Source organism: Dermacentor andersoni, chromosome 8, assembly GCF_023375885.2.
Source record: "Dermacentor andersoni chromosome 8, qqDerAnde1_hic_scaffold, whole genome shotgun sequence".
Classification (NCBI taxonomy): Eukaryota; Metazoa; Arthropoda; class Arachnida; order Ixodida; family Ixodidae; genus Dermacentor; species Dermacentor andersoni.
The window spans coordinates 129,214,003-129,340,178 of NC_092821.1; the positions used below are offsets into that span (position 1 = coordinate 129,214,003).

Consider the following 126,176-nt stretch of genomic DNA (forward strand, 5'->3'; position numbering starts at 1 on the left):
TCTTTATTCAGCTATGGTAGATGACGCAAGTTGAGCGATTCACAGGGTTTTCTGGTATCGGATTACTCACGCCAAAAATCTCCATGCAGAATAATTTTCCTATTTCCTATGCCAATACTTATTTTGTAATTCCTCTGTTTACGGCAGTGTGTTGAAGCCATGTTCACTTACTGGAAATGCTAGAGATCTTTCTTGAATATATGCCACGATGTCTTGACGTTGCAAGCAGGACACTAGAAATGCTTGTATTTCTTTGAAAGTTAAAGAAGAAAAAAGGGGGGGGGGACACTTTGCTTAAAATGTGGAATGCCGATGAATTTTTTCACCGCAGCATAGAATCAGTACAGTAGCCTAGATCCATAAATGTGAGAATAACTATGTTCTGTTTCTGCGAAAGAGCTCTAATAATGGCGTAGAAAAAGGCACCTTTATTATTGTGGACATATGCTATACGTACCTAAATGGCAAGTCGGATTTGTTGTGAGAACGTGGTGGCATGTCGTCAAAGAACAATTTAGCTCTTCTTTCTTTTGCAGTGGTTCTTATTCCGCCCTACACCATTCGTCGCTTATTCATGTTACCATAGAAAGAGCTTCTATTTTATTTCCTTTGGACTATGCGACACACGACTTTTCGCTTCGACTTTGCCGACGCGTTCTAGAATAAGTAGCAGTAATAGACGTTCGCATTATGTGGTCAGAGGCGTTCTTCAAGCTTGAGCCAAATTCCATTCTGAGGGTACGCAAAGATGAAAGACGATCCAATCTCCAAGCTTTTCTCCTGCGATTGAAACACAATAATCGTTGATTAGCAACTTTGGCACAGCTACGTTAGCAAGGTTCTTTAAGTGGATAGGAAGACAAAACAATACGGCATCTTCATAACTGTGGCGAACTGTAAGCAAACTAATACTTATGCATGTTACAAAAGAATGGCATACTCTTGCCTATGAAAAGTGTTAGCCCCCGCCCCGCTCCCCACAGAGATACCAAAGAAGTAATTCAAAATTAACAATTGGGCCGGCAGATGCTGTAGCCCACTGTGATACAGAAGTTACATAGACAGGGACAAAGTGCTTGAAAATGGCCGGCCAACGTTCCAATAAATGAACCTATCTTAGCCAAAAATAGGTCCACCTACTGTAACGTTGGCCAGCTTTTCTGAGGCCCTTTATCCGTCTTTATGTAACTTCTGTACAACAGATGTAATTAATGCTTCAATGTTGTCGTGTTTTAAGTATATTGACACTACGGTGAGCTGATATTTCTGCGCTGCAGGTTAAACAGCTCATTCACAAAAAGACTGGCCTTTAGACTGCCAAACGACACTCACATTGACATGACGATCATCCAGCACAAACTTGTATTTTGCGAGAGTCTTGGCCATGGTCAATTTCATCTCAAGCTGAGCGAAACGCATCCCAATACAGTTACGTGGTCCCTGTCCAAATGGTTGGTACACAATGGGGTCTACTTGTCCTTTGTTTTCGGTGCTAAACCTGAAATAAATTGAAGGTAAGGAATCAGGATCTTTAGCTGAAACTAAAGGTTTCTTCGGTACTGCACACTCGTATCACACGTTAGGCGTCAAAATCCATCCCCCGATTGATTCAGCATGCGGAAATATTTCGTATCCGCTGAATGTCACATGTTTGCCTGTTCGTAAAGAATGCACTTTTTGCATGCGAGCATGTGTAATGCCTCCTAACTTTGACTATTTGTTCATTCGGGCAGGGCGGCTTTTCATCCCACTTTCAATGGTAAACGCAAGGCGAATGCCGAAGAATTAATTTAATAGAAAATACCGGGAGTACTATGCGTGAAAGCAATGACAAACTATAACGTGCCATGTCCGTGCAAAATGAACACAGATTTCGTTGTTCTGATAAATAGCCATTAAAACATCTGCAGTGCGGATTATTTCAAGCACAATGAAAGAAACATTTATTACTTTAGCGCACAATCTTAAGCCGAATTATACAAGAAGTGCCCACTGCATTAAATGATCCCACACGAGCAAGACAGCTGTCGCCCGAAGTTTTCTTACGGGCTCTAGCCTGCTGTGTTCAGTTTTTACTTGTGTTTAAATATTATTTCATTCGCACCACTTGCAGAAATATTTTTTATCTTCCTAGTGCGAAACTTTATTCCTTGCCATTGTTGCAGCGCTTTGTGCCTTGTCATTGCCGCAACGCCTTATTCCTTGTCAGGACGTCACTAAGCTCTTTTCTACCTTTCGTCGAAATTACATCTCTACGTTTATCTCTTTGTAACCCTTTGCCCTTTTACCTCGTGCATAACAGCAAACCGAGTTCTTTTTCGTTAACCTCCCTGCCCTTCATTTGTTTCTCTCTCTCTTTCAAACCAAATAATACCAATAAAACAATCAACTAATCAATAATTTATTAATTGTGTCCAGGAACAACAGTGATGTCTGGGCGCTAGTGAACGAAAAAACGAATACAAGAACAGTAAATAAGTAAAACAACTACGATTAAGAGTTATGAGATATAAAAGTGACTGCGAAAACAAAAGCAACAAAACTAGATAAACAGCTGCGTCATGAATAATAATAATTCTATTTAAAAAAATCTTTACTTGTGTGCCCATGAACAACCGGATGTCTAAATACTTGCACACAGAGGAAAAAAGAGCTAGAAAGGTAAAACAACTACAATCAAAGTTACAGTATAAAACACAGAAAGTAAAGCACAACAGATCAGGATAAACTTGTACATAAGAAGCAACAATCAAGGAATGACACAAATATCCTACATAGAGCATTAAACGGTAGGATGGAGAAACTATGAAAAGAAAGGAGAGGAGTGCATCTAAAAAGAAGATTTCAGCGAAAACGCGAAGCTCGGAAAAGAAAGAAGACAGCACATTTTGAAAGATATAAAGACTGAGAAAACTACACTTATATAGAATTTGCATTCTGCGGAGACACGAGTGGCATCTGAAAGAGACAGGAACGTGGAATGGTCTATGTTCCCTGGTCGTCTTCCGCGGAACCCACAGTGAAACCGAAGCTAGCAAATTCATGTATGCTATAATTCTATGAATGAAATTGAACAAAAATAAGATGGTGGCTACTACTTTTGAAGCTGTGAGACGGAAGTTAAGAATAATTAGTCATACTTGACAAGTTGTTGGCATGCAAAGTCAGAATATAATGTTTACATATAGTCACGACCTTTTACATAAGAGCTGTATATGGCTAGGTTACCATGAAATTTTCGTGTCCACCCACAAAAACTATCATCATGAATAGTTCGTACACCCCATAAGCCCTCACAATCCCATAAGCAAGCGAAAAATACGATGTTCATAGCTCCTTAAGGCAGAGGCTACAAGCACTGAGCAAAGTGAAGCGAACAGTGCTTACATTCTTTCTAATCACGCATACAACATACAGAACAGCATGCAGAAAACAGTCATCAACAATAGCTCATACCTCCGTAAGGAGGAGGAGGAATAAACTTTTATTGTAGAACCAGCACTTTATGATGGCCGGGCCTAAGCCTCCCACGAAGGGACGTCGAGGGCTTGCCTCGCCGCCGCCTCGCGGGCGTGCTGGGTCGCCCAGGTTTGGTCGTCGAGGGCGGAGCTCCGCAGAGCCTCATGCAACCTCGACGAGAGAGTCGTGGTGTTAGTCTGGGTGTACTGTGCTGGGCACTCCCATAGCATATGCGGAAGTGTAGCCGGGTGAATTCCACAGCACCGGCAGTTGGGGGTAGTGTACACGCCCGGAAATATAAGGTTGAGGCGGGCGGGTGAAGGGTACGTGTTTGTTTGTAGTAGACGCAGGGTGGTAGCCTGCGCCCGGCTGAACTTTGGGTGAGGCGGGGGGAAGATTCGGCGACTGAGGGAAAATGCCTTAACGAGATCGTTATAAGTTGTCAGACTGTCCCTGGTGCCCAACTCATCTCCAGTGACTCCGGCGCGGTTGACTAGGCCTCGCGCAATGGAGTGGGTGACCTCGTTGAGATTGGGGAGGTGTGGGTGGACCGGGCCGGCATGGGCCGGGATCCATGTTAGGGAGATTATGCTGTCTTTAGAGTGTGGTGCCTGGCAGAGGATGCGAAGAGCTTGGGGAGAAATACGGCCTTTGCTGAAGTTAGTAACGGCTGAGCGAGAGTCACACACTATGGTGTGACAGGTGGGATCTAAAGTGGCCAGGGCGATGGCCACTTCTTCAGCCGTCTCCGCAGTGGGGGTAGTGACGCTGCAGGCGTGGTGTAGGACTCCATCGCGTGTGGCGACGGCCACAAATCGTGTGCCATGGGAGTATTGGGCTGCATCAACAAATGTGACGCCAGGCACGTGGGCAAGGGCTTTTATGATAGCTCCGGCCCGAGCTTGGCGCCGGGCCCTGTTATATACAGGGTGCATATTTCTAGGGATAGGGTCTATGTAGATCCAGCTACGGATGTCGTTCGGGATCGGTTGTTTGGGGCCCTGTTGCTGATGGTAGGTGAAGCCAAGCGTGGACAGAATAAAGCGCCCCGTTTCAGTAAGGGTGAGCCGCTCAAGCTGAGAGCGCTGTTGGGCTTCAATGAGTTCGGAAAGGTTGTTGTGAACACCCAGTTGGTTGAAGAGTTCAGTGCTGGTGCAATGCGGGAGACCAAGTGCTTGCTTGTAGACCCCTCGTATGAGGGTGTCGAGCTTGTTTTGGTCAGCCCGGTACCAGTTGAGGTACGCAGCAACGTAGGTAATGTGGCATATGACAAAGGATTGGACGAGTCGGAGAAGGCTTTCTTCTTTGAGTCCTCCGCGTAGGTTAGATATACGTTTAAGAATTCGTAGGGTGTTTTGAGATTGGGCACAGATCTTGTTGAGAGCCAAGGCGTTGGAGCCGTTGGTAGAGATGGTGAGACCGAGAACCCGGATACTAGGGACGTGTGGGATAGGACTGCCATCTTGAAGGCGCAGGGTGATGGCGTCACAGGGTCGGTGATCAGACTGGTGTTTGGGAGGGCGACCCCGCTGAATGGGCTTGTATAGCAGAAGCTCCGATTTAGCCGGCGAACAGTGCAGTCCGGTCCCTTGGAGATAGGCTTCAACCGTGTCAATCGCCGTTTGGAGGGCTGATTCCACTTGACCATCACTGCCTCGGTACGACCAGATGGTGATGTCGTTGGCGTAGATGGTATGGTTGATATTGTCGACTTGCTGTAGTTGCTTGGCAAGGCCAATCATGACTAAGTTAAAGAGCATGGGAGAGATAACTGAACCTTGCGGGGTGCCTTTGCTGCCAAGGGGAAGCTGGTCTGATCGTAAATCCCCGGCCGAGAGGGTAGCCGTGCGATTGGAGAGAAAGTCACGGATGTAATTGTAGGCTCGCTCTCCCAGGTGGAGGTTGGAGACCTGGTCAAGGATAGCTGCATGGGAAATGTTATCAAAGGCTTGAGTGAGGTCGAGTCCGAGAATGGCTTTCATGTTACGGGAACGATTGTTTAGCACTTGATGTTTGAGCTGCAACATAGCGTCTTGAGTAGAAAGGTGAGGGCGAAATCCAATGATGGTGTGGGGATAGAGAGAGTTGTCCTCGAGGTGACTGTTGATGCGTGCTAAGAAGGCGTGTTCCATCACCTTGCCTACGCATGAAGTGAGGGAGATGGGCCTTAAGTTATTGAGGCTAGATGGTTTGCCAGGCTTTGGGATTAGGATAACGTTGGCAGTCTTCCAGGCGGCTGGAAGGGCACCACTGCGCCAGCAATCGTTGATGTAGTCAGTCAGATGGGACACGGACTCGTCATCGAGATTGCGAAGGCTTTTGTTAGTGACCCCGTCTGGCCCTGGAGCAGAACGACCGTTAAGCTTGCGTAGAGCGGCATGTATTTCGGATACGCTGAAATCGGCGTCTAGTGTAGGGTTGGGGCTACCGATGTAATTGCTGTGTGGACTGACTTGTCCCCTGGAGATATATCTGGTGCAGAGGTAGTCAAGCACCTGTTGTGGACCTTGCTTAAGGGTCTCCGTATAAAGGAGCTTCTGCAGCCGATCCTGTTGGGTGGTGCGGGTGGTGGTATTATCAAGCAGATGTTTGAGGAGTTTCCACGAGGAAGGGCGATGAAGTTGTCCATCCACCGTGTTACACAGCTCAATCCATTGTTGCCGGCTGAGGGTTTGACAATGCTCCTCGATGGCTGTGTTCAGTTTGGAAATCTTACTTCTGAGGCGACGGTTTAGGCGCTGCCCCTTCCATCGAGCTAGGATGGGGGCTTTAGCCTCCAGAAGATGGGCGAGGCGGCTATCCATGCGTTCAACTGAGGCATGTGTAGTTACCACCCGAGTGGCCGTTTGAACATCAGTGCGTAGCGCTTGCATCCAGGTGTTAACGTCGGTAATGCCTTCTGCTGAGGTAGAACCTATGCGTATTTTTCGAAAAACATCCCAGTCGGTAATGGTGAATTCTTTAGTGGGGGCAGGGGCGGCAGCGAGTTGGGGTAAAGAGAGAGCAAGGATATAATGGTCGCTGCCCAGGTCTTGCTGGGTATTGGTCCAGTGTGCATTGTTGATATGTTTGATGAAGGTGAGGTCGGGGGTAGAGTCCCGGGTAGTGGAAGTACCGAGGCGTGTAGGAAAGGAGGGATCCGTGATGAGCGTAAGGCCTAAGTCGTGGTAATCTTGCCAGAGGTTGCGAGCTGCAGCTTCCGTGCGAACGTAGCCCCAGCCTGTATGGGCGAGGTTGAAATCACCGCCAATGAGTAGGGGGTGCGTTCCAGCTACGTGAAGAGCCTTCTTAAAGAGGGTGAGGAAGCGACACCTTGCTTTATCCTTGGGGCTATTGTAAATGTTCAGAAGGAAGATGCATTCTTTCCGTTTACGATGGGGAATTAATTCGAGGAATAGATGTTCGATGTGAGGACTATTGAGATCATGTTCAATAACAGGAATACGACGCCGTACTAGGGTGGAGACCCGGCGAAGAGGGTGGGTGGTATGGAAGGTTTGATAACCGGGGAGCGTGGTCGGGGCGTTATTGGTTTCTTGAAGTAGGACAGCATCCGGGCGGCGGGTATGTTGGCGTAGGTATTGATTGAGTACCGGTTGTTTATGGTGAAAGCCTCGGCAGTTCCACTGCCAAATGAGGGCGTCTTGATTAGTGTGAGCCATGATGGGAGATGGTGGATGTCGCCATCGGCGTCCCGGAAGGGTCGCAGACGGGGGCGGCATGGCTAGGAGGCGTGAGAATACGAGTTTCCAGGTTGGTCACGCGTTGGACAATACCAATGAAGGCTTGCTGAATGGAGTCCAGTGCATGTTGGAAAGTGCTAATAGTTGTTTGAAGTGAGATGAGCATGTCTTTAACTTCAGAGCGGACCTGGCCCGTGGCTCCATCTTGCAGGGCTCTCTTCTTGGGGGCGGGAGTCGAGGGGGCCTCCTGGCTAGGGGCAGGGACGTTCTGTGCGATAGGTGTAGGGGCTGGTGTTTGGGACTGCTTGAGGTCTCTAACCCCCTGCGAGAGTTTAGTTAGGAGATCGCGTAGGATGGCGTTCTCGCGCTTAAGCTGAGCTATTTCTGGGTTTTCTGGTGAAAGAGGAGGGTAGGTGACTTGTGTGTTGGCGATCTTACGACCCTCTCGCGAGGTGCCCATGAGAGCGTCTGCGAAGCTCACCTTGCTGTTGTTGGTAGATGAGATGCGTGAAGCCGATGAAGACCGGGACCTTGAGCGTTGTTGCCTGGATCGAGATGGAGTTCTGGAGCGGGAACGGCTCCCCCTTGACGGTGTGCGGGAGCGTGGCCTGGTTCTGGTGTTGAGGGTGGAGGGGCCGGCTTGTTTATAGGTGGCTTGGCTGGTTGTTCGTCGTTCTGCGATACGCTTGCGGATGACGTACGGGGTTTTATATCGAGCGGCACAGCTTTTGTCCGCGGTGAGATGGGGACCACCACAGAGCGAGCACTTAGGGTTACAGTTATGGTCGGCGGGGGGGTTGCGGACACCGCAGCCCCGGCATATCTTGTTATTCGGGTAGGGACAAACGTCCATACGGTGTCCGAGGCGGCCACACTGGTAACAAATGTCAATTTGCTTCCGATATAGCGAACATGGGAGTAACGTGGAGCCGTAGCGGACCTGGTAAGGCACATCCAGTCCGTCAAAAGCGATGATCACTGTTGTAGTAGATGCGATGCGCTTGGCTGCCAAGGCTGTCGGGTTTCGGGCAGTGACAATTTTGTTGTGGATCTGCTGGGGAGTCTCCGTGAGTGGGATCCCACGGATGACCCCCTTTGTCGTGTGCTCAGCTGCGGTTTCGTATGCATTGACCTCGTGGTTGACGCCGTTCACATGGATAGAGCAGATGCGAGCGTACCGGTCTGCATGGTCCGGGTGAGGTGTGCTGACGACAACGATGTTTTGTTGCGTATTCGGGCAGACAGTGTCTTCTGGGCTTTCTTCGTCCGTGAGGTTGGCTGCTTGGAGAATGGCGGTGGTTACCACGGGACTGCCGATCTTGGCTATATGAAGGGCGCCCTTGGGGCGGATGACAATCTTAATATCCTCCGTCGGAAGCGGCGGCATGCGGCCCGCCTTCAAAACTTGAGCTTTAACGGGCTGCCTCGCCCGAGAGCGGGGCCGGCTACTTGGGGCTTGACATGATTCATCTGTCGGGGTCAAGTTGTCCGTGCCGCGTTTTGAGTGGCGGGATCGTGCAGTGAGCCAGCCAGACTGGGCGGTCACTTCTTCTGGCGAAATATCCTGGCCGGCGACCTGGATCTCCATAGCGAAGGCAGAGGTGCGGGATCACTCTGGTGGAAGATGTAAACGCCGCGCGCCGAGGCGCGACACGCCGCCGAGACCCAGCCGGTGCAGTCGGAGGCTGAACGACCGGCCAGCTAGGCTTAGCGCGGCGGCGAGGTGGCGGGTGGAGAAAAGGTGCGTTCCCAGGAAAATGGAAAGTCCCACCTGAAAGCGAGGTGTCCACAGAGTCCGGAGAACTTCAAGAATCGTTTGGTGAAAACTTTAGGTCGCTAACCACAGAGAAATATGCGATAACATTTGAGAAAGCCGGAGCCGACATGAAAACATCCGCACTCCTCGGCCTCTTCTTCTTCCTCCCTCCGTAAGCAAGCAAAAAATTATGTGGCTCATAGCACCGTAAGGTTCATGGCTACTAACGTTGTGTGGGTTAGTTGCGATGACACTACCCCTGTGGTCGTTGTCGGTGATTTCAAACTGGATGTGTCGGGACCAAAAAGGGAGTGGTTCACGTGTTTCGTGTTGGACACATTTGGTTTGCGATGCTAAACCGATCCTGCCCAACGGACCATCTAGCACCGTACGTGCATCGATTTGACATTGTCAAAGAATGTGTTTGCAGATTCGAGTATGCCGGTCTGTGTTTATCATATAGGAACCACAAAGCCACTGGGACCACCGTTACTAGGTGACAGTGAATGATCCAATGCAGCCTTTGGCACAAGTTTTCTTAGAACAGCGTTTGCAGCTATACTGGTCATCCACCTTCGCAGGGCGGAACGACCCCGGATGTTTTCTGCAGGCGCTTGAATATTATGTTATTGGAGTTGTTTGTGCCATTACACACTACTTAGGCATATTAACGTAATGAAAGACACATGCATGTGAGCAATTCGACGAAGGGGCGTGCCGAAATCTCTTGTAAGTCTGCAGACAGAGAAGAGCACGCGCAGACATCGTATTGCCCGCGCCTGCGTTGGCGGAGAAGCCTATAGCCTACTGTCAAAAAGCACACCAATGTCGCTTATTTGAATAACTCCGGTCAACACTGCGCAATCAACAGAATCAGGAATTCCAATCTTATATTGGTTATTTGCGAATACAAGCAATCGATCAATCGATCAATAAATCAACTGTTTATTGTAGTGGCCAGGAACATCTACGGAGCCTTTGTACATGAGCACTTAAAAAGTAATACGCAAGGCACAATATGCAGAGCAGAAGAATGACGTAGACAAAACAATGTGAGGAATAGAGACTAATAGGGAAAGAGAAAACAAAGAGGTGGGCATAGAAGTGAGGTATTCCTGCATCATGATTATCTACACATGTACAAAATGCAGGGATTAACTGCGAAATATATCACTAGAGGCGGAATCTTTATTATATGCTTTTTGGAGCCGAGCCATAGGACATTCTCTAGTGCAACAAGACAGCGCAGCACAGAATGCTGCCTGGTGTATGGCATACTTTTGCCGCATGAAAAATTGTACTGCACCAAGCAGCTTTGGACAATGTATAGTGGCATGTATTACATTAAAGAGGAACAAAAGGTCTGATTTAATCCACGTTCAGTTTAGAAGTGCTAGTTAAGTTGTATTTGACCGGGCTGCACTATGATCCCGACAGCGGCATAAGCGGGGCTTAAAGGTAACCATTTATTCTGGACGCATTCGACAAGGTCAAAATCACATTCGATTGCTCTGCCCTAAACTACACAGGCATGTACAAGTAACGGACGACTTACAATAGAATACAATTGCAGAAATGCGCCATGGGCGGGGAAGTCATTTGATACATGAAAAACAACAACAAGAGAGGAGAGGGCACGTTGTTCCACATATGTATAGTCTAATGAGAAGCACGGCGTTTTATTAAAGTGCACACCAAGATCTTTCATTTCGTTGATCTTACAGCAACAGCAATCATAGTCATCACAATCATAATCATAACAATCACATTCACATTCATAATCATAATAACCATAATAATTATAATCATAATAAAAATAACCATAATTTTGAAATGGAAAGTCTACATGCAACAAGCCATGAAATAAATACAAAAGAAAAGGGAAGAGAAGTTTTTTCTTCCATATATTTTTCCTGTATTTGTGTTTGTACTTGCAATCTTTTCTTAGCCGTATGCCAACCCTTAGATTTCATGGTTGTTCCTGGGCACGGTGATTAAATTATTTATTGATTATTTAGTGTTGGTGCCTGTTATCACCAGCATTCAAGTGTCCTCAAAATACAGTCTTTATATAGATTATTTTCGTGATCTTGATAAATTTCCTAACTAGCTATCTTTGTCTTTCACTAGCTTTGCGTTGTTGTGTCATGGTATCTCATGTTGTTCAACTGCCGTTCTCTTCCTTTTTCTTTTATATTCACCTTGCGCCTTGCTGTGCGTACACTAATTTTATGAGGATTGTTCTTTTTCTTCATTTTTTTACTTATATTCTCCTGCTGTACACTTTCTTTTTTTTAATGTGTGCGTGCGCCAGCACCCAGACCTCGGGGTGGTCCTGGGCACGGTAAATAAAGATTTATTATTTTAATATTATTATTAATAGTAGTAGTATTAGTGGCGCGTACACTGCTCGAAGCCTCAGGAGGACAAAACACCAACAATTTTTCTTGAGCATATAAGCACTTCTTTCTGTACTGTAAACAAAAACTGCAACAGGAGAAAAGTACCTGTCAGGATCAAATTTTTCCGGTTCCTCCCAAAAGGTAGGGTCATGGCTCATGTGGTAGCTTGGAATGAGTACGCTGATTCCAGCCGGTATGGTGTTACCGTTGTGAGCGTAATCGCGTGCACACCTCCGTGTCGTGAACCTTTGAAGCAGGGAAATAAAAGCGCCGCAAACTTTACTAAGTTGTTCCAAACCAAGCTTATATGTTCACAATGTTTTTCAGCTCCCCGTTCAAAATAGGTGGCTCCTATGCATGGTAAACAAGAAGCTGAACTGTTGATGTGTAAATTCGATGACCTCCCGTGAGACAATCGAACAGAGACTGCGAACTCCACCAAGGCTCCCTCATATAAACACAACATTATGAGGCAGACAAAGTTACGGGTTAAACATGATTGAAGAAATAAACAGCTTCATTGTCAATGTAGGTTTGCACTATTACCCATATAATTACGCCAGAGCTTACGAAGTACAACGGACCAAGAGCGCTGTCACAACATTTGGGGATAACTCACCCCTTTGTGCATGCTCATGGTACCATACTCTTAGGCTTCCTTTAAGCATCTGTATTTAGAACCGTAGTACGTAAATACCGGGATGAAAACATGTAACTTGGTAAGAATGACAAAACATTGTGATCAACTTCGGTGCCGCAAATTTGAGTAACGACATAGCTCCTAGGCGACGTAAAATTAACGTAATGAGGTGCACTCGTGCATTTCCCACTTATCTCATGTTTATAGCGAAAACACAAAGAAGAAATGCACATTGAGCTGGTATCAAAGACTAGCTGTGTTTTGAAAACAGTAATTTATTATAGGTATTCATACACTCTAACCTTCGAAATAACTTCCTTGCGGAACATGGTAACAATACAGTGGTCCAAGCGGTAGTGGAAATTTGCGAATATGTCCTGCTCATATTCTTTCCGAACGCACTCGAGCAACTTTCTGCGCTTCGAGTTTGAAGTTCACCCAAACTTATCTATGTCCGCGCCTACTTGAACTGTGTTCTCTTGAATATGTATCCTGCCCCTTTCCTGCAACAGCCTCATATGTGAGTCTAGCAGTATGTTCAAATAAATAATAATAATAAAAATTAACGAAATCGTGCCAAAGCGGCAACTTTTAAGCGGGGTTGCTAATTTTCGGAAATAGTGATATAAGCAGAAGCCAACTCTGACGAATTACGTGAAAACCTAGTTCCTTACCACGAGAATTTTGCTTCTGCGTAGTAATGTGTCATGGGATGCATTTTCGTCGTGCAGCAACCTGCCAGCTGTTCGCGCACCTCATATTTGCTTGTTTCCTCAAAACAGCCACCCTCCGACGTCCTAAATATTGGCAGTAAAACTTAATGTTTGCTGCCTGACCATTGGAGACGAATTACTGAATGTAAAAACACCCTGAATGGTAAAAAAACGCAATGAGCAGGCGATTTTCGCGCTGCAGACATGCTCAGCGTTTTTTTTTTCTTGATCCGTAAACAATTTGGACTTTTTCACTGCAACTAGAGTTGCTTTGACTGAGGGCCCGTGTCTCTTTGACCCGTGCACCTAACCTTCGCAACCAGTGATGATCCACAATGTGGCAGCCGGGTGATTCATTCGACTTTGATCGGCCTCATTTCGTTCTTTTCATAAATATAAAAAAATCCAGTCGAAAGGTCACCAATTTAGCACGATTGTATAAATAAACTTCAGCTCGCATAACAGTGCACGACTCCTTTCCGGAAAAAAAGACATCTAGGGCGCATTCGCGAAGTGTCAGAAACGCGGGAAGTGTTTTACTGCTGCGAAAAGGGACTATCTTGAAGGTGATAGTGCTTGAATGCACCTACATAAATTACTTTCAAATAATGGCCAGCATGGAAACTTTTTGATACCACGTCGCTTTCTTAAAGAGTTCCCACATACACTTGCCAATGGAACTGTTGTTATATAAGGGAAAATTTCCAAAGTATCTTTCTAAATTATAAACATGATCTGATTCCCCCCCCCCTTTATCTTTCTGAATGTGAAGAAATTTATATTTGTATTTACACAAATTCTCTCCTATAGTCAACGAAGACTCCACTATGTATTCTGTCGCATTCGATCTGTCACATCAACTGAGGTGTTAATATTGGTAGAAATTCATTTCAGGTTCGTAAATACGTCAGGTTAGTGATTCATTACTTCTTGCTCTTGTCTTCTTTTCTATGCATTTAGTCTTTTGCTTTGTGAAAATAATAAACGACCTGCAATGAGAACTAAAGATAGTTGTGTTGCTTAACATGAATTCAACAGGGTCGCAAAAAATCATGAACAGCAAACTCAAGGCGTTCTGATTGCAAGCGCCTCGTTAAAAAGGTTCAATATACATCAATTGTTAAGAGTTGAAAACTGGACTCACCCAACAACAGGGGAATAGTAGCGAAGAGATTCTGATATCACTTGATCCAAGTATTTTATACCAAAAACGTTATCATACGTGAATGACCCCTGTAAATAAATTTTCAATCCAGCCAAGGTAACCTGTCTGATGCGACAAAGAATACGAAAATATTGCGCACGCTTTATGGTGAAGAAATTCATACATCTCTCTCAAGCACCGCCACGACTTCGTCGCGGAGCCGATCTTGGATATCCGGGTGTTTTGCGAGCAGGTAGGCCATGAAAGACATTGCTGTGCCCGTTGTCTCAAAGCTGAAATGTTCGCGAAGTACAGAATAAGAACAAGCAACCGCAGTGGTTTGATTTAGCAATAGCTGGCTCAGAAAGAGCACTCCGATACTATGAAATTAAAGGAGCTAACGCGAAACCATGAGCTACTTGAGTTCTCCTTTACCCGTGCCCCCGAGTATCTTCTTTTTAACTGCACGACTTCAAAAAGACAAACAAATGGGAGCGCTCATACAAATACTTCTACTGCCCGAGGCTTCCAACGCATAAAGCACTGCTGAAGAACACTCTCGAAATAGGCCTATCTCGTGTCTTTTGTACTCGAATCTCTAAAGTTTTCAAAGCATATCAGACACACGTTTAACATTGGGAACAGCTTGACTAGCATACAACTTTCGTTTGTTAATAATATTGTATTGTCGGTACACAAGTCACTTTATGTGCTGCGTATTATTGGGATATAGAATTGTACATCTCAAATTGTTCACAATTTTAAGTTCCTCAAGCTTAATGACGAGAGTTCAATGTTTGTCGACGAAGTGAGTTTAAGAAATCTCTAGTTAAAACGCCTGTAGAAGGCGCGACAGAAATCACTCGCCGCTGGTGCAGTGGCTTGCAAACGGTTTCCAAAAATACACGTGTACGTCTTATGTTCAAGCGTGTATGCATTCTTTTTTCAACGACGTTGCATGAAGTAGGAAGAATAAAAAATGCCGTCCGGCACCATTAAATATATACGATCACAATTTCCCGAGCAACGCACTTCAAGTCTCCTTGGCTCATTGTCAGTTTGTAACAATAAATATGGCCACGAGAGTAAAATATTACATACCCTGCTATAAAGAAAACGAGGCCATTCGACAAGATTTCCTCGTTGGTCAGGAAGCGTTTCTTTTTATTCTTGCCAATCTTCGCTGGCTCGTTTTCTGGAACATAAGTGACAAGATAATACGATGAGGGGATGCTAGTGAGCACATTTAGACTGAAGAGAAAGTGCAGTACTTTCATTGATCAAGAAAACGCGTCCTTACTTTCCGACGCGGAGTCTGCGTCGTAGTCTATTGTCAGCGAGTGCACGTTGACGGCTGCGCCTTCTTCCACTTCGGCATTAAGCATGAGCTGTAAGATGTCGTTCCTGGTCGCCTGGGGAAAAAGGCGATTATCACTTTTGCACGCTAACTTCCTACAACGTAAAAATCATTTTCAACTCTAATGGCAGAGTGTGGAATGTCTGGCTGATGGACATTGGGGGTATGCTCCACATAGAGGTAAGACGTGCTGGCTTTGTAAAAAAAATTGTTAACCTGTCTGACGGCGTGACCTGCTACTCCAGGCGCTGCGTGAAAATTATGGCGTGCACAGGGATCACGGAAACGCACCAGCAGCACATGCAACGATACACAATTCCTTGAACACTATAGGTGCTCATAGTTTAAGGCCTGTCGACCGTAGAAATATCAGAAGCGCTGTCGCAACGCACAGGCGGTGCTTCTGTAAAGGCGAAGATGTTCCGCAGCTCTATGATCAAGCTGCGCTGCAAGTGTCGTTTAGCATTTAGAAATTGTCTTTCCAACAAGTTGCGGCAGACGTAACAGAAAACACGCTGCAAGTCTTTCGTAACGTTGTACACCGAGCTCATTGGCGAGTCTGTCCACTAAATTCAGCCCTTCATGTAGCTTGTTAAACTGCAGCCTAATGTACATAGCGTAATTTACATTGTTAAGCTTGACGTGGTGGTGCTTATTAAATGTCGGTAGTTAGCTTCATAGGGCAGAGAAAATTCTTATCGTGGAGGCGCTACTTGTGTAGCTTTTAAAGAAAAGGCTGGATGTAGATGGACTTTAACAACAGGCTGCACGAATCACCGTAGTGAGCATCACCGTACCAATGGTGACTCTATGCTTCCTCGTAATGTTCGAGGTACAGCTCTCCAATATTTTTGTAATGTCACGGGAGTATTGAGCCCGATAGCTTGGTCAGTCCCATGCCACGAAGCACCACTGCGTAAGGTAACCGCATTCGCGCTTAGCGCGCTGGTGTCAGAGCATCATCAGTTAAGCTATTGTAATAAGCCCGGCATAGCTTCTGCTAACTTATTAGAACATCTAACGAGCTTCGAATGACATATTGTAAGCGTTGCAAATAAAGAAGAAGGTGCGGCGGACACGAGGAGCTGCCACGGGTGCTGTTCGCGTAGTTGCTGCCAGATGACGAACTATTCAGAAGTCTGTGTGCAATCCCCGTCGTTGTTTCCTACAGTTCAAGTGTCGGTATTACCAAGGACACCATTAAGCTCGCTCTAGGTTGCAATTCCCTATCCTTTGAAAAGATAACTGTTCTGCGTGAGGTAGAGGCGAACGTCAATAGCCGTGCCTTAACCCATTTGTCCGCAGACCCTGACGAGCTATGCCCGTAGACGGCTTCACACTTGTTTGGCAAACGTGCAACGTGCTTGCCTCAAGTGCTGGGCGCATCGCTACCCCAGTCAACAAGCATCCATCTGCGACGTCGAAGCATACATCGATAAGCTTTGACAGACCATCTCTGGAAGCGTTGGTGCAAGGACTACTTGCTGATTCTGCGCTCTGCGCGCGAGGCGACACCGAAGCTGCCACCACGACTTCAAGTTGGAGACGGCGTCCTGGTGCGCGACGACGATATGCCGTCTATCCTGTAAAAGCTGACCCGAGTGGCAGAACTGCTTCCTGGTCGCGACGGCGTCACTCGAGCGTGCTGCCTGAAGTAGGCGTCCGGCTCCGTGGTAAGGCGTCCCGTGCGAAAGGCTTACTTGCTGGAAGCCGGCAGCATTTGGCAGTTTTGTCGGCAGCGGGATTTTGTTGCAAATACAATAGAAGGTGTGCCGAGCACGAGGAGCGGCTACGGGTGCTGCTCGCGCAGTTTCTGCGAGATAACGAACGAGTCATACGTCCGGGTGCAACTACGTCGTTGTTTGCCACAGTAACCATTGTGCGCACAGGAGCACGTGTACACATATCTATTTCCGTTGGAAGTGGACAAGCAGTACGGGGTTTATGGAGCTTAATAGAGCAGCCCAGCACAGGATGCTCTGATAAGAGTACGCTGTGTGCGCATGCGCGCCTGCCGTCGATACCTGCGTAACGGAGCTCCGCGATACGCTGCTTACCGGCGAGCTGGCCGGTGCTCCCATAAAATTAACCTCTTGGATAGGTGTACTGGTACAGCGATGTGCAAAGTTAGGGTGAACACTCGAGTACGCGGCCGACGGCAATATCAGCGCCTCGCCACATTCATCGCTGAGAACATTGCATACGCGCAGTATGCGCTCTGTGAAATAATATTTCCACCCCACGCACCGCGTCACTGGGGACGCTCGTTCATCGTCTGCTAGCCGCATTTTTGTCTGCTGAGCCGGCACTTTCTGCACACATCTGGATGAAAAAGTGGCGCGTGAATGGAGAAATCAGTACCGGGCAGTTTGTATTTCAACTACCTATTGAACTAAAATGCAAGCTCGCATTTGAAGTTGAACACATGCAAGAAATGGAAATGAGATAGGAGCATGTCTAGTATCGTGTCATGTCACCGCTGACAACGACTGCAGCTGTTATGGACAGTAGCAAGTAATAAAGTGCTCGAAGATATTCGCGATGATTCGCCTTAGGGAGTTCCCACAATTTGCTGACTGCGGCCCACAAGTGGTCAAAAGTCGCGGAATTAAGGCGCTTTCTTGCCAAGGCAGCCTTGAGGCGTCCCCTCACGTTTCGTATGACATTAAGGCCTGCCTCCTTTCGGGTAGCCATTCCAGTAGGGGCATCTGCCCGGACATGCAGTGGTGATACTTGGCTGAGTTCCGCACGAGCTTCCCTGTACATCCACTTTCACCCGCCGCGGTTGCTCAGTGGCTATGGTGTTGGGCTGCTGAGCACGAGGTCGCGGGATCGAATCCCGGCCACGGCGGCCGCATTTCGATGGGGGCGAAATGCGAAAACACCCGTGTACTTAGATTTAGGTGCACGTTAAAGAACCCCAGGTGGTCGAAATTTCCGGAGTCCTCCACTACGGCGTGCCTCATAATCAGAAAGTGGTTTTGGCACGTAAAACCCCATATATTATTATATTATTATTATATTACATCCACTTTCAAGTATGCAATAAAGGCTTATTTTTCATTTCGAATTTATTCAATCTTTTGTACATTATTACTTTATAGAGATTACAGGGGCTAAGTTCAAGCGCCGGCCAGAGCTTGCGCGGACAAGGAACGCACGCACTAAACAGGCTTCCGAGAGCGAGGGTGACGTGACGTCACGGTGATGCCCTCACGGAACACCTGGTGCGCCAGCGCGGCACAGGTGTACCGTTTCCCGGTCATGGCGGCCGCATTTCGAAAATGCGAAAACACCGGTGTACTTAGATTTAGGCGCACGGTAAAGAACCCCAGGCGGTCGAAATTATTCCGGAGCCCCCTACTACGACGCGCCGCCTAATCAGATCGTGGTTTCGGCACGTAAAAGCCCATAATTCTTTTTTAGGCGTACCGTTTCGCCCACTCTGCTCCGTCGAGGCGCGCAAGTCACGTGACGTCGCAGCCACTAGGGAATTTAGGCGCCGTTTCCCTGCTACGGATGCCGGAAATTCCGCTCAATTCGTCATTGGATGATTTCGCACCGAAAGGGCTCTCGACAGCAGCTGCCATTATGCATGAATCTTCGTCACCTATGTTGTAGTCACAGGACGGGTTGGGTGCACAGTGCGCATTGCGAATGTGACCTTCATGCCTATATTCCTGCATTATTCGATTCACAGTCTAGAGCGATCTATTCACCAAAGAGCCGATATATCACTTGGAATACCCTTTCTGTGAAAAAAGGTCAACGATAGAGCGTCTTCGATCATCGGGAACTCTAGCCATAATGGCATGGGACGACAGACAGTCTGCGAAAGGTGCTCGTTTTTTTGTATGCGGCATTGCATGCGGAACAACTCTGAAAACGATAAATAGACACGCCCCTCACCCCCCCCCCCCCCCCCCCCCCCCATAGCTACGTGCGTTCTCTTTTCTGTCCTGTTGTCTTGAAGAACGCATATTTAAAGGAGGCCTGATCTTAAAATGCCGATAGCATAAAATGACGAAGCAAAAGCGCGGTTAGCAGACGACGAACGCGCCTCTCCCGTGACCTGATGCTCGCGGTGGAAAGACAACCTCGCCAGACGTATACTGCGCATGTGCAATGCTTCCAGCGGTCGCCGTTACGGAGCGCTGACAGTGCCGTTGACTACGCGCTCGTGTGTTGGTCTTATAACTGTGCACATCTTTGTACCATAGAGGCTATACGTCTGCAGGTTTCGTGGCGGCTTTCTTAGCGTGCAAACTTTTTCCATGTCATTGCACTCAAAATTACCTGTCAACACGGCTTTCAGAGAAAACAGGACGTACCTCTCTGTTTTTACGGCGGAACTGTAGAATGGGAGTAATGTCGTCGAGGATGTTGTCAGTGGCCGTCTTGCTATAGCGTGCCTTGAATGAAAGGATCACCTTCCACAGAGGAGCAAACTCGGGAAAGCAGGCTGGAAAGTAGTATGCGAGACCACCATGCGTGTTTGAAAAGCAAGGAGATAATAAACTGTGCTGTTTTAATGTAAGAACAGTCGAAAAACAGGCATCGATCCTTTATGTGACTTGTGAGAGACGTTTCATGAGCTATGGTTTCGTAAAATTGAGTGGGCCCATAGTGAATGCTCTAGATGCGTGATTTTATCAGTATTTGCTACAACAAGGCGATGATGACGTCTAACTACAAATAAGCTCTCATTTGGTAGCAAAGGCACAGTAGGCTACTGTCAGCTACCTACTGCGAGAAGTTACTAAACGAAGCTCAAGACGACATCATATCGGACATTTTTTTATGCCAGGACAAAGTTCACAAGGTGGTCTATCTTTAGATGAAGTGTTTTAAAATCAGAAGATTTTATGTTTTGTGTATTTGGTCACTAATAAAGACCTTTTCATATTATACTAAGACTGAAAATAAAGCTAGACACACCAGCGCTAACTTATATAACTGACATCCCGACAACTGAAAACCCTCGACCACGTGGAATTCAGCGCTTGCGCACGGCCACCCAAAATGATGAAACAATATCACCACCCAATAATGATAAAACAATACACACAAACCCAAAAATACATAAAACAGGAGAACATGGGAAAGCTAAACTCAAACAATAAGAACAAAAATCTGCAAGGTCTGCGTGCCTATCGCGCCGGCCCGAAGCTCCGTATATCTGTGGCTTATTGAAATGGTTCTTTTTTTTCCTTTGGTGAAACAGGCTAACACCAACCTATTTTCTTAATCAAGCATCGCCACCACTTCTACAACCTCCCGTTGTCTCTTTTCTGAGGGAACTGAAGAATGGGAGGCGTCCTTGAATTCAAGATGGCAGCTGCAATGCCACTAAAAAGCGCATTACTAGTCGTTCCGCAAGTTGTAGGTTGACTAGATGGAAGGTGCGTACACCCTTGGCCTGTCATTAGCGCAGCGCCACTTCTTGGACCAATGTACACTCGACCGCATGACAATGAATAGTAGAGAGAATGAAGAGGATAGGCAGGGAGGTTAACCAGATATGAGTCTCCGGTTTGCTACCCTACACTGGGAATGGGGGATAGGGGTCAGAAAGATGACAGAGAGGAAAACACTAAAAAAAAACGGAAAAAATGAAAAAGGAACGCGCACACATGGAGACACACACACAAAAGCCGTTCCAGCTAAAGTCGTTCACACAGGCCGGTATATCGCAAGAAGCGCAATTCTTCTGTGGCGGTAGGTCCTTTCGATGTTGTAGAATTCTTTTTTCGGATAGCGGTTGGTCGTTCAGTTGGTCAAGTTCGTGGCGAAGTCATGCCCTCTGTGGACTGTACTGCGGGCAGGCGCACAAAATATGGCCAATTGATTCTTCATGGCGGCAGTGGTCACAGGTTGGGGTGTCGGTCATCCCTATGCGGAATGCATAGGCTTTGGTAAAGGCAACGCCCAACCAAAGTCGATATAAAAGCATGGCGTCTCTACGGCGAAGCTGTGATGGCGCTCGAAGACTTAGTGGGGGATCAAGTGAGTACAGTCGCGTATTTCTTAAATGTGGCTCATTCCATTGCGACGCGGTGCCGAGCAAGTAGGCGGAGCTTCCGTGCTGCGTCAGTTCTAGAAAGAGGAATTGGGACGTGGCGCTCCTTGGTATGGGCTGATCGGGCAGCGTGGTCCGCCCGTTCATTGCCGATAATCCCGCAGTGACTTGGAAGCCACTGGAAGGTTATTTCATGGCCTGCATCACTTATATGGTGTAACGTCTCTGTAATATAGAATATTAGTTGTTCGTGCGGTCCGCGTCGTAAAGATGACATTAGAGAGTGCAGTGCCGCCTTCAAATCGCAGAATATTGTCCACTTGTGTGGCGGTTCATCACCAATGTGATGAACGGCAGTAAAGAGCGCTGTGAGCTCTGCTGCCGTCGATGTTGTCGCGTGGGTCGTCTTCAATTTGATTGTTGTAGCTTTCGCTGGTATGACGATTGCCGCCGCGGAGCTGCTTGGAAGGACAGATCCATCAGTGTAAATATGCGTAGAGTCACGGTAGTTCTCGTACAAATATAGTAGCGTGAGCTGTCTAAGGGCTGGTGATGACATATCAGCTTTTTTCGAGATACCAGGTATTGCAAGATTGATCTTTGGCTGAGCGAGGCACCATGGAGGGATCGAAGGTCTCGCAGCCGGAGTGAAACAAGCTGGCAATGATTCATCATATGCAGTTATCGTTTGGCTGAAAGATGTGTGTGGTCTGTCCGCTGGTAGAGAGGCTAAATGGTGACGAGGAGTCCTGGCTAGATGCCTTATATGGGTCCTGAGTACTTCAATTTCAATGTGGGTCTTGACAAGGTGGTCTCTAGCGATTGCTATCGTAGCCACTGTTGAAGCACTCTGAGGCAGGCCTAGGCAGATCCGGAGCACTTGACCCTGAAGACTTTGTATTGTGCGTAGATTCGTTTTGCCTGTGTTGTTTATTGCTGGCAAGCTGTATCGCAGAAATCCTAGAAAAAGCACCCTGTACAGTTGTAACATGGCACTTGGCGACATTCCTGAGGTCTTGCCAGCGAAAAACTTGAACAGGTGGCAGATGCCTGTCAACCGTTTTTTCACGTACGATATGTGTGGGCTCCATGACAAGTCCCTGTCGATTATGACACCTAGAAACTTGTACGATCGGACCCGTTGTATTATTTGGCCATTTATCATTACACTGTAGTTTGCCATGGGTTTGCGCGTAAATGGCACTAGTGCGCAATTCTCGGAGGAAATTTCCAGGCCTCGATTACGGAGGTAGATAGCAGTTTGTGTGGCGGCTCTCTGAATTCTCGCTCGCAACTGTAGGCGTGTTACTGCAGACGTCCATATGCAGATGTCATCCGCGTACATTGATAGCCTGACTGTGGTTGGCACGTGCTCAACGAGAGCAATTACTGTTAGATTAAATAACACAGGGCTAAGTACACCGCCCTGGGGGACGCCGCGGTAGCTATAATGTAGAGAAGTATGACCTTCCTCGGTGCTTACAAAGAAGGATCGCATGGATAGATAGCTCCGTATCCATTGAAACATCCGGCCGCCCACTCCTACCTCTGCGAGAGCAGAGAGGATGGCTTCATGCGTAACGTTGTCATATGCCCCTTTAACGTCGAGGAATAAAGATGCGCAGAGGCGCTTACGGCATTTCTCATTATGAATGTAGGTGACCAGGTCGACGACATTATCGATCGATGATCGACCGCGTCGGAAGCCCGCCATGGCATCTGGGTAGGTGCTGTGGTACTCCAAGTACCACTCCAGACGTCCTAGGACCATCCTCTCCATTACTTTGCCCACACAGCTCGCCAAAGCGATCGGGAGATATGATGAGAGTTCCAACGGCGATTTGCCAGGCTTCAGCAGTGGAACAAGGCGACTTGTCTTCCAGGTTGTTGGTAGCGTGCCATTTCTCCAAGATTCATTGTACACCTCAAGGAGAACTCCTCTCGCTCGCTCCCCCAGGTGACACAGAGCTCGGTAGGAAATTTCGTCAGGTCCTGGCGCTGATTTGAGGCTACACAAAGCTAATGCTGCCTTAAGTTCGTGGATTGAGAATGGTAGATCCAACCGGTGATCACGTGGTGGCGGACAGCTGCTCGAAGGTGATAGAATGTTGGTAGCTGTGAGTTGGCCGGATAATCTGGCGCAGAAATCCTCTGCCATGTCAATCTCCGATCTCTTTTGAGAGAGGGCAAGCGCCTTGAATGGGAATCGCTGTACGGGAAGTGTCCGGAGAACGCGCACCATTCTCCATAGTTGAGATAAAGGCTTGCGTGGATCTAGCGACTCACAGAAGGCAGCCCAACGTTGCGAATCGAGCTTGTATAACCGGCGCTGCATCTTCTTTTGCGTGCGCCTGGTGGTCCGTAGATCGTCCATTGTCTTCGTACGTCCGTATCTTTGTTCAGCACGTCGTCGGATTGCTCGAAGTCGTTCTAGTTCCACATCAAATTCATTCAGTTTCGAAGAGCATGTGAGAGTACGCATAGTATCTTGTACCGCGCTCTTGATTGCCTCTTCCAAGTCGAAAGATGGATTGGCGTCACAGTGTTCTTCCATAATAGACTGAAATTTAGGCCAGTCCACTCTTTGGATCGTATCCCGTATTTTGGAAGGGGACAATCCTCTGATCTTGATGTACGTGGGGATATGGTCGCTTCCGTGCGTCTCTATGTCCGCAAACCACCCTGCACGTCTGACAAGGCTTCGTGAGACGAAAGCCAAGTCAAGACAGCTGCTGTACGTGGAGCCACGTAAGAACGTGGGACTTCCATCATTCAGCAGCCAAAGTTCATTACTGGAGGCGAAAGATACCAGAGCTCTGCCTCTTGCGTTGATCATCGGACTTCCCCAGAGTGTATGATGGGCGTTGAAATCTCCAATGATGACCCAGGGATTGGAAGTTGAGGAAAGCATGTCGCGTAGTCTTTTGTAATCAAATCGACTTGACGGAGATAGGTAGGTGCCTACAAAAGTAAAGGCCAAATTCTTTTTCCTTACGTTTAGGCATATATATTGATTATTGTCATTAGGCTGTACAGGCTGATGAGTGTAGGTGAGGTCACGGCGAATAAACACCAAAACCTTACTGTTTTCATAAACAGTTGACGAAATAAATGATTCATATCCAGAAAGCCTTATTTTGTTCGATAAGTTTGGCTCGCAAATGACGATAATGGGAAACATATTGGCGTACACGAAGCGACGGAAATTCGAAAGGCGCGCTCTGAGTCCGTGGGCATTCCACTGAAAAATAGCTGCTTGTCGGACCTCTTCCCTAAAGGACCGTGGCTGTGGAGCCATGATCTACTCAAGGGTTGCAAGCACCGGACTCAGAGCGTCCAGTACTAGAAGCGCACTTCTGGCAGACGGTGTGTGCATGTTGCTTAGCAACACGCGAATGGCATTCATTAAAGGCCTAATAAGTGCTATCACTTGCTCATCTGTTTTCCGCGACTCCTCGGATACAGCACCTTGCTCTACTGGGGCGGCTTCTTCTGTGGCTCTTCTGGCGGTCGTGTACGTGGAAGTGGCGGATATTCCTTTGTGGAAAGAGATCTGGCAGTTTTCTCCCTTCCAACATTGGTGTTCGGAGTGCTGGAAACGTCCGCTGATGATGATGCTTGACGACTTGACTTTTCCTGAAAGCTTGATGTTTTCCGTCGTGAAGACCTTCGTAGGTGACGTCGTCTTCGCCGTACTTTCACAGCGGCCTCTTTGTGGGTAGAGTTGTCTCTCACCATTTGTTTAAGAATGGTGATCTCTTTCTTGATCTGGGGACAGTCTTTGGAAGAGGCGCAGTGATCACCTTGACAGTTAGGACACTTCAACGTGGTTGCGCTGCAGTTGTCTTCTGAGTGGGGTTCGGCACATCGAGGGCACACGGCCGAATTTCTGCAAACACCCTTCGCATGTCCAATCTTCTGACAATTGAAGCATTGCATTGGTCTTGGAATAAATGGTCGAACCTGGTGGCGAAAGTGGCCGACCTTCACGTAGGGTGGAAGGCAGTCGCCTTTGAACGTTATCCTCACACAACGTGTGTTGCCGAGGCGACCAACATGCACAATGACGTTGTGTTCGCTTGCTGGTTTTATGAGAATTGGGAGGTCTGCATTAGATATTCCATTGTAAATGTCATAGATGACTCCTGTTATTGTGGCACCATTCGTTGGCACGATGGATCGGACCTTGATGTTTCCCAGCTGCGTTACATGTTGTAGTATGGTCAGCGCGCTCGGGTTCATCACATCGATTGCCAGGATGTTTCGCCTAGTGTTTATCCTAACATCCTTGATCTCGTTTGGCACGGTATTTTCTAGATACACGGAGAGTGCTTGCCTGTTGAGGACGCGCAGGTTGTCGGTAGCGTTCTGCGGCACAAACAGGATGGAGTGAGGCCATCGTTGAGGAGCTGTTTTCACAGTGTTCGAGCTGCCCGCCGAAGATGAGTTGATAATTCTTCGTTTGGCCTTGCGGTACTGGACAAGTCGAAAGCTGCCTTTCGAGGACTCGTCACCTGATGCGGAGTACAGCTCTGTGTCCTCGCTACCACTCAACGTATTTCCTCGCTTCCTCGAACCGATGTCCGCGGGTGAACAGGAACCGGGAGGATCCTCGGGGTGTTGTACATCCATCACCGCGATGGAGGGGGCGGTAGACCCCACAGGTGCAGTGAGAAGTCCAGAAAAGCACAGAGACGGCGAGATGATGATGATGATGATGAAGCCTCAGGTAATGGCACAAACCCACTGAGGGGGATAGGCCACGAATCGGGTGGTAATATGACTCAATACATAAAATAAAATAAATTGGTTAATAAATAAATAACTCGAAAAAAGAAAGGAAAACAAATAATCCAAGATATACAATGAACTATGAATACATGAGATGAAGTATTGATCAGTACTATGGTAAGCCTTGCGTTGATAGGAATGTTAAAAAAAAAAGGATATACATAAACTTGAGTAAGTTAAATTATGAATAGTAATAGTAAGATTTGAACTGTGAATAAATGTGATCCGTAAGAGAAGCACTTCGTCTTCTTCCCGTGACAATGAAATTTTATAAACAAGCGGCTTTGGTGCATTGCATGAATTACCTTATATGTATGTAGTTGGGCACTATCGCTTATGTTTTGGGTCTTGCCAACTCCATTGCACAAATTTGATAGTATATGCAGGGTGTAGAAAATGTCACATACACGCCGCATTTTCTTGCCATCAACTTTGTGGCATCTTTTTATGACTGGCCTTCTGTATGCGCTGCGTTCCAAAGGGGAAACATTTTTTTTTCATCGGATAGTTAGTTGTAAGTTAGCTCATGTGTGTTTCATTCTTTCTTTAGTCCTGTGTGCATTGTGTATTTTAACTTTGAGATGGTGTTCCAACTGGCCGAAACATCTACACTTCAGGAATTACATAAGGCGGTGGAGTTAGAGAGAAATTCAAGCAGTGCACAAAAATCTTGCGATGCATCAGTTCATTTTTGGGGTGAAGATGTGATTTCTATAGCTGTAGAATAAAAATTCTGGTGCGCTTATGACCAGTCAGCGCTGCCTTTTTATTTACTCTGTAAAAACGCAGAAATATTTAGGAAAGAGGTCAAACTGCACTAAATTCTCCATATAAAGAAATATGAAAGTAAGCAAGGGATGTTGTTAGGTTAGTGAAATGCACCAAGGATCTTTTAGGAAGGTAAGGTTTGAGTACATTGAGGCCAAGTGTGCATCTAGCTCTCCTTTTATTGATGTTCCGCAAACAATTATAAAATATGAGCTGTTTTATGCAAGAAGTCAGGGCACTTAGGTAACGCGGTGCCTTGAGTGATATACTATATTAATGCTTTTTTTTTTCGAGTTCTTGTTCTTGCCTCAAGTTACCCGCCAGACGCTTCTCCGAGAAACTCAGACAGAAGGATGTGGAGCAACCGCATCGATCACTGGGGCACGCAGTAATTGTAGTTTGTATTCGCAGAGGGTCCCTAGCGAGATGACGTCGGGTTAATCAGTCTGACTATTGTCAAAGCAAGCCAAATATGCGAAGCTTCGCAAGTCGTTCCTCAACGTGTATCAACGTCAGGCGTTGCGATACAAAAAGAAAAAAAAAGCGGTCATCTGTATTCCACTTACCAGTGAAGAAACTCGTCCAGGCGCACCGAAATTGGTCGAAACTCCTCAAGCTGTCCCGAAAGAGCGACTCACTTGCACTCTTGCTTGCCTCCCTCTTCTGCTGCAAATCTGATTTCAGGCCAAACGCCGACCGAATTATCACATCGGCCGTCAGCCTCTGAAATAGCTCGCGAGCCTCGAACACCTTTTTTTGCGAATGAAGGGATTTGAGGACGCCGAGGAACTCGTTGGTGCAGTCGTCCATTAGGCTTGCCATCTGAAAGTCAACAGTGGAATACTATGGCGAAAACACAGCTTCCAAAGAAGTTTTTCGAGAGGGACATTTCAGTACAGAAAATGTTTTGCTGCGCTCAGCGATGCCCCTGAAGCCCCGTCCGAGCACTCAGCTCACACACTTCTCAAAAGCGTTGTAGGGTAAAAAATGTAGAGAGTTTAGACAACGGAAAGCAGCTTCAAAATAATACTACAGAAAACGTAAACTCTACATTTAAGAAACTCGAACTACTCACAGCTTGCTTGCGCAACCATAAAAATTAAAATACGAATATTTTATGGCTGCCATAAACAGATATTTAATCCCTACGACGTTCATCAGAGACCGTTCTTGCGCTGAAGAATAAATAGCGATTAATCAATCGATCACTTCTTAAAACAGGCATGTCATGTTTGGCGCGCTGTCCACAAGCCTCCGTTGCCGCTTCCTCGACCGGGATAATAATTAGAATATATTAGAAAGGAAGTATTATACATGTAACAACGTTAGGGCATGATTCCCCGAAACAGTGGTTTCGGGGAATCAAGAAATCGCAAGCGTATATCAATGGAGAGTCAAGCAACAAATTTCACGCATTTTTTTTTCAGAACTGCATGGGAATATCATTCGCAGTACACTGAATCAGCTTTCAAAACTTGATTGCAAAAATTATGTTTGTGTTACTGGTCTAATTTCGTAATTCCGTAATATAGCGGTTTACTACGTCGTTAAAAACTTAGATGACTGGAGATGTTTGCTTCCTGAGTTGTTCTTGAAGGTGTGAGGCTGAGTTGCACTGTTATTTGTTATCATTCGCTTAGTTCGCGGTGATGGGCCTAGCATGTTTTGAGTAGCCCACCAAGGAAAAAAATAAGTACATATCAAAATAACTATATTTAACATAAATTAAATGGCGCAATAAATAAATAATCATGCTCTTATATAAGCGGTTATGGGGTTGGCTAAGAAGAAATCACGAAGAAGGCTCTGGCCAAATTCGTGTCACCACGCCAGAGACACCAATTCAGGATAGCAACTACTTGCCCTGTATGTGCCAGTTTGTATCTAGTGGCCATCGTTGTGCGTGGAGTGGGGTTTAAACAAGCTGTGACTGCTTCTAAACAAGTGTCTGCTTAGGAACGTATATGTAATGACCACGTGAAGTACGAAGACACTTGCGGGCAATGAGTCAGAGCCTTGCTCATATATTTAGTGCAACCCAGACCTGCAAATTTTCATTGAGGTATTCATGTATGCTATACACCAAAACTCTTTCTATGTTACCTGCGTCTTCAATACAGTAGAGCGATCATAACCACGACACACACTCTTTTCGGTTTTCAAGACTAAAATAATTGTGACTGTATGTATGCTGAAGGTATTCTTGTGACTGAGAGAACGATACTGTCATATTTTTGACTGACATAATTAAGAGCATTGTCTTGATAAACTTTGTAAGCACTTTTCTAAATATACGTAGAAAGCAAGCTGCAGAAACGCATTATTTCTGAAGCCAAATGAAAATAAAGCATGAATCATTCTAACGTGATTCAGGTATATTTATTTTGCCCCGTCACGCATCAATCAACCATGATTTCGAGTGCTTATAATTAAGCGTGCTTACATACTACTATGTATACTTTGTTCTGAGAAGCGATACTGATGCTATCAATGTTTATCTACTTTATTGGAAGCACATAATAAAGAACACCCTCGGTAGATACCGCGATTCTGTTCCATAAGCTTGGAGAGGCGGGCACTATGTTAAAGACTATTAGTACAGTGGTGCAAGCTAATTAACAAAATTTTACTGCTCAACTAGGTAATAATAAATTTAGAGTGCATGTCTAAATTGCGCATTTGGAGCTAAACTGCAATAACATGATGTCCACTTAGCAGAGATCCTGTGTTGAGCGCCAGTTTTAAGGGGCATGTCCTCGAGATCTGTCGCTCACTGCTCTGAACTTGCAGTTGGCAAGTACCAGTACTGCAGTTACGATAATGGTAATACAAAATAATTACTAACAATTCTTTTATTTAGCTTTCTTTCTTCACAGTAGCGTGCTCTTCAAGTGATCTACCTGATGTTCCAGAACTGAGATTCACAGTATATCTTTAATATCAAAGTACGTTTTTCATAAAATAAGTCACCCGGTATGATGCGTGTTGAGATTGAGAAAGTGTGGAAATTCTCGTCAAATTTATGCTTTAAGCGTTATCTTTGCATGCCCACCAACACAGGAATAAGGTTTGCCTTCGTGTTTATTTCCGCTATGGACTAACTTGACAGCATGGCACCGGCTGCTGGTGAGAAGAATTACCTTCTTCATGTTGCTCGTCGTGAAGGCAGGCGTGAGGAGGCTGCGCATCTCCTTCCAGCGGTCACCCGGAGTGTTGACCAGGTTCTGCTTATTGATGGGATGTACCCGTGCGAAACCTGATGACACCTGCGGTATTACGAGAATGAGTTCGTTTTGGTTGGTGTTGTTTCGACTCCTTCCACTCACCAGGTCTGCTACCGGTTAAAGAATGGAAATTTTCTTGTTGTGTCACTGAAAAGGACAGTTTTGCCAAGGCCAAGCAACAAGCCCACAATGGCGCTTGCTGTACTTCTAACGGCGTTCTTGGGATAACATTAAGAAATCTTTCGCTCATTGCACACTGGATCTCAACTGTTTTCACCAACTGTGGTGTTCGATCCATATGTACGCCATTCCTTATTCTGACTGGTCCACCACACCCTTAATTAGGGTCCTTTGTTTTCTATGAATCAGCTGGTTCCTCACGATAATATCTATCTTTAGAGGATTCGTCAGCAGCCAAGTTGGCTTTTGTCGCTGATACGTATAGAAGAATGCCACAATTTTTGTTATGACCTTTCTTTTTCAGTTTGCAGCGAAGCTTGCCTTGGATTCAACGGAAGTGACTATATGGGCTTTTTAGTAGAACATCTAAAAAAAGTTGCAGTTTTACTCTAAAGGTGCAGGAGTGATTGGCACACCAAAGTATTAAACTACACGAAGACTCGTCGTTTTCTTGTCCATACAGATCGCAGTGAACATTGTCTCACTACTTAAACTAACATGTACAGTGTCACGCACGCATAGGCAAAGATGACCACATCTAACTCGATGACCCCGAACATTTGAGGTCCCAACCTTGGTGTGACGAAGCGCGCAAATAAGGGAGAGCAAACGCTTCGTGCTTCCTCTCGCTTCAACGCGCCTCTGAAACTTGACACCATGTTGCCTCCAGGCACCACATGCTGGGAAAAACAGCGCCCACGAAGCCATCACCAAACTTAGTTCGCCCTGAACTTTCAGCCCGCTGGAGAAATCTTCCGAAAATAAGGTGCGCGGGCAGCGCGTGCACTCTGCCACGCGGACAGCCAGCGCAGTAACGGCCGGACTAGGCGACCGGACACGCGCGCGCGCGCGCCTCCATGGCGTGCGCGCGTAGTCCCATTAAGTCCCTCCCCCCCCCTGCCCCCTCCTGCCCTCCCCCGCGCCCTATGCGCAAGCTACATCGCGTGAGCACCAAAATTGGGCACGCGCCTAGAGACAGCGCGCGCCAAGCCACCATCCTTTTCGGCTCACCCTCGCACGCTTTACCTCTCGCAGTATACGGCGCGCGGGGTGGATAAGCTCATATTGCACTTTGAATTTTATGGAACATCACGGCGACGGCTAAAATTCGCCTGGTGTGTTCGCCTGAACTGCAGTAGGGCAAGCAAAAATGATCTAACACAGAACGTTCAAGGAACCATACGCAGCACTAGGCGTAGTCCCGTGTACTGTCTTGGGGAAAACTTCCCAGGCCACAGTGTGCGTGAACGCCTTAACTTCCGTATGGAGGGTAGGTTTCCTGAAGGAATCATGATGTTCAAAATCTATGTCTGGTGAAAAAGAATGCTTTTCTTATTCAAGACACTGCAGCTGTTAGAATGAATACAGGCTCCACTACCGGACAGCAATGCGTTTGTGCATGCTGCGGTTTGATAACTTTTGTAGGAGAGTGTAATTCTTGTGTTTTTGCCAGTGTGTTTGCACTACAACTTTTGAAGGCACTTTCCACAGCGCGGCTAATTTGGACAACTTCCCCTGTGTGAGCCCTAGTTTGACTATACAGCTTTCCCTCACGGTAAGCATTTTCAATGCAAAAGACTGCTCGGAGACGGAAGCAAACTTGAATAAAATGAAGTAATGGAATTAGCTATAGAGAATTCTCAAGGGGAAGCCAAATAATGTTCACAGCCTTGAGCAAACCATGAATATAAAGTAATCTCTGTATCTTCCCTGTTGTCTTGTAGTTCCAGTAGTGTCCGTTATCTAAGACAAATGATGCTCTGATTGTCGTTCTCTCCTCCTCTCCTTCTATGTGTCCTCTAACACGCCCGCCCGCCACACACTATCTATCTATCTATCTATCTATCTATCTATCTATCTATCTATCTATCTATCTATCTATCTATCTATCTATCTATCTATCTATCTATCTATCTATCTATCTATCTATCTATCTATCTATCTATCTATCTATCTATCTATCTATCTATCTATCTATCTATCTATCTATCTATCTATCTATCTATCTATCTATCTATCTATCTATCTATCTATCTATCTATCTCCCTCTCCCTCTGTGAAGTGCTGATAAATTCCTGCAACAACACGATCGCGTTTAACTTACGCCTCGGCTATGAAAGTTGCCAAAATCCTTTATCTGTATTTTCTTGATTAGCTCGGGATCCTTGATGATAAGAACCGGAAAGGCACCATTGTAGAACCTGCAAGAAAGATGCCCCAAAACTGGATGAAGGGCATTAAGGTGGTAGGCCACATTCAAAAATCCATTTTCTTTCACAAAACTAATCTTTTGTTTAATTTTACATTTTATGTATGCCCAAACATTCCGCAGCATGTTGCAAGAAATCGTCTACCTATCGCCATTAGTTTGAGAGTTGCATTGAGTTTTCCAACCTATATCCTTATATAGCGAAACCGAAAATCCGTACTTTTGATTTTAAATAAATATTATTGAAAACACTTTTTTTCATTTTATGCGGTCGTCGAGCTGCCACGTGAGCAAAAGTAGACTCTAGTGCCTCTCATGGGAGCTCCAACTATGAAGCTGGTGCATTTTAGGACAATGTGTCGTTTTGATATCTTTCACATGGTTTAAGAACTGTTTACGTTTTTCGCAAAACAAGATTTCACTCCACCCCATGTTACGCAAACTGTAATAGATTTTTTGAATGCACATTTCGATATGAAGTTAAGCTCAATCATTCCTGACATAGAGATGTGCGCAAAAAACTAGAACAAACGAAATCGATGCCATATTTATACATCTATAGCTCATTTCGCTGATAAATTTGGTCAAAATTGACAGTGTTCTTTCATTTTCGTTAGTTTTTCGAATTTTTTTACTATATATTTCTCACACTGCATTTATCCTGGTTGATCACACAGGTCTTCCACGTGGCTGCATATATGTCAAAGCTTTACTCAATTCAGCAATTCATAAGTTGCTTATCACTGCTGGCGTGAGTGGCACTTTTATAACATTTTACGAGAAAAATAACCTGCCAGAAAATGAACCATTTCCTGCACTTTAAATAGTTGAATAAGCTAAATGAGGCATGATTATTCAGGAAAAACTTATTCGAATCCTGGCACCTAACTTTATTTTGTGTGTGTGTGTGTGTGTGTGTGTGTGTGTGTGTGTGCATGTGCGTGTGTGCGTGTGCGTGTGTGTGTGTGTGTGCGTGTGTGTGTGTGTGTGTGTGTGTGTGTGTGTGTGTGTGTGTGTGTGTGTGTGTGTGTGTGTGTGTGTGTGCGTGTGTACGTGTGTGCGTGTGTGCGTGTGTGTGTGTGTGTCTACCACCTTGAATGCGTCATTGCGCTCAAATTTAGGGCGTCAGGAAATACTTTATGCTAGGCAGAGATGACTGCCTGTGATCCAGCTGTATTTCGGAGACAGTTTATTTTTATTACCGTATTTATGAGATTGGGCTAGCACACGCGTGCATTTTATGTGATATTACGCTCTAATACTAGTCGCTCAAACGCTGCTAACATGCTTCAAAATATCTTTTTATTTTGAATACGAGCGGCAAAGTTCGTGCGCACAGCTAACAAAAAAATATTGTTTCTAGGACCGAGCTTACAAATAAAACTCGTAGCATAATATCCGCAGCAAATGCATTCTTTTTTATGCTCTCAGTCAATTCGGTATCGGGACTCTACGTAGGATTACCTATTTATTTCAAATCTCTTTGACTAAAGTGTTGCTGCATAATTAAGACTGGAAGCGTTGTGTAGAGGGAATTACGTACTACGGTATGAGTGAAAACAAAAACGAAGTAATCGCAATACAGTGGGATCTATATGGGGCGGAAACAATGACAATTTATTTCTGCGAGTCTGTGGGATTTATTGATATTTTGATGAAAGCTATTGTCACTGTTGGCGAAATGAGTCTCGGTACGGACTGGGAAGTAACGGTTTTTTTTTTAGTATCACGAATTTTTCAGTATTCACGCGTCGTGTACTACTTATACCAAAGGAAAATGACGTACCCCATGAAGTCTCCATACTTTTCTAGCCATTCTTTGAATGCAGCTGCTGATCCCTGAAAGATGCAGCGAAAGAAAAAACGCCTTTCTCACTTGAAATAAACCACAGTTTGTCATGAGTAAACCAACAGAAGACACTGGATCTTTTGCTAAAAACAAACTTATGCGTGTACATAATTCCCCAAATTATTAAAACATAGCGAAAAAGAGAACACAAGAAAATACTCAGGGAAAAGGAAATAAGCAAGGAACGAGAGGGATTTGAGACTGCCTGTAACTCTATCAGATAAGGTGAGACTTTCTTTAACAGTCTCGCTGGAACGCCCCCTTACTTGGGTTGCTATTAGCGATGAATGATAATTCGAATAATCGAATAATTGTATCCCGCAATACGATGACCCTTCATCGATGGCCACCTTTCATTTAGCCGATTTAATTGATTAGACGACCTGTTCGATTAATAGTTTTAGAGAGTCTCACAGCAGTGGTGTGAAAATTTTGAAATGGTACTTGAATGGCGGCGCACAAGTAGTGACTCTCAGGCCGTGGTAGAGCGACTGTCGACTGTTTTTCCGAGTGCTGAGGGATGCTGAGCCGAGAGCTTCTCATTACACCCCTACCGCACACGCCACCACGCTGCCCAAAGCTGGAGGCTTGAAATGGCCTCGTAATGTAAGGCACACTGCAGCAACCCAGTCTTTGTTCGTCGTGCCACTCCCAGTCCACTAAAGACGTGGCACAGCGTGCGCACCGGTTCGTAGCTTGTGTTTAACATGGCGATGGAGTTCATGTCGATTCCAGAAAATCTATAGCGTCTGAGCATCTAATTTCGCATGCTAGTTGTGTGGCCATTTAAAGAAGGTGTCAGTTTCACCCAAGCATCCCAGCCAATTGGCATTTCTTTGCTGTGCAGAAAAGAGCAGGTGGTTTAAAATCTTAAGTTAATAAATTTGCTTTCCACTGTGCATACAACGATTACTTGCATAATTCAGTGGGGCTTCACCTTCCGCTATTGCCATTTCTTTATTTCTTGTTTATTGTACTGTTGAGAGATTAACTAGAGCCATGTATATTATTTAAGTGCCATTTTATTAAATATATTGTCTATTTTTTCAAAAGGCACAAGTGCCAACTATATTTATTCTTTAGCAAGTTGAAGATGATCCTTTATGAAACGTTTATACATTTGTGTTTCAAACTTGGTTCCACTTCTCCAACATTAAAGTAGGGCTCTACAAAAGTAGATAACTGCATAAGGCATCGACGTTGGGCTAGTTGGTGTTCCACTCAGAAGCTAACCTTGGGGGTTAGTGAGTGCATGTGTAGTCGATCTTTCTCAGTCCTCGTCTTACGCGCGGTTTCCCCTTCCGAATAGATAACCGTTTCAACGTTTTTAAAAGTTCCCGGCAAATGTTTCGATTAATCAGTCAATCGATAAAAAAACTCTCCATCGAAAGTGATTAATCGATTAAAGGCTAAGATAATGAGCTAATATTCATTATTCGAATAAAAAAAATAATCGACCATCCTTAGTCCTTAGGTACTTTTGCGAACTGGGAATTAAACAATATCTGGAAGATTAGTGAAGAGCATTTATTCAAGCAATTAATGAGAGATGGGGCACAAAGAATGCATGAAATAATTTTGTATTTATGCGTGCTTTGCATTTGAAACATCCACAATGCGGCACAGGCTAACTCAAACTAGGTAAGAAATATCGCTAGAATAAGTGTAAAAAAAATATGGATCGGTGGAAATATAGATTAGCTGAAAAAGGTGTGAAATAGAGCAGACAGGAATACCAGTTCGCTTAGTATCATAGCAGCACCAATACTAGCAATGTTAACGTCAATTAAGCACTTACTAGCATTCTTCCTACATCGAATTTAGCACACAGCTCCCCAATTTTTATAACCACTAAGCGGCAACGCCGGATTGCCATACTAAATTTAATCACTCTGCCGCAAAACCTAAGCGCTCAGAAAGCGAATGCTAATGGACACATACTCAGTGTTGCGTAATGACACCAGCCTTGCTGCACTGCATGTTTAGTCAGAGGAACATTACCTTAAGAATAAGTTCTGAAAGATTTCCAGAAATAAAGCTGGGTGGTGGTCCTGGAATCCCAAGGTCCCTGAAGAAAGACAGGCGTCTCTTGCGTTGTCTAAAAATGCAGTCACAATTTGTGTTGGTGACATCATCATATCCCCATCAGCGTATATTCAACACCATCAACAGCATCAACATCAACAGCAGGACGAACGCCTCTCTCAGCAATCTCTAATCACCCATGTCTTGTGTTAGCCGATTCTAACTTCCGCCTACAAATTTCCTCATTCCATCACCCAACCTGATTTTCTGCCGTCCGCGACTGCACTTACCTTCCCGTGGCCCCCATTGTGTAACTCTAATGGTCCACCGGCTATCTATTTTACGCATGACAAGGCCTGCCCAGCTCCATGTTTTTCTTAGTGCAAACTAGAATATCAGCGATCCCCATTTGCTCTCTGATCCACACCACTCTCTTCCTCTGTCATAACGTTACGCCTAAGATTTTTTCATTCCATCGATCTTTGCGTGGTTCTTAGCTCGCCCTCGGGCTTCTTTGTTAACCTCCAAGTTTCTGCCCCGTATGTTAGCACCACAAGAATGCAATGATTGTGCGCTTTTCTTTTCAACGACAGCGTTAAGCCTCCAGTCAGGATTTAGTGATGCCAGCCGTAAGCACTCCAGCCCATTTTTATTCCTCTATGAATTTCATTCTCTCAGCCAGGGACCCCTGTGAGTAATTAGACTAGACAAACGTACTCCTGTGCAGACTCTAGAGGTTGACTGACGCTCGTGAACTCTTGTTTCCTTGCCAGGTTACTGAACATTGCCTTTGTCATTTGAACATTAATCGTCAACACGAATTTTCACTTTATCGGTTAAAGTCCGCAATACTTTGTTGCGATTCACCTCCAGCGTAGCTGACATAACCCGCGAAAAATATTTCTTGCTTGCTTAACGGCATCTGCAGACGGCGGTTTCCGAGCGCTGTATAAAGCTTTTCCAAATGGCTCATCTTGTTCGGATGGTTGAAAAGCGGCGCTCCCTGAACTTTTCTATGGTCTTTTACGGTGGCTTGCCTCAAAATGAGAGCGCCAACAGGTTCTCCGAGTATCACTGTCTAAGCAAACAAGAAATTTGGCCCATTTCCCGTCACATGACACCACCCGTGCCCGTTATCGCTCTGGCAAAGGGGGACTGTCGCTCTGTTCACGACTACGACAACTGTCATCTGCGTATAAGCCATCATCACCGTTGCTTTACATGTAAACGCATCAGGTGGTAGCTGCGGCATCGAGAGTGCTTTCAAAAGTTGCCCTCAGGTTTCACTTCTTTCCTTCTCACTGCTTCGAAAGGTAGCCAGCTGTTCGGTTGCAAAAAGATATGTCAAACTTGGACCCAGAATGCCTACGCAATCGGTCCGCTTTTATTCGGTCAGCTAGCATTCAAGAATTATCGCGCACATCTGAAGATGCCACTTGTCATAACAGTTAAAGATGGGGAAAATGGACAAAAAGTTGTCCTTTTCTGCTTGAAGGCATCGCTTCCCATGTCGGGATAAGAGGTTTTTCAAATAGCCCAGATCCTCTCGTCGCGCGTAGATTGGCTCGGACTGCATAGAAAGTAAGAATTTATTGTAAACCTAATAAAAAATATTAATAGAAACCGAAACTGAGCTGGGTAGCTTCTACAACCGTTATACGTGAGCGTATCGAAGCCATGCTCTTCGTTAGTGCGAAGAGCATTGCACAGTGTCCTTCTTATCAAGTGCGTGCCATAGGTTGATTTTGAGAGCCCGAATGGTCCCATCAAGCCAAATTATAAAAAAGTTAAAGAATTGAAAGAAGTTGTTAAGTATTATGCGCTATTCTGTTAAGAGGTATGTGTGCTTAAGATGCACCTATGAATTGACATTTTATGCACGGGTTATGTGTCGGGATTTATTGTTTGATAACGAAAAAAAGAAGTGCGACGCTGGCACTACTATGGAGGAACCCGTTTCCTGGTCCCCACCGGCGGCTAGCAATGTAGGCAGGCACAGAATTGACAGAAAAAATAATTGGCTGGCATAATTAGGGTGTATATATGAGAATTCTGAAAATTCCTTTTCAGTGAAACTAAATAAGTTATAGCAAAAGAGACCGGTTGACGGAAAGATGAAGAGAATAACAGTAGTAGAGCAAGGAATGTCCGTAAAAGAACAAGTTTCACCATGCGATCTGTTTTTGCACTGACGAAGACAAAAAAATTGTTGAGATTCGCCGACTTGGAAAGATCACAGGAGTTGTCCTTTAGGAATTCATTTCTTCATAGAGAAATACTGGCTGTAAAGTATTCAGTGCAGGCTGAAGAATAACCTAATACTTGAAAATATGCGTGCGTGGCGCACACAGTAATCCCACATCATCTCAGAAGTTCCTGCCTTAAAGGCTTCTTGCCTCCCAGCATCGTTGAATTGGTTTGAAGGCTCTTACTGGGTATTATCCACATCGGAGGCCACGAGTTCTAGAAAAGAATGTCTCCATAAAAATGACACAGTACCTATGTGACAGGTCGTTGTTCCCAGTAACGTCACCGACGCTCTCTGTGTTGTTTTCCGCCAACCGCACAATTTTTAGTGCATGCTTTTTACATCTTACTTTCCATGTCTGAGGCTCATAATCTTCATCATCATTGTCAAGAATACCCAAACTTCACTCAATTTAGCGAGCATGAAGACAAAATATTGCACACCAACACTCCACCACCTTCTCAAAAGCAACTTGTATGTGATGCATGCAACGCCATCCTTACGCGTTACTGTATAGCCTGTTTACCAGCTCCAATATACATGGACAGGCGCTACCACCCCAAGTGGTTGCGGCAAGCTCTACACCTTGCAAAAACTACTGGTCGTTATTGTTGCGCCGTGGTCGGCGGGTCTGATACCAAATTGCGCATTACTGCAATAACATGTGTCGCAATCACCGCAGCCGCAGCGGCCTAGCTAGCTGCTATTGCATTGAGCTGCTAAGCACGAAGTCGAAGCTTCGAATACAAGCCGCGGCGAAAAGCCTGGTAAAGAAAGCTTCGCTTTCATAAAAACCTCTGCAAACACAGCCGCTTTGCACACCTTCGACTGGCCTGCGCGAAACATGTCTATAGCAGCCTGGTAATTGTACAACATATATATATATATATATATAAAAATGGGGGTTTCTTCAAAGTTCAGCACGCAGGACCCGGCGTAACATACGCAGGAAAGAGCCGACGAACTTTTATGAAGACTTATTTACTGAACGTTTTCGGCTGGTGGACCAGCCTTCGGAAGCGTGCAGTCTATATATATATATATACACAAACATTTCCACATATCTATCAACGTTGGGCGACTTATGCATGCTGCATGACTTCTCACAAATAGATTTTTTTTTTGCGCATGTCCTTTTTTTTGTTTTGAATAATGTCATTCGCGTATGACAATTCTTTAGAGATACTTACATGACGAACCAGGCTGTGAACACGATGAACAAACTCGATACCAACGGTACAAGCATAGCTAAAGTGCGTGAAGGTTAACACCGCGTGTGCGCAAAGATTCGCGCCGCAAGGAGTTATGAGCCTCTCTCTTGCCGACACACTGCGGTTTGTTGTTGGGGTGGAGATTGCAACAGCAAGACGCACTCTTATATTATCTCCAGTTTTGGCACGCAGTACTCATGTCAGCACTCTTGATGTTCACAAGTGCATCGTTCAGTGGTGGTTGCGACTAATGTCATGAACCGTCGTATCAGCACTATCAGTAGAGCGAGCGACGTGGTAGTAAAGGGACAATGCAATAACCTCTTTTCTCCGGTTGCTTATTCTTGCTTAACTCGCGACAAATGCTTTGTGTGACCTGAGGTGTATGCTTACAGCTGTAAGTATATTAGGATTCCTAACATGTTGGTAGTCATGACCTACACCGCACGCGAAGTGACTCCTCGATTATAAGGCTGGATTTTTCTGTTGATTGAGCTGCTTATATCAAGCTCGTCATTTCTGAATCATAAAACAAGACATAGAATTCTACAGAAACTTGGTAGGCACATCCATCACGATCGCATTCACACAAAACTTTAGCTGACTGTCTTGTGATAATAACAAGCATTAGAACGTATGGAGAAAAATATTTTTAAAAAGTGAATGGACAAAAGCGTTTACTACAGAGATGAAGCCACACAAACCTCTTTGCTGGGGCTTTGCTTAGAAGGACATAAAAAAACTTCAAAAATATTCCACAGCCGGTGACGACGTATGGTGCATCAATCTAAATTATAGAAAAATGAAATATAGGCGACGCTGATGGCATTACTGCCGTATATGGGTAGCCTTATGCGTGAATACAAAATACCTCTGTGAATTACGTGACACGCTTTCACTCCAATTTTGGACTTAAATTCAGCACAAAGAGCGTAGTTAATTATTTTATTCATGAGAGGGCAGGGAAGGTAATTTCGTATTTTGGTTGAAATGCGCAGGAACTAAAAGTATAAGGCATGTTTGAAAAAGTAAAAACAAATAAGTAAAAATTTAAAAACGCAGTAATTCATACGCTAGAACAAAGATGAAGTCTCGTATAGACGTGCAAAAATACGTTCTTTTATACTAAAAACTGATTCAATTGCTTAAAGAAATGTGGCTTTTATGCGTTGAAGCATAACTGTGAGTCGGCCTAGTTGGAACAGATTCATCTTAAAACTTTTTGTGCGCAAACAAACAGGGTGTTTGTTTGCGCACAACAAGTTTTATGCGTTGTTGGGTACGTCCTCTGCAGAAGGTTAGACCAGTGAAATTATTTGACTGAAAAATCTGTCAGAACTACTCGCTAACGTTTCATATTTATTTTTTTGCATCTTGAAAAGTTGAAACTGTCCTGAACTTTTCCTGAAATGGATGCAGAAAGCAAATGAAAATAACCTAAGTCGTTGCCGCTACCTTAGGCTGCGCGTTAAATTTCGCTTGCCTAAATCCAAATTTAGAAGTATCACAATCGCGCAGCATAAGTGATAGTTTGGGCATTACTGGGTTAAATGCACTGTGGCCATTTGGATAGCGCATCAAATGCGCCTGGATAACTCTCACTGAATTACAGAGAACAATTTGAATTCGGTACCACTTCCACCCTATAAGTTACTGGAAGCGTATTACAGTAACGGAATGATTGTAAGTAAAAGGGAGGAAAACTGACACATAGGCAGAGGATTGGATATAAGAAGATTCCGATATTTGCAGTCTAAGGGTTCGTTCGGTATCCACCGGACATGGGGCAAAAAAATTAAATTATGGGGTTTTACGTGCCAAAACCACTTTCTGATTATGGGGCACGCCGTAGTGGAGGACTCCGGAAATTTTGACCACCTGGGGTTCTTTAACGTGCACATAAATCTAAGTACACGGGTGTTTTTAGATTTCGCCCCCATCGAAATGCGGCCGCTGTGGCCGGGATTCGATCCCGCGACCTCGTGCTCAGCAGCCCAACACCATAGCCACTGAGCAACCACGGCGGGTGGACATGGGGGAAGCGGGAATCTACGGGATGGATCTTTTACTTGCACTATAGTTACCACGTACCCACGATAAAAATGTGGATGTAATCAGTAAGTAATTCGCAGTAACATATCCTCTGCCTTTCCAGCCTTTATAGTAATATTGTCTAAAAAAGTCAAAGCAACTGTAATAGGCGCTCCTTCTTATGTTATCTACTGAACTATCCCAATTTTGGTGTCGTGAATAATGCTCTCTGTGACAAATAATATAGCCCACCGACGCTGTCTCTCTCCAGTGCTTCAACTGCCGCAGCTGTGTGCACTGGTGCAACAACGAACCCTTGCTAGAGCCATTTATTAATTTCACCGAACACTGGTATGTGTTCGAGAGCCTCACAAGTGCCTAACTGTGAGGTTGTATTTTACTAGCATACGAAGGAACCTGTACGATTAAAAATCGTATAGGCAACCTTATAAGAAATTCGGCATGTGCCGGACTATTGCTGGCGAGGTCTTTGACATTGATGAGCCTTAGGGCTGCGACATTGCACCATAAACGCAATGCATGCAAATCACCAAGTGTTATGGCGTCATAGAGATGTGCTTCAGCGTTGCTATCGTTGGTTCTGCAAATACGACAGCATTTTGTGGTTGGTTCTTATCACTAGATCGGCAAGACCTTGCTGATATCTTCAAGTTGCACTGTGTCGTGTCATCATAACAGCACGGCGTACGCTTTTTGTGGGACGTCATATCAACGAAACAACGTTATTTCTAGCATCATATTTGTGAAAATGCCTTCACTGGGGCTTGGAGCACTATACGTAAAGAAAAAAAATAATAAGATCACTCGGCGCCTTTCTATGCATGCAGTGCCTTAGATACACGACTTATACTACGATCATCAAAAAAGCATCGTTTACAGCCTACCTTGCAAAGCAACGTCCTTAATTTGCACCAAGTATTGAGGCTCTTGATTATTTATTGATATCTTGACAATTCAATCCGCTGTTCAAGTTTCTTGCATGGTTAAGCCGGTGTGCCAGTGATTACCCAAGTGCACACGATATTCAGATCTCGTTCTCGGTGAGCAGTCAAGATGGTTTCGGTCTCCATCCTAGGGACATTGGTTCCTCGGCACGCAAAGTCTCCTGACGCTTCTAAAGAATCCCTTTTTGCAAAAGCATCCCTGGATGCAGTCCGCAGTGCATGCAGGCCCCACTACAGGCCTGGCGCAGGTGGCTTCTTTGCAAGAGCTGCTCTTGCACGTGCTGTACTCTTCGTTAAGACCGCAGTTGCCTGGACCGTTGTGGACGCCGCCGCCGCCGCCGCCGCCGCCTAAAACAGAGTAAGCACGCAGTTAGATCCTTGCACGTACCGGATCTGTTTTTCAAGGCTTCCTGCAAGGTGTTTCAAGCACACGTTGGGCTTTCGTAACCGCGCGTTCCAAAGCCCAAGGATAACTCGGGCATAAGCTGTTCTCACAATGGTGGAACAATCGGAGAACACGTGTTTTCACTACGAGCTTTAAACAACAAAAAAATCATGAACCATTCCCCTTTGCGAAAGTGTTTGGCCAGCTAAGCTGTTTAGAACACGACACGGAGGTGACACATAATTATGAACAAAGGTACGAACTCATTTATTTTCATGATGGGTGGTCATCATGGCGAAAGGCATGCACAGTCATTTATTGTCTTGATCGACGGTCATTATTTCACTAGCAACTGGAATCACATTCTTTGATAACGTCAAATCGATGCACGTACAGTTGGGCCGGATCGGTGTGTCATAGCTAAGGACATGTCTGTAACACGGAACGCGTAAGCCACTCCCTTTTCGGTATCGACTCATCTACATTGAAATCGCCGACAACCACAGCAGGGGGGGGGGGGGAGGTGAGGGGTGTCATCGCAGCTAATTTACGCAAAGTCAGTAGCCATGACCCGTACGGGACTATGAGTCAGTCCATTTTTTTGCTTCCTTGCGGGGGTTTGAGCCATTGCTCATGGGCGTTTGAGCCATTGATAATGACAGTTTTCGACATGCTGCTCTGTATGTTGTATGCGTAATTAGAAAGCATTTAAGCACTGTTCGCTTCACGTTACTGAGCGCTTGTAGCCTCTGCTTTATGGAGGTAAGAGCCATTGTATATTTTCCTTGCTTATGGGAGTATGAGTCATTGATGAGGATAGTTTTTGTTCACGGAGAACAAAAATGCACGAAACCCTAGCGATATACAGCTTTGCTGTTGTATGGTGCGTAGGTGGTTTTAGATTCATTCATGAAGAGGACCTCAACTTTTCTATATTTGTAGTAACGTTAATAAAATGAAGTTACTTATATCAGTTTCTTTAAAAATATCATGTCGTACTGTTGCAACTGCCTAACATTTCATGTTAAACGCAAAAGTAACGTTGGTTTACATTTTTTACTTTATTTGTGTGTGGTATTTGGCTTAATTTATTAGGTCAGCACAAAAGTTCAAAACATCTTTGTTTTTGATGTAGTCACTCTAATAATATACAACTCGTAGAATCGATAGAACGAGAATTATAAAAGAATGAAAGTAACGGAAGCAAATATTCAACTTCGGGCTGTGTATTTTCTTGATTCAAGACAGCTTAATAGGTTTGCTGAATACTTCTACAAGTGTCCTATTGTTTATGGAGGTAGATAAACGTATGCTGTGCAGACTGCCATTACGCACGGCATTAGCGGAAGCTTCCGAAAACAGACCCATGCACAAAGTTTTCATAGACAAATCGCCTCAAGACAAAAATAAAAGCTACAAATACGTAAAACAAATTCAGTACAGAGTATGCGCCATATGTCATGATGTTCTCATTTGTATGAGAGCACTGTTGAAGGCAGCGGAAATGTGAGGACAAATAATACGCATATTACAATGATGGCCCTGAGCATGCCAATGAGCCTGTACAATTCTCTCATCGTATCAGTCACAAATACAAAATTTCAAGGAAGGGCACTCTGGTAGTGCCGTCACTGCAAAGTCCGAGGCCTTCTGTCCTGGTCATTCAGTAAGTTCAAGTTCCAAGTTGTTTCCGTGAAGCTCTTTACTTGATACTGAGACAGCAATAAAGCGTCGAAAGAGCTTTATATCCGCAAAAGATCAAATAAGCAGACGCTGATGTCAATGACACATGAAAAGATTCCGAGGAAAATTTTGTTGGTGCATATTACCCGTCGCGGCAGTTGAGTGGCAACTGCGGTACAGTAGTAAATAATGTTGAATTCCAATGGCGGAGTCGGAGCAGCCGACGGACTCCGCGAGCGAGCACTCGACTCTGGCGCAGAGCAACGCCTCCAGATCCGCGAGTGGAACGCAACCTGCGCCGCCGGAGCAAGGCGGAAGCGGAAGTTCTATCACCGAGTTACCCAGGATACCTTGCGTGTTGTCATTTTCTTCCGCTGTTTGCTCCCAGCACCGCTGCACCGGTCACTTGTCTCTTCGGCACAGTTCACCTGTTGTTTTTTTAAAAGTGCGGAATGGATATCTCGCCAAGCGTGCAGCAGCTTTTGCTTCCTCGCGAGTCGTGACCGGTGGCGCCTCCTAGCAGACAAACGTGGTAAAGGAAATACGTCACGCAGAGTTCCGGTCCACTCCGCCGATTTTGGCGGAGCATCTTTTTCTGCTCCACGGACTGACTCCCGCTCTGAATCCCCTCCGACTCTCTAATTGGAACACCTTACTCCCGCCCTCACTCTGCCATTGGAACAAACTTGCTCCGAAACGAGCAGAAAAACTTGCTCCGACTCCGCCATTGGAATTCAATATAAGTGATTATGGCGTTGGAATGCTGAGCTCGCGGTCACGTGGTAGATTGTGGTTGCATTGGCCGCATTTAGATGAAGGCACAGTGTACAAATGCTCGCGTACTTGGATTTAGACACACGTTAAACAACTATATTGACATGTGTATTTTGTTTATCTTTGAGGGCACAGGTTCGCCCAACAAAACACTAGTTTAGTCATTCACAGTTCTTCTGCTTTCTTTACCGTCACTACTACGTGACAATATGTGGTACAAATTATTTCAAACTCCCCCACTACGGAATTGCTTCTAATCAAATTTGTGTTTTTCTTTAAGTAAAACCAGAATTTTTTTAGTGATTATGCCTGATTTCAGTGACATTAAACATACGTTAGTCGTGGAATCGTAGTGCATTTTCTGCTACTTCTCTATTTCGAAATGGCTTGAGAAATGAAGGTTTATGGAGCTATTCCTTTAAAGTTTCCCGATTTAGGAAATTTTAGTTTTTGGCAAATCTTGCAATGAAGTGCGCTGGGCAGAACAGCTGACAAGAGGGCTGAACGTAACAGGCATGACGGCGTGAGACAGAGTATAAGAAACATTTCGGTCTACACAAACGTTTTCTTACCATGGTGAGGTCCTTTCCTCTGAGCTGTGACAACGGCCATGGAGAGCGCAAACGCAATCAAAGCTAAGGTCCTCATGATGGCTGTTATGCCTCCTTAACTGCAATCTTAGCGAACTGCTCTTGGACCAGGCGATGTGGCGGTTTTATACGGAGACTTCACGCACTCGCCGCATTGCCTGTTGAAGCAAATTCTCGAAACAAGGAAAAGGGAAGCGATTGCAACGTCACGTTGGAATCTCGCCGACTTACCGACTCACCGCCGGATTTCTCAGGGCTTTCACGTGCCTGCGTTGCTCCTTTCTAATCTAGCCCTCTCCCTTCTTTTTAATGGGACGGTGAGATTTGGTTTTCATGCGGCGGCTACTTCACCTTGAAACACAACGTCAATGTTTTGGTCTGAAGTCTGCTGCTCCAATCGAAAAGCACCCGCCCTTTTTTTTTCTTTTCGTTTCACCTGACCGCTCGTTTTCTTTTCGTTTCACCTGACCACGTGTGCAGTCTTGTGCAGTCAAGGTTTGTCTTCCGTGCGTGAAACTCGCTGTGTCGCGTGCCTGAGACATCAAACAAAATTAATGGCTTGAGCAAGAGGAGGTAAGGCTAAATACAGTATTCGGAAATACGGCCTAACCTGAAGCACATGCTTGACTTGATTTAGATGACACCTGGCGCGAATGTTCCTAAGAAAAGGCTAGGAGCGTCTTCGGCACGTTCCCGTCAGGTATCATCTAGATAAAGTCGAGCATTGCCTTCGAGTTAGGCCAGATTTCGCAATACGTGGGTAAGTCCTAAATAACTACGAGAATCTTGGCTAAAGGCACGAAACGCGTAACTCCTTCAGCAGCGTCTTGGTGGGGAAATATATTCTTCGGTGAACCCGGTAAGAAATACTATCATTGGCTCACTGTGCCATACTGCTCGACGCGAAAGAAAAAAAAAAGTGCTACCATGTAAGCCTGACTTTTTTTTATTTTGAACTCCATATAAAGAGCACAGTGTCAACTGAAAAAGAAGCCTGAGAAAAACATACAGAAGGCTAAGCCTGTCGAAGACAATGGAATGATTTTAAGTATGCTTTCTTTATGTGAAAACTTATACGCGTTCCAACTTTGCCAAAATGTACTTCTGGATGTTACGCGTTAAATGTAAAACATTATGGAGCACTAGAATGAGAGTTTCAATCGATTATAATCACTTCCGCGTACGCACACGGAAAAATTCCCTCCAAAGAAGGAAGGCGTGGCGGAGGGCCTATGAAACTGTTCATGCAGTTTTAGATCTTCAACTCTTGCATCGGCTAATTGCCTCTTTAAAGGAGACCAAATGGAAACAAAGAGGTAAACAAATAGGTTACATTATATATTACTCAAAAGAAATACAGTGTTCTTCAGTTATGTCATGATTGGAGGCTTGGTGAGTAAAAAAGTGTGTCCAAAGAAAGAAGAAGAACAAGAAACAGGCAGAAAAAAAGGATGGAGCAACCGTCAGATTCCCGCACGAAGACGTGGCGGCGTCATGAGTTTTCGCAGCGTGTGCTAATAACTGCTTGATTTGTTAGCAATAAAGGTCTACGCTATCTGAAAATGAGCGACGCGTAGCCTGGCGGTTTTTAGAGAATTGCATCTGCAAAAACCTATCCAAGAAAATTGCGCTAATGTGAAAGCAGGCATGTCACGTGGACCTCACCGACGCCGCAGTTTCGACACAAAATTTTTGCAGGGGCATGTATCACAGTTTTCTTTTCCTTTGCTACTAAACGGTATTCTTTCCGCCAAGAATGTGAATACACAAATACAGAGAAAATCATCTGTCAGTATACAGTAACTTGGCATTTCTTTTCAGCATCCCAAAAACATCACGTTATGGGCCCTTTGGCGACAACTGGTCATGCCTCGGCGCTCGACCAGCTCCGATTTCTTTAAAAACAGGTTATTGTTTGCGTAACACGGACAGATTTTCTTCGACATTGTTAGGGTGATTGTGTGTTTCTCGCATTGCTTTAAGATTTGTATTTTTTTAAGCAAAGAGGATTGTTCTTTTACACATACACAATTTCACACAACACATCTACATTTCTCTGCCCTTAACGGGAAGTAGTATATATCCAAAATATCGCATTTCTATAATATCCCAAATTCAAGCAAGATCGCAATAGAACATCAAGCCACTTTTACAAAGCCATCCCTAAAGCGTACTATATGCATATGGTCCGGCCATTTCGGATTTACCCAATGGAATCTGAAAAAAAGAACACTCGCCACTAAAAGAATTTTGATTCGGATTTATCGAGAAACTCCACATATTGCGACCCTCACTCGCGATCCAATTGTCATGCCGTCACTACACTTGCAAAAAAATAGTTGCGCGTGAGAAGAAACTCCACGCAAAACCTTATGTTCGTGCTTAGGATCCTGAAAAATTGAAACTAACTGATCTCACCGGCTAGGAAACTGGAAACTGAATGTTTTACGAACCGTGGTACTTCAGTAGCCATAGCGTTGCCCTGGTGAGCTCGAGCTCGGGGTTTTAACCCGGCCACGGCAACCGCATTCTGATGAGGGGCGCTGTAAATAAAGACACTCGTGCAAGCTCATAGGTCAAAATTAATCCGCAGTCCTCCGCTACTGCGTGTCATACAAGAAAATTGTTTTTGCACTTAAAGCTGCATTGTTTATTCTTTTTTTTTAACTTACCTGAGCCTCCTTTCCTGTTCATATGTTTATATAATGTCTTTTTATTCACTTGAGCGGCTTTACTCACAACAGACCAATGGTCCTGAGACTAATGCTCCTCAGACTGATACTACTTCCGTGTGCACAAGCATTACGCAAATGCAGGAGTGCGTACACGAGACAAAAAGCAACGAAAATGATAGGACGACAGAAACGCTTCTGGTGTCTGTCTAGACGCCTGTCCTCTGGTAACCGAAGTTGATGTCTACGGACCTTGACTCCTCTGTACACAGCGACGCCGCTCATTCTTATAGAAACCTTCGCGGCGCAAGCAACGCCCTTGACAGGCAGTCGGATAGGTCTGCCCTGCGAAAGGGCTGAAACAGGTTGTTTGAGCGCACGTGCTGTTGTTGAATGAGCTGTATTTCTCCTTGGGGCCGCACTTGACAGATCTCGCACCGGAGACGCGGTCCACTGCAAAAAAGTAAAAAAAGAAAAGTCGCAGTTTCGCCCGAAAGCCGAAGCATCGATTGCGGTGGAACTTAGTGGACAGGTATACGAAGTAAAGATAGTAGTTGTATCGGCCGTATAAACCTGCAAACATAGGCATAATAACTAAGTTAACAAGCATGGTGCCACGCGTGCACCAGCAAACATGAACACATCTCACTCGACGACCGCGGAAACTTGCTGTTAAAACGCTGGAGTGAGGAATCGCGGCAGCAGCAGCGAGCGAATTGACCTTCGTGCTGCTTCTCGCATCAACGCGAACTAAGCCGCGGAAGCACACCGCACGGGCGGGCTGTGTCCCCGTAGCAGATGACTTTCAAAATACAGCGGCGTATACAGGCACGCGCGGCCGCACCGGCCGCCCCACGTAGAACTTGCCCCCCCCCCCCCCCTTTCTCTCCCCTCCCCCAGGAACTTTCCGCTCGAAAGAAGACCCCGCTTCCTCGCTACTTTCCTCGCCTGCGTGTACGAACTTGAGTCGGGATAGCCGGTTAACCCTCGCACGCTTTCACTCGCACATGTAGCATACGGCGCGCGGCGACGGTTTTATCGCCCTTGGACTTTATACGGAACCTCACGGCGACTACGACGGCAGAAATGCGCCTTGTGTGTCCATATATTTGCTATTGCAATAAAGATGGCAGTTCTTGGATTGCACCGCAAAGTGGTACGCACACAGACTAGAAGAATACAGGACGAGCGCTAGCCCTGTCTTCTTCTAGTCTTTGTGTGTGTGCCACTTCGCGCTACAATACAAGAATATCTTACCGTACCAACGAGCCCAACTTTCTATCCTTTTGAAACAGAGTAGCGTTTTTGACTGCTACTACATTACTTCATGGCTGAGCGCGCTGCCAAATTTTGACGAAATACTGGTAAAAGAAGACGCAAGACGGACAGGGTGATGCGCGAAGTGAAAACAGGTTTATTTTTCTTTTGGCATGCACCCTATGTAGAGAATATGAAAGATGACCTGCCACTCTGTATTTTGTCTTCTTTTACGAGTCCTCGTCAAAACTTTGCCGCGTGCTCAGTCATGAAGTAACACCCAATAGTCCATGCTGCAACTTTACTGAATGCTACTAGTTCTGCAAAACATGAGCCGCTTGCGCTGCTGGACTTGAGCTGGTTGTTTCTATGACGGGAAGCGAAAGTATAGCAATTGAAGCTTCCTTTCGAAAAAAATCATATCTCGCTTAGTACAACCAGTAGTGATATTAACGAAGAAGCATTCAAGCTACGTGGCTGAAAATAATTGAAACTGAGGATTAACGGCAAATATATCAGCAGCCTGCGGCTTGTTCATACAATTGTGGTGTTAAGTAACGTTGGAGGTCAGTTACAGCAAATGATTGAGAAACTTGGCCGACAAAGTGTGAGGTTCCTCATAATAATAGTAATCATTATCTGCCAATTTTTTGTCCCCGGGCAGGAAGACAACTTCACCCAGTGATCTCCAATTGCCCCTATTTTGCGCTAGCTGATTCCAAGCTGGTCCTGCAATATTTCTTATTTCGTGACATTTGCGAATATGTTCCACTTACTCAGTCGAAGCTACGTAGAACGTGATTAAAATGTTTCACTTGCAACTTCGCGAACAATATTTGAGAGGGTAATATAGCAGCTGTTGCAAGAATCTCACTGAAGGAAGAGCGCAAGAACATTGCTTTCTCATAGGTTACTTGTTTAACTTGCGCCGTGCAACTTACGTTGAAAGAGATTGAGAGTGTACTTAAGCAAGTATGCTTCAGGTTAGCTAGGTCATTTGGCATTGTGTAAAGGGTAGATTCATTTTGGGGTAGTCGTGCACTGAGCAATGCCGAACTTCAAGAAAATATTCCAATAATTATATTGACGACTTATGTTATTGCAGTTAAATCTATAAAACCACGGGCATTTCAAGACATTTTGGTCTTTATTTTACTGTAGAACGATCTGACTCAACCAAGCTTTACCGAAACAAGCGGAACTTGTGCCAGGGTCACGTTGGTATTTTCAAATAGCACGATTTCTAAATATCTCGGAAGCTTTGACACTTCAATTGCAATGAAAATGCACAGCCACGCACGTTGAACGTGAACAGGAGGTCAAAAGCTAAAACAGATGAAACTGGTGTGGTGAGACTGAACGTGGGAACAAGAGCGATATAACAAGTCCTGGCGAACCACTTTTGCTGGCGTACTTGGCCGCACGTACCACTGGCTGCTTACGTTCTTTTGACGAAAAGGAAGCCGGACAAAATTATCTTGTCGCTCACAAAGCAAACTATAAAAACAGTGGTGGTTACCGGCTCTTCGCGCATGCTCTTCGCGTAATGCAAAGACGTGGGATCGTTCCCCACCTGCGGCAAGTTGTTTTTTCATCCAGTTTCATTGCCGTTAATTTATAATTTCTTTAATTCAATTGGTAAGTAGAAGTAATTTGCTCTGTGTTTTCTTTGGTGTCTGTGTTGGCTTCTCATGATATGATTAATAAAAACCGGACCCCTCGGTTAACCCCCTTTCTTGTACACCCTTTCTTGAACCCCCTTTCTTGCGACCATACACAACAGGCGCACAACGCCGCTAATAAGTACGTTCACTGTTCAGATTCATAACAGTCTCTAAATTTAGTACCGCTCTATTAGGAATATTTTGTTCATTTATTGACTATGGACATTCACGTTAAAGTAACAAGAAAAATGGGGTGTCCTTGATTACAACCGATATTTATATTTTTCATACGATTGTTTGCATGAACGATAAAATGAAAAAGCTATAGGCGCTTTGCGGCATAAGAGCGCTTTCTAAAGCCTCAATATGGCTAAGAAGTAGTATTCGAAATATTGGGTTCCCGAGCTTTATAGATAGCGATTAAAACGGCACATCTGTTTACCTCATAAAGGCAAGCATACATGGACGACCAGGTAAGACATTCTAATAAGTATTTTGAAGAAAACTTATGCGGGGGCCTCATCAATAAATAAAGATAGACTAAGATTATGACATCCTATATTTCGATCACATCCAAATAAATGAAGTACATTGAATATCGCGTTGTATACAAAGACAATTAGCAACTAGCGAATGCTTCTTATGACGTCAAGCAGAAAATATGTCCTGCACAGCCCTACAGTACGAAGAAATGCTAAAATGCGTAAGTCCTCTGCAACGAGAGAAGCATTTAGGCAATATACGTTACACAAAAGCGCCAATATTCCGCTTAGTTAAAATCAAGAAACTGATGAAGGAGGCGTGTAACTAGAAATTCTCATAAAACTTTATTAGTGGGAATGAACAACGCTGACATGTTTTGTGCCCGTAGTACGTTTCAATAGAATCTAGTAGACCCATATTCCGAACGAACCGAGAAGTCAATCCAATGTTATCGACACCGGCTTCTGATTCCACTCGGTATTTATGCTCGGCTTAGGGTAAAGAATGGGCTGAGGCTGAGGTCCAGGAAGAATGGTGATATGTGGCGGCCTGGGATAAACTTCGGGCCTTGTCTGAGGGCGAATAGGGCGCAAAAGACCGGGCCTAGAATGGGAACCGGGCTGAGGGTGCGGTAGTGGTCGGCCTGGAGGAAGGAACCAAGTTTCAGGTAGAGGGTGAGGACTCGGAGATTCTGGAACAGACTGGCTCGTACACTCGCTGATGCAGCGGCCTTTGGCATTTCTGAAGAAGCCTTCGGCGCAGTAGCAGCCGTACTCGCAGGTCGACAGACAGGGCTCAAATTTCTTCGGCGGGCAAGTCTTCTCTCCGCATCCGCGACTCACGCACTCTTTCCAAACTTCGCCGGCGGCGCACTTCTGTGGCTTCGGTGGTTGCCAGTTTGGATCTGTAAGGTCAGTGAAGAAGAGATCATGCAGCGGGAAAACGTAAATCAACGTGCGGGAAAGGTAGACATTTAAACTGGAGCTGCCATAAATGAACTGAACCCTCCTTGAAATGGTGTTTCACAATCTCTAACCTCTGTGTGACCACTGGGTCTTAGAGCATCTAGAAATTTTAAGAAATGTGTCTCGCGTCGAGAAAGCACTGCGTCACAATATGGCAAAAACTCTCTAGACTTCCTCAAAGCGCGTATATAAAGCCTTGTATACATATCATGTTACACTCAAGCGCTTTAAGAATTTCGCTCCTCTCATTTCCCTCACGCACATTTGTGGTAACAGTTGCCAAATTTTTCTAGCTGTACGTAAAACAAGTATTTGATTGTCCGAATTGCGATAGCAACGTTTTTTATTGCGCTGATCTTTGAACTGTAAATCGGAATAGCCTGCACAAAACCAAATGGATAACTGAATATAAAATCGAAAAAGCATATCGATTATACGGCTACAGTAGCTGGTTGTGGTAACTCCGTGACTAAAGCGTTTCACGGTGCACTGCAAGGTTACCGGTTCGATTCCCAGCCGCACTCGTGGCACTCATATGCGGCAAAAGCGCGAGAACGCATTTGAACCGCGTTTTTGGAAAACAATAAAATATCCAGACTACAAAAGTTATTCCAGCCTGCTGGCGGTTTTAGCCTCCATTGAAAACGCTTCCGCCGAACTTGACTTGGTATGGAAGAGACATTCGGTCGCCCCCTCTCGTCCCCTCCCCGATACTGTCACGCTTGGCTGGAAAAGTTAAATACAAAATATAGCAGTGAGGAAATGCGCTGCATGAAAAAAGCAACAAATAGCTTCTTGAAACGAGGTACGTTTTTTTTTATCAGTATCTTGCCGCGTTGGATACAACGAAAGGGTATTATAAACTTGAAGAATTTCGTTTCCGCTAACCAGCACATGGTGCCCAACACCGGAGAATCATAAGTGCCTTTCTTACAGGAGCGTCACTACCATTCCCATATTCATATTCGTAGTATGACTATTGCAGAATGTAACGAAGAACCTCATCACAAGCTTGCATCAAAATCGATTTCTCACCTCTAGTTTGTGAAGCCAGTGTGGATTCGACTAGAACGGCTGCAAGGAGCACCACTGTTGTTGCGGATTTCATTGTCCGTATGTCGATCAGCGCTACGCCTGCAATTTTGTGCTGGAGACGATGCGGCAAGGGTACTTTTATACGCCTCAGACGACGACGCAACATTTCCTTACTCTCCGTCGTCAAAACGCCAGGGCGTCGTTGCGACACGAACATTCGATTGCCTTCGAAAAGTTGCTGTTGACAGACAGCGAAGGGCCCGCACGGAAGTCGTTGCTGAGCGGCGCGTGTGGACGACGAGTTATCAGGGGAAGCGCTCATCACGTGATGCGTCAAAGGTGTGGGTGACAGGGGATGTTGTCGCGCCACTCACGTGCGCGGCGCAATCCACGGAAAAGGATGACTTCACACTGCCGTGTTCAACTAGAGATTGCCATGTCGTCTGGATGAAATCACGAATTGCATTGCATTAGCCGCGAGATGAAACGGCGAAGCAGAACCATATCTCTAAAAAAAAAAAAAAAAAGATGTGAAAGCTTGTTAGCTAGCTCTGAAGCAATTTCTATTCAAGGATGCAATAACATGGAGGTGAATGTTTTAGATTGCTTTCAAGCATAAATGGCTCCTGGATATGAACGCAACCTTCATCCATTGGTTGATTTCTCGGCTCTAGGAAATAAGATTCTCTTAAATGAAGTGTGACGCTCCATCGTTTTATACATCTTTGGTTAACTCGTATCAAAATAGAATGATGACGTTCGAAGGGAAGGCGTATAGATGCGCGTTTGTGCGGTAGAAAATATGTAACATCAAAATATGTAAGGCGATTTGTAAAAATGAAGAATTCAAGTGTCAATGGTTTCTAAACCTAATGTTTGAGAAGAGGATAGGAAACGTTCGCCTAGACGTTCTCGAGATTGGTGTTATTTACTTGGCATAGAGTTTTACTACCACGTGAAATAGCTAAAAACTAAAGCTTAGCAAGGAATAAAGCCTAGAACATTGGTGGTAATACTGTCGACGGTACGAGGATTAGAATTAAGCAACACAAGGTGGCAACAAGTTACCACGTTGCGCGTCATTTATGAGGCGTGCACTGCAACTTGACTTCTCTCTGACACTTCTCTCTGTACACGCTTCGACATCTAGCTGCGCCACCGCGAAGTCCACGCGAAGCCTTTTGCGTGTCCTCCGAGATTGTGCCAGAACCGCGGATGGGCGTGTGATTTGCGTGCTGTGGCCGGGTTCCTTCTCGCTCTTTCCAGAGAGCATACTGCACTATCTGGCGGCGCTGCCGAGAAGTCCATGCATGGTCTCGGAGATACGTGCCTTGCCGGCGCGTGCGAGCGCCAAGATAGTCCCTTGCTGTACACATGCCAAGCGATCAAAGTTGGCATCAAATAGGTTCATTGTGCATTCAAGGCGCAGCTCACACCTGTTTGCTGCGCTTGGGAAATCCGTCTGATGTGGAGGAGGAGGGAAGGAAAGAGAAAAGCAGAAGGCAGGGAGGTTAACCAGAATAACGCCTGGTTGGCAACCCTACTGTTTGACGTAGAGTCGGTTCATGCACAATACGGGAGAAACTTCAGACTTCCTGTTTTATTAGAGAGGTCGGGTCACTACACGAACTATACAAAGTGCCACTACACAGATGTTAGCAGAGGGAGGACTGCGCGATGTAGCCAAATAATGCTAATTGCATAAAAAAACAAGGGCAGCACTGTGCGTGAGGTAATGGAATCATGGCACATTAGAAATAAAGGATGCACGATTCGCAAATCACCTTCTTCGACAAGTGGTATTGTTCTATTACCACAGGCAATTATTGTCCTTTATTTGGCATGCCGAGACATAACTGGATATTTCATTGGGCACATGTCACCTCGTTTTGTGTTGTTCCTGGTGGTTGTACGATTAATAAGCAAGCTCAAAGTATCCTCGAAGTACACGTGGCTAACAGATCTTAATTTGAGGTAACCTAGAGATGCATGCCGGGAGGAAGAAGGAGCAAATAAGTGGCGTAATAAATCGAAAGAATAGGCTCATTTGAGTTATAAAGCTCTACCTTCGGTTAGGTACTAATAAAAGAAAACAGGTTGAATGGGTCAGCGAAGCATGAAATCACAGAGCGGAAATATATAAATTTAAATTCAAAACTTTACCGAGCTAACTGCTGCGAAAAGAAAAGCTGTGTAATTTACGCTACCCGGAGAGTGCAACGCAATATGACAAACGAAGTCAACACATTATCACCTAAACAGAAAAAAAAACGGAGGTGCTCTTACCTATTATTTCTAAAGCAGAAGCAGATACTGCTACAATTGCCACGAGAAGTGCCACCGCCGTGGGGAATTGCATTGAGTGTCCACTTATGAAAACTGCGACCACCATTTTAACCGGAAGAAAAGCCGGTCAAGGCCGCTTTTACAGGGCGCAGGCGTCAACGCAATACTTTCGTACTTTCGAGGGGTAATAACTTTACAACACCGCTGAGATAAATGCGAAGTTCTGAAAGTTAGGATCGACACATAGAGAGCGCTGTTTTGTGAGCGCTCGTTTGGAAACTCGCGAGGATAACGAATTCCGACGAGGAATGTTTCTCTGGCGAAGCGCTTGCACACCGGTGACAGCACACGTTTGGAGTGAAAATCACCTGCGGGACCGAAACTGATGCCGTGGCGACATTTCCTGTCGTTTTAGTCTGTAGAATGAGCGACGGCGTGAACGGTTATTTCAATCACTACTTTCTCACTGCTTGAGCTGAAGCGAAGATGGATGATTGAGCGTACGAGCAGTGGATTGTTGAGAAAGCAAAAAGCAAGTTTTCAAGGGCAAATAGAGCATTCAAGCAAGCTACATTGCTATTCATCGTCATAGCACTAGCCTATTTGTGGCCTCTGTAGGACGAAAACCTCTCCCAGCAATCTCCAATTACCCCTGCGTTGCACGATCTTGCAGCCTCTTACTTATGCTTGCAAATTCCAGAATTTTCCCGTGTCCAATAATAATAATAATAATAATACGCGTTCGCGCGGTATCATAATCATTTATGAACGTACATGCTTACATGAGCATAGAGATAAAATGTTACTGTGGCTCCCATGAATGAGCAGGCAGCCTCCGTCGAGGAAATGACCGTTAGCTACATGATAGCAGATCACAGATGTGTGATGCGTTTTCTTTCTGTCTTTCACCTGTCCTTCAAGGTTTTACACGTGTTTTCCAGATGACACGTGCAATATATACGTAGATTTCAAGGTATGCTAAAGCTGTTGGTTGTGGCGCTCGTCTTCTTTATATTTATGCGGTCTATGCGTGTTGATTCGCGCCCCTCTTCCTAGCAATGCTATGCCAACTATCCCAAAAAGAAGTACTCTTATATTTTGTATAGGAGTTAATATGCTCGTGAAAGATTATTTGCGCCGAACGTAGACGGATTTTTTTTTTTTTTTACATATAGGAATGGCATGAAAAAAAAAAGGCTAGAATGTCTATTTTGAAAATTCCTTTGAGGTCTCTGCAGGATTAGTTTATATATTCGGGGAGAAAATCAATATCTGTAAAAATCAATGCACTTACGCACTTGAAGCAGCCTTGGATGGCGGTAAGTAATGATGAACCCTGCTGGAGGTCATGTAACATTATTGTTTTAGACTGACGCTTTAAAAAGCCTCGATCTGTGTTTTTTTTTTTAATTTCGTAATCAATTTTGTGAAGTAATAAGAGCAGAGATATTTGGAGAGTACATACCGTAGTTGGAATTATAACACATATTCCTGGAAGTTCCTGGCAATTCCTGGAGCAGACTGTGTCATCAGTAAACCGTTCCTGCACCGAAACTCTTTGGTAGTGTTTCTGTCTACTGAGCTACCGTTATTAAGAAATGGACATTCTGGACTAAGTACACGCAAGCCGTCTAGAAGGGAAAAACAATAAGATTAGGATATACTTTTTTTCGCATTACAATGTGTGTAAACACAGGAACGTTTTACCGGGTCAATAAAGTAACTGTTGTGCCGCGAAGGGTTATGTAGAGATCATTGGCATGATGTTATGGTATGTTACGTTTATATTAGGTAAGTTGTAACGGCAAGACAACAAGCAAACTATAATGGAAGGCGTGTCAACCAAAGTCGACGCAAGACAAGACAAGGTTGGCGTACGTGGTGTATGTACCATCATGAGCAGTATGAGCGGGAAAACGGGAGCGCATGTCAGATAGCCTGGAACCCTGCTATGCATGGGCGATACGCGGCGGTCACCGTCGAAAAGAAAGTGGAAAGGAGGACGCTGTTCTAATAACCGTTCCCGATCCCACTGTGCGTCCCTTTGATACAAAGTGCGGAACTTCGCGTCGCTAGCACACATTGATAAAGCTATTTCATATTGCGGCTACTGATAACTTTGTGCGCCGAATCCTGGCCAATAGCAGCACTGTTTTGAAGCGTAAACATTCGAGAGCTACTTGCCTTGGAAATTTGTCCGTCTGTCTGGAACGCGTGACACGATGCTCTCTATAAGATATACATGAGGTCCTATGGGGGTATATCTGAATATAGACAGTTTTAGAATAGCGTTTGTCGCCTTACGTATATTAAATGTAAGCACCTTTGCGGGACGTTACGGTGCGCGTCCTTTCAAGTCGTTTAGTTTACCTTACGTAAACACAAACGTAGAGAAAACGTTATAAAACGCGGCGCCGTCTGGTGTCTCATGCCAAACGTATACAAGCGAAGACGGTCCATTAGCAACCACCTTGTCGGGACTATGTGGACGCGTCTCGCTAGGCGTACGGGGGCCAGAATCGCCAAACGATTTCAGAAAATTGACGTGCAATACGCTGATAACTAACCTTTCAGGTGAGTTTAGAGAAAGCGAAAGCTCATTACAATAGTTACTGGCGATCAACGCGAGTGAGAGCGTAGCCATTACGAGAATTCACGCTGAAGCGAGAGTCATGGGTGCCGCCATGTTCTACAACGCTACTCCTTAGCGTCCGCAAACATTACGAACGTTAAACTCGCCAAATAACGCACGTTATTATAGCGCGCGTAAACCGCAAAAACCCAATAATGTTGCGAGCATGCGCAGTGAGGACGATGCTATTTCTTTACGTACGTAATGCTTTTACGTTTGGTTTAAACGTTAAACTAAAGATATCCTATATTTTACGCTAAACGCAGGAACGGGCACCTATAGAGCTGCGCTCTCAAAAAAAAAAAAAAAAGCATGACCGAAAAAAAAAAGAAATTACTCTCTGTAAGTTACTGTGCACGTAACCGCCTTATCGGCTATCGGCGGCCAGTGAAATGTCGTAAGCTGCCGTTTTCGACAAACGCAGGCTCGGTGGGAGTGCCAACAGTTAGCGGAAGAGCTTTCACCTTTCCCCTCTGTTTTCGACAGCGCCATCCGCGTATCGCTCTAACTCAGTTTCCAGGATATTTGTCACGCGTTCGCGTGTTCCCGCTCATATTGCTCACTATAGTACATATAGGTACTGAATTCGGGGGCAATAAAGATAATTAGATTGTGCATAATTACATGGCATCGTATTTTTACGATAGTTGCATTATTTTCTTCGCTCCGTTGCTAGACCTTCAAATTTTTCTCCGGGCCCTTCATTTCATTTATTCATGTCGAGTTCTTCCATTCAGTTTTTTCAGGCGCATGTACGTCGACGTTTCCTATATTCACGTCTACTTAGGCGTACACGTACGTCCTTGTTTGATTCTTTGTTTGTTTTGCTTTCTTTTTTTACCCAGACGTCAGGTTGGCAGATTTCAGAGGTGGGGCAATCTACGATGCTATGGGGTTGTTTTCTACTACGTTTGTGTTAATTTCGCCCGTACCGTTGATTTTAACTACTCGGGGACTGATTCTCGCTTCTACCGTCCTCGAGACTTAGATTTTGACACCGGTTGCGACTCGCTACAACGCTATGTAGGCGCCAAGAAGGCCGCTTCCTTGTCAAAGGTGCAGATATATTCCCAATACCATGTGCGCCATAACGATGTGAAGTTGCAAAAAAAGAAGACATTTTCTTCAAAAAAAAAAAGAAAAGGAAAGAAATGAAATACTATGGCTGGCACTGAAATGTTTTCAAGGAATATGCTAAAACTAATGTGAGTGTTTGATGCCACTACGTCATGACATTTATTGTCACCGCCCGCGGAAACCAACGTCGGCGTTCAATGACTTCGCGGTGCTCTGAATGAGAAGAACAAAAATTAAGGAACTGGTCAATTTTTTTAGATATAAACGAAAGAGACAATAAATCCGCAGGAACATTACATTCTTTATTTACATTCTTCTTGACATCTACAATTAAATTCTTGAAATGTGACTGTTTTGTTGCACTAAATGTTGTACATGGTCGAAGTGAAGAAGGCATATCAATTTCACCATGTCTTGAGAAACATGAATGCCTCATTTCTTTATGCTTATGTGCGTAGACATTGAGCGAACTATTGGCGGAGGCAAATGGATACTTAATGGATACTTAATGGAAATGCGTCTACAGGTTTTGCACACGAGAACAAACAGACGACAGTATATCTTGTGGCCAACGCCTCTTGTTATTTAATTGTATCAAAGGAGGCTTTCGCTAAACATTTATTGATATTCGGCTCACATATTTGCCGCCAGGAGAGGGCTAACCTGCCGGTCCAATGGGCAAGTGATAGCTTCCAAGAATGAAATAATTCTTTGACGTGGTTTGAGGTTTCCACGGTAGCACAAGACCGGGCCGTTGAAAGTATCCCCCGTCATCCTTGCTGCAGTCGGTGACGCAGAGCCCCAGACGGTTTCGGTAGTGGTCGTGGGCGCAGTAGCAACCGGAAACGCAGTCCTCCACGCATGCCTTGAAACTTGACTCTCCGCACAAGTTCTCAGCGCAGTTGCTGCTCACGCATGCCTTGTAGAATTCATTTCTCCCGCATTTCTTGGGCGCTGGCAGGTAGACGGGAACTGCGCATACAATAATTACACCAACAGTATACGAGTTTAACCTTGGCGAAAATCCGTTGAGAAGGCAGTGTCTCGGCCTATAGGTGCTCGGGATAATAGGCACAAGATGCTGACGGAGGCCAAACAAGAGACAAGCGTGTCAAATGAAGATGTTCATTGGGCAACGGATATCGAATGCACTAATTAATGCAGTACCTAAAAGGCACATGGATGCGTGCATTGCACACTCTTCATACTACACGTTGCTACACTCTTCATATCCTGCTACTCATTCCGTCCAGCCAATCTCCCTCTCCCTTCTAAGAAAAGGAAAAATTTAACTCTGATGCTACACTAAAGGAATATTTTCATAATGTTTCTTTTTCTTCATTTGCGGTTAGTGAAGTTTCTCGAACTGCAAACCTTCAAAAAATCGGACAAGTGGTGGAGCGTCCTAAACAATCTTGTGCTTGCCATGTGATGCGAAAGCAAAATAGGGGATGATTAACAAAGGTTCTTGTTTGTAAAAATAGTTTTACATTTACCGACGGCCTTTGTTAATACAACACCATGATTGGCTGGCGTCTAATCTTAAAAAAATTCTACCTCACTGGCTCATTGTGAGAAGTGGCTGGGATTTGTAGAGCAATCTTCTTGTAGGCTATTGAGGAGGGTTGGAGGTTTGCCAGCATTCTGTACTTTTTTCTTCACATTTTTGGAGTACGAAAAGCTTCAAATGAAGCAAAGGAAAAGTGAAAACTGAAAAAAAATTATGCCGGCGTTTGTTAAGAACCTTAATTGACTGATCGGCTTTAAAGCTTTACGTCAAAATTTGAACTTCAACAAACACTATCCTGGCGATGGATTTCAACCCATTTTGTTTATCTAAGGTTCATCATGTAGCGCAATGGATGGATTTGGCATTGTGCCTCAATAGCAAGATGGTAGCCGTGCCAGAAATGTATTGCCTGATTTTGTCTTGTTAAGCGGCACAACCTCTTAGACACTCAATCGGCGTCAAGGATTTAGCTAGGCGACTTACTCTGGTACCAGGTCATTATTAACACATTGCTGAAGGAGCTATTGACTAGTAGAGTATTGAGTGAAAGAGCATGCGTTCCCTTAGAACTTGGTGCGCATTAGGTAAAACATTCCTGGTTTTCATAGTTTACCGGCTGATTTTGGCCCTATGTATAAGAAACCTCGAATTCTCGTCGGACTTTGCAACTGGCATGAATAATCACAGAACGAGCACGAAACAGTTTGTAGGATGAATTGGGAAAATACGCCTGGAGAAAGCAATGCAATGGCCTAGCTGTCTGAAAGGTTTTGGCTAGGACATTGCTTTTCTACTGTGAAGGCGTTCGGGCTGTTGTGAGACATCCATAAAGAAAGTTATGTATTACCTTGTTTTTGTTTGAATTTATCTAACGTACAATATCAGTTCAGCTTCTGCTAGAAGTAGTTATATTGTTCAGACAATGATAAACTGTTTACAGTTCACTCTTCTTTTTCTGCATCACAACAAAGTGAAGTGGCGGCAGCTGAATCTTTTGCCACTTTAGCGTAGAACTTGCAGCTTACTATCATTTACCATTTTGGGTAAAGATTCTTTTTTGCTATGAAGAGAAGCTGCGATTTCTTAAACGTATGCCTACTGTTATTGCAAACAAAGTGCCTTCCAATTAGTGGTAGCTCCACGTTCACGAGGGCAAAGCCGCCAAACCACTATCTTTAAGTTTCTTCTCTCACACTTATTTGTATCCTAAGCTGTCCCATACATACATCTTTCGCGAATTTAAGAGCTGAAGGATATCTGTTTTCGCAGTGAATTTACTACTCTCGCAAATCATAGAGAAACTTCACCACGTCGTACAAACACAAGCTAGATGCTTTGGCATCGGTGACTGCAGACTTCGAAGATGATGGCTCGTAAGTCATTAGCATGAAACATGTTAATGGCATGGACACAACAGAATTAGGCATTTTTCGTAAATGTTAGACAATTTTCACTAGAAAAGCAGAATTATTAGCTGGGAAAAGGGCCCAAAATACAGGCAGAATATTTCTTTTTCAATACTTCTTTCGATTAGCGTTTCCCGTATTGGTGTCCGACCTGCCACCCGAAGAGCTGCTACGCAACATATCAGCAGAAACTGTGTGACACTGTCACGTACAATAGTTGAAAGCCCATTTTACTTTATATACTTTAGTTCATTAAGTCATGTAGCACGAGTGATATTCCCAGAGCCACTAACTAGGGGGCAACAGAAGTGTCGATTTGCGCCCTGTCCATCTCTGGAGTGAGTACCACCGCGGCTACAGGTTCCACCGCTGGTTCAGAAGCATGCAGCGCGGTAGTCGCAGCAACAATGACGAAATGCCAGTGTATTGTCATTGTCATGCGTTTCCCAAACCAAAGGAACACGCCCCTTTCTATGAGGCCACGATTCGCCCGAACGACCAAGTCAAGAAACAGAGTCGAAAGCTCCGCCCTACCTGGATTGCTCAGGCCCGATGCCACTGCTATCGATAAGGCAAGGAGGAGGAGCAGCAGCAATGTTTTCTTCGCCATTCTCCAGCTCTCTTCCTTCGGAGTGCGCGTTCCCAGTCAAAGATGGCGGTTCAACTGGTCACGCCAGGTGTGGGATACATTATTTTTTTCTTAATTTCACTTGGAAAATGTTTGCAACCGCCAATAAAAAAAAATGGACAGCGGCCTGAAGTGCGTGACACTCATGTAGATGCGCCTTCAAGTGTTTTCCGTGGCATCGTCGTGGTCGCTTCGGGCGTTCTTCAGATGCATGCCTTTTATTTTTTTCCTGCGCCTACTGGCCGGCGACTCGTTGCATAATCGCGGAAGCCTCTGGAATGTGTTGTTGCTAATGTTATTTCCCAAGTTAAGCATATCTAAAAATAACGAAATTAGCAAAGTAAAAATAACTATTTGAGAGAAAGTCAGTATTTGGCAACCGGTTTCTCACGAGGCGCTTCATTACTAGACTTCTGAAAACTCTCCAAAATAAAAGAAATGCACACTGAATAGCTAAGCAGAGACTTCCGTTTCATTGTGAATTACTGGTAATATGGTGCCCACTTTTTTTTTATTCATTATATATTTGTGAGGCCTTGGGGTACCGTCCGCGGTGTAACACTAGTTTTGAACACCTTAAGCCAGGAATATTCCTGCTGATAGCGGTTATAAGCTAGGATTAGGCTGAACACGTCTGACCTTATGCAAAAATTTCGTACGATTTACATAAAGCACAAAAAAGGCGGTGTATACATCCTTTGCACTTAATTTGTGACTTTAATGCGATTAGCAAGCTATATTGCGGTCCGCGCAATATTGTTGATATGTTTCATATACTGACTCTTATTAAAGGCGGCCCGTAACCAGAAAACCCTGCCCAGTGACACATGTGGGCATCAAAGAAGTTCACTGAGAGAGTGAGACAGAGAAGGTATATAATAATCGAAAATCCATGTAAAAGGCGACCCCTGTGGTGTTTTCGACAAGTTGCCTAGATTAGGTTATTTATGACACATACCCGGTTACCCAAGTTGGCGTGAAAAGTGTTCATAGAGCACAGCCACATACCCAGTTAAGCAAGTTGGTCTGACACCTGGAACCCCGTTCCATCAGCACTGAAGCCCGGTGCTTCACCCATCTGACCATGAAGTACCCCGTGAAAAAAGTTGCTCGCAAAGAAGTTAAGCCCAGACAAAGATGTATACATGCATAGATATATGCAGACATACTGCAAACTGAGCGTAATTCCCCCCAAAATGCTAATTGCATTACCACTGTCTATTGTGAAGGCAATCTAAACTGCGCCTGAACGTGCTCAAGTCTATAGCACTGTACCCAATGTTGTACGCCTACTTTTTGCAGCGATAGACCATTCTGTAAGCTAGGAAATAGGCTGAACGTACGCTCCCCTCAGCTCAATAGATTCCTTGGCCTGCGACCACAAAGTGCTGTAGAAAGAAAGATTTGGACACAGCGGATGTTGAGTTAGAGATTCTGTCGGTGAGGTACAATACAGGTCGCTACAGAAAAAGCCGATGCTCGCCATCGCAGAGGAGGAGGGAGAGCTTCAGGCAGTTCCTTCACGCTCACTGAAGTACTAAAGCGCCAAACAGACAACACAGGAAGCGCTCGCGCGTGTGTCTTGTTGTGTCGTCTCTGTGGCGATTTAGTACTTCAGCAACATGCACTAACTAGCCCAACAAAAAGTTCTGCTTGAATTTCTTCGCGCTCGCAGAGCGAGGCCCTGAAAGAAGATACCCGACATGAAGTAGCTTTGGACTGCGGTTCAAAAATGACGGACAAGATAGTGCGGCTATGGGATAGAAGCGGTTCGATAAAGGAGAAGACACCAGGTAAAACTCCTCATAACAGGTGTTTGCAGCATTTAGTAAAGGAAATGAAGAAGTCATAGAAGTCTGCTGGGTTTTTTCTTTCTCGGTTCTTGACTGCTATATTCTAAAACGCGCTAAACCTAAATTATCTGAGCGCAAACTATCTCGTCATCATCATCATCATCATCATCATCATCATCAGCCTAGTTACGCCCACTGCAGGGCAAAGGCCTCTCCCATACTTCTCCAACTACCCCGGTCATGTACTAATTGTGGCCATGTTGTCCCTGCAAACGTCTTAATGTCATCCGCCCACCTAACTTTCTGCCGCGCCCTACTACGCTTCCCTTCCCTTGGAATCCAGTCCGTAACCATTAATGACCATCGGTTATCTTCCCTCCTCATTACACGTCCGGCCCATGCCCATTTCTTTTTCTTGATTTCAACTAAGATGTCATTTACCCGCGTTTGTTCTCTCACCCAATCTCCTCGTTTCTTATCCCTTAACGTTTCACCTATCATTCTTCTTTCCATGGCTCGTTGCGTCGTCCTCGATTTCAGCAGAACCCTTTTCGTAAGCCTCCTGGTTTCTGCCCCGTAGGTGAGTACTGGTAACACTTCTTTGGGGCCTAGTTGGTACATACTTTTGAACTAAACGTAACAGCGCAAACAACTCAGACGAGCCACAAAAAGAAAGACAGGACACACACTGGCGCTGGCTAACAACTTCTTTTTTCCTTTCGTCGTCGATGCATATATATACCTAGGCCACATAATCACGCAGGCGCAGAGAATACACTACTGACATCTGCCAACTTATCGTATACGTAAACGTAGGAAACGTTGTTAGTCAGCGCCAGTGTGTGTCCTGTCTTTCTTTTTGTGGCTCGTCTTAGTTGTTTGCGCTGTTACGTTTAGTTCAAGAGTACTGGTAAGACACAGCTGTTATACACTTTCCTCTTGAGGGATAGTGGCAACCTGCTATTCATGATTTGAGAATGCCTGCCAAACGCACCCCAGCCCATTCTTATTCTTCTGGTTATTTCAGTCTCATGATCCGGATCCGTGGTCACTACCTGCCCTAAGTAGATGTATTCCCTTACCACTTCCAGTGCCTCACTGCCTATCCTAAACTGCTGTTCTCTTCCGAGACTGTTAAACATTACTTTAGTTTTCTGTAGATTAATTTTCAGACCCACCCTTCTGCTTTGCCTCTCCAGGTCAGTGAGCATGCATTGCAATTGGTCTCCTGAGTTACTAAGCAAGGCAATATCACCAGCGAATCGCAAGTTGCTAAGGTATTCTCCATCAACTTTTATCCCCAATTCTTCCCACTCCAGGTCTCTGAATACCTCCTGTAAACATGCTGTGAATAGCATTGGAGATATCGTATCTCCCTGTCTGACGCCTTTCTTTATTGGGATTTTGTTGCTTTCTTTGTGAAGGATTACGGTGGCTGTGGAACCGCTATAGATGGCTTCCAGTATCTTTACATATGGCTTATCTACACCCTGATTCCGTAGTGCCTTCATGACTGCTGAGGTTTCGACTGAATCAAATGCTTTTTCGTAATCAATGAAGGCTATATATAAGGGTTGGTTATATTCCGCACATTTCTCTATCACCTGATTGATAGTGTGAATATGGTCTATTGTTGAGTAGCCTTTACGGAATCCTGCCTGGTCCTTTGGTTGACAGAAGTCTAAGGTTTTCCTGATTCTATTTGCGATTACCTTAGTAAATACTTTGTAGGCAACGGACAGTAAGCTGATCGGTCTATAATTTTTCAAGTCTTTTGCGTCCCCTTTCTTATGGATTAGGATTATGTTAGCGTTCTTCCAAGATTCCGGTACGTTCGAGGTCATGAGGCATTGTGTATATAGGGCGGCCAACCTTTCTAGGACAGTGTTCCCACCATCCTTCAACAAATCTGCTGTTACCTGATCCTCCCCAGCTGCCTTCCCCCTTTGCATAGCTCCCAAGGCGTTCTTTACCTCTTCCGGTGTTACTTGTGGGATTTCAAGTTCCTCTAGACTATTCTCTCTCACCTTATCGTCGTGGGTGTTACTGGTACTGTATAAATCTCTATAAAACTCTTCAGCCACTTGAACTATCTCATCCATATTAGTAACGATATTGCCGGCTTTGTCTCTTAACGCACACATCTGATTCTTGCCTATTCCTAGTTTCTTCTTTACTGCTTTTAGGCTTCCTCCGTTCCTGAGAGCCTGTTCAATTCTATCCATATTATAGTTCCTTATGTCCGCTGTCTTACGCTTGTTGATTAACTTAGAAAGTTCTGCCAGTTCTATTCTAGCTGTAGGGTTAGAGGCTTTCATACATTGGCGTTTCTTGATCAGATCTTTCGTCTCCTGCGATAGCTTACTGGTTTCCTGTTTAATGGCGTTACCACCGACTTCTATTGCGCACTCCTTAATGATGCCCATAAGATTGTCGTTCATTGCTTCAACACTATGGTCCTCTTCCTGGGTTAAAGCCGAATACCTGTTCTGTAGCTTGATCCGGTATTCCTCTAGTTTCCCTCTTACCGCTAACTCATTGATTGGTTTCTTATGTACCAGTTTCTTCCGTTCCCTCCTCAAGTCAAGGCTAATTCGAGTTCTTACCATCCTATGGTCACTGCAGCGCACCTTGCCGAGCACGTCTACATCTTGTATGATGCCAGGGTTCGCGCAGAGTATAAAGTCGATTTCATTTCTAGTCTCACCATTCGGGCTCCTCCACGTCCACTTTCGGCTAACCCGCTTGCGGAAAAAGGTATTCATTATCCGCATATTATTCTGCTCTGCAAACTCTACTAATAACTCTCCTCTGCTATTCCTAGAGCCTATGCCATATTCCCCCACTGACTTGTCTCCGGCCTGCTTCTTGCCTACCCTGGCATTGAAATCGCCCATCAGTATACTGTATTTTGTTTTGACTTTACCCATCGCCGATTCCACGTCTTCATAGAAGCTTTCGACTTCCTGGTCATCATGACTAGATGTAGGGGCGTAGACCTGTACAACCTTCATTTTGTACCTCTTATTAAGTTTCACAACAAGACATGCCACCCTCTCGTTAATGCTATAGAATTCCTGTATGTTACCAGCGATGTTCTCATTAATCACGAATCCGACTCCTAGTTCTCGTCTCTCTGCTAAGCCCCGGTAGCACAGGACGTGCCCGCTTTTTAGCACTGTATATGCTTCTTTTGGCCTCCTAACTTCACTGAGCCCTATTATATCCCATTTACTGCCCTCTAATTCCTCCAATAGCACTGCTAGACTCGCCTCACTAGATAACGTTCTAGCGTTAAACGTTGCCAGGTTCATATTCCAATGGCGGCCTATTCATTTTTAAATATCTCACAATGGGACGGTACAACAGAAAGGAAGATGAACACCGGCGCAAAGACAAACACGTCTTCCTTTCTGTTGCGCCGTCCCGTTGCGTGTTATTTCAAGATCGTTCTGATGTCAAAATTCCAAATAACCCAACATTCAACTCTTTTGAATCATCTAGCATTGACCAAATGACAGCAAGTATTCGGGTTTAGAGTGAAGCCGATGCATAGAGTTTTTGATTGAGCTGGGTGAAAGGAATTGCTTGCTGATCTTTTTGCAATCACTAGTCCCTTTGAATACCTTGTACCGTTACTATCATATTTAGAAATGTCAGCAGAGAATAGGGATCGTGAGAAGCTCAAGGTTTTCGTTAAAAAATGGACTTCATGAATGGGTAAAAAGAGATCAGAAGCTCAGCCTGGTATTGCTATACCATGCAGTCAATGCGCAGTTGTATGCATTGCGGCCGTTTATATGTTGAAAAACAGAAATGAATTTCGGGCGCATGTTTGCAGGCTTCCTTTTGGTACGCACCGCGAGTGCTGCCGCCTAATTGTAAAGGTTAAAAGAATGAAATCTTGGGCCAGCAAAGAGAAGCTAAATGCTAAACTTACACTTCATACCTTTGCCGTTGCCCAGGCGCTTCATTTCTATAGGCTCAAGCTGTAACGAAATGAGGAACTTTATTAATAATATTTAAAGTACTGATACTGTAACGGAGGGACTTCACAAAATGCAAAAATTGTGCGCTAGAAAACAAAGGGGCCAGGAGAAATGCTCGCCTTTAACACCTGGCACTGTGTGCCGAGTTGAGTTGAGTTGAGTGGTTGTAGGCTACTGGTGGGATTAGCCTTGCAGTAGCTGCCGGCAATTGCTCCACCGTAGCGACACTTAAAATACATAAATCATATAAATCAGACACAGACCTCACAACTACACTACACATAGTCACACCTAAGGTCACCATGTGGAGGCCAAATCCGTGTCCTGCAGGTAATTTAAAAGAAGGCGAGAAACCTCCTTCCTATCTAACCGGTTCCCGCGCGGGAAAACAATGTCCTGTATAGAACTGTGGGGAATTCCTGTCCTCTTGAGGGACCCGAATAACACGCTCCTTTCCGCGTCATACAGAGTACAGCACATAAGGTAATGTTCTATGTCACCGCACACACCACACGTTGAACATAATGGTGACAACGCCAGGCCAGTCTTACACATCCACGCAGGGGTACGAGCAGAGCCCGTGCGAATGCGGAGCAGTAAAGTGGCTTGGTTTCTTTTGAGACCCTTAGTCACACATGGCTTGTGAGGTGAGCTCCACAAAGAGTGGAAGTGGCACGACACCGTTTCTCTGAAGAGTCTCTTGTCCTCTTGAGGCACTTTTCTCAAAGGATTCCCAGACAGCGCTCTATGGGCAAGGCTGTCCGCCATCTCGTTGCCTATGATACCTATGTGCGAGGGCACCCATTGGAATCGTATGGAGAAGCCTTTGATAAGGAGAGTGTGCACCGAGCGTAGGGAGCTTAGACATAAAGCATCAGTAGGGAACCCATACTCTAACCTTTGAAGGGCGGATTTCGAATCTGTAAGAATGACTACGGGTTGAGGCGTACAAAGCCGTAGCTTTTTTAGGGCTGCCTCAATGGCAACGCTTTCGGCCGTTGTGGAGGACACGACTGTAGTGAAGCGAACCGACCAATCATATTTTAAAGCGGGAATATGAAAAGCAGCTGCACTAGATCCTCTGACCTTGTCCACAGAGCCATCAGTAAAAATTTGAAGATGACGTGCATATTCAGTTTCAAGATGTTCCAGTACGAGCGAACGTGTTGCCGCCAAAGGAGAACTCCGCTTAGCACGAACGTGAGGAATTGTCAACGAACAATCGAGGCTCGCGAAAGACCAAGGTGGATTCAACCTCTTAGTTCGACCTCTAGCGTCAAGACCCAGGTAACCAATAGTATTAAGGGCCAAGTACGCTCGGGACTCGGATCTCTTTCGAAGGCTCTGTAGAAGGGCTCGACCGGCTATCGTCTGTTTGAGGCGGCCAATTTGCATCAATAGCCTTTGTGAAGCGACTAGGCTAAGAGGTCTCGATAGAGACTCATAAAGTACTGCATTATTAGGAGCAGACTGCGGAACGCCAAGTGCCGACCTCCGATATGGTATGGTAAAGACCTCAGATAGGCCTCAAATTATTGAATTTTCCTTCAATTATTCATTGTATTTCGTTTTTCAGTGTTCTGAACACAAAATAAATATACCAAAATAAACGTTTTAGTAATGTTTAAGTTCGGGAAATGTTGGTATTTTGTGCTAGCATTGTGCACGTACTTGCCTATCCCATTCCTTCAACAAGATCTTTTATGCTTGCGCAATCATTTCTTCCAATAAGCAAGTTGAAACAGAACAATACCCACATGACCACTTTTTTAATCCTTTAAGAAAAGCAGCATCCTCCTGTTCAGAATTTTGGCGATGGAATCAGGATGCTTGAGCGGGGTTACAATCCGCGAACATTTGAAAATGACGCCACGGTCTACACTTGCTTCACATTGCTGAAGGGCGAGTGAAGCGTTGTTGCACGTTGTTCGAAGGAGTTGTGTAGATTTCAAGGGCGCCACCTTTGAAGGGTAGTGACGAAATCAGCCAGCTTACTTGCTCCTCAAGCACCAGCAATGGACGAGGAAATGAAGCGAGCATGACGTATGCAGATTCTTTCTTTCAGTGGTGTTTTTCTGCACTGAAGTGAGGTAGAGTGCATACAACGATGAAGCTGAAAAAATATTTGAACCACCGAGGCGTCTTTTCTTGGCCTTGGCGGCTTGCCATTTGTCTGAGCTGAGCAATAGATAAAGGATGAAAGGTTCTCCTGGCGTAGCGGAACACGTTTTATTTATTTTGCAGACGTGGCCACCTCAGTAGAGTTGCGTATGCAAACGATTGCGGATGTTTCACGTATCGCGGTGAATTTGAGCAGTCGAAGGCATTACCCGGATGCCGTTCTTTCGCGTCACTCACATAGAAAGTAGGCTCGGGCAAAGAAGGGACTTAATTTTAGTGGCAGCTCCTCAAACTAAGAAAGGCAGTAGGAAACTAGAAATGATGTTGTGGGCAGCAGCATACATAACGACAACTGTAGTAGCTAAGCCACTTGCTGTTGAGGACGTTCCGTAGAATGCACATCGGTCCCCGACATTCACGGGGCAGTAGCATGAGGTGTTGTTCTACGTGTCATGCTGTCGCCAACGTAATTTGCGCCAATCATCTCATTTGTGGGCCATGAGCTGCGTTGTGGAAAGGTATTCTTTGTCGTCAAAGTCAGAGGATGGCCACAATCAAAACCATGCCTAGGTTTAGCCGAATATATGCATAACATTTTAAATATGGCTTTGCATGATACGTTGAGTATTTAGCTTTCTATGATCTAAACTTTTGACGTATATGAGCTACAGCGAGAACAATAGCAATAAAATATTCTTTACGTGTTTTGGCGTTTGCCGCAGACAAAAGTAAACGCCGATTTATTTGTTTATTCATCATTTATATTTTTTTATTGCAGTCTGTAAGAAAATGCCATGCAGGAATGTGAAAAGGAAGTGCGATGTGGTAGCCCTTATGTCTATTTGAAGCAGTGCTCTCAATGTAAATCAGAAGTCAGGAGGTTACTCCACCTGTCACAGCGTTCAGCTGGTCTACTTTTCTTGCAGAATAGTCTCTACAGGTTGGCAGCATGGGTGGAGCAATGAAAATTTCACCATTATTTGTCTTCCAGAACATGAGTGCCCTTTTTACTTTCCTCTTTTGTGTTATTGTGCATATGCGAAGAAAACGATGAAAAAAAATTTACCACACGGAAACACGAGAACATGCATTTTAGTCAAACGCGTGCGTTCACGTCATATCAACGACAACAAACGTATCATAAGCAAGCATGCTCAGCTTTTGTGACGGAAAACAGAACGAAAAATAGAGAAGGCGAATGGTAATGTGAGAAAATGAAAATGATGCTTGTGTCATTCTAATTGCCTACGAGACACCAGCCAACAAAGTTTGTCTCCATCTTTGTGTGTACTCCTTTGACCCGAAGACAGCTAGGGTGGACAATTCACTCCGGTTTCTCTATTCAAATACGTGTAAAGCGCATAAGTGCTCTTTTAAGCTAACCATTGAATAAAGTTAAATGAAATATGTTGAATGCTAGACAAAATGTTAAATTCTGGTGACTGTGGCAAGCACATTTATGATTTTAAACTTTGGATGTTTTACTACAGCTCCCAATAATTGGTAAATTAAAGAAAATAATGATGCAAGACATTTCCGAGTCCATAAATATGCTTCAAATATAGATCTCGCGGTTCTGTAAACTGCATTAGCTAGCGCATGTAAAGAGGACCTATTCGACTTGTGAATTTGCAGCTTACGTGAAATTGCTACGATATTTATGGGGGTCTTGCTGAAGTACTGGTCACAAATTATCTGCATACTTCAGAGCGGAGTGTAACACGTCGATTTTGTCCACTTTAAATGTATCAGTAAGTTAAGCGTACACAATTGTGACATCCTTTTTGATTGCTCAGTTACGAAGGTGTAAATTTATGAGTTTTTTTTTGTTTCAAGTTTTGTCCCTTTAACTACCACTAATAACAATTTGATGGCATAAATAAAAGATCATCTTCTCACAGTCGCTCATTTCTTTTCCTCTTAAGTGCTACAAACAGCAATAAATTTGGTGCAGTGGCTGCCAAGAAAAATATTTCCCACTTTCCCTGTATTTAGATAGGGGTCCTCTAGCTGGAGCTTCCTGTTAATTGTCCAGGTCAGATGCCAGAGGCAGCATCTCCTCGTACGTGGACAAAGTGCCCATCTCCTCGTGTGGGCTGCGGTAAAAAACTGCAATTGTTTCCGTTAACAGAGCGGTGATTGCTACATTGTGAGGTGTGTTGGCGTGTTTACGCTTCATCCTGGATTTTCACGTCATCTCGCGGTATGCGAAACGAACTTCATGGATGATTTTCGTCGTCTCTGACGACACAGCGGCTTAATAAATTAGTCTCAGTTTTCTCAAACGCTAGTCGCACGCATATAGTTAAACCACTTTCGTACACTTCCCCGGAAATCCGATTTTGCATTCAGTAAAACAACTTAATCACCGGTTATAATTTCTTTTGAAAAGGAATTAAGCCAATGAGAGACATAATGTAACAGGGTTGAATCTTTAGTATTAAGACTTGCCGAACAAGAGAATTCCTAGCTTAGAGCCAAGTTTCTGATTATTAAACGTGTTTTTGTTCATCCGCTGTTCATCACTTCCAGTCTCCATCTTCTTGTGAACTTTCATTCTTGTGAAGACTCAAGGGCACTGGTTCCTGGCGACGCAGACGCGCTGGCTATTCCTGAAGAAGCCCTCGCGACAGAAGCACGAGGAGACGCAGTCGTACGTGCAGGCTGGTCCAGTGGTAGGCTTCTGGCAGGTGGTCTCGGCGCAGCTACTGCTCTGGCACTCCTTCCATACCTCGTTGCGCCCGCACTTCTTAGGCCGGGCAAGGTCCAAATCTGCTGGCAAGAATGATCTGATGAGGCTAGAGGTCACTGATAATGCGCTGTATTTGTGTCGTCAAGCACACGTCAGGCACCACGGCCGGACATACAGAAACCATTCAAGAAACAAGCAAGAGAAAGGAGCGTACTCAATTGCGCAGTTTGGTTCTTCTTGGTAAAATGCTAGCATAGCAGCGCCCGGACACAGGGCACAGGAAAAAAGACAAGCCCTATGTCTTTGTGATCCCTCTTGCTTTTTGTGTTGCGATCTTGGGTCTACTTTTTTTTACCAAGGTAATCTCGCGTCAAGTTTTGTTTGTTTGTTTGTATCATGTGCAAAGATTTTCTAGGTTGGTTTTGGTAATACACATCAGGGAGGTGCATCAAGCAAAGAATCGTAATTGCATGGTTTCGCGGGATGAAGAGACATTGAAGAGACTGCCAGCACTCATCAACAAAATATCTTTGACGGCAGCTGTACATGTGGAAGCCACATAATATGGCCAGGTATCCACAAAATATCCATGGAGGTCTTGCGCCATGCATCAGTAACTAATGCGGAAGGTCCAAATAAAAAAAAAAAAACTCCTCTGATTCCAATGGTCCAAGATCTTGGCTCTTGTCAGCAAACTGCTGGTAAGCGTTTCTTATTGTCACTGTCGAAGGGGTGGACCTGATGATACTGCTTGTTTTTCCTGCATCAATTATTTGTTCGAAAACCAGTAGAATTCGCAGCTGACAGTGTTTCATTCAATACAATAAATTATTATTAAAATATAAGTTTTACGTGCCATAATCTGATCATGAGCTACGCCGTAGTGGGGAACTTCGGATTAATTTTGACCACCTGGAGTTAATTAATATGCATCCAATGCCCGCTTCACGGGCGTTTTTGCATTTCTCCCCCAGCGAAATGCTGCCGCCATGGTCTGGATCCAATCCTGCAGCCTTCTGCTTAGCAGCACAATGCTAAAGCCACGAAGCAACCACGGCGGGTAAATAGAATTTGAGCAGTAATCGCATGAAGAACTCTTTTAAATGGTTCAATTATCGAGTAATGCAATATCAAGAATGACGCAGTGACACCTGGCATTGTATGCTATGACATAATCTTCGGATTAGTACGGGTATCTTTGTTTATTCAACGTGCGGCGGAATCTAAGTGCATTGTCATTATAGCCTTCTGATACTCCTTTAGTGCAGCCATTGCGATAAAAAATCAATCTCGCTTGTCCTAGGAACCCGCGTTAGAGCACGTACGCGAATCTAAAGCGAGAGGTGTTTAGAATGGAATAGTCGTTATCTGGGTGTGTTTGGTGTAGCGACTTCACACGGCAAAGCGCGCAAGAACATACCCGGATGCGCACAGCACCTTGTTCTCCCGTTGCCTTATAATCCTGCGCCTCTTTTGCGCTGTTCGCATATTATGAATAATTGAAATCTGTTAGTTTTCGTGCACCCTCCGGTACTGTTTACTTTAGGACATGCGATTGCTTGTAGGATTCAAAGCAAGGGAATATCTGAACCCTTGTCTTGGTAAACCATTATCTACTTCAGGAGGATAAGCTTGATCGTTGATTTGGTACATGAACTTGAGCAGAGGAATGCAAGCGGAACGTTTCAGAAAAAAATGTTTCTACGAATCAAGTAAATTTGAACGTGCAACGCCTCCTTTTACTTTTTGAAGTATTTTTTAACATTCTGAGCCTACTAACCCCAAGTTGCTGCTACATCACCACAACCACATGGATTTTCGAAAAACGTACCTAACGGTGGGCTTCGAGCCCATGAACCTCTGCATAACAGACCGACGCTCTGCTCATTAGATCGTGTACGCGCACCCAAAAATCCCCCATAGCGCCATTTCAAGTTTTCTTTTATAACCACGCCGCCATAAACATGCGGTCGTCATTTCTTCCTTTTGGTCTTTGTCCTTGCCTTTCCTCTTTCACTGACCCTTTTCTGCAAATTTCTAGCCTTTTATCGCGTCATCGTCAAGCTATAACTTGCATAAATGACCTCATCACTTCTTGGCATGTTACACGAAGCTACACTAAAATGAAGTCTAATAAAATATGACAGTGCTTTAGCACCACACTCCACATCAACTGCAAACTCACAGGTTTTGATGAAAAGGATAAATGTCGCGAACATGCTTTGCCCGCTGGAACACGAGGTCTAAAATGCAGTTGCTCGGTCAAGACGCGTTCGCTCCATTCAGGCTCTCGACCGGGAGGCCTCTCTAAATAAATTGAAGGTGTCGACTAAGCTAACCATACAGTTCGGTTAGAGAAAATTGTGCGTGCAGACAACCTTGCCAATTTTTTAAGGCCACGCTTACCACATTTATGGAAAAATCCGCGTAAGGGGGCTCATTTGATAACTTTCAGCTGGTCGCTCTGAATACGAATACAGATCTCGTGAAACTGCAGCCTGATGTCAGAGCAGGTGTAGAAGGACGCGCTAATAGGAAGTTTTTATCGATCCAGCATGAAGCAGGCTGCGGAAATATTTCTCAGAGAATGATATATGGAGGCTTTTCAGAATGAACTTTTTGAAAACCAACAGGTATGTAAGCGAAATCTCTCCTATCCATTGAATCCAACCATCGGCACCAAATTGCCATTCTATAGGTACCTAAATGCGGCCACATGCTGCAGGTATCGCAGTAGGTTTTCTTGTCAATTTTTTTTTTTTCAAATTACACTTTCAGAAGTATCAGCGCTGCAGTCACAGTGAGAAATTGTCAAATCTCACAAAAAATATTAAACTTGACGAGTGTAGAGGAGGCGAAGATAGCATATAAACCATACCTTTCTTGCCCTCGGCAACCATCACAGCCACCATGAGGACGAAGAACACTTGAGCTGCTAACGTCTTGAACCCCATTCTCGTTCGAATACTTGCGGCTATCGTACACTCCTCAAAAACAGATTTACTCTCGACGAAACTGCCGGCGAAGGGAACTTTATATATACATCCCGGCATACGCAAGCCAATACGACAGCGATTCTTGTCAACAAGCCAATGGGGCCAAGACTTTCTGTGCAAGAGCGCAAGCTTTCACTTTTTCTGTCGTGCGCCACAAGCGATATACAAAAGCAAACGAAAGTGTGACCGCCGCTTTGGCGCTCAGGCGACGTTCCTCCTCAAGGGCAAAAGCTAAAACTCATACGCGCATCGTAACGTTCCTCGAGCGACCGATTTCTACACGTGTGCGAGATGTGTTGTCACGATTAAAAGCGGGCGCAAGGCTGGTTCTCGCCGCGTCCGGCATGATGCTGTGAATGCGAATAAGCGTTGACTTGGCCCCTTTCTTCACACGAAGTGCAGCAAGAACTGTGTCTTGCGAAGTACGCAGTTCTCAGTGCACAGTGAAACGCTGCAATGGCACCATGTCGGCCAGGATAAGCAAAGTGATTATTTATGTCGATGATAGAGACTCCTCCAGTGTTGACCACTGGCTTCGATCACAGCAACGAATGCTTATCTTGGGCACTTACCTAGCTAATGCCAGGGAAAAATGAAAGCTGCCTTGCATTCAAAACGGCAGCGTAAGCTTATTCCTGAAAAGGCGGCATCGAGCATAGCCTGTACGAGGACTGCCCAGAATGCTTTTGAAGCGGCATATACGACTAGGCTGAAGAGCGTAACTAGCAAAACGTGTGCAAGTTCAGCGAAGACAAGAACGCGTACGCTTATACCAGACCATTCTTGCGTTCTCATTTAACGTTCCGTTTCCTGTGACAATAACCGTTTCTAAAAAAAATTCTTGGGCTTACGGGGCAGAACCACAATCTGTTTATGAGGCACGCCGTAGTAGGTGACTCCGAATTAATTTTGACCACCTGAGGTCCTTCAACCTGCCCCCAATACATGGCACACCGGCGTTTTTGCACTTCGCCCTCATCGAAATGCGCCCGCCGCGGCCAGGATGTGATCTCATGACCTTGCGCTTAGCAGCGCAACACCATAGCCGCTAAGCCACCATGGTGGAGGAATGTATCATCTTCTAACTTTTTTTTTTTTCATTCGAAGCATTCTTTGCATCATTCTTGGCATTTTGCGGCATGTAGGTACTTCACGGTCTCGCCTCGCTGTGTGAAAAAGAAACTAATGTGTGACCGAGAGTTCAACCAAACCTCTACCATCGAGTACAGCAGAGCGGTGCTCTAATAATGAGCAACTGAATACTCGTAAGCGCAGATCCAAGACGGGACAAAAGAAATACACAGAAGCACAGTACAAGAGCTAACTCGCAACTAAATGTTATTGTGAAGATTTAGCCTATACTTAAGTACACAGCAGACCAGGATAGCGCAAGCACTCTGTCCATCAAGCCAACCAATGCGCCCCATATCAAGAAGAGTACATACTACAGCATCATTTCTAAATACTGTTTTTCTTTTCTAGGCAAAAGAACCGTCGTATCACTAATACAGGCGCTCTTTTTCTTTCTAATATGATATGCTTCCGTGATTTGCCTGGCCAAAACAACTAGCCCAGCAGCAAATTTTATTAATCATTAGCACATGAACGCATTTCTTTCTTTATTGCCTTCTCGATCAAAATGAAACAGTCAATATAGAAATAATCACATAAATTGACGGGATTCCAGAAAAGCTCACGCTGTAGAGTGCTAATAGAGTTTTAAGTTTACAAGGTCATTCAGCCAAGGCAACCATTCCGGCATCTCCTCATAAAGTTTGTACACTTCTCTAATGTAACAACACTTTCTGGGAAGTATTGCCTAGTGGGTCCGGGCGTATACATCTGCACAATGCACCGCCAGCTTCGTACGCCAGACACTGCTAATTTCATGAATGTAAACATATCTTAGGATGCATCTTAAAACTTTGCACTAGACGACGAGGGCAAAGAAAACAAGGCGAAGGCGAGTCAATACAAGAGTCAAGACGAGTCAAGACGAAGGCAAGTCAAGGCGAGAGTCAAGACGAAGGCGAATGAAGGCGAGAGTCAAGACGATGAGCAAAACGAAAACAAGGCAAAAGCGGGAGCCATCGTTTCGACAAGTGGACTTATCTTTTTTCAAGGCCTAGAACAAGGCAAAAGCGAAAGCCAATGTTTTGACAAGTGGACTTATCTTTTTCAGGGCGCAAATGAAGATACACAAGAACTAGCGCTTCTAACAACTGGGTGTATTTTCCTCTCGCTTTGGCTCGTCCAGTACCTTTGTGGAAACCAACAACTGCCATGTCGTAGGCTGGCGTCGAATAGCCGGTGTCAAAATCATACCGTTGCCGTGCGGCACGATCGTCTTCGACGTGGTCGTCGATGGGCTGCTATCTTCACAGACGCGTACGCTAGGGACCTACACGCACAAGTACTCAATTTGTACAAACATGTTGGTCCACCTGAAATCGCGTTGCGGAACCGCAGGCAATGCTAGATACCTAGGTGCCTGCAAAATGTTTCGCATAACACATATTCCCACTGTGTAGGGGAGCTGCACAATCTTTTGTTAGAGCTCTTGTGCTGGCTTCAAGCGGGTTCACCCTGGTAAGCTTGACCGAATACTGCTACAACTAGGCAGCAACAGCGTGGGCACACAATCAATTCAGCGGGTTTCCAGTGGCCCTAGGTTGAGGAGAAAAGCTAAGAAAAGCCATAAGGTTATGGTTCCTATTAGTTACGCTCCTTGTGAGACAAGTGTGCCATCAGTGTCTGTGAAAGAGGGCGGTCATTGCGTTAATCCACATGCTACGCTTTTCTTCGTTCCCGCAGCACTGAATGGATGATGCTGAAGCTAATGCTCTTCGTCACCAACTGTAACCGAAATAACAGAGTGACAGAACTGTACTTACAGTATGGCGCTACATATTTCTTTGTAAGCTGGCGCACTTATTACATTGCATGATCTGCTGCATTCTCGGGGGAAACTCTTGACCGCACACTGCTAGTGAACAATTGGCCAAGGTTAAATAAAATTATCGTGATTTGGATCCTTCTGTAGCAGTTAGTTATTTAGTGTCGTGAAGATTGAAAAGCGGGACAGCGTGAAAGATTGAGGAAATTAGTGTTTCGTGGTTTCATCCGCATTTTTTCTTTTTTTCTTTTTCTTTTAGGAGAAGAGGTTAGTCGTGTAAAATATTTCATCTACATTTTTAATACGTTACTCTACTACTGAATTATTTAGAGCTCCCCAAGTTAGTAACTTGTTCCGTATTGTGCATTCGGCAAGTGCGAAAGAAAATGTGATATTATTGCTGACATTACCTAAAGGCAAGTCAATTTCGCGTCGCTTGCGATGATAAACATATATTCCTGCCTTTCTACAGGGGCGTCTTCGTAATAAAAACTTGTTCTCGGCACATCATCGATATTAACCGTGACCTAAGCCAAGAAGAAAAGCCAGTTTTCTTTTCCCAAATTACCGCGAAAACTGCCCGAAGACCATGTACAGGCAAAGAAAAAATATGACGTTATCTACGAGCGCTTGTCAAGCTGCATTCTTGCCCCCTTACCCGAAGCAAGCGCCTTCTGTCGAGACATGGCATTGCGCATGCGCGTCCTTTCATTTCTGTATGCCTGCCCGTACGACCATGTCTTGCCAGCGTGCTGTAGGAATCGCGATGTTTGTTGAAGATAACGCTAGGAGCGCGTCTGTTTCCGCTGCTGCGGCCTGTGGCAATACCATGCACACTCCGCCCGCAGAAAAGGACAGCGCCCTCTTAGCGTATCTTCTGCAATCCTCGCTATTTGCAATCCTCGCACACACTCAAGAAATGGCCGTACAGGCAGGCACACGGACATGAAAGGACGCGCATGCGCAATGCCATGTTTCGACAGAAGGCGCTTGCTTCGGGTAAGGGCGCAAGAATGCAGCTTGGCTGGCGCTCTCAGAACACGTATTACTCTGCCCTTGCCTCTATCTCTCATCTCTGCAAGTGCGCACGCCGACGGTGCATCCTCTTAGTGTCCTTACGACATCTGATTTTAATGATCTAAGCCTTGCGACGCATGGTGGGGCACTGAAACATTATAAAGGGCTAAACGTGAGGCGCTTAAGACGCCGAAAATTAGTGCACTTTATAGTTTGCTACGCTTCATATCGATCAGTATTAGGTTGATTTATCTGAAAGGTATGCATACAACCGCCAGGCTTTCGCGACTGAACAACCAAAAAATAAACAGTCGCTTCTTGTCGGGTCGTGTGGATGAATAGTAGCCTTTCAAGAAAGAGCACGTGTGAAAACCACTACTATGGTTGCAATGATAATTATTTAACCAGAATAAAATTTTATCTAGTTCCAACTGACTCGGCGCAGAAGTTTTTAACACGATCACTCCCCCCCCCCCCAAACACACAATCTCATAAACAAAGAAAAAGGAAAAAAAATACGCAAAGCACCTTAAGGTACTTAGGCGCTTCTTAGCCAGCATTCTTAACAAACATTGCTATAAATGCTGAAAATAAGCTTGAAAGTGCAATGAGATCTTAATAACAGTTACGCACTGCATTTGATGTTGCTTGTTTCCACTCCACTTTTCAAGAAAGAGGGAGAGATTAAGCTCGATCATTTACTCACACCAACTGAGCTCACCACCTCATCCCCTACCACCACCGCCTCTATTCGAAAAGGCACTGCAGTGGGCTGAAAATTTACTGTATATAATAGATACATAATCTGGTTACTTTAAAAGCCAGGTATTGTTACCTTTTTGTTGTGATCCCTTTGTCTTGCGTACGCTGCTGCGTAAGCTCGTAATGTGAGCAGTTTGCGGTAAAGAAGCACTGCTTTGGCTGTGTAACCTAACCCTACCTAACATAATCGTCATGCGGCCAACAATCTGTGACCATGCCGAGAGAGGTCAAGTGACAGCATTAATTTTCTTTCCAGTCTCTCTCTTTACCACCAGCCGCCACCGACAACGACCGCAAGTGACGTCACTCTACTAACCTGTTAAAGCTAACCTGCCGAGAATGACAAGGCCGTCTTTGACGAAGACAGGCCCTGCTATGAAGACATTGGCCAGCCTTTTTGAGGCACTTTATCCCGGTTTATAACCTTTACACCACATTGCTTTAGCGGTGTATTCACATTTCTACGCCGAGATTTGACAGGGATAAACGTGCGCCTTAAAAGGAGCAATTTGACCATGAAGTGAACAGCGTCACTTGCGATTCTGGCTCTTGTCGTTGCACGGAAAAAAAGCAGGTTTATCCTGCTTGCACGCACCGAGGAAAGTTTTTGCTGCGTAACACTGCGAAGAGGCGCCTAGAAGCGGCAGGACGAGACCGGTCGTCGGATGGCGGTAGCACGGGGGCGGGGGTGAGGAGGGGCCCTAGGAGCACGATGTCGCCTAAAAACGAGTTTGGCGCCGTAAAAGACAAGCACAGGCACACGAAGCACATAAGGAATGCCCGAAGAAACGAGCGAGTTGGTAGGGAGGAAGAAACAAAAATTGTAATACCGGAACGTCTGGATTTCTGGCTGCTGAGCGTGTCGCTTAGAACCTCAATTGGGTCACGGGGCGCAATCGGAGAGGTCATCACTGCAGCAAGCGGCTCGGTAGTAGCACAGCACGAGCCAGTTTTTGCTGAAAGCTGCTAAGCGAAGGAAGTGGAGGCGTTTTCACAGCTCCTCGTTTTGGCTTCGGCTGTGGTTATCACGAAGAAAGAAGCGATGAGGAATCTGACGACATTGTTCTTGTTCGCGATGCTCGCGATTGCCTCACTATCACTTGCGGCTCCGAAAGCAGCGAAAGGTAAGTGCGTTGTTACGCCTCCTGCTTGCAAACAGATTGCCTTTTTTCAGATCGTAATTGCTTTAGGAAAGAAATTGAGAAGGAAAATCTGAAAGGGTTTTTCATACACGGCAGCTTAGTGTCTAATTTCTTTGTGTCGTGTGGGTAGATGAGTGATATCTTCGGTATATATTGCGCTTATACTGATTGCGGCGGAATGAACGTGGAGTTAAATTGAGCTCTCGTTGCACGATGATTCGGATTCGTCTTTACGGCCGGTCAATGTTGGAATCGGCGATGGGTAGAGTGAAAACCAAATACACTATACTAATGGGCGACTTTAATGCCAAGGTAGGCAAGAAGCAGGCTGGAGACAAGGCAGTGGGGGAATATGGCATAGGCACTAGGAATAGCAGGGGGGAGTTATTAGTCGAGTTTGCGGAACAGAATAATATGAGGATAATGAATACTTTCTTCCGCAAGCGGGATAGCCGAAAGTGGACGTGGAGGAGCCCGAACGGCGAGACTAGAAATGAAATAGACTTCATACTCTGCGCTAACCCTGGCATCATACAAGATGTGGACGTGCTCGGCAAGGTGCGCTGCAGTGACCACAGGATGGTAAGAACTCGAATTAGCCTAGACCTGAGGAGGGAACGGAAGAAACTGGTACATAAGAAGCCGATCAATGAGTTAGAGGTAAGAGGGAAAATAGAGGAATTCCAGATCAAGCTACAGAACAGGTATTCGGCTTTAACTCAGGAAGAGGACCTTAGTGTTGAAGCAATGAACGACAATCTTGTGGGCATCATTAAGAAGTGTGCAATGGAAGTCGGTGGTAACTCGATTAGGCAGGATACCAGTAAACTATCGCAGGCGACGAAAGATCTGATCAAGAAACGCCAATGTATGAAAGCCTCTAACCCTACAGCTAGAATAGAACTGGCAGAACTTTCGAAGTTAATCAACAAGCGTAAGACAGCTGACATAAGGAAGTATAATATGGATAGAATTGAACATGCTCTCAGGAACGGCGGAAGCCTAAAAACAGTGAAGAAGAAACTAGGAATTGGCAAGAATCAGATGTATGCGTTAAAAGACAAAGCCGGCAATATCATTACTAATATGGATGAGATAGTTCAAGTGGCTGAGGAGTTCTATAGAGATTTATACAGTACCAGTGGCACCCACGACGATAATGGAAGAGAAAATAGTCTAGAGGAATTCGAAGTCCCAAAGGTAACGCCGGAAGAAGTAAAGAAAGCCTTGGGAGAAATGCAAAGGGGGAAGGCAGCTGGGGAGGATCAGGTAACAGCAGATTTGTTGAAGGATGGTGGGCAGATTGTTCTAGAGAAACTGGCCACCCTGTATACGCAATGCCTCATGACGTCGAGCGTACCGGAATCTTGGAAGAACGCTAACATAATCCTAATCCATAAGAAAGGGGACGCCAAAGACTTGAAAAATTATAGACCGATCAGCTTACTGTCCGTTGCCTACAAAATATTTACTAAGGTAATCGCAAATAGAATCAGGAACACCTTAGACTTCTGTCAAGCAAAGGACCAGGCAGGATTCCGTAAAGGCTACTCAACAATAGATCATATTCACACTATCAATCAGGTGATAGAGAAATGTGCGGAATATAACCAACCCTTATATATAGCTTTCATTGATTATGAGAAAGCGTTTGATTCTGTCGAAACCTCAGCAGTCATGGAGGCATTAAGGAATCAGGGTGTAGACGAGCCGTATGTAAAAATACTGAAAAATATCTATAGCGGCTCCACAGCCACCGTAGTCCTCCATAAAGAAAGCAACAAAATCCCAATAAAGAAAGGCGTCAGGCAGGGAGATACGATCTCTCCAATGCTATTCACAGCGTGTTTACAGGAGGTATTCAGAGACCTGGATTGGGAAGAATTGGGGATAAAAATTAATGGAGAATACCTTAGTAACTTGCGATTCGCTGATGATATTGCCTTGCTTAGTAACTCAGGGGACCAATTGCAATGCATGCTCACTGACCTGGAGAGGCAAAGCAGAAGAGTGGGTCTAAAAATTAATCTGCAGAAAACTAAAGTAATGTTTAACAGTCTCGGAAGAGAACAGCAATTTACAATAGGCAGCGAGGCACTGGAAGTCGTAAGGGAATACATCTACTTAGGGCAGGTAGTGACGGCGGATCCGGATCATGAGACGGAAATAATCAGAAGAATAAGAATGGGCTGGGGTGCGTTTGGCAGGCATTCTCAGATCATGAACAGCAGGTTGCCATTATCCCTCAAGAGAAAAGTGTATAATAGCTGTGTCTTACCAGTACTCACCTACGGGGCAGAAACCTGGAGGCTTACGAAAAGGGTTCTACTCAAATTGAGGACGACGCAACGAGCTATGGAAAGAAGAATGATAGGTGTAACGTTAAGGGATAAGAAAAGAGCAGATTGGGTGAGGGAACAAACGCGAGTTAATGACATCTTAGTTGAAATCAAGAAAAAGAAATGGGCATGGGCAGGACATGTAATGAGGAGGGAAGATAACCGATGGTCATTAAGGGTTACGGACTGGATCCCAAGGGAAGGGAAGCGTAGCAGGGGACGGCAGAAAGTTAGGTGGGCGGATGAGATTAAGAAGATTGCAGGGACGGCATGGCCGCAATTAGTACATGACCGGGGTTGTTGGAGAAGTATGGGAGAGGCCTTTGCCCTGCAGTGGGCGTAACCAGGCTGATGATGATGATGAATGTTCACAAGGCTTTGACAACTATTCCGCGCGGCTTGCGCGATTGAAACCTGCGGCGTTTATTAGTGAACGGGCCGGAAATGGCGCTTTGTTTGCCTTGGTCGACAGGAAGGCCATGGTGAGACAGTAGTTCATTGACATTGTAGCAATAATAGCTAGCTCAAGTCATGGAATATATCTGATCAGTTTATTTTGTGAGGTTAGTGGCATAAATCGCTTACGGCTCACTCTGCGGCACTGCGATATTTTCCTAGAAGGTAAATTCTGTTTTATAACACGCCCTAGAAGGTATATAAAGTGCGTTTAAAATCAGCAAGGCTACTGGGAATGTGTAGATTAAGACCCCATTTACCATTTTCATCTGACGAACACATGATGAGGCCTCGTGACGCTCTAATTAGCAGCGAGCTTCTATCGCGTTAACACAGCCATCTGTTGACTCTTAATAAATTTTCTCATACAATGCATATTCAGACACTCTATGATCCAGTCAGTGCTTAGGTATACGTTAACAATAACCCTTTCTTTTGTTTATTCCTGTTACTGGCAATAAAATACATCCAAAAGTCTGAGCACTTTTCTTTCGAGGGTTCATACATCTAAACAATTCTTCGTCTTCTGATGTGGCACCAGACTTATTGTTATCGCCAGTAACGAAAGTACTTCAACTCGAAAAGGTTCCGCAAATATTATCGGCTCCACTTGGTAAAGCAGCCAGTGAAAAAAAACACACAGTGGCTGCGTCCTGACGCTGCTAAGTTAGAGGCCGTGGGTTCGATTCAGGCAGCGTCGCCCGCATAGAGTCGGAATGCAATAAAAAAAAGAAATAACCTTCGTGCAGTTGGATTTAAGTGCGCATCATCGAAGCCAGGTTGTCAAAATTATTCTAGAATTCCCCCCCCCCCCCTACGGTGTGCTCATAATGAGACCGTGGTTCTTCCGCGTAAAACAGCAGTAGTTTTTACTGCGTTTCACGAATCTTTCGCATATTGTCGTACCATGTATTCTAATAACATTTACTGCCTTAGAATCAAGGCATAACAGAATTTGTTACAAGTTGACATGGCTATTCAGTACAGCCTTCTGAAGGTGGTGACTGCAACAACAAACGCACGCGCCTGTGATTTCGTAGCTTTCTCCGCAACATTTTTAGAAACGTATCCATTAGAGGCCTTTATGTTATGCATGCCCCAGCAACGCCCACTGTCTTCTAGGTTGACTGTTTTAGAGAGCATGTATGACTTGGCTTGCCAGTGTTTGTGCTTGGATGCCGTATAGCCATCAGCGGGTGGAGAAGGGCATGGTTCGTATAACGATGCGCGCCCCCTTGCCACCTGACGTGAAATTGTTTGAAGGGGTGGACGCTCTCGACGACAGGCGTGACAAGTTTCAGAGGCGCACACGTCGCGAAGAAAAACCGGTCGTTTTGAAAGCGGGAGCCAAGGAGTTACAACTGGGAGAGAGTGCAGCAGTTGGAGTCACAGGTTGATGTGCGGCATAGCGGGAGAGTGGGGAAACGCGCGAGCTTCCTGGGCTACTTGCGGTAGCCGCGGGCGCTTCGAATTCCTCGGAGAGCATTTCATGTGAGCCGCCCACTGATTTATATACGCCACATCGTGGATGATACTGAAAATCGGCGCCGTTACTCGTCGGTACTTAACTGTCGCCATGGGCCCTGCATAGTAACGTACTTTGTTTGGTCGCTATCAATCGCGCACAATGGGCTTAAGCTATGCATACTCGTCCTATAGTTGGAAAGGCGTTTTCTGGCTTCACGTGAAATCCGCGACCTAGCGCTGACGTATCGGCAGAGAGATTTGCGGAGCGAAATTCAAGAAATCGAACTTCGCTGTTCCTTTTCACTTCTAAAAATCAACCGATTATTGCGAAATAACGAAAACTGCAACATAAGTTTATCAGCCTAAATCTATTGACCGTTTCTCTGAAAAGTAACCCCTGGGAAGGTTGCCGAGAGCTGCTACCGCGCGTGTGTGCGGTAGATTTACGTACGTTTCCTTTCATTTGCTGCAAGCCCCTCGAGACGTGTTTCGCTAATCTGCTCTTGCGGACGAAGACATCGGGCATTTTCACTTGAGTTATTATTTTGCCTCTCGCATAGTTTGTTTCTTTCTATCTATTTAAGCCTCATGAATTCTTGCCAGAGCGAAGGATTTTAACGCAGGGATGGGTGTGTTTAGAGATACCGAGAAATTGCCTCATGATTTATTTTTGTGCAGGCCCATTGGAAAATTATGACTGGACAAGTTTCTAGCACACTAACAATTATTTTTCCTAATAATAATAAATGAAATATCTGAATGGCTCGGTTCACGTGCCCCCAACATTTGAATTTTCATTACAGCAGTAGTCACGCTGGTCAAAGGATTGTTGTATGAGGACTAATAACAATCATCACTCCAGGCATTCAAAACATCACAATACACTCGTGTATAACGCTCGTGTAGAACGATTCTCTAAGGCAGTAATGGATGAAATGACACCTACGAAATTCCAATCACTGACGCAGTTTCCACAGCATGACTTGCATTTCAGAATCTCAACCGTGTCCTTTATTTGCCGTGAAGACATACGCTACTTGCTACGAATAATTTACGTGTTGATGTAACATTGGAACATACATAGTGGGTACATTTCCTTCCGCTATTAAGGCGAAAGCCTTAAGTGGGTCATGCCCCGGATGGCCTGGAAAAAGAAAAGACGGGTCGTCCGGTCCAGTGGCACAAAAGCGACCATCATCACCAATGGCTCATACACCCCTAAGCAAGCAAAAATGCAATCAATGGCTGATCCCTCTCGGAATGCAGATACTACAAGCAATAAGCAAGCTGAAGCGTAAAGTGCATACATTCATTGGAGTCACGCATACAACGCCCAGAAACACGGCGTCTAGTCGAGTGGTTAAAGCAAAACCAAAAACACGTGACCCGGAAGGGTGGCCTTACAACCGAAAGGGTGGCGTTAGAAGCGCTAGCAAAGTGAACAGTGCATACAATCATCGAAATCAACCATACAACACACAGAACGGCACACAGCACACGTTTCAATACACTGCTGAGAGGATGCAACGTAAAGTCGAAGAGAAACGTCGTTGACGCGAGTCTGATCCCACTTTACGTGCGCGCGAAGCCGCAGCTAAGCTCCGAAAACGAGCCGAAGAAGCCGGACTGCGAAAGCAGCAACGCGACAATACAAGAAGGCGCATTACCAAGTGTTCAGCAGGCTTTCGCCTTCACGTGTTACATGAGTGTAAATGCTGCCGAAATTTTTTTATTCGAGCTACAGGCGTCATATGTTCAATTCTCAGATAAATGTAGTAGGCGCTGAACGTGGTAGAGAGAGAGAGAGAGAGAGGAAACTTTTTCCAATTATAAAAAAAATGTTGTTCTCAAGGGGTAGCCCTGGTCGAGAGCCCCACTGGCCTTAGCCGCCCGTCCGATCTGGCTCGATCAGCGATTGCTGGTCGGCTAGCTCAGAGCTGGACAGTCGCGCCTCTCACTGTTGCAACGTGTGTTGTGCTGCCAAATCTGTGTCTTTCACGTGGAGCAGAAGTCTATAACGCAGGCCACCCAAACAAACCAATTACCGTATGCGAAGGTCGATTTTTCCTCAGACTTTGTCAGTGACCATGATTCACTTCAATCTCTGCCGGACCAGACGAACTTTCGTCGAACCTTAGACTGTCTTACAGCATAGACATTGATTTAATTTGCATACGATAAATGACGTCGCGTGGTCGCAACATCAAAGTAATAGTAAGACAATCAGAAGCTTCAGGCGGCCACTGCAACTTTACGCCCAATCAAAGATTGTTTTCAGAGCGAAGGCCTCTTTTTTTGCCTACATTTCTAGAGCTTGGCGTCAGTCATGCGTTTCCGGTTTTCGATTTCCTGCCTGATAAGTGCGCGAGCCATGCTCCTGCAAACCGGCTTATAGAGCAATGTATGTGTACCGAAGAAGTTGTACGGACCGGCGCACGTTTACATATTAAGTGCTAGGAATTTCGGTACCAAAGTCACAACCCGATTATGAGGCATGCCCAAGTAGGGCACTCCGGAATAATTTTGACTACCTAGGAGTCTCTAAAGTGCTCCCAAAACAAGGAACACGAATGTTTCCGCATTCCGCCCCTTTCGGATCGTCTTGGCTGGGATGAACCTGCGACCTCGTGCTGAGCAGCGCTGCGCAATGAACAGTTAACTACGGGCGCACCTCTGTTCTGCCTAAATCTAGCTATACATGATGACATAAAACGTGTACATGTTATATCCGGTCATAGACATCCCTAAAGCACGAAAATCTATTTATAGAGCAGCGAGTGATATAAACGGCTTCTTTGATTTTCTTACTCTTTTATGTTCCACCTCATACTTGCCTCATTCTTGCCTCGGTTTCTGTTTCACTGCATCGCGGTTGACGTCTCACGTTGTGCATCCGCGTGATTTCGTGTTTCCATTTACGCATATTTAGCTCATAAAGCGGGAGTGTAGACAGAGAAACTAGGCGCGATATGGAAGGTGCCACTTTTTACGCGCATAAACATCACACGACAGTGCCCTTTGCGTACGATGACAATAAACGCAGTTGTAGCATCGCGTTTAGCTCTACAGCATTTGTTTAGCGGGTCGTGTAAATGTTTGCAGAAGCTGAAAAATATTAATTTGTACTCTTTTCAGACGACTACGAAACGACGGTTGATCCCAAGGCCTGTCCGGGCTGGCAGGTGTGGCAGGACTGTTCTGGAAACGACTGCCGCGAGCTTAGCTGCGAAGATCCCATTCATGGCGGGGAATGCAAGGAGTGCACCAGCGGCTGCTATTGCATAGAAGGATACTTCAGGAACCCCACCGGAAACTGCGTCAACTGGGATCACTGCCCACGGGAATGAATGCTGTGTTCGATGCCATTAAGCCCCTTCACTTTTTAGCCGTCTCGACATATCTTGTTTGCCGTTTTGTTCTTCTGAGCTGCGTTGTGCATGCATGCCTAGCGAAGTTCTATTGCAAGGGAAAGTTTCTTGGTTTCTCAAGAAGAGGAAGCTCTTTTGTGACTGATATGTGACCCCTGTATGGACATTGTTCACGTTCAGAAATACATTCTTTCATTTGTGACTCAGCTCTAATGACTACATGTATCGCCTTTTTGTTTAGACATCTATTATTGGAGACCTCGTCCCACTCCGCCACCTCCCTAGAAGAAAATAAAGGATGAAAAATAACAATAAAGAGACAGGCGAACTTCACGCATGGAGCTCTTCGTAATTGCAGTACTGTGTCCCCCCACTGAGTCGGTGTAGATAGCCACTTCAGAGTCTAAACCCAAGCCGACAACACCGGAAAATATCTTACAGCTTTGTCGTGGAAGTTGTACCAACCGCTGTCACGCTATTCATGTGAAATCTCGACTAGTGTTTGTGACGAACAATAAGCTTTTGGAGATTTTGATTCATCCCTCTTAAAAACGACGAAGGAAACCAATTGACTGCTTGAAGCTACACTTATGGAAGATGCGCTGAGCTGTACACAAGTTTTTCAGTAGTTTGGGTGGCTGAAAAAGGAGAGATGTAAAATCGCAATTTAAAATATGCGGCCCACGGCTCTGGCCGCAGATGCGGCCCCGGGGCCACACCGAGGCGCTGCTATCTCCACCGGGCGCCTGCTTTGAGGGTGCACCGACTGACGCCAATCTTCGCCCTCACTCTCGCGCGGCCAACCCACGCACTTGATAAATTTCTTACGGCGTTCGGATGTTTCGCAGCTGATGGTGAGTGCACATTAGGGCACTTCCATTTTGCTTCGTTTGCCGCGCTGCCGTAGTTCTTGGCATGGCTACTGACGGACGGCTTCCGGGCACGATTGGTAGGTTCAGACGGTTTCTGCAACGTGAGCGTAGTAACGCTTTCACCTTGAACGAGAATGGAACATCAGACAGGGCGGCCGTTGACCCCAACAAAGTGGTGGCTCTTCGCTTGCTACTCCTATGCACCAATGCCCTGCCATGGCGTCTTTCATTGAGAGCCTGCAGGCATGTCCGCCGCCCGTTAAAACGGCAGGCATGGAAGCGCGGCACACACGGGTGCGAGGCGCACGTAAACATGAAGCGTGAAGCCAAATCGGCCACTGCCATGTATACCATACAGAAAGGAATACAACAAGAGCGGACACTTCCATAGAGCTCAGCGGCCCAATTGACTGCAGCGCACTAAGCCGTCGGCCTTAATACCTCAACCACACTTCCAGTTTCGGTTTTGTGCGCGCGCGTTTTGAACACAAGCTGGCGCGCGTCACGCCGGTTACGTTGGTGCTTTTTTTTTTTCGCTTCTACAGCTCAACCGCGCGCGGTCTACGCGCGAAATCGTTTTATTCATAAGCAAAATTGATTTCTAACGATCTTCACAAGCCTACATTGAATATGCGCCACGTGCAATTTCATAAAGACGCAAGACGCCTTGCGAAATGAGGAAATGTTTATTTTATTGTATATAAATGCTCGTTGCGGCCTTTTTGTGCGTTCATCCAACGTGTTGGCACCAGGTAAGCAGCATTATAGTTCCCGTACGAAGCTCCACCGGATGACGTCAGCTGAAAAAATTAAATTAAAGCAAGGGTCATTTTGGTATTAACGTATACGAATAATGCGTGTAGAAGCGAAGCGTGCGAAATTTGTGAATGGGCGGCATTAGGAACAAAAGCAATTCGCTTTTACACACACGACGTAGAAAATACCCGACTATACACCCCTCCTCCAAACAATACCGTACATACCTCAAAAACATTCTATTTCCAAGCATATCCCCTCTTCCCGGACCTTATTTCCTGCACTGTAATAGCACGAATACACGGGCTGCTGCACTTTTCCAGAACTTTGCTACAACCGTCATGATAGTACGCTACGAATACACAGAGGTGGCCACAACACAGGCTCTCAACCAGACCATGCTGGACGCTCGCTGAATTCCTTCTACTCGCACTCTAGACAAATGCGTGGGTGCCGTTCAGAAAACCGAACTTTCGAGTTACTAGTTCCTGGCGTTTGAGCTCCTTGGCGTTATTTCTTGCGCGTTCTGCAGGCTCAAGCAACGCACTCCCGTGTTATCACTTTTGACAGTTGCTCGTCGTGTTTTCGACAAGCGTAAGTACCCGAAAGAATGCTTAAAGGGACACTAAAGTGAAATATGATTTCTGCTGCATCAGTAAATTACCGTTCTACAACACCAAAAACACCACTCTTACAACGATAAGACGTTTGGTAAGCCAGATAAAGCGCAAGAACGAAATACGGGTGGCGACGCCTACATAAGTTCCCGCACCTGGGGGCTGCGACGTCGTGGATTTCGATGGCATCTTCTAGGGCCTACTAATTATATATAGCGGTACAGATTGACTACATTGTGTTCTAAAGGAACCAAATATTAAACATGGCAAGTTTCCAGAACCTTTATTCAGCCAACGCGGCCCAAATGCGAAAACATACTTTGGAATCCCTGACGTCACGCTGACGTACCGGCGCTGGGGTTTCGGTGCGAAATTGAAATACTGATACTTGGATCTTCATTTTCTCATCTAATAATCAAACTATCTTTTTGAAATGACTGCCTGCAGGGTTCTCAAACAATGCTTCATTAAGCTAAATTGATTTAGTGTTTCGCTTTAGTGTCCCTTTAAATTGTTGCGGGGCCATAACCACTGTCACAAACTTGTCGCAGTAAGATTCAGTACGCGCCAAATTAACTTTATCACCAGGGCCGAGCTGCTTTTCGCTGCGACACGACAGGCGCGGTGAGCGTGCCTCATAAGTAACAAAAAAAGTACCGAAAATAATTTTCGACAATGTTGGGCATCAGAGAAAGCGTCATGAACTTGTCTTGTTCGTGCATGAAAGCGCGAAATTGAAATGCGCACCATGGCCGAGCTGCTTTTTGCTAACCGCATCACAGCGCCAGGCGCGCTCACTGCGCTTGAAAAGTACCCCAATATGTAACGAAATTGTTTACAATAATGTTAGCGGTCAGAGAAAGCGACAAAACTTGTCGCAGTAAGATTCAGTACACGCGAAACTGCGTCACAGCACCTTGTGCAATTAGCGCGCCCAAAAACTACCGAAATAAGCGAAAATCGTATTGGGGCTTATAGAAAGCGTTGCAAACATCTGCCAATACTATTCATTAATTCAAATTAACTGCGCCACGACGGCCGCGCTGTTTTTCGTTAACAGCGTCACCTAGGTGCCATGCCACAAGCCTAATTGCTTGGAATGCTTCGTAGACTGTCGAACAAAATTTCTCACCTTGCCGTAGTCCAATAGTGCGGCGGTGCCATGTCGAAGTTCAGAAGGAATGCAAGAATTCGCCGGGAGGCCACTAAACCAGGCTAAATCCAAAAATAGAAAAACAGGCAGCGGGTGACCGAACAGGCCAACGCTCAGATGCGCGGCCGGTCTCTCACGCTTCGGCGGTGTGTCCGACTAATGACGCATGCACCTGGCTCGTCATTCGCCGATTCGCTTGTCGCTAGGCAAGGGAAGTAGGCCGCAAAGCTTAGTTTATTTACACGCAGATATTTTTACTTTTGCCGGGGAAAGAAAAAAAAAATAAAGCAATTCCTGTTAATCTCATTTCTCATCCTTTTTTTCGATGCTCGCGGCAGTAAACGGTCGGCGTTAATTCTATAGCGTGACGTATTTCCTGTTGCCACTTTTCGCCGCGTGTCCCCTCTTGTTATATTTCTTGCTCTATGGGCATACGTTCCGTGCGCTCAGCCGAACGTCCGAACGCGAGCTGGCGCGGGGAGGAAGGCAAGCACGCGCTGACGGTTCGAACCCTCTTTCCAACTGAGCATCAGCCACGAAATAGCCGAACGCCGCATTTGAAATTTATGAAGCGCGCGACTTGGCTGTGCGAGAGTGAGGGCGAAGATTGGCGTCACTCGGTGCACCCTCAAAGCAGGCGCCCGGTGTAAAACTCCTTAAACTTCGTAAACTAGTCCCACGCTTTGAAGAATGCCGCCTCTTTCTCGCGCGCTGTGGCCGAGTCCGATGTCGCGTCGCTATTGGCCTAATAGCATCACGTGGGCCCTCGCGGCGTGCATCAGCGCCATTTTTGCTCGAGAAGCGTCTACGGAGAGCCTAGGAGCGCATGTTGGCGCCGTTGCTACGCTCGAACAGTGTAGGCAGCGCCACGGTCGAAGAGGGAGCGTGAAAGAGAGGAGAAACGAGGAGGAGTAAATGGGGACACGGTGTAAGAATATACCATACTGTATTCTTGCACCGTGAATGGGGAGGAGGAGAATATGGCTACTTTACGAAGTTTAAGGGGTTTAAGTGGCCCCGCAGCCACTCCTGGGCCCAGAGCCGTGGGCCGCGTATTTTTGATTGCGATTGTACGTTAAAGACCATTATCAATGCGACCGAACTTCAACCGGTCGTACCTACGAGATTGTCAAAAAAGATATGATGAAAAATTCACGAGAGTGATTGCTATGCAACTGATGAGACTTCAAAAGCTGCTGGCACGAGTTGAATATCTTGTGAGGGAGTTTAGGAGTTTTGGTGAGAAATCAGGCGTGAAACGCGTTATCATGGTGCTTGTTCGCTGTCTTCTCATAGAGGACAAAAATCAAAAGAAAGAAAACTTGTTTGATGTGAAAAATCAGATCAGATTCAAAGTGACTCAAAAAGAACTCACCGGTGTTCCACGTGTACCCTTTTCATGGGACGATACTCCATGCCGTTTTGCTTTGTTTTTTTAAAGAAAATTCGGTAAAGAAAAGCAATTTCTCTGTGCATGAGGTGTAGACGACTTCGCAGGAGCCACTTAACTACATGAAGGTTGACGATCTCCAGAGAAAAAGTTGAACAATTATATAGGCTCTATTGGCGAATATTCGGAAGAGAACTAAGTTATTTTGGTCCTAAATTAAAAACAACATATTTTTCTCCTTTGGAGACATGTTATCTCTGGGTCCCCCCCCCCCCCCCTCCAACCCCCCGCCCCCTCGTATGAAACTTCTGTGATTGTCTGGAACGTTCTATGCGGGCAGTTCTTAGAACTAAGTCACTTTTCGCATACTTTACAGTGAATCATTGACAGACTTGTTTTCGTTGCTTGCTGGCTTCTTATGCCTGAAGTATTTTCGCATACTGACGTTTCTAAGCTGCTGCCTATGAGATCATCAAAAGCAGTGAACCTTTTTCCGTGTACGAGTCAGACACTAAAAATGTTTAAGCCTTATGCTGATAGACACAGGTAGAAAGGAAGCTAACGACGCCGATTGACAGTTATGAAGAGGCCATCGGGACTCCCGATACATTTGATTTAAATGGAAGTCGTAATGTCAACTTACTTTAAACAGTGCAACAGGGGTCACCACATTTTAAACGTGGAAACCTTAGGACACTGTGTGGGAGATTAGAAATCACGCGCTTTGTGACATAAAGAAAGTAGATAAAATTAGGAATGCTGAAGCTTTCGTATTGGGCTTTCGTTGTAGGTGAGTACGGATAATTACAGATACTACTTAAGGGCCTAGCTCCTCCAAATTAGAATATGGGCAGATTATGATTACGACGATAGCATGCTTCAAAATACTAGCATAAAGTAATGATTGTGGGATTAAGAAAACAAAATAAGATGACGTGTGTTGGCTTATACGTGAGCCCTCCTATTGAACTGCAAGGGAGTATAACAATCTTAAAATATTGTACAAGACTTCATATTTGAGGGATGTTCTGCACGCTCTTTATGAAACAAAAATTTAATATTCGCTGGGGAATTTCAGAAGACAGTGAAAGCAAAAATCTTCACTCAGAAACAAACAGCGGGACACGGCTAAGGTGCGATTCTAAAATGGGCAGCGAGAGGCAATTAATTTAGCGGGCAATTGGCAATGTCTTCGTTGGCCACGAGAAAGGCGTCAAAACGTTTGTCATTATAAAGGAACTATCAGGTTAGCAATAAAGCCACGTTTCGCCAAAGCTGTTCCCATAACATGAGCGTTTATCGCAAAGTTCTCGTACTGCGCCTTTATGTCGACTGCTTATGTGAGGAGCCGATTCCCCACTCCTGGCAAGACATATGTCTAGGTACTATTTCAGCACATTGTTTACAAAAGTCGACTGGGCATCAATGAAGAAAGACAACAGGAGCATCAAGGACGGCAGCCATATATGGTCTAGCTTATTTGATGTATTTTTTAGGTTTGCCTTTGGGGTGGACTAGTCCTACACAAAGTACCTTAGAAGAAAACCCTGACATCGCCAGCGTATGTGCGCAGCTGCTCCTCTTCTTTAGTAGCAGAGCTGGACGCTTACCATACGGTGAAATACATTTATTAGTTACATGACTTCCACACCACAACATGACGACTTCAAAAGTGACGCAACATGTACGATGACACATCAAGCATGACCTATATAAAACCACTGCCAAAAATTTACAACAGCGGCGAAGCAGGGTGGGCTTGGTTACTGCAATACTATAGTTGTGCCTAAAAAACGAGTTTGTCGCTGTAAAAGGCAAGTACACGCAAAAGAAGCACATAATGCATGCCAGAAGAAACGAGCGAAATGGTGGGGAGGAAGAGAAAATTGTAATACCGGAACGTCTGGATTTCTGGCTGGCGAACGTCTCGCTCACTACCTCAAGTGGGTCACGGGGTGCAATCGGAGAGGTCATCGCCGCAGCAAGCGACTCGGCGGTAGGGAGCAGCGCGCGCCAGTTTTCGCTGTAAGCTGCTAAGCGAAGGAACGGGAGACATTTTTTTACGGCTCCTTATTTTGAGTTCGGCTGTGGTTATCACGAGAAAAGAAGCAATGAGGAATCTGACGACAGTGTTTTTGTTCGCGATGCTCGCGATTGCCTCACTATCACTTGCGGCTCCGAGAGAAGCGAAAGGTAAGTGCACTGTTATGCCTTTTGCTTGCAAACAGATTGTCTTTTTTCGCATCGAAATTGCTTTAGGAAATAATTTGAGAAGAAATATCTTCAAGGCTTTTTTATTCACGGCAGGTTAGTGTTTTAGTCCCCTGTGTCGCGTGGGTAGATCAGTGATATGTTTGGTATTTATTGCGCTTATAACGATTGCGATGCAGTGGAAGTCGAGTGAAGATGAGCTCTCGTTGCAGGATAATTTGTAGTCTTCTTTACCGACGTTCGACGCTCACAAGCCTTTGACACCCATTTCATGTGGCTTGCTATAGAAACCTGTTGCGTTTTTATTAGTGAACGTGTCGAAGATAGTGCGTTGTTTGTCTTGGTCAACAGGAGGGCACACAATTGTGAGACAGAACCTCATTGATATCGTAGCAATAACAGGAAGTTCAGGACATGCGATATATTTCATCAGTTTGTTTTGTGAGCTTAGTGTGTGTCAATGTGAGCTGTCTGTGTGTCAATGCCATGGTTTCGTAGTTGAATTCTAGTTTATAACACGGCCTAGAAGCTAGACAAATTCCTTTTAAAATCAGCAAGGCTGCTACTAATATGCAGCTTTGCACTCGGTTTACCGAGCTTTCCGACGTACACACGACAGGTCTTGGTGACGCTCTAAGTATCAGCGAACTTCTGTGCCCTGTGCGCAGCTGACCCTTGCCTCTTCATAAATTGTCTCATTCAGAGACATTCAGATGACCTGTGATCCCGTCAGTGCTTAGGTATACGTTAACAATAACCCCTTCTTTTGTTTCATCCTGGTACTGGTAATAAAAGACAACCAAAACTTTGAGCACTTGCCAAGGTTTATAGAACTAAAGAATTCTTCATTTTCTGCTGTGCCCCTAGATTTATTGTTATCGCCAGTGGCGAAAGACGTACGATTCGAAAAGATTCCGGCAATATTATCGGCACCGCTTGGTGACGCATCCACTGAAGAAGTCACACAGTGGCTATGGTGTGACGCTGCTAAGGTAGAGGTCGTGGGTTCGATTCAGCCAGAGGCGCAAGCAAGTGGTCGGAATGCAAAAAAGGCTCGTGTAGTTGGATTTAAGTGCGCATCAACGAAGCCAGGTAGTAAAAATTAATCTTGAATCCCCCCTCCCCCCTAGAGCATGCTCATAAAGAGATTGTGGTTTTTCCGTTTAAAACCTCAGTAGTATTTACTCCGTAGCTCGAAAGTTACGCATATTGTCGTCCTATATTTTGTCATTCCATTTACTGCCTTGGAATAAAGGCATAAAAAAATTTGTTACAAATTGGCACGGGTATTCAGTACAGCCTTCTGTAGGTGGTGACTGCAACAACAGTCGCACGCGCCTGTGATCTCGTAGGTTTCCTCGCAACATGTTTAGAAACGTATCCATTAGAGGTCTTTGTGTTTACATGCCCCAGTAACGCCCACTGTCTTCTAGGTTGGCTGTTTTAGACAGCATGTACGACTTGGCTTGCGAGTGTTTGTGCTTGGATGCCGTGTAGCCATCAGCGGGTGGAGAAGGGCATGGTTCGTATAACGGTGCGCGCCCCCTTGCCACCTGACGTGAAATTGTTTGAAGGGGCGGACGCTCTCAACGATAGGCGTGACGAGTTTCAGAGGCGCACACGTCGTGAAGAAAAACCGGTCGTTTTGAAAGCGGGAGCCAAAGAGTTACAACTGGGAGAGATTGCAGTAGTTGGAGTCGAAGGTTGGTGTTGTGTGGCATGGCGGGAGAGTGGGGAAACGCGCGAGCTTCCTGGGCTATTTGCGGTAGCCGCGGGCGCTTCGAATATCTCGGAGAGCAGGTCACAGCAGATTCGAATGTTTGCCGCATACGGGTGGCAGGGAAAGGCAAGGACAGCTTCGCCTAAACAAAGAGGTATGTTTTAGCGTTTCAGTTAAACTCACAAGGCATGGGATCATGCCTTATATTAGGAAACTTAATAACGAGGGACGGAGCCGATATATGTTTCTGATCGCAAGCGGCTACTCGCTTGAAGAAAAGTTATTTCATCAGCATTAATAAATTACCCTTATACTTTGCCATTCTACAGTGCCGGAAACATCGCTCTTAATATAAGATGACGCTACATAAGCCAGCAAAAATAGAAATGCGAAAGCTGGCTGGTGACATCACTTTGAAATTCCCGCGCCAGCTCACCGTGACGACAGAGTTCGTGATGGGGCCTGCAGCGCACTAGTTAATGCATACAAGTAAACATGGAGTAGACTGTATTCTTAAAGACACAATGATTGAACTTGGCTAGCTTCGCCAATTGTTATTGAGCCACCGAGGCCCAGATACAAAAATTTACTTCGAAATCGGTGACCTCGCATAGACGTACCAGCTGAGCGATTTGCGACGCGAAATTGAAGAAATCGAAGTTTGCCGTTAATTTTCTCCTCTAATAATCAACGCATCATTGTGAAATAATGAAAACTGAAACATAAACTTTTAAGCCTAAATCGATTTAGCCTTTCTCTGTAAAATGTGCCTTCGGAAGGTTGCCGGCACCTTCTACCGCACGTGTGCGCAGTGGATTCACGTAAGTTTCTTTTCATTTTCTGCCTCTCGCATAGTTTGTTTCATTCTATTTATTTAAGCCTTGTGAATGCCGGCGCATTCTTACCCTAGTGAAGGATGCTAACGTAAGGATGGGTGTGCTTGCTTACAGATACCGAGAAATTGCCTGGTGAATAATTTTTGTGCAAGTACATTGGAAAATATGAATGGAATACTTTCAAGTAGGCTAACGTAAATATTTTTATTTACTAATAATAAAGAACATACCTGAATGAATATCCGTATGTGCGACAGCACTTACTTTCCTCAGAGCGTTGCCCGAGCTCATGAAATTATTGTTGTATCATCACTAAAAGTGTCCCTAAAGCCAGATCATCAGTTTGCCTTTTCAAAACACCGCACTGCGCTACTACAAAGCGATCACCAGGATTCTCTGAAAGAGTAAAGCACGCACTTAAATCTCCGCAATTAGAATTTCTGACGAAGTTCTCGTGGCATGATTTGCAATACTGAATCGCATCCGTGTTCTTTATTTGCAATGGTGGCCTTGCACCGATTATTTTATGTGTTGATATAATGATCGAGGATGCACAAAGGGTATATTTATTTCGGTGATTTTTTTCCAGATAGATGCGTCATATGTTCAATTCGCAAGCAAATTGAGAATGCATTAAACGTGGTAGAAGCCTATAATGCTAGCCACCAGACAAGGCACTTACCGTATCGACATTTCTTCGGGCTGCATGTGCGCAAGGAAGTCGTGTGGCCGCAACTATGAAGTCATAGAAAGGTGATCAGAAGTTTCATTCAGCAGGTGCAACATCACCCCGCATTGAAGAAAGATTGTTTTCAGAGCGAAGTCTTCTTTTTTTTTTTTCATCTTTCCCGAATTTGGCGTGGGTCGTCGATTTCCAATACCATTTTGCTGTTTTTTCATAAACACGCGACCAAAGCTCTAGCAAACTGCCTTCCAGAGCATGTAGAAGTAGTAATCATTCGCGCACCTCTACATATTAAATGATAATCATTTAGGTACCAAAACCGCCATTTAAATATTAGGAACGCCGTTTGGGGGCCCCTTCACTACTCCTACAAGAGTTATAGGGCACCACGTTTGTACCACACGCAATGTACTCATCTTCATGTGATTAATAAAAGAACTTGAACTTGGCATAGTGGGAGACTGCAATAATTTTTAATACCTGGGTGTCTCTAACACGCAACCATTGTAAGGTCATCATCGTCATCATCAGCCTGGTTACGCCCACTGCAGGGCAAAGGCCTCTCCCATACTGCTCCAACTACCCGGTCATGTGCTAATTGTCGCCATGTCGTCCCTGCAAACTTCTTAATCTCATCCGCCCACCTAACTTTCTGCCGCCCCCTGCTACGTTTCCCTTCACTTGAAATCCAGTCCGCAACCCTTAATGACCATCGGTTATCTTCCCTCCCCATTACATGTCCTGCCCATGCGCTTTTCTTTTTCTTGATTTCAGCTAAGATATCATTAACTCGCGTTTGTTTCCTCACCCAATCGGCTCTTTTCTGATCCCTTAACGTTACACCTATCATTCTTCTTTCCATAGCTAGTTGCGTCGTACTCAGTTTAAGTAGAACCCTTTTCGTAAGCCTCCAGGTTTCTGCCCCGTACGTGAGTACTGTAAAGACACAGCTGTTATACACATTTCTCTTGAGGGATAATGGCGACCTGCTGTTCATGATCTGAGAATGCCTGCCAAACACACCCCAGCCCATTCTTATTCTTCTGATTATTTCAGTCTCATGATCCGGATCCGTGGTCACTACTTGTCCTAAGTAGATGTATTCCCTTACCACTTCCAGTGCCTCGCTACCTATCGTAAACTGCTGTTCTCTTCCAAGACTGTTAAACATTAGTTTCGTGCAGATTAATTTTTAGACCTACCCGTATGCTTTGCCTCTCCAGGTCAGTGAGCATGCATTGCAATTGGTCCCCTGAGTTACTAAGCAAGGCAGTATCATCAGCGAATCGCAAGTTACTAAGGTATTCTCTATTAACTCTTATCCCCAATTCTTCCCAATCCAGGTCTCTGAATACCTCCTGCAAACACGCTGTGAATAGCATCGGAGAGATCGTATCTCCCTGTCTGACGCCTTTCTTTATTGGGATCTTGTTGCTTTCTTTATGGAGGACAATGGTGGCTGTGGAGCCGCTACAGATATCTTTCAGTATTTTTACATGTGGCTCGTCTACACCCTGATTCCATAATGCCTCCATGACTGTTGAGGTTTCGACTGAATCAAACGCTTTCTCATAATTATAGAAAGCTATATATAAGGGTTGGTCATATTCCGCGATTTCTCTATCACCTGATTGATAGTGTGAATATGGTCTATTGTTGAGTAGCCTTTACGGAATCCTGCCTGGTCCTTTGATTGACGGAAGTTTAAGGTGTTCCTGATTCTATTTGCAATTACTTTAGTAAATACTTTGTAGGCAACGGACAGTAAGCTGATCGGTCTATAATTTTTCAAGTGTTTGGCGTCCCCTTTCTTATGGATTAGGATTATGTTAGCGTTCTTCCAAGATTCCGGTACGCTCGAAGTCATGAGGCATTACCTATACAGGGTGGCCGGTTTGTCTTGAACAACCTGCCCACCATCCTTCAACAAATCTGCTGTTACGTCATCCTCCCCAGCTGCCTTCCCCATTTGCACAGTTCCCCAAGGCTTTCTTTACTTCTTCCGGCGTTACCTGTGGCATTTCAAATTCCTCAAGACTATTCTCTCTTCCATTATCGTCGTGGGTGCCACTGGTACTGTATAAGTCTCTGTAGAACTCCTCAGCAACTTCAACGATCTCATCCATATTAGTAATTATATTGCCGGCTTTGTCTCTTAACGCATACATCTGATTCTTCCCTATTCCTGGTTTCTTCTTCACTGCTTTTAGGCTTCCTCCGTTCCTGAGAGCATGTTCAATTCTATCCATGTTATACTTCCTTATGTGAGCTGTCTTACGCTTGTTGACTAACTTCTTAAGCTCTGCCAGTTCTATTCTAGCTGTAGGGTCCGATGCTTTCATACATTGGCGTTCCTAGATCAGATCTTTCGTCTCCTGCGATAGCTTACTCGCATCCTGTCTAACGGAGTTACCACCGACTTCTATTGCACCTTTCTTAATGATGCCCATAAGATTGCCGTTCATATCTTCAACGCTAAGGTCCTCTTCCTGGCTTAAGGCCGAATACCTGTTCTCTAGCTTGATCTGGAATTCCTCTATTTTCCCTCTTAACGCTAACTCATTTATCGGTTTCTTATGTACCAGTTTCTTCCGTTCCCTCCTCAAGTCTAGGCTAATTCGAATTCTTACCATCCAATGGTTACTGCAGCGCACCTTGCCGAGCACGTCCACATCTTGTATGATGCCAGGGTTAGCGCAAGGTACATGAGTGTTTTTACGTTCCCACCCCATCGGAATGCGGCCGTGTTAGCCTGAATCGAACCTCCAACGTAATGCTCAGGGGCGCAGCAAAATGGATAGTTAGCAACCGCGGCGGGCGAGCGTACCTCTGTTCTTCCCTAATCGAGGTATAAATGACGACCAGAAACCTGTGCATATAATGTCCAGTCATAATGACCAGTCAAAAGAACTGCGCATGCTAATAAACTACTTAATTGATTCCTTTTTTTAGTTCTTGTGCGGCAACGCCTCATTCTTGAGCCATTCTAGGCTTTACTACATGGACATTGACGTCTCACATTGTGCATCCGCCTGTTTTCGTGTTTGCAATAAGACAGATACAGCTTGTGAAAATGAAGTGCAGATAGATGAACATGGCATGAGATTGGGGAAGGCGTTACCTCTTTGCCTGCTCTCCGAAAACAGGCGAAGAGATTTTTCTTGAATCGTGTATAAGCCAGTCAGGATTTCTTCCTTGGTCTTTTTGTCAAGTGAAGAGGTCTGTCAAGGGAAAAATTTTTTATTGTTGCTTAGGAGATCCAGTTAGGATTTCTTGCTTTGTTTTTTTGTCAAGTGAACATGTTCGTGGTTAAATATAAATGTTTAATTAGATTGATTTGAATGTACGATTTACTTTTCATATGTATATTGCTGTATGTGAATTGTTGTAGTCTTCCTGCAAGAAATGGTTTTTACTTCCTCATTAATTATGTGTAAACGGTCTAGGACCGAGTCAAGTGAACCCGTGTGTCACCTTTAGCCCTCTTTCCCTGGACAATTGTATGTTGTCTAAATTTCAATAAAGTTAAAGTCAAAGTCAAAATGCATATACATAAACATCACATGACAATACACCTTGCATTGGATGAAGATAAACACAATTGCAAGCATCGCGTTTAGTTATATATCATTTGTTTAACGGGTTGTGTAAAGCGTCTCTGAAGCTAAATAATGTTCATTTATTCTCTTCTCAGATAACGAGCAAACCACGGTTGATCCCAAGGCCTGTCCAGGCTGGGAGGTGTGGCAGGAGTGTTCGGGAAACGACTGCCGTGAGCTTAACTGTGAAGATCCTGTTCACGGCGGGGAATGCGAGGATTGCAAAAGCGGCTGCTATTGCGGAGACGGATACTTGAGGAACAATCTCGGAAACTGCGTCAGCTGGCATCACTGTCCGCGGGAATGAATGCTCTTTTCTATCCCATTAAGAACGCTCACTTTTAGCCGTCTCGGCATATCTTGCTTGCCATTTCGTTCGCTTGAGCTGTGTTTTGCATGTGTGCTCAGCGAAGTTCTACTAACAGCAGAACGGTAATAGTTTCTCAAGAACAGCAAGCTGTTTTGTTTAGTTGTGACTGATATGTGACAGCTGTATCGACATTGTTCATTTCGAGAAATAAAGATTTTCATTTCTGACTCCGCTGAAGTGACTACTTCAGTCGTTGTTTCCTCCATTCGTTTAGGCATCTACAAGGTGAACGCCGCTCCCCCCCCCCCCCCCCCATGCCCCACTAATAAAGAAAGTCACGGACGAGCTTCATGGAGCTCTTAATGGCGTTGTTGTGTTCGCCCACTAGATTGGTGTACGTAGCTACTTCACAATTCAGCACCCAACCTGGAACTTCGAAAAAAAAAGGGGTTGCATGTTTGTCGTGAACGTTGTGCCAAATGATGTGGAGCTACTCCTGCCGAATGGTGACTTTTTTCGTAAGAGCCAACACCCTTTCTGGAGGTTTTATTTTCTCCTCCAAAAGAATGACCTAAGAAAGAAATCAAATGCTTCAAACTGCCTTTATAGTAGATGCATTCAGCCATACACGAGTTCTTGGATGGTTTGGGTGGTTGTAAAAGACCACTCTTAATTCGGTTGGCTTTCACGCAGTTGTACGTACGAGACTGTCAAAGAAGTTTTGATGAAAACTCCCCGAGAGTCATTGCTACACAACTGACAAGATTGGAAAATATGCTATAACGATTTGAAGCTATTGCGAGTGAATGTCGGACTTTGAGTGCGCAATCAGGCATTAAACGCGTTGCCAATGTGTTTGTTCCCCGTCTTTTCAGAAAGGACAAAAAAGCTAAACCCCGAAAACGTGGTTGATGTGAAAAATCCGATCAAAAGTAACTCGAAAGGGATTCAGCGGCACGCACCCTGTTTATCGGACGATGCTCCGTGCCATGTTGGTGTAAAGCAAATTCCGTAAATTGAGGTGATTTCCCACTCTAAACTAGATAAAGACGACTTTGCAGGAGTCACTCAACAGCATGAAGCTCGAGGAGTTCCAGAGAAAAGGTTGGACGATTAGATTGGCTTCATTCGAGTATACACTGAATAAATATGCATTGGAGGGATCAAGTGGCTGTCACGCGCAGCGTTAATGTGCTGTTCATACGGAATTTTTGTATTCTTGTATTATTTCCCTTATTCTTTTGTTTTATACCCACTTCTGCCAAAGGACTGATACTAAGGCCGGCATATGTACCAAAATAAAAAAAAAATATACTGAACAGGACTAACTGCTTTTTGTCCGAAATTAAAACAGATATGTTTTGTTTGTTTGGAGAGAACCATGTTTTTTCTGCCCCCCACCCCTATTATGAAGCTTGTGTAACTGAAACATTGTGTGTAGAGAAAAGTTCTCAGAAGTAAGTCAGTTTTCATCCACGTTACGATGAATAATTAGCAGACTTACTTTTGTTGCTTGCTGGCTTCATATGCCTCAAGTATTTCCGCATACTGACGGTTATGAGCTGCTGCTTATGACATCATCTAAAGCAGTGAACCTTTTCCAGTGCACGAGTCAGACACTAAAAATGTTTAATCATCATGTCGATACTTATCACAGGCAAAAGGAAGCTAACGACGTCGTTTGAAAGATGCGAAGAGGCTATCGGGACTTCCACAAATATCTCATCCAAGTGGCAACCGCAATGTCAACTTACTTTAAACACAGCAACAGTGGTCATTTCATTTGCTACGGAGACAACTTAGGCCACCGCGTGTTACTGAAGAAACCGAGCGCTACGCTATGTGAGGAAACGGGATGAAATTCGGAATGCTTAAGCCTTATATTGTGTTTCTTGCTATCGCAGGACGCGGATAATTGCAAATATTTCTGAGGAGCATGGTCCACCAAAGGATAATTTAGACTCATTACGAATATGACGACAGCATGCTTCAAAATGTTAGCATACGGTTATTTTCGTGATATTTGAAAAACAAAACAAGATGACGCGTTTTGGCTGGTATGCGAGCCTTTTTAATGAACTGCGAGTGAGCACAACGGTCATAAACTGTTGCACAAGAAGGCGTAGACTGTTGGGCCAGTTGGTGCAACATGTGGTGTCGTTGAGCGGAAATACGGGCGGGAAGAAACGGAATGGAAAGGATAGACGCTCACTAGACTAGCCTAGTTGTAAGTGAGCGTCTCTCCTGTCCACTCCATTTCTTCCCGCCCGTATTTCCGCTTAACGGCACTACATGTTGCACAAGACTTCGTATCATGAAGCAGCTTTTGCATCCTCTTCATGGAACAAAAGTTTAATATTCGCTGGTGAGTTTTAGAAGGTCTAACCAGCCGGTTGGGTTCGTGTTTTTGCTATTCCCAAATCTTAATATGTGCAGGTTCTTTTCAGTTTCACGATGCACAACCATAACTTTTTCTAGAGTTCCTACGGGCCTAAACTACAATCTAATCATGAGGCACGCCACAGTGGAGGACAGCCGATTAGTTCTATGCAGGGTTTCTTTAACGTGGACCTATATAGCACACGAGAATTGTTGCGAGTCATCGAACAGAAAATGAGGCCGCTGAGGCCCGGATCGAACCTGCGATGTTGTGCTGAACAGCACGACGCCCTAGTTACTGAACTACTGCGGCGGTCTGCACATTTACACTAGCTCCCTCAAGCAGCCCATGCATTAACGAAAGGTAGATAAGCAAACTGTGTGATCAGCAACACTATCAAACCTCTGTGAAAAGGCTGAGCGCTGCACTGTTTTGTTGTTTCTAACTCATTCTTGGGCGACTTCAATGCCACGGTAGGCAAGAAGCAGGCTGGAGACAAATCAAAGGGGGAATATGGCAGAGGCTCTAGGAATAGCAGGGGAGAGTTATTAGTAGAGCTTGCAGAACAAAATAATCTGCGGATAATGAATACCTTCTTCCGCGAGCGGGATAGCCGAAAGTGGACGTGGAGGAATCCGAATGGCGAGACTAGAAATGAAATAGACCTTACACTCTGCGTTAACCTTGGCATCATACAAGATGTGGACGTGCCCGGCCAGGTGCGTTGCAGTGACCATAGGATGGTAGCAACTCTAATTAGCCTAGACTTGAGGAGGGTATAAATCGTCACTTACAGCGCAAACATAGACGGAGGACAAAAAGGACGACGTAGACAGCGCTTGTCTACGTCGTCCTTTTTGTCCTCCGTCTATGTTTGCGCTGTAAGTGACGATTTATACCATGGCATTCCAACTAGCCCGTAGTCAAACCTTGCTTGAGGAGGGAACGGCGGAAATTGGTACATAAGAAGCCGATCAATGAGTTAACGGTAAGAGGGAAAATAGAGGAATTCCGAATCAAACTACAGAAGAGGTATTCGGCTTTAACTCAGGAAGAGGACCTTTGTGTTGAAGCAATGAACGACAATCTTATGGGCATCATTAAAGAATGTGCAATAGAAGTCGGTGGCAACTCTGTTAGACAGGATGCAAGTAAGCTGTAAGCTGAGATGAAAGATCTGATCTAGGAACGCCAATGTATAAAAGCGTCTGACCCTACAGCTAGAATAGAACTGGCAGAGCTTCCGAAGTTATTCAACAAGCGTAAGACAGCTGACATAAGGAAGTATAATATGGATAGAATCGAACATGCTCTCAGGAACGGAGGAAGCCTAAAAGCAGTGAAGAAGAAACTAGGAATAGACAAAAATCAGATGTATGCGTTAAGAGACAAAGCCGGCAATATCATTACTAATATGGATGAGATCGTTCAATTGGCTGAGGAGTTGTACAGCGATTTATACATTACCAGTGGCACCCATGACGATAATGGAAGAGATAATAGCCTTGAGGAATTTTAAATGCCTCAAGTAACGCCGGAAGAAGTAAAGAAGGCCTTGGGGAGCTATGCAAAGGGGGAAGGCAGCTGGGCAGGATAAGGTAACAGCAGATTTGTTGAAGGATGGTGGGCAGGTTGTTCTAGAAAAATTGGCGACCCTGTATAGGCAATGCCTCATGACTTCGAGCGTACCAGAATCTTGGAAGAACGCTAACATAATCCTAATCCATGAGAAAGGGGACGCCAAAGACTTGAAAAATTATAGACCGATCAGCTTACTGTCCATCGCCTACAAAGTATTTACTAAGGTAATCGCAAATGGAATCAGGAACACCTTAGACTTCTGTCAACCAAAGGATCAGGTAGGATTTCGTAAAGGCTACTCAACAATAGACCATATTCACCCACACATATATATATATAGCTATATAGCTTTCATTAATTACGAAAAAGCGTTTGATTCAGTCGAAACCTCAACTGTCATGGAGGCATTACGGAATCAGGGTGCAGACGAGTCATATGTAAAAATACTAAAATATATCTATAGTGACTCCACAGCCACCGTAGTCCTCCATAAAGAAAGCAACAAAATCCCAATAAAGAAAGGCGTCAGGCAGGGAGATACGATCTCTCCGATGCTATTCACAGCATGTTCACCGGAGGTATTGAGAGACCTGGATTGGGAAGAATTGGGGATAAGAGTTAATGGAGAATACCATAGTAACTTGCGATTCGCTGATGATATTGCCTTGCTTAGTAACTCAGGAGACCAATTGCAATGCATGCTCACTGACCTGGAAAGGCAAAGCAGACGGGTGGGTCTAAAAATTAATCTGCAGAAAACTAAAGTAATGTTTAACAGTCTGGGAAGAGAACAGCAGTTTACGATAGGTAGCGAGGCACTGGAAATGGTATGGGAATAGATCTGCTTAGGACAGGTAGTGACAGCGGATCCTGATCACGAGACTGAAAAATCAGAACAATAAGCATGAGCTGGGGTGCATTTGGCAGGCATTCTTAGATCAGGAACAGCAGGTTGCCATTATCTCTCAAGAGAAAAATGTGTAACAGCTGTGGCTTACCAGTACTCAGGCACGCGGCAGAAACCCTCCATTATCCCTCAAGAGAAAAGTGTATAAAAGCTGTGCTTTACTAGTACTCATGTACGCGGCAGCAACCTGGAGGCTTACGAAAAGGGTTCTACTCAAATTTAGAACTCACTCACTTAGGCTCTCCCAATAACCTGCAAGACATAAGGAATTTGGTAGGATAAGTGAAGCAGCACAGAGAGAGAGAGAGAGAGAGAGAGGGAGAGGGAGATAAAGGGTGTGGGAAAAGCAAGGAGGTTAACCCGAAAAGATTCTGACTTGGTACCCTGCACTGGGCGGAAGGTAAGGAGAAATGAAAGACGGAAATAATAGCGGAGAGAAAAAGCAAAATCACAAGAAAGAAAAAAGAAGACGCAAAAAGAGTAAAAGAGAAACAAAAAAGGAAATGTAGAGAGGTAAACCAATGACGTGCCCAGTTGGGGAGGAGAAAATGGGAAAAATATATAATAATAATAAGAAGAAAAATCATAATAATTCACAGTCAGTCTCAGAGGAATCTCCACTGTCACTAGTATTGATACAATCCAGTGTCCTTCAAGTATCCCAGAAAAAAAAAGAGGATGTTGGGAACGTCCATAAGAACGTGAATATTTATAATTGGCCACTCGAACACAAAAATTTCAAGAGTGCCTTGACAGACTTGTGGTGTGAAGACCGTATAGGACGGTATTCCACGACTGTCTTCTCTGAAAGCGGCCGGCCGTCTAGACGCGGTAGAGCGGTCGCGAGTGACTGCCTCTTTGCGCTGTATCGAGGACAACGGCAAAGGGAAGCGGCAGTGATTCTCTTATATTATAAGCTGTCAGCTCAGTTGAAGATAGCGGCACAAGAGCTGTTTACAGATGCGAAAACAGACGCGTAAGTAGCGGTACTGACGACCAAGCTGACCTTGATGAGCGCGCGAAAAAGCCCATGGTTTGACAATGACCGCTACAGAATCTAAGACAGGATCTGCCGAAGCTTCGCCTTCCAGTACAGACACGTGAAACAACGAAGCTGCAACTCCTGCTCGTTAGCATGTGTTGGACATTCACGCTCTGTAGCTCGGCAGCCAAGCGCTCGGCTCTTACTTCTAGAGGGGAGAAATTTTCTTTTTTTTCTCTCTCTCTTTCGCCGTCTCGAGGAGGAAAGGGGGAACTATGATAATATACGCGCACGCTCGAACAGTTTCAGCGCGAAAGGCTGGCAGACGCACGCTTGCGGCATTTAACGAGTTTTCCTTGCATATACCAGGCGTTTCAAATGTGTGACAACGTGGACGAAAAAAAAGAAAAAAAGAAGTTTCCGCTTTTCTCCACGTAGCATCGGCCCGCACGACCTCGTGTGTTTCCTTGTTAAGCTTGACACGTGATCCCGCCCCGAAATCACGCCGCACTTTCAGCGAATTCTGTCAAGTCGGTCACGGCACAGCCGTGAATCACTATACGTCACGCCGTTCACTACGCGGCCATGCACCAGACGGCGCTATGCTGGTTTCCTGAGTGAAAAGAGGACGGAGATCTCCTTGGCCAAAAGCAAGCAAAAATGTTGCCTAACTGTGGCTCGTGCTTTTCAGTACCTCTATTAAAGAACTCAAAAGCGTATTGTACATTGAATAGAGATGCCTAGCCGAACAAATTTGTGCAGAGTATTTTGGCAATCAGGAAAACATATGGACACAAGTGCCTGTTGTACACTGTAGCCGAGAAGCGACCATGGCCATATCACAGAATTTTCTTTTGGCACTTTATGTGGATCTTCTAATTTATTTTAGCGCATAATTTGTTTCAAAAAAGCACTGTTTTGTATAAAGTGAATACTCCTTCAAAAATGTTGCCGCAGTCACTTGACTACCAGCTTGCCCACTGACTGCAACCTCCTGAAAGTCCTTCGGCTCCACAAGTGCGGAATGAGAATTCGCCTCAGGATTATCGCCCCATTTCATTAACTAGCCTTCCTTGCAAAGTATCTAAGCATGTCCTGTTTTCACCACTGACTTCGCTTCTTGAATCTATCTTATTATCTTGCTCTTGACAACATGGCTATCGTGAATCGTTTTCTTGTGAAAGCAAGCTTCTCTCCTTTAGTCACAAACTACACCCAACTTTGGACCGCAGTTCTTCAGCTGATTGCATCTTTCTTGATTACTCCAACACACTGAATGAAGCATGTCCAAAACTGGTCTTCTTTAAAGTAAGCACTTAAAATGTAGATGTTTATCGTCTTAAGTGGGCAGAGAATTACCAGTCTATGGCCTTCAGTTTTTGAGTGCAATTTAACAAGCCTGTCCTCTCTGGAGTACAATAAGGATCCGTTTTCAGCCCCCTGTAATGTATAATAATGACCTTCCGCTTTGCATTTCGTTTAAGATACTCTTAATTTCTGACGATTGCGTTACTTTCTGTGAAGTTACTAATGACTACGATTCTAAAGGTCTACATAGTGATGTTGCCACTATGTCTAACTGGTGCAACGTGTGGTTTATGTAATTGAATGCTTAGTGCAGTGCTATGCGTGTGACATAGACCACAGCACCTTTTCCATGCTTTCTTGTTAACATCACGGTTCTAGAATGTGTTCGTTCCTATCAATATCACAACATTAACATTACTTCAAATGTTATCTAGTCACTGCATTATAATGCCATAGTTAACGATGCTAAAGGCATGCGAGGTTATCTCGGGCGTAATTATTCTTCTGGTCCTTCCTCTCTCCAATTTCTACTCTACAAAACTCTCGTCTAGACAGAACCAAAGTACGCGACTGCTATGTCGGGTGCTTTTTATAATACAGGGGTCCAGAATAACGCCGTTAGGTTTAACTATCACAGCACAGTTGGCGTGACTAACACAAAAACGCGCTTGAACTTCCTTCACTTGGAACCTGTCGTAAACGTTCTCGTCTTTCTGTTTCATTAAATTTATTATTAGATTCCAAACCTACGCCCCGTTTCATGTTATGCCCAAATCGCTCCTAAATTTCTTCACGCTTCGATCATGCCAGCAAGGTTGCTATTGCCCCGTGCCGTACAATGATCTGCCTGAAAATCCTTGACATCATGGCATGCTACTACGGGGACTTCTGTGGAGCTAGCGCAAGGAAACGTTTTCTCTGGCTCTTTCACCCGTTATCCTGGTGGTCGGTGCTCATACTTTATTTTCCGGTGCAAAGACAAATGCGCTCATGCTGTAACCGAGCAGTAGGGCGCGTTACATAACTCTTTGACGCACACATGATATCACTTGAACTCTGTGTAACGTCTGAAGAATTATGTTGCTTTGGTGGGTTGTGGCACTGTGTCGGGTTTCTCAGCCGTCTGGACCAACGGTTGCAAAGCTTTTTGCTTACCGAAGTCGGCAGCGCGTATTTTGTTGAGACCCATGGTTTCGTCCTGCCGGCTCACCACAGCTTCATTTAGGCAGCATTCCCGCCATTCACGGGATATGCACGGGGCCAAAGCAAATGGTCAGAAAGGTATCTGACCTCCATGGAGTAAACGAGTAAACAAGAAAGCGCGCAGCCGTTCTCATCCTGTCGTCGTCCCGCTGTCGTCGTTCTGTAACAACAGCGCTAACAAAGCACACAATGACGAAGAAGGTCACAAGGTAAGTGCTGGCTCACAGAAGAAGAAGAAACTTTATTAAAGAATAGTCCGGTAGTTCTTGCTGAGGTGGCCTCAGGTGACGGATCGAAGTCCTTGGACTCGAGCGGCATCTTCGGCTTGCCGGACGGCCCAGAGCTGGTCTGCCAGCTCTGAACTTCTGATAGCCGCCTCCCAGCGGCGGCGACGCCTACGGAGAAGGTCCCCGGCGGCTCCCGCATCCGGGGCGGCGTCGGCAAGAAGCGAGCTCGAGCCTTCTCCTACTCTGGCAACGGCCGCGATAATGGACGCGTCGCGAACGGAGCTGGTTTGATTACCGTTGTTGCCGGCACATTCCCAGAGCATGTGTCGCAGCGTTGCTCTCTGTCCGCATGTTTTACACGCGTCTGTTGGATATAAACGCGGATAGCAGTGGTGTAAGATAGCGGGGCTAGGGTAGGTGTGTGTCTGGAGCAAGCGTAAAGTTACGGCCTCGTTCCTGTTCAATTTATCGTGCGGTGGCGGGAATGTGCGTCTTTCGAGTCAGTGGAGTTGGGTCACAACTAAATTTTATTTATACGCAACAAGGTAATATATGGGCGCGCAATATCATACCAAGATCCTTTGAACAAGCACAAGCGAAAGCATATGTCACCAACTTTGCCCTCCTTAGAATGCGCTATCGAGGTTCCTTCTGCGACAATGGTTTTGAAGGCTGGTTAATGCAGACAGCACCTTAATATTACAGATTACAGACATAACAACAAAACAGAGAATGCTCGAGCTTTACCTTCAAGCTTCGAATTGAATTTACACATTACGGCGGTAATATATGACATGCATTTCTTTTCCTCGTTGCGTTCTTCGTCGCTCTACAGCAGTTACTAGGCTGATGGATCAGAGTAGATCGCAATAAAAACGACCAATAGAGAATACGGGACTACTAGTAAAGTGCGTTTAAATGGGCCCTCACCAAATTTTGCCTTTCAAACAAACAAGCACGGTGAGTGGATCACACAGCTACGATTGCACCTGGAATGTATACAGTCAGATAGCACGCCACGAAAGAAAAATCTAACCAAAGGCTCGGGGAATAGCCCCAGGGGATATCTTCCCTAGCAGAGATAATTTTGTGCGTCAGTTGTCAGCTCTGCTGGCGTGTCATTACCATATTGTGAGAAAAGATAACGAAATTAATCTGCTGGTGACTTAAAAATATTAGTCGTTGTTTTTCTTCTTTCTTTTCAGTCGCCTGATTTCCCCTGGAGAGTTATGGAAAAACCTGGAAAAGTGAGGGAATTTCGAAAATGAAATGTAACCCGAACTGCCACTACTAGAAAATTGCACTTGATTTCTGGAGTCGGTACAAAAAAGAAAATGCATGAAGCAGCGGCCCAAGCCACTGCTTTGGAATACATGCACAAAGAATACGCAATCACTACACGTGTTTTAACTGTTGGCTCTACAACTCCACGTCGCTCAATGTGCGGACTATTTAGCGATTCTTGTTTCCTCTTAAGAGAGCAACATCATCTTCGTCAGCTTAGCTATATGCAACTAAGAAGGCTTTTATGCATGCGCTTCAAGCGCAGCCGCCAAGGAGTTGGGTGGCATTCACGGATACGAACCCCGCCATACAATGTATGTGGAACAGGCACAAGCAATCGTTGTGCAACCAACCTCAAGCCTGCGTCCTTCTCTATATTCAGCACAAAGCAAACATTACTGTACATTGCATCACCTTCCAGCTGATATCTGGCCATGTCGGTATTTCAAGAAACGAAAAAAAAGAAGCAGAGGAAGGTGCCTGAAAAAGACCTGAATGCTGAAATTAGAAAAAAGAACATATTTTACAAAGCCAACGTTTCGAACGTGGCGAAAACGAAATTGCCTACGAAGAAAAAGATGGCCTCTGCAACCTTCCTATTCCCCAAAATAAATTTCTGCGCTCTAATGACTCTGGAAAAAGATAATTTTACGATCACTTCCACGCCACTTCGAGACATTATAACGTAGGCTTAGACTGAACGTAGCATAGTATTAACAATCAAGTATCTTCATCGCATAGGGCGCATCATTGATAACTGCCGCGATGACTGTGACAGCTTACAGACAGTAGAGCACAGAATACTTGAATGCCCCACGTTCCTTGACGAGAAGCCTTCTTTTGAGCACCAAATTGGCAGGGTTTGTGATGATCTGCTAATGTTACCTAGCCTCTTAGGTCTCAAAATAGCGTTGGGTGTTGTATTTATTTTTCAATACCTATGAGAAATTGACCTTCATGGAAAGCTTTGAAAATTTACTACATGAGATAGGCAAGCCCGATTATAACCAACAGACTCGCCTGTAAATAGCATTTTTCAGGTTCCCTTGCACATTTCATGTTTATTGTGATTCTCGTTCTTTTTTTCCCTCTCCACTGGAATTTCTTAATCGCCTTTTACCTTCCTATACAAAGTAGTACGTCGCTGGCTGTATATATGCGTGCAAAAATCTGCCGCGTTGAAACAGACCCCGAATCTGTAGAACAAATTCGGCGTTGGTGTCGGCGACATTTTCGGTTAGAGAAAAAATCAACCCGAACCACACTCGGACCTGCGCGCGGCGCCTACCCGTTACTAAACTACGTGAATTTCTGAAGGTAGAATGCGTCAGAAAATTCATAAAGTACGAATTACATACAACCTAAAGACATGATAGCCTCAGTCTGTAATTTGGATATACGAGAAAACATATTTCTGTTGCGCGGAAACTCAGACACAAACCCCTTTTCCAGATGCCGTTTGAGGTGTGTCTTAATGGCCGCGGACGCTCGGTGCGGATACAGGGCCAGGCAGTGAAAGAGTTGTTGTCTTGAAATTAATGAAGTGTGTTAGAGACATGTAGTGATGCGTACGTGAGTAATTCTGGGCATCCTAATTTTGAACCAGGTAACTACACAAAATTAATGGCGAACGCCACCAGATAATGCTATTCCGTTCCACTCTTAAAGCCGAAGCTTAAGCGTGCTCCAATTATTTTTAATAATGATCTTCTTTCTTCCTCACTGTAGCTCTCGGTCAAAGTTTTCTTTTCTTGCGTTTCATGTTCACGTTTATTTTAGAGAGCACTTCCTAGGCGCGCGCTCCTGGTTTGAGCGTCGGCGTCGATCCTTCAGCGTAACCGCGCGAACACTCTTGTGCCACTGCTCGCGCGTTCGTCGTCGTCTTCTACCACAGCTGGTTCCGAAGCCGCTCATCATGCCAGCGTTCCCATACTGTCCGTCGCGCTCTTGCCACTGATTATTATTATTATTATTATTATTATTATAATTAATATGGCGGCCTCATGGCTCATACCCACACTGGGGAATTGGCCAAGAATTGCGTGCTGAAGCGATTACCTATTCTTTTGAAGTGTTACATATTCGAAGGAAAAAAAAAGGAGAATAGGAAACATGCAAAAAACAAACAAATTACAGAAGAACAATAAAAAATTATTCGTTTTGTTGGTTGTATGTTACTGCAAACGGCATCAAACACGTCCTGTGGCTGACCCCTACAACTGACGCACCGTAAGATAGTATGATTTCTGATGATAACATTAACCCTGATTTAGCAAGCGGAAGTTCTAGATGTCCTTCGCTTAGCAATTTGTATCGCCGACATACCATAATATAGTTATCTAGTGATTCTGTTTCTTGGCAGTATGGACACAGAGGAGATAGCGTCATACCAGTCCTGTGTAAATATAGGTTTAATGAGGGACATGGCAGCGTAATCTCGTGATCACTACTTCTTATTGTCTTGATGGGCACCACTGCTCGCGCGTTCGTCGTCCTATTCTATACTACAGTTGGCTCTGATACCGCTCATCATGCCAGCGTTCCCGTACTGCCCCACCCTCCGCGAAGGCGCTGACGGCACTGGCCAACTGCCAGTCGGTGCGGTGAACGCGGTCTCATATTATTCGCCTCAATATATTGCGAAATCAAAACGCGTATCGAGCTCTGCTCAGACATTGTATTAGGCAGTATCGTAATCGTCAGGCACTTTTTTACAATGTCCTATCTGGACATTGATCTAATGAAAACTATTTGATCTGTTCATTTTTACTGAAGCGCTCTTTCTTGAAGTAAACAAGTTTGGCAGTGCGGCATGTGCCTGGTATACAAACTGGCACGGAAATATGCGCTTTCGATGTGATGTGTTGAATTCTAAGTGGCGCGGTATGCGCGCGTTACTCTTGACATTTCTCAAAGAAATCAAAATAATTTGTCGTTACAGAACAAGCTCCATGCTGACGCAAGCCATTATGATAATATTGTGCGTCGTTGCTTGAAACTACGTAGACGGCCAGGGAGGGCGGGAGGGGGGGGGAGGAATGGTGTGCGGCGAGCAACTACCCTGGTTGCCGCTGACTCTAGTGGCACCGCTGCGTGCGCTTCAGCGCATGGGACTTTACAGATTGTGAAAACGCACAGAGACATATGAAAAGTCCATTGCCTTTTCTCCACACAAAATTGATAAGTAACGTTAAATAATGCCGCCTTATTGTGGAGTTGCAAGCAGTTCGCTGCTCCCCATAGAGAAAATAAAGCTTCCTTGTTACTTGGTCAACATCAGCCATTGAAAATTATTTTTAGTGCCGCGAGAAACGATGTCGGTTTATGCCACTTAATATTCGTTTTTGCCTTTGTATAACATATCGTGTTAATAAATACAACATTAAAATAAACATTTTGAAACGAGGTGTAATGAAAGGTTTTTGACTTTCCAGTTAAACTATAAGGCTTCGAGGATGTGTTGCTGTCCAAGGACGTCGGCACAAATGCTGTACACACCGGCACTGCTGCCCTTGTTGGAGCGAACAGCATGATAGACATAATCGACTATCGGCACAGCAGAATGTGCATCTAGTGATTTTTTTACGTCGATGTAACGGACTGGGTCGGACACCGGGCTGCTTGGCCCTTTTGCTCGCTTGGAAATTGTTCCTGCTTTTTATAATCGCCATGTCTTCGCCATAGAAAAAGAATTCAGTCCTATATTCTCTTTGAGCCACTGCCCTTGTCCGCACCCGTGCCCATAATTAGCGTGTCCTTTTTTATTCGCATATCCCTTATTTCCCATCATCATGCTTAAAATATGGCCATGCTAATACCTTTAGTTCGCACTATCGTCTCTCTCACCACATGTCACCGAAGCAAGACCACGCGTAGAGTGCTCTTCGCTGTTGTCAGCAGCATCGTATGGACATGCAGCATAAATAACATGCTGTGGCGACATCGGTTAGTGTCACAAAGAGAGCCCTTCTGGTCTTGCTGTGTGTAGAATGGACTGATTGCAGAATATTCATGCAATTTTTCCGTGAATTCAATTAGGGGTAATTGAAGCCCTTCTAACGCGCTCTGAAAGCAAGCCAGGGAAACGACGCGGAGAAAGGCGCTGTCTGCGGGTTTACGCCCTCGACCGCGGGCCTCAACCTCGCGTTTACAGGGGCGCTGACACGCCGGGTTCTCCCAAAGCGAAGCGACACTCCGGTTACATCCCCAACCCGCGCACCTCCTCGGCAGACACTTAGCGAGAAACCAGTGCTGTTTATTTTCTGGGACTCGCAATTGGTTTTCCCGCTACGTGTCCTTTCCGTCGCGTGCTCCGAAATTGCGCTGGGCGGTGCTTGCGGGCTGGCTCAGCCGGATAAGGAGCCGAAAAAGCGAGCTAAGAACTTTGCGCTCCTGCTTTTTAACGTTGTAGGGTAGCTTGAAAGCAGCTGCGTACGCTTCATGTCTCGGTATAAGTACTGTGACGTCGCCGGGTTACGAGCTGAGTGGTTTCTAACTGAGCTTACGCAGGGAGCTTAAGGGACTCTCCACCGTGCAAGATGAGGTCGACTGTTCTCTCCGGATTCATAGTGCTCATCGTCTGCAGTAAGTGTGTTCAGGGAGTCCCAAATTACAAATATTTTACTCGGGAAAGAAATACTCGACACGACTTTATTTACACCGGGCCGTGAACATCCTGAAAAGAAAGGAAAGTTCTAGCAGGAGTATTTTGTGTACGCTGTCAATGTTCAACTCGCCGTTGTAGCCAAATCTGTGTTGGACTCCGCTTAACACTGAATGCTATTTGCTGCTGTTCATGACAGGTCACCATTATTGCTTATATTCCGCTTCGAATATCCATGTTGTCCCCGCCAAAACACTCAGTCTCCTAATTAAGAAGTTGGGGCACTTGCAGAATTTCCCTTGTGTTTAATTATCATGTCACATTTCTTGAATAAGTAGCTATATCGAGGACACTTGAAGAAGGTCTGAGTTTAGGAATAGGCTTTTTTTAATGGTCAATATTCCATGAAATTGCCTTATTGGAAATCCTGTCTTAGCAATCTATACTCTTACACTCATATCTTAACACTATATTCTCGCGCTGCTATCTTAACACAATAAACTTGGGCTCAGCAAGCTCCGAAAAAGAGAAATCGATTAGACAAGACATCACTAAACTCATTTTTCATGCGAACAATGAAACAATTGTATACCATTAAATAAGTTACATAAATGAAAATTTCAATAACTAGAGTTTATTGAAAGAAGGCAAGATATAGTACGCGCTGTGTCGTTTCAGCAAGATGTTATTACGAGTTTTTCAAGAAATATGGTATCACTAAAGAGGCATGGTCGCAGATAATAAAAAAAAGCAGCAAGAAAATGCTCTTTAAGTCACAGATGAGTGCAATAGCTGTAAACTTATATCCCTGATGCTGTTTCCTTCTCCCAGGTGCTGTCCATAGCGAAGGAAGCTGGTAAATATGAATTCGAACTTATTGTGGGAAAAGTTAATGTATGCCACGGGACCCCGTCTTATCACGCACCCTACGTTAAGCTTTAGTATATAGAAAGTGCCAGCGTTTTTTTTTTTTAAACGTGCTGAGATGTGTATAAACTCGCATACCGCGGAAAATGAAGCAGGATATTTTCTGTACAAGAAAATAATAATAAAAACCAGTAGTACAAGACAGTTTAAATGAGAATGGACTCGCTGTGTAGCACGCATGAAAAATATTTCATGGCAAGGAAAACACTTCAAAGTTTGATTCCCGGGCTTCGTGTCGAAGAGTTCCCATGACTATGATATCCGACATTCAACTTTTGTTTCCTATATGTCGCATATTTTTTCTCTGTTCTCATCTTGATAAAAATAATCATGTCAGGGGTGTTGCGACGTTTTCTTTATGAGGTCCTCCTTTCCTCCGGCATTACTTACCTGCATTCTTTGTTAAGTGAGATCTACTGATGTTCTGTTTAATGACATCTGTCTCGTTGGTCGCGTAAGACACTGCAGTTTCTTTAGCGTACTTTGTCAGTGGCACCATAGGACAGACAGCAATTGTGCCCTCGTTGAGAGGGTCAACCACCGTTCAATGAACATGCGAATGTTTCGTATTCAGCAATTATCAGCTCGTTATTTTGTGCTTAAGCCCCTGTTAGGATTATCCTGTCCAAGCTGTAATAACCATCGTGTAAGTTTGACGTAATCACTGGCAAGAATTATTCCACTACGTTCGAAAACACACTCCATCATTTGCAATTCACCTGAACAATTAGCGACGCCTTTACGGAGACAAGTCATGTTCTCGCGCCGTCAGCACTGACAGCGCCGAAATTCCAAAGTTGCCATCTCTCACTTATGTATGATGAAAAATTCCTTTCTTTCATCGTAACCGTCGTCGAGAAACTCATTACTGTCATGATGAAATCATGCATATCCTAACAACTCGAAATTTATTTGAAGCGAAGATTTCGTGCAACGGGTGTTAAAACGCTAACATGAAGTTTATGGCGCACGACAATACAAGGACACCGAAAGGCGTGGTACACATAGGTGCTATGTCCTTGTCTTCTCGTGCGCTATGAACATCACCATGTCATGTAACAACACGCCCAAAAGGCTACATACGCTAACAGTTTGCGCGTTTCAGTGTGGAGTCTTTGGCGTAAAGGAAACTTGCAGGCGCGTGCGTGCTCTTCCGCCCCAGTGGTACGTGGTGTGAGACACGTGACGATCACTTCAAGGAGCTGACTGTCAAATTGTCAAGTTATAGTTATGCGTGCGATCGGGGTTTAATGGTTCTTGCGGGGAATATATTACTGTGCAATTTTCGCTTGCTTTGATTCCTTATCAGCCTCCACGCAGTGTTCAAAACGTCTCAGAGGTAGGATGTATGCCTAATGAGTGTCATAGGTGTACTTTTTTTAGTGCAGTCACTTTGTTTCGATCTCTGGGTGTGTTTACTGACTTGTTGACATTCACTTTTGCCATTTTTAATTTGGACATTATATATCTAACTCCGGTGGTGTTTGTGAGTGCATAGTAGAGATATGTATGTATGTATGTATGTATGTATGTATGTATGTATGTATGTATGTATGTATGTATGTATGTATGTATGTATGTATGTATGTATGTATGTATGTATGTATGTATGTATGTATGTATGTATGTATGTATGTATGTATGTATGTATGTATGTATGTATGTATGTATGTATGTATGTATGGAATGCTCTGCTGGGGGACCGAAGTTCGATCCCGTCATCGCACACGTAATATAATCTTTTTTTTTTAATTTGAGCTATTTGGAAAGATGACTGCAGCACCCTACAGTCAAGGTCAGGCAAGTCCGAGATATTTCACAGAGAAAGCTTCGCTGAATAATAGTGCTTTCATTTATTGCTTTTGTCACTTCCATATTCCTACGAGCAGAAAAGCAAATGAAATCATTTTTTTTTTTGCATCCTTACCTGGCCAATGTCCCTATCTCAATACCCCGGTGACATTACAGGCTCACCCACGCAAGGACGGCACGGGCTGCCATGTACCCACAAGCACACGGCATGATGCAGCCGGAAGTTATGCCTCTCTCAGGTAAGATCTGGGTCGTTCGGCAAATAAATTCGAGAAATAAAGTGAGCTGCAATCACAGGAATAGAGCAAATGAAAAAGATTCGGTCTGGGCGGCGAACTGGAGTATTCAGAAGTGCTGAGCGCCAGCCGAGTTGGCATTTCATAGTGACGCAAAATAACGCCATGAACAAGGCAAGAAAACGAAATTTGTGTTTTTGACGAAAAACCACAGTTGCTAGTCTGCGCTGGCGTCGTGTTTCTTTCTCGTTCCTTGTTTATCGCGCAAATATTCATCGGAGGTGGAGTACCTGCGCAAATGCCCCTCAACGGTAGAGATACGTTTGATTATTATCGCAAACCTCATCGCCTTCAACGCGTAGATTCACTATTGGTCAGACAAAGCCAGACGACCCTGCTCAGCACACTGCTCTTTTTGTAATTATGTGTTTATGTACAATACACAAAGTGTTCACTTGCAACCTCCTTGCGCAAGATTAGCGTGAATGTGTTTTGCTATTTAGTTAACATGTGTTTACAATTTAGTGTGCCTTGAAAAGAGTACATCATTTGTTGATGAAATAGAAACTCGCGCTGATTCATCGACTAGATGGCTTGGGTGATCCCGAAGCCAATCAGGATGTTTTTTTCTTTCGCATAATGATCGTGAAGAAATTGAGTAATCCCACTAATCGCACAATAACTGCCCGTCGCAACAGTGTTATCCCCCACAGTGTTATTCATCTGCGTACCTCCGCGTGAAGAACACGTTCGTTACAGAGTCCCAATTGAAATATTTGATATTATTCACTGGCGATTTAAAATGGTGTAAAACAAACATCCCTGGACTTCAATGTTTGAAGTAGCTTTTGAGACAGCCAGATTTGGATACTACCGGCCACACAATACGCGGCCATGGCAGCGTAATCGATCAAAACCCAGAAAAGCTAAGATGGCAACGGCGTTTTATATCCGTTGAAGGCTGCTTCGGTTTTTCTTTTTGTAATAAATTATCTGTGCTTCAAAAGAGTACTGGCGTGCTATTTATATGCCCTCTCAGTTTCTTGCCTTAAAGAAAGTTGCTAGGCCTCTCAACTCGATAATTACTGGAGAGCCTCGAAACGTTAAAAATAATTAATTATAATAGCTCTTGTACTGCAAGTTTTGGTTCCGTTTTTCAAGGAGGTGACTGTGTTGTGACGTCATGGTCATGGCCCCTAAGCATCCCGAAGAAGGTCGTCTTACCGGAGCGGTACATTACTAAATTTGGCACTCACTATTGCTCACTCAGTCGGCCTCCTATGCTAATACTCATTGTGAAGCTCCACGTAGCAGCGTAGTAGATTGCCTATTAGCAGCAAAAGTGAGTGTCAATAGCTCATAGTCGTGCTGATCCCGCCTGACGACCTCTGCATCATGACGTCAAGACAGTAAATCGCTTGGAAATGAAGACAAAACTGCTTGCAGAAACGCTATATTTAATTTACCTGGGGCGGACTGAGGCCTTCCAGGTTTCTTTTCTTGTGTGTGGTTTGAAGGTCCCGTATCTTCAATTAACGTGAGTACATGAAACGTCATAAATACCGCGCCAGTACTCCTTTCAGCTTCACATTCTCAACGCTGAGTGCATTAATACCCAACACTGAACAATCAAGAGTAGCAGCTAATATAACTCCGTCATTTGACGCGATGTTATATTTCGCTGTACGCGTAATGAAATATAATCCTGGCCATCGCTTCTCACATAACCCAAGCAGAAATTCGTAATATAGTGGATCAAAATGAATACCTCGTCGTTAGACCAGTATATTGGGTAAAATGAGAAACACCCTCAACTTTGCATGCGTAAATGTTGATTTCTTTAGAACAACTTCTTGGGACTTTGCTGTACGCATTGTAACAAGAGAACAATGTGAAACTTGGTAATCACCTGCTTTCTTTTGTGTTATTTTCTTCTTTGGTTTAAGCATTATATGACCTTTCTCGTGAGTAAGATTGCCCACTCGCCCTCCCCAATGGTGCGACTGAGGTGACAGTGGTATATAAGGTATCTGTCACTCCACTTACCCCCCTTCCTCTTTTTAGCTTAGATATACAGGGCAACAGACACGCTCCGACCATAGCTTGAACAGACACATGACAATTCCCGAGCGTGGCCAGTATGAAGTAAGCGTATGTGCAAAAAAGAAAATTTGAGTGAAACAGCATTCTTTTTTTTTCTCAGTTATGCGAATTACAAAGCATTTTAGCTTCTAGTTTGTGGTTTGATATGTGCAATATTTATATTTAGGGTCCGGAGGTTTCCACGGGGGTGATTCGGCAATGTCATTTGGGTAAGCATATTGCTTTTTTCATTCAGATCAGATTTCCTTTTGGGTTCGTGCGTGGCTGACAAAAAAAGCTTAGCAGTACAAAACCTCGAAAGTATGTCAACGGCTGAACTGCTAACATAGGGGAGAATATGATAACCATATCACAACATTTAGTATTGAAACAAGCTAGTTGCTCAGCCCCAATTCAAGTGAAGCACACACAGACTTCATGAAATAGCGAAATTCTGTTTCATCCGGCCACTCAACCAACGTAGAATGCGAATGTCGGTTAAGCATTGGACCGCACTACCCTTCATTTCCTATTGAGGTTTCAGCAAGCTGCTTATCTTTACTTTTCAGGAGGAACGTAGGCTTCACTGGGGGCTCAGCACCTGCGCCCCATGGCATGAGTAAGTTGAATAATTTTTTCAACAAAACGCAGACGCTATGCTGAGCCGCAGTCGCGCAAAAAGTCCTGTGTCGCTCGCAAAAGAGTCAACGGTTTATTACATGTAAGCGTGAAATGTAGTATAACCGTACGAGAGGTCAAGGTAGTTGCTAATCCTTTGAGAAACGTTTTTTTCGGTGTTCAGAAGCTCCAGGAAAAAAAGAGATGAGATAAATGCAAGCTCTAACCTCCAACTAAGGTTTTATCATTGGGGAACACGTCTTTTACGCATAAGGAAGCCATACGTATAATCCAAATCAGAGAAGCACAGATTACATGCGCCCTAGTGTTATCGCCTTCTGTTTTCATTCCCTCTGTGCGATTGCGTGTTTAGGTTTATATAACATGTTCTCAATGTATAAAGCTTAGTTGGAAGTTCGTGCTTGTGCTTGCCTTACCCCTTTTGCGTTACTGATTTCCGCGTGCTAAAATATTTAGGTGTAAAATATGAATAATAAAAAAGTGGCCCCCGGAATCCGCGTCAATATATTTATCCCTGTTCGCACAGATATTTCCGATGCGAGTTTTTGACGCTATGTGTACTTTCTGTTCATATCGTTACTGCTTATTTTTATTTTATTTCATTTATTAGTACTCTCAAGGCTCAAAAACATTGTAGAGATTTGGTAGAATTGAGAAATATAGCGATAAAGAAATTACTGGCTATGGAATATTAGTTAATACCAGACGAAAACCAACAAAACTTTGCATAGACGGGATTTATCCGTTGAGACGATTCTAGTCGTGCGATGTCCGTGGGATGAGTGAGTTCACAAGCATATGTGTCACATGTATTGTAACCGACTTTAACAGTGTGATAAATGCGTGGCGAAATACAAGACGGTGGAGAAATTACTCAACGTGGAGCTTAAGTTAGAAGGCTTGGAATATTACGATGTCAGAAGGTTTGTATAGAAACCTATTTTGCTAACCTGCAGTTTAAGAAACACTGAGAGAAAAAGAATTGGGGAGGCCGCGTGAAATGTGGCGCCAAGCATATATCAGGTGTTAATTTTCATGCGGAAAACCTTAACATAAAAAAATACCACTGCTATTTCTAGGTTCCAGTGAGGTACCAC

General features: G+C 44.8%; 2 protein-coding genes and 4 long non-coding RNA genes across 6 annotated transcripts in view; 2 read left to right on the top strand and 4 right to left on the bottom strand.

Annotated features, from left to right (window-relative positions):
• Positions 1–408: 408 nt before the first annotated feature.
• LOC129383336 (lithocholate 6-beta-hydroxylase-like) lies at positions 409–39,808 on the bottom strand. Its single transcript, XM_055067775.2, has 14 exons — positions 39,658–39,808; positions 36,196–36,292; positions 34,132–34,184; positions 32,241–32,337; positions 29,873–29,998; positions 27,299–27,554; positions 19,486–19,616; positions 15,098–15,209; positions 14,899–14,992; positions 13,982–14,090; positions 13,798–13,886; positions 11,406–11,546; positions 1,333–1,498; positions 409–780 (listed from the first exon to the last, which is right to left on the bottom strand). Exons 1-14 carry the CDS (start codon positions 39,711–39,713, stop codon positions 697–699), a joined length of 1,611 nt encoding a protein of 536 aa, XP_054923750.1. The 5' UTR covers positions 39,714–39,808; the 3' UTR covers positions 409–696.
• Positions 39,809–52,505: 12,697 nt separating this feature from the next.
• Positions 52,506–55,338, bottom strand: LOC126525642 (uncharacterized). Its single transcript, XR_011889934.1, has 2 exons — positions 54,183–55,338; positions 52,506–53,086 (listed from the first exon to the last, which is right to left on the bottom strand). It is a non-coding gene; the product is annotated as an uncharacterized lncRNA (long non-coding RNA).
• A 5,120-nt stretch (positions 55,339–60,458) lies between these two features.
• Positions 60,459–63,935, bottom strand: LOC140212805 (uncharacterized). Its single transcript, XR_011896135.1, has 2 exons — positions 63,628–63,935; positions 60,459–61,149 (listed from the first exon to the last, which is right to left on the bottom strand). It is a non-coding gene; the product is annotated as an uncharacterized lncRNA (long non-coding RNA).
• Positions 63,936–72,700: 8,765 nt separating this feature from the next.
• On the bottom strand, positions 72,701–77,370 carry LOC126525645 (uncharacterized). The gene is made up of 2 exons (XR_011896134.1): positions 77,195–77,370; positions 72,701–74,396 (listed from the first exon to the last, which is right to left on the bottom strand). It is a non-coding gene; the product is annotated as an uncharacterized lncRNA (long non-coding RNA).
• A 20,152-nt stretch (positions 77,371–97,522) lies between these two features.
• Positions 97,523–105,135, top strand: LOC126525653 (uncharacterized). Its single transcript, XR_007598258.2, has 2 exons — positions 97,523–97,740; positions 104,694–105,135. It is a non-coding gene; the product is annotated as an uncharacterized lncRNA (long non-coding RNA).
• A 14,064-nt stretch (positions 105,136–119,199) lies between these two features.
• The window catches only part of LOC126525646 (uncharacterized), a 9,552-nt gene continuing 2,575 nt past the window's right edge, over positions 119,200–126,176 (top strand). The window contains exons 1-5 of the mRNA XM_050173572.3: positions 119,200–119,364; positions 120,215–120,239; positions 122,279–122,361; positions 124,628–124,670; positions 125,010–125,059. Coding sequence (XP_050029529.1) covers positions 119,319–119,364; positions 120,215–120,239; positions 122,279–122,361; positions 124,628–124,670; positions 125,010–125,059 — 247 coding nt within the window. The 5' untranslated portion in view covers positions 119,200–119,318. The remainder of the gene's footprint in view (positions 119,365–120,214; positions 120,240–122,278; positions 122,362–124,627; positions 124,671–125,009; positions 125,060–126,176) is intronic.

Bases quoted from the DNA above. Each gene is read 5' to 3' on its own strand.
- LOC129383336 (XM_055067775.2), bottom strand. From the start codon at position 39,713: ATGCTTGTACCGTTGGTATCGAGTTTGTTCATCGTGTTCACAGCCTGG. The intron at 36,293-39,657 runs GTAAGTATCTCT...CTGCATTTTTAG, and splicing joins TTCACAGCCTGGTTCGTCAT to ACAACGCAAGAGACGCCTGT. The intron at 29,999-32,240 runs GTAAGTTAAACG...GTAATACCGCAG, and splicing joins GCAACTTTCATAGCCGAGGC to GTGTCATCAGGTTTCGCACG.